The sequence below is a fragment of the Peromyscus maniculatus genome, chromosome 3 (genome assembly GCF_049852395.1).
Source record: "Peromyscus maniculatus bairdii isolate BWxNUB_F1_BW_parent chromosome 3, HU_Pman_BW_mat_3.1, whole genome shotgun sequence".
NCBI lineage: Eukaryota > Metazoa > Chordata > Mammalia > Rodentia > Cricetidae > Peromyscus > Peromyscus maniculatus.
Genome location: NC_134854.1, coordinates 77917100 through 78059694, shown reverse-complemented (window position 1 = coordinate 78059694; position 142595 = coordinate 77917100). Strand labels below are relative to the sequence as shown.

The following is a 142595-nucleotide window of genomic DNA, read 5'->3' as shown; positions in this document are numbered from 1 at the left end:
AAGCAAGGAAAGGTGACTTTTCATAGCAAACCAGCTCATAGAGAAGCCAAGGCAACTCTTGCCTCATCGCCTCAAAGTTTTTGCAGAAAAACTTAGTGGGTATTACATAGGTAGGTGATGGATGCTCCCAAACTTGTGGGCACCTCACAGCCAGCAAGCCAGATGATGATGGGCCAAATGAAGTACATCTTCTCCCTATGACCCAATGAGGAGATACTACCTTCCAGTTTTGCAAATGCCAAGAAAAAACATCATTGTCCTTGGGCTATTCTTGCCATTGATTAGTTAGATTTTACACGAGGGACCGTCTAGAGGGTAGTGAAGCTGGCCCGAGGCCCTCTTTCAGATAGCCAAACCCCTTGCAATGAGAGACCACTTCTCAACTCCCAAAAGTAGTTGATGCTGGTATTTAAGATGAGGAACCAGGCACAAAGCAGTTCCTAACTTGCCCAGTTACCACCAAGACAGAAGCTGAGCAAGAAGAGGAGGAGGCTTGTGAGACCCGGGGAAGCTCTTCAATTGGCTTTTAGCACCAAATTTAGGGATCATGTGTATTTTATTAGCTTTACTAAAGATAATGCCTGGGACACCATGACACTCATTGTATTATTCAGAAACTTGAAAGTTTAAACCACTGGTCCTTCCCTGGGTCCTGCATGGGAGTCCCAGGGTGACCTTTCAAGTTCTGAGGGCTTAAAATTTCACCCTCAGAACATGCTAATGTCACAGTTTTTTAAACATATACCCTCTGAAGAGCTATGACAAAGACTACTGTTCCTTAATTCTCACCTTAATCCTCACCTTTCCTACTGCAGACCACCATGTGTCTTTCTCCTCTAAAGGGTTCAGGAGGCAGGTCCGAGTTTGTTCTCATCTCCACACACTTGGCAGCCTTGTGTATACTTTTTTCTTCTTATTATTTTGCAAAAATGGTGCTTTCAGTGGCTGGCCTGGCATGCAACTGACATGATGGACCTGCCTTGAGCAAGCCAGGAGCAAGTCCAGACAGACGTTTACCTATTGTCCAACACTTCCCCGTGTAGGGAACCTGTGAGCTAATCCAAGCACTGACTGGACCACTTGTCCCGTGGACTTGGCCCTTCGCTGCCGACCTGCAGATTTCACTTAGCATTTGAGAATGCTTTCTGGGCTTGGGAGACATTTGATGTAAGTAGCCAGGTTCCCCATTTCTTCTTTTCCCTGGTTTGGCATTTGTTGTGAGGGTTTTAGTTCCAGGCACACAGTAGTGGTTTGGCCTCCACCTCAAGGATCTTGGGATGCTGTTTCTTGGAAGTTTGGCATTTAGCCAGCCCTAGTTAAAATGCAAACATCTGAGATTAACACCTAGACTCACTTGAGACTGAAATAAAGACATATGAGCCACAAAAGAGGCTTTTATACACCAACCTGTTTTAGCAACTTGCTTCATCTGAAAAATTGAGTCTACAACCTACATAAGATTTGAAAATGAAAAGTTTAGTCATATAAACAACAGGTAATTTTCACTTATTCTATTCTGTCATAAAATAATTTGGATTCATCTGGGTTTTTATAAGCCAGTAAATTGATATTGTTATATGGTTCTGTCTCATGGATTTGTTGATAAAATAACAAACTATTTTCTTTCAATTGCTGCATCCTTCTCTTCAGGGAGCAGCCACCACCACTCCCTGGAGACGGTGACTGGGAGTCTGTTCTCACGGCTGCAGCAGAGGTCTGTCCCCACTCAGGGAACCATGACAGGACTTGGCGACGTAAGTGGGCAGATGTAGTCTTCCCCTCACACCCTCTGTTTGTCTCACCTCGTGAAGACACCCCCTCAGCCTCCTGTAGAACTGTGCCGAGGGTTTATTCGAGGTCCCAGCTATTCTCCTCACCAACACCTGGGAAGAAATGGAAATGTAGTGCAAAAGAACAAGCGGGACTCCAGTGGACACTTGCTGGAGCCTCTGTGTTGCCTTCAGTAGAATCTGTCAACTATGACAAAGTGTGTGAATTAATTAGAGAAAAGTATTATGTCTCTCTTCAGACAAAATCAAGGAACTAGGGGCCGGCTAGATGGCTCAGTGGATAAAGTGATTGCTGTGCAAGCACGAGGGCGTGAGTTCAGATCCCCAGCTCCCGTGCAAAAGCCAGACCCATGACATGCATCGTGTCCCAGCACTGGGTGTATGGAGACAAGCAGATTCTTGCTGGCCTGCCAATCTAGCTAAAACAGTGAGTCCCAGGTCAGATGAGAGGTTCTATCTCAAAAAGTCAGTTGGAGAGTGACAGAGGAAACCCCAACATTGAGCTCTGGCTTCCACACGCACAGGCATGTACACCACCCCCAACCCCCCATCCCCCACCACATGAGCACACATGGATCCATCACAAACAAAGAAGAGGAAAGTAAATGTAGAATGAGAGGCTGAGGTCCATCACAGCGTTCAGGTCAGAGACAAGACAAGCCCTGCATGGTGAAGACTGCCTGAAACACACCTTCCTGTCCACAGTCTCGCCCTTCCTCCTCTCCCTCCTTACAAATGGCTCTGTTTTCCTCAATCCTAAGCTAGAGCTTTGAGGAACAGCCTCTCTGTAACTGAGAAGTCCAGTTCCAGTGTCAGCCAGTGAAGCCGAAGGCTCGAGGAAGAGAATGCCAGGAGAGGAAAGGGGTCTGTGGGCAGCGGGCAGCAGGTGGAAGGTGGGGGGGGGGGGCTGCCAGCCAGATTCCACCTCACCAGGGCCACAGATGCAAAAGCCTGGGTGGCGTCCCTGGCGAGTCTAATTGCAGATAGATCCATGTAGACTGGGATGACCACTCTTGTGGTAATCAAGTCTCTTGATGTAGTTTTGATGCTGTCCACGCGTATTCCTGTAAGCCTAAAGAACGATGACTGGTTGGGCTGTGTCAGGCTATTGCTGGGGCAGTCTGGCGACTCCACTACATCACACCCTGTAGCCATGTGTGGTGGTGGTGGTGTGCATGTAGGACACAGGAGAAGGGAGGAGGTGTAGAGATAACTGGACTTACAAAAGACCTGTCTACACATAGTTTTCTGGGAGTTTGGGATAGGCAGGGAGGGATCCCTCACAGTCTTGGGGACAGTTGTCCTCAGAGGGGGGACTGACTGCTGGTCCTGATTAAAACACTCACCTGGGTCAGAGGCTCCCAACTTTTTTCTATCTCCACTAGGAGTTAAGTGGCCGGATCCTTTGTGCTCCCTCCTTCCCTGGTCTGTCCTGCAGGCTAAGGTGTGTGGTGCCTTCTCGGGCACCCAGACCTGGGTTCCTAAGCCTGCCACATTGAAGAACCCTAAGGAATGCTACCCAGATCCGTGGTGTGGAAGGGACAGTATTCCATTTCTAGCCCCAGACTCTCCTCCAACTGTCTTGAAACCTTAAATAATATCCTTCTCCTCCCTAGCCTCAGTCTTGCCGTGTGAACAGCGAGAGGACCAGGACCTGCTTGCCTCCTGGACTCTTCCTACTCTAACTGAAGATCTGTTAACTTGTGGAAAGTAGATTTCACTTTGTCCAGTAGAGGGGAGCAGTTCCCTGTGAACCAACACCAGGTGGTGCCAGGGCTAGGAAAATGGGGTGCCAGCTCCACAGAGGCCTTAGTGCAGACAACTTGCTGAGGAACTGTCGCTTGAGAGGATGCCGGGAAGCCTGGCAAGCCCCTTCTCCACTCTTGGGGCAACCTACACACGCTGCTCCTCTTCTGCAGGGAAAGGTGAGCCCATCATCCGAGAGTCACGATGCCATGTATGGCTTTGCCATTTTGGTGGGGGAAGTGGTAACTTATTTAAGCCACAAAAGCAAAACAGGTAAAGGAGAAGCCTGCCAAAGTGAGATGCACACACAGGGTTTATTCCCAACCCTCCCCCAGGCCGTTCCTTTAAACGGTCTCATCCCAGTTCCCTTAGAAAGTCCTCCATGATGTTTGCCTGCTGGTCACCTCACACAAACAAATTCTAGGTCATGGTCGTGGACCAGGACTGGGCATGACATACCTGGTTGACACTCCAACCACAGGAAAGAAGGCAGAGCCTTTGCTGCCCTGACAGAACTCTCCAGCAGAGCTCACAGACACACTATAAGGTACCTCACTGCCTCAGAAAGAGGCTACCCAGTCAGAAGCATCCTCAGAGGATAGTGCAGGAGGGGGACACAGTGGTGGACTGTTTGGCCACCATAAACACAGATACGGGGCCATACGTAGTGATGATAAGTGGCCTGCTTGAGAAAACAGAAGTCTCCACCTACCATATTTCATGTTTAAATTTGATCGTGTGATGTCCGCAGCCACAAAGCTCACCCATGACTTCCTACATCCAGGTCCAAGTCCATCCTCCCAGTGGCCTATGGCCAGCCTCCTGTCTAGCCAGTCCCCCTCATACTCAGTGATGCAGCCCCCAGCCACACCCTCCACACCTGGCCTGTACCTCATATTGGTGAGGCTACTAGGGAAACACGTGACATTGGGGCAGCCCAGAAGACACAGCGGGGCATGGGGGTAAATCAGGGGGTTCAGAGTTGGGGAGATTCTGGCAGACAGGCTCTGTAAGGTCTGGACCAAAACAGCAGAGCCATGTACTCCCGAGGAGGTCTGGACCAAAACAGCAGAGCCGTGTACTCCCGCAGAACTGTGGTCACGAGTCAGAGGTGTGAGGACCAGAGGTCGAGAGCACGTGCTGTTGCATCCATAGAGGAGGAAGGTGGTGTGAAGGTCAGATGGGTGTGGGGACCAAAGGATGCAGAGCTAAGTTCTTTGAGCTTCTCTGGCCCTTCCCCGCTAAGCTGACAAATCTCCATCTCCATGTGTACCTTCTGGGTGAGGAGACCAAGATGACACAGCAGGACATGCTACCGGGCCCACCCACCCTCCTCAGGAGCGCTCCCCACAGACTACTGCCCGCGTGTCTCCCTGCCAAGCTGGGTCCTATGGTGTGACAGTTACTCTTTATCTGTCAGTTTGACTGGGCCACCGTGCTAGCCAGTGTTCATTGCTATAACAAAACACCTGGGAGAAAAAAATGAGGCAGGATTCGTTTTGATTTCATTTCAGGGGTCATAGTTGGTGACTGGCTCACTCTTTCTGGGCCTGTTGGGCAGCAGAATTTAACAACTGCTGTTTACCTCACGCAGCCAGGGAGCAGAGGGAGAAGGAGCTATAGGAGGTATAGTGGGGTTCCATCCTGCCAGGCCACCTTATAGATGCCTGACCCTCTAATCTCCACAACCACAGGCATCCAGACATGTTCCCATACGCATATACACACATAAATATTCACACATCCTGTTATTCCTGTTTCACTGGAAAGCTGGAGAACATGGGAACATGATTCAGCTGTGCACAGTGTTGTGCATTTAGGGAAGGGATAAAGGATATTTGGTAAGTGCTATGGTTTGAACATGTGGTCCCCAGCAGATGGAGCTATTATTGGGTGGGGGGAGCATGTTTAGGAGGTAAGGCATCGCTGGAGGAAATTGCTCACTTGGAGGCAAATCTTAGGGGGTGGTTATAGTCCATTCTACCCCTCCCTCCCTCCCTCCCTCCCTCTCTCTCTCCTCTCCTCCCCATGCCCTGTCTCCTTTCTCCCTCCCTCTCTCCTTCCTGACTATTAATGTTACTTAACTAGCTGCCTCGTGATCTCAAATATGCTGGAGGACTGAGCCACCTCCTGCCATGTCTTTCCAATCTTCCTGGACTGTGCCCCCAAACTGTGAGACATAATAAATCCTTCCTTCTTGAGTTACTTCTTGCCAAGCAGTTAGTCACAGTGAGCAGAAACGTCATGAGCACAGTAGCCCCCCCCCCCCAGTTTCGTCTTATACAACCAGCAGCACATCAGGGCAGCACAGCCCCATCAGGCCCCACCGCCCCGTAGGGAATAGCCACTCCTCCCATCGTGCTTTGCAGGGCCAAGCCTCCCGCATCCTGGGACACTGGCCCCTTGTGTCCATTGTCCTGTGAAAATGTGACATCCCTGGCTGTTGTGGGTGGAGAGATGGAGGCGCTGAGTCAGTGTCTGGTCATCTTTTGTCCTTCTCGCCTGTGTCCTTAGGGCGATAACATATGGACAGTGTAAAATATGGGACCTGTTCTTCAAAGTCATTTCCAGGAAGAAAGCACTATTGCTTCCAACATTGCTGCTGCTTCAGAATGACATACAAAAGTCTTGCGTTGTGCATCATGCATAAACGACTCAATTATTTTGTGATTTCTGTAGTGATGTTTAGGAGCTGTGCTCTGTCCATTCTAGAGGTTTCTGTTCCGGCTAACCCAAACAAGCCAGGCTAGAAAGAGTCAACATTGACATGAGCTGCTTTAATGAGGACATTGAACTCATCCTCTGTTGTCATCATCATAGTAGTTGAGCAGGATGAGGGTGGAGTGGATGCAGATAAGGGCGGAGTGGATGCAGGCGGACTCAGAGACAGGAGTCTTTCCAGACTGCCGGTGCAGTGCTAATTGCTAGATGGAGTGAGGGCCTCACCCCAACTCGGCCTTAGCTTCCTTGGAAGGGTCTGGTTGGTTTTTTTGAGATAGTGTTTCACTATGTATCCTACTGAGGGATCAGGACTTAAAAAATTCCTTAGAGAAAGGGAGGAGCCACAATAGATAATAGAGAAGGCAAACTTCTGGCCTCTTTCTCATACTACTGACCAGAGACAGAGGCCTAAATGCCTTCCTTTTCTCCCAGGGTGCCTGACCAGTTTGACAAGTTCAAGGCTAAACCAGGACATGTTTACCCCAAAGTCATGGATCTATCAGCCTCACTGTCTTTAAACTGACCAACCGTAAATGAGAGTAGAAATACCCTTAAAAACCCCAGCCCTTGGGGCTGGAGAGATGGCTCCGTGGTTAGGAGCAATGACTGCTCTTCCAGAGAACCCTGGTTCAATCCCAGCACCCACATGGCAACTCATGACTGTCTGGAACTCCCAGATCTGACACCCTCATACAGGCATATATGCAGGCAAAACACATAAAATAAAAAGCACATAAAATAAAAATAAATCAATTATTTTAAAAAAAAAATCCCAGCCCTCAAGTAGAGTCATGGCTTCTACTCTGTGGAGGGTCTTTCTCTCCATGTGAGTGTTTCCTCACCTCCTAATCAAAGCCTTTCTTCTCTGGTTGGCTTCTGTTTGCTGTGTCCAAGATTCTATGGTGCTCCCTGTCATGCTTGAGGCTCTCCAGCCTTTCAATCCTTTTGGTGACAGAGAAAATGAACCTGACCAAGACCCACAGATGGTAATACCAAATTGATCTTGAACTCACTCTAAAAACTAGGCCAAACTAGCTTCTGCTTCCTAAGTCCTGATATTGTAGGCATGCGTCCTCACACCTGATTCGGGAAATATATTGTTTAGTAAGAAATGGTAAGCAATCTTGCTGACTCTCTGGGGTGGGGGATGTGGTGTCATCAAAGCCGTTCACTTATAAGCACAACCTGAGAAACGGCCCAGGCAAGTAGCAAATGAGGCCTTGCACTTAGTCATCTGCATCCGGGAGGTCAGGGCCGGAGGTGGACTGCCTCTCACAAATACCCACCACAAGGTACTTGGCCAAATTTAACTTTCCTTTGGCTGCTCTGACTCATCGGACTCGCAGAGGTGGGGAGCAAATCTGCTCACTTTGATTCCTACATCATTTAAACCCGAGGCAGGGCTGCAGCATGGCTGAGCAGCAAAGCATGAGCTGAGCATGCACAGGGTTTGAGGCATGGGCCTGGCCAGCCTTGGCTGCTTAGCTCAAGCGCTCTGTGGATGGCTAGTGCCTCATAGGTACTGAGTGTCTTAGTTCATGTGTTTGCTGCTCTAATAAACCACCCCAGACTGGGGCACTGGTAAGGAGTGGAGACATTTTTTACCTCTCCGGACACTGCAATGTCCGAGGTTGAGGGCCAGCACTGGGATGGGGTCTCTGACTGCATTACTCCTGGTGAGACCACATGGGAAGAGGTGTGCATATGTGTGCGAGAGTCGCTTCGTTAGGAAGGCCACTCCCAAATAATTAAACCAGTCCCACAACAATGGCATCCATCCATCCACTCATCCATCCATCCATCCATCCATCCATCCATCCATCCATCCATCCATCCACAAACTTGCACCCTTCTTGATGACCTCACAGTGAAGGTGGCCATGCCACTGGCTTCACTGCTCCATTTTAACCCTCTCTGCCTCTATTTTTGTCAGTTTTTCTTCCTGGTAGTTCTCTTCTGCAGTTGACCTTGGATTTCTGGAACGACAGGCCTGAGTTACAAACATCTTTAGGACAAGGGACTGAAGGGCCTCCGAGCAACAGTGAGTCTCACAGGACAGGTTACCACACCTGTAAATGAGGCCCACAGTGGTGAGGAAGCATGTGGAACAAGAGCAGTCAGATCATGGGACCCAGATTACTTCCCTTAAGTGATGGCAGGAGAGTGACTTCCCAGAATCCCTTGCAGAACAAAAATGGGATGGACCAGCCAGACCCCTGGCCTGGTAAAGATACTGGCCATGCCTGCCTGTCCTAGGTAGGGTTTTTATTGCAGTGATAAAACACCATGGCCAATCGAAACTTAGGGAGGAAAATGTTTATTTCATTTACAATTCCCTATCACAGTAAGTCATCCAGGGAAATCAGGGCAAGAATCTGAAGGCAGGAACTGAAGCAGAGGCCGTGGATGGGGTGCTGCTTACTGACTTGCTCTTCATGGCTTGCTCGGCCTGCTTTCTTATACAATCCAGGACTACCACCACAGGGGTAGCACCACCCACAATGAGCTGGGCCCTTCCCCATCAATCATTAATTAAGAAGCTGCTCCACAGGCTTGCCCATAGCTTGATCTTATGGAGGCATTTTCTCAATTGAGGTTCCTTCCTCTCAGATGACTCTAGCTTGTGTTAAGTTGACATGAAACTAGCAGGACAATACCTAAGTCCCTCTCTTCCCTTAATAACCCCTGGATGACAGACTTGATCTCCTTTTTCTGTTCTCCCCAATGTGCCCTCATTCATTAAATCTCCATTCTCTGCCTTTCCCCACGGCTTGTCCATTGGGACACCCAGAGCCAGGACTCTTGCGTTATTAGACCAGTAGCAGCAATGACAATTCAGTATGAGTCTTGGACAGCCAAACCGTAGCACTGCCTGTGTGAGTGAGAGGTGCATAATTTGATTTCCATTTATGTCTTCATCTATAGCCTAAATGATGGGGGGAGGGGCACAGTTGTGGGGTGCCTGGGGATAGCAAGGGGTATGTATGCCAAATGTAGACTCCAGGTTTGAGTAGTCTGGGCAGAGGGGCTACAGGCAGTAGCAGACAAAACCCTATCCCACTACAACATGGCTGAGAGGACCCCGCCCCTAACTCCTGTTCGGCCTCAGGCACTTGGAAGCAGAAGTGAAGGGCAGGCATAGCCTGGCCCTGCCACCATATCACTAAAATCTCGGGTGTCAGGGATGGAAACCCACCCTGACCAAACGCATACGAGCTGCCTGTTTTTCTTCCTCCTTGTCCCTTCCACACATCCTGAAACACTCAGCAGTCACAGGGCAATCCTTCTACCCCTGCCCATGGGCTCTAGGCCCCAGCATGGCCTAGACACTTTGACAACCTAGTTAGGAGTCTAGATGATTGGGCAAATTGAGCCATGAAGAATTTAGGGTATGTTACAGGATTGAGGGAAGAACTAGTTGGGTTCTGGGAAGTCAGAGCACTTCAGGGACTCTACCTCAGGGGCTTGGCTGCAATCATTTTTGGATTCCCATTCAGATTCAAATTCACTGAAAAGAAAGAGTTCTGGAGATACATGGTACTAGGATGCTTGCCTGTACCCATGAATCCCTGGCACTGTAAAATAATAAATAGTAACAGTAATAATCTGGGGAAAGAATCAAATTGTATCAGTTGCTCAGGGCTGATGTCATCTATTGTGGTTTTGGTTTTGTGGAAGAAACACCATGTATATCATGCTCAGCCTGTCCTCCCTGGAGAAGGCCTAGACGGCTTCATCAATGAAAGCTTCATCAATGAAGTGATAACCACAAGAACTGATCAATAGCCCAGGATGATCATAGTAAGCCTCAGGGAAGAGATGGAGGGCTCAGGAGGCAGTGCACTGTGGATCGCAGAGCTCAGGAGTCTCAGGCGAGAAACTCCTAAGACCCAGAGCAAAGCATGAGGCTTCTGTGAAGTGTTAGACGTTTGCTCATATCACCCCTGGAACGCTCACTCAAGGCTCACAGAGAACTAACATTTGATCACTTCACGGTGCATTTCAATTTCCTTTTGTCATAGCTTTGTGCAATCTAAAGATGTGAACTCAAGAATGTACCTGCACTCTTCCTGTCAGGAGTTCTGGGCACTCTGGTGCACAGGACTTTCTGAAACCTGCCCAACACCAGCCAGGAGGAGTCCAGCAGAGAGATGGTTCAGTTAACTCATTAACAAGATCGCTACTTAGAGGTAGGTGAGGAAAGAGAAAACTTAGAGGGAATACTCAGATCTGAAATTGAAGCAGCTACCTTCGTGGGTCTCTTTTGGAAATGAATACTAACTACCTACTATATATAAAGTGACATGTTTAATGGTAAAGATCCCAGATAGATAGGCTACAGTTCTGCCCTGGATGCTCCCTGGATGAGGGTGAAAGCATTTTGATATTTAGGGGAATTGTCAAGACTTAAGGTCAACAAGCTATTGTAAAATGTCACAGCTTCTTTGTGGTTATTAAACGATGCTTAGTGGCTATCGAGTGTGGCTCAGTGCCAGAACACTTGACTAGCACCCACGAGGCTCGGTCTCCAACGTTACAAAACAAAAACGATGCATGCTGGAGAGAACTGGGGAGATTAAGAAATGTAAAAATCGCTGCTTATTCTGTCACTAGAAATAACCACCGTTAATATTTTCTCTGCCTATATGGTTGTAATAACGAGCATTTAAATGTAAGGTTTATTCTTGGCCAGAGAACAGGAGAAGCCTGGAGACCAAGAGAACTTTACATCAGCTGCTTCCCAAGAACTAACATTGGCTTTACACACCCGTGCGGCAGGGTCTGTGGTACAATCATCTCATCATCACACCCCACGCACACCCCACGCAGGGGGTGCCACAGCAGCCCCGGCTTTACAGAGAAAAGCGAAATGCCGTGAGGCTGATCAGCCAGTCTCATAACCAGTGAGTGGCACTGATCAGACTCACCCAGAACTTCCTGTTCTCAGATTCTGAGCCAGCCCAAGACTGTAACCAACAGAGGCTCTGCCACTAAAAGGACGAATGTAAAATCCACATGGCGCCAGAGCTGGGGTTTCGTTTTCGGGAGACTGTGGAATACTACAGACAAAAAAGAGCTGAAAGAGCTGATGCTCAAAAACAAAACAAACTAAAACAAGAAGCAGCAACAATCTGCATGAAACTTTGGTCTCTGCCAGCTCTCTAGTAGTGATGTAAAGGGAAGAAACACATGATGGGAGAGGAAAGAACGCCAGCGCCTCTTAGTACAGTACTGCCCCCTGGTGGAAACAATGGTGTATAACAAGGTCCAGCAAGGTTAGCTCCTAGGGATGTTCCTAGGCTGGGGAAGAAATGAAAGGAAAAGAAAGTGGGAAGGCTTAGAGAAACTCCCATCATTCTCCTGTATGGCTTATTTGGGCAGTGCTAGGTGTTGAATGTAGGGCCTCTGGCATGTCATGAAAACTCTCTACCATTGAGCCACACTCCATACCTAATATAGTCTCCCCTTTTGTTGAGATCATCATTGTTTGATTTTTGAGAGAGGGTCTTGCTCTGTAGCTCAGGCTGGCCTGGAGCTCACGATCCTCTCACTTTACCAAAGCCAGACCCTCCCACAGTCTTTTGTTACAATGACTTTACCTCTGACTTCCCATCCTACAGTGCTTTAGATGAGGACTAACTATCATCCGGCCGTTTTTAGGACTTACAGGACAGCATCTAAAAGTCTACTCATCTATGACTGCTAGAAGACAGAACGGTGGTTGCCTACAGCAGGGGAGGGGGATGGGAGAGGAGGGGCTGGAAGGGGCATGGAAGAGCTTGGTGGGTTTGGAAAATGTCCTAATTGTGATACCTCAGTAAAACCCCCCACTCTATCCCCTACAGACAAAGAGAAGCTTAAACCAGGATTCCTAAGTGTAGATAAGAACTTAGACCCCTTTTCCCCAGGTGGCTGTATCTGCTACAGGGACTTTGGAAAACACAGTCAGGATATTCGACCAAAAGACTAAAAAGGGAGGTGGGTTAAAATAAATTATATGGTCTGTGCCTTTAAGAACTAGCCTCACAAAGAAAGGGGAGCCCTCCTTCCAACCTCCCTGCTGTGAGTGAGAGATTTGGAAGAGCCTCCCTGGAGGCTTATAAACTTAGAAAACACCTTACTTTTGCATTCTGTACCTAAAGTCTCCAGTGGTGGCTTTGGGGATGAGATCTAGGCACAACAAGACCCTCACTCTATTGTCTCAAAAAGGGGGCCTTAGACAAAGATATCTCAATATAGATAGACCCAGGCCAGTTTCAAGTCCCCAGAAATGATGGCGCCAGCCCCAGGAACAAAAGAACAGAGTCAGAATGTCTGATGGTAACCAATTAACCACAAGATGCCCCTCTCCGGAGATAACATGACCAGACCCCGGAGAGGAGTTGTAAAACTCCTGACAGGGCAAACAGATAAGCTAGAATAAGATAAAGTCCAGGCCCGGGGAAAAACTGGACCAATCAAGGATGGACCCGTACTAACCCCCTCCCCTCTAAGAAATTTTATGGGTTTTGCCTATAAAAACTAACTTCCCCAAGAAAGAGGAACTCTTCCCTGCCTCACTTGAGATGGCTTGAGTTGAGTTCCCTGTCATGTCTTGTAACAGATAAACCTTGCTTTTGCATTCTGGTATGCTCGTCCTTGGTGGTCTTTCTGGGGGTTACGATCTGGGCACAACACTAATCTTCTTTGGAATGGTGGTTACACAGGTGTACACATACATATAAATGTACTCATTGCAAACTTAAGTTTTGTGCACTTGATCTATTATTCACAACAAAAACAAAAGTAACACATGTTGCCTATCAGGCTAACACGGAACAACTGCCTAGCACTCTGCAAATGTCAAATATCATTTGTCCTGTGTTTTCTTTCAGCTGATGCTGTCCTACTCCAAGTCCTCTGTCCATCCAAGCCACACAGGGCTCTTGTAAGTGGAGAGGGGTATTGTCTGCCGTCTCAGGCCAGCTGAGACCTGAGCAGAGGCTAGCCCCATGCCCTTTGCTGAAATGTGGCCTGCTGATTTGAGGCCGTGGAGAAAGGCAGAGTACTAACTAGGAGGCGCTCAGGAGGTTTGCCGCCTGAGAATGCCAGGGAGGGCGTGGTGGGAGTGGCTTGCAGCCTACACAGCTTGCTGATTGGGTCTTGTCTAACACAACCCTTCTTCACAGAGGCACTAGTCCCAAGAGCCAGCAGGTGGCAGCAACTCAAGTGTGCCTTCACCCCACAGCTGAAGAACCCGGCATATGCACCAAGAGGACGACTATTACTCAGTCATAAAAGGGGAGGGAATATTCCAAGTGAGGACATATGCCAAGTGAGACAAACGACATACAAAAAGACAATTATCACATGATTCCATTTATAATGATGTGCCGGCTAGTTTCATGTCAGTTTGACACAGCTAGTCATCTGAGGGTAAGGAACCTCAACTGAGAAAATGCCTCCATAAGATCAGGCTGGTGGGGGTTCTCCTGTCAGCTGTGCCTCAGTTTCCAGACTGTTCCAGCATTTTTAGGGTCCACACATCTGTGTGTGTTTACCTAGCTTAGCACTTGCTCATTTCATTCCTTGAGTTTCTTAAATCAAAAATATTAATTATCAAATAAATGTCTCTCCAGAACTTTGGAAAACTTCAGCCACTGTTTAAAGAGTTTGCTTATCCCATTTTGTCTTTCGATGACTTGCTTAGGCCTTGAACTCACTATGCAGTCCCAGGCAGACCTTGAGTTTACATTCCTTCTGCCTTGAGCTCCTAAGTAGCTGGGAATTACAGATGTGTGCCACCACATCTGGCATGTGGAGTGTTTTTAAACCTAGGGTGAATGCTATTGAGGTATCTAATTTAATATGTGTTTAAATATGTACATACAGAGGCATATGAATTAATTTTTGAAAGTCTGTGAATGAGAGCTCAGAAAAAGGATGATCTTTGAACATCTTTCTTTGATATTTTTCTGGGGGAGACTGGGCACATATCTGTTCACCTCAGCAGGTATCAAGAGATCAGAGAACCATGTTTATTGAGGTTACTTACAGGAACATGGTACAGGATTACATATAAAAGCATGGGTGACTCAGGAGTTCATGATGCCCATTGCAAAGTTTCTAAGGATGCTACAGTCTGGGCATCCCGTCCCACTAAAGACTAGTTTAGTAAAAAAAACTGTTAGATGTACTCTGCTCTGGAATCAGAAAACCGTTGACATTTATGAATGTAGATGACATTTGGTATAAATGGTTTCCACCCAGGACTTTCAGATTAAGAATCCTGCTTTGAGCTTACATTTCATCATTTGCCACCTTCCTTCATCCCTTCTAAACTCTCTTTTGTATGGGTCAAAGCATTAGATCATGAACAAACAGCCATGGTCATTTTTGCCCATTTTCTTTCCTAAAAACTCTTTGGACTCCATAATTCATCCATCCCAAGTAATTCAAGTGGCTGCAATTTTTCCAGCTAATGGATTTGACTGAAATGACCTTCTAATACATTTGTTTTTGTTTCTTTATTTACTAAGACAGCATCTTACTAAATCGCCCCGGCTGGCCTGGAACTTTGCTCTGTGGACCAAGCTGCCTTTGAACTCAGATACCTAGCTGATTGCCTCCGGACTGATGCTATTAAAGGCATTCAGCACCACAGTTGGTCACCTTTGTCTGTCTTAATTAAACTGTAGCCCACAACCATACTAGTCCTGAAAGTTACAAAAGCCTCAAAAGAATTCTGGGAATGCCAGGGATAAAAGAGACATTAGACTCTTCCTCCAGCTGAGTCTAGGCTAATTAGGACGCTGAATGCCAAATGAGTCCAGGTGTCTTTTAAAATTGTATTTGTGACATCTCAGACTGTGAAAACTCCTCCACGGTCTGATGTCCTGCTGCTGAAATGTTACTTAGGGCTTTATTTCACGTCAGTATCCAGTGGATAATAACTGCATCAAAAACACTGAGCCAGGAATGTTGTGCATTCCCGCAACCCAGCTGTCCTCAGGATAAAGGGAATCTGAGCTCAGGTCTGCAGGTTGGTGTGGCCAACACTTTCCCAACTGAGCCACCTCCCCAGGACCCAAACAAACATCTTATTGCTCCTGTATTGGGGTTTGCACCTTGTAACTGTTTTGCTTATTTAGTGACTATGGTGATTTGAATAAGAATGGCCCCTGTAGGCTCTTCTATTTGAACACCTGGCCTTCAGTTGATGGAACAGTTTGGGGAAGGATTAGGAGGTGTGGCCTTGTTGGAGGAGGTATGTCAGCTAGGGGGTGGGGTGGGCTTTGACTTTCAAAAGTCCATCCCAGGCTCAGTCTTGCTGTCTCTCTGCCTTCAAATTGCCAGGACGATGTAAGCTCTCAGCTACTGCTCCAATGCCATGCCTGCCTGCCTGCTGCCATGCTCCCTGTCATGATGATCGTGGACTCACCCTCTGAAACTGTAAGCTAGCCGCCAATTAAATACTTCCTTTTATAAGTTGCTTTGGTCAGGGTGTCTCTTCACAGGAAGAGACAGTAACTAAGCCAGCAGCAATCTCTATATGATGGATGTCCTTCGTATGTTAGTGTCAGCTGTGCTTTAAACTAAACCGTCTCTGGAACGCTCCTTCCAAAGGGGATGCCATGAAAGATGGGGCAATGTGGGGAGACTGATTAGAAGGGGATTAATATGTGGGCCACACAGAATTGTGATACAGGTAAGCAAGGAAAGATGAAGGCTGGAGCAGAGAGGAAGACTGTGGAAGGTCCATGACCCAGGGGCACACAAGACGGAAAAGGGGGTCATCACAATTCTGTCCATACTACCATCTGAGGACAGCTGAGAGAGGAAGCACCAAAGGAGACTAAGCAGAGTTACTAGAACCTTCCTCAGGGATTGTCTTAGTTAAGGTTACTGACATTGTGATAAACATCATGACCAAAAGCAAGCTGGGGAGGAAAAGGTTTATTTGACTTATCACTGTCCATCACTGAAGGAAGTCAGGACAGGAACTCACACAGGGCAGGAACCTGGGGGAAGGAGCTGATGCAGAGGCCATGGAGGAGTGCTGCTTACTGGCTTGCTCTACACAGTTTGCTCAGCCTGCTTTTTTATAGAATCCAGGGTTACCAACCCAGGGATGGCACCATCTACAATGGCCTGGGTGCTGTGGGATGTCTTTTCTGTATGCTGTGGATATGTGTTACTCCCATTGGCTAATAAATAAAGCTGTATTGGCCTAAGGCAGGGCAGGATGGAGCCAGGCTAGAAAATCCAAGAGAGATAGGAAAGAAGAAAGGAGAATGGGGGCAGACACTGTGAACCACTGCCAGGAGAAGCAAGATGTGAGAGTACCAGTAAGCCATGAAGCCGCGTGGCAATGCATAGATTAATAGAAACAGGCTGAGCTATGTTGTAAGAGCTGGCTATCGAGAAGCCTGAGCCGTTAGGCCATGCAGTTTGCAAGTAATATAAGCCTCTGTGAGCTTACTTGGGTCCAAGAGGCTATGGGTTGGGGGGCACATAGGAAAACTTCCGACTACACCTAGGCCCTCCCCCATCAATCACTAATTAAGAAAATGCCTTACAGCTGGATTTTATGGGAGGCATTTTCTCAATTGAGGCTTGCTCCTCTCTGATGACTCTAGCCTATGTCAAGACAACATAAGACTATCCAGCACAGGGATGGCATGGCATGAGACATGCTCCATGAAAGCTCTGTGAAAGTAACTGAGCTGTGACAAAATGCAACAAGGAACGTTATTTTTTTTTTTTTTTTTTTTTTGGTTTTTCGTTTTTCGAGACAGGGTTTCTCTGTGTAGCTTTGCGCCTTTCCTGGAACTCACTTGGTAGCCCAGGCTGGCCTCGAACTCACAGAGATCCCCCTGGCTCTGCCTCCCGAGTGCTGGGATTAAAGGCGTGCGCCACCACCGCCCGGCTAGGAACGTTATTTTATCAATGTTATTTTATCAAATTTCAAGTGTCATTGGTTGGCTTGAAAACACCCCCATTTCAGAAATCATAAAAATGTAGTCTAACTTGGAATTGATGAAACACAGCAGAATGTGGTCTGACAAGGAAGCAGTGAACATAGGAGTCTGGAAGTTACGGAGCCTTAAAGAAGGGCCTTACTCCGTCTTGGTAGGCAGGTACGCGCAGGACTCAGGGCTGTGAGTTGCCACAGTAAGAGGTGCAGAAGGAGGCATGATGTGTAGACTACCTTGGCAAGAAATGTAGGGAGTGGAAAGTGTGATGGAGCTTGTGATGAGGCTGAGAAGAAGAAACAGACGGAGAAGCTAATGGGAGAAGCTGGTGGGGGGGGGCAGGTTAGAGGTGGAAGGTATGTATGAGGCAGTGTAGGATAAATTACTACAGAGGCGTGGCTACTGAGTAGGGCTGGGTTTGTTCCTTAGGGCTTTTCTGGTTTTTGTGTTGTGTTGTGTTGTGTTGTGTTGTGTTGTGTTGTGTTGTTTGAGACAGTCTCACTGTGTAGCCCAGGTTGAACCCAGACTCACTATGTGGCTCAGGCTGCTCTTGAACTGATGGTCCTCCTGCCGTAGCCTCCCAAATGCTGGGAAGACAGATGCGTGCTACATGCCCAGCTAGGACTGAGTTTAAGGAACTTTTGTTATTTATGTGACACTGAACATCTCCAGTTTCTGAGCCCTATCTGCCTTGCCCCGCCATACAGAGTTGCTGTAGAGTTGAGAGTACCCCCATGAAATATATGGTAGGAAGACATGGTGAATGGCTCATGAACTGACCCACTATTGAGAAAATAAGAGAGCATCATTGATGAGCCAAGTCCAAGAGGGAAGGATGGATTCAGGCTAGCCCTGAAAAGGAAAGGCAGTCACTCTGAGGTAGATCTAAAATGTTCACAAATTCTTTGTTGCACTTTTATTTCAGAGATAGACTCTAATTCCTTTCCTTCTAAGGGCAGGTGGCATTTAGTCACTCCCTTTATTTAATAGAATTTGGAGGACGTTTCCATACACAACTTCAGAGTGAGCTACAAAAGACATTGCAGCTTATCCATGCTATTCTCTTAGCTCACTAGGCTCAGCAAAGTACACACACACACACACACACACACACACACACACACACACACACACGCGCAAGAGAACATCCAAGCAACTCTGTGGAGAGGCCCAGGTAATGATGGCCTCTTGCCAGCAGCCCTGTGAGTGTGCCCGCCACCTTGGAAAAGAACCTCCAAATGATAGTGGCCCAAAGACACCTTGTCTGTTATCCTATGAAAGGCGCTGAGCCAGAGTTGCCCGGTAAATGACTTCCAAATTGCCATTTCTGTGGAGTTATGAGGTCATTAATGATCTTTGTAAAAGATTTATTATTATTATTATTATTATTATTATTATTATTATTATTATTATTTGTATGTGTGTGTTGGTGTGTACCCATGTAAGCCAGAAGATGGCACTGGATCCTCTGGAGCTGTAAGTTACAGGTGGGTATTGTTATGCCCAGATTGTGACCCCCCCAAAGAGACCACCGAAGACCTTGCATGTCCAGAATGCAACAGCAAGGTTTATTCTGCAGATACAAGTCTAGACAGGGGACTCATTCCTACACCCAATACAGTGAGGCAGGGAGGAGTTCCTCTTTCTTTGTGTGGCTGGCTATTTAAAGGCAAAAACCACAAGCCCTTCAGGGGGTTAGGGGGGTTTGCATGGGTGCAACTCGGATTGGTTTATTTTTTATCTCTGTTCTCTTTTAATTGGGTGAGGGTATGTAACCTTTGAATTTACTGGTTGGTGGTTACAATTATCATTTTGGGGGCTGTCCAGCACAAGTCCCAGGCTTTGTCCTTGAGCTACCATGGGGGCTGGCTGGCCTAGCACGTCATGCACATAACTCTAAGTTGGTGAGGGGCCCCAGACAGTAAACATCTGGCTGAACTTTTAGCCGTCAGAGTATGTGCAGAAAGGGAGCTACTGCAAGGACTATGTCTTTTGTTCACAGCCCTCCCAGAGACTGCTTGCTCAGTCTCAGGAAATTGAAATTGAGGCCTGATCTCTGAGACAAGACTGAACAGCCTGTTATGGCATCTGCTTGGTCCTTTCAGGTATGACATGCACAAGTCAGGTGTTGGGAATTGAACTCCAGACCTTTGGAAGAGCAGAAAGCACTCTTAACCACTGTGCCGTCTCTCCAGCCACCCCCCACCCCAAATGTGTAGTCTTTTAAGCTGTTCAGTTGGGAACAAATTTGTTATACAGCAGTAGATAGCGAACACACCTTCTTTCCTGGCATGTAAGGACATCAGTAAAGGCAGGCATGATATGGGGGGGGGGGGGGCAGAAGGGGAAATGCCCAATGGTGTCTGTTTTCTCTGTAAAATTAAATGTGCGGTTTGTCGCCTGCTGACAATGAGGTGGTGTGGTTAGGCAGGCAAGGGATGGGAATAGCTGTGCAGAATGGGAAAGGGACTGGGCAGGGAACGCAGTCAAGACCGAAGGCATCTTGGTATTCACTGTCCTTGGCGGCAAATCCAGCCTCGGGTCTTAACGTCTGCTAATGAAGCTAGATCAGAAGCTGTGGCATGAGATTAGGTCCTACATGGAAGACTCCGAGACACAACTGTCTGAGGCAACCCAGGGGCCCCCTGGGGAGCAAACTGCTGACATCAAGTTCAGGCAGATGATGGCCCTGGTGCCCCTGGGAAAAGTGCTCCCCACTATCAAAAGTGATCTGCGGCAGCCGGACAGCGTCGCAGTAGGACAGACCGTCACAGGAGAGACATCAGCAAGTGTGTGTGGGCTGTCTTCCTCAGCAAGCATTCTGCAGTCAGGGGAGGCGCTGTCCCCAACACCACACCCACAGGCTCTTAGCGACAGAGCCCTGGGAGTCACCCTGACTCAGCCATCTGTCTTCTGACTTCTCAGACTGGAACAGAGCTCAGAAACACACCTAGAAGGAACCGGGCCAGGCTGTCATCCCCCAGTGTTCCTTTAAAGATGCCGCACCGCCAGCTCCTCTGCTCCCCACTGGCTTTCTAGAAACTGCGTGGCTGTGTTGCCCTGCAGAATGCCAGCTCCTCACTTCTTCCTAGCTTGACTTTTCGGTGCTGACTGTTGTGTTTGTAAATCAGGGAACTGAAACTGCCCTGCAGAACGGTGCCTTTTCCACCACACACAATAGAGCCTATTCATCCATTGAGCTTTGCACTCACTCGGCTATTTGATTACTTGGCAACCAGCTACTGAATGCCTGCTCAGTAATAACGCCGCATGTTTCCAAGGCCTGGACTGGAAGGTGAGGACCGATGTAGGAAGCACTCCGCTCTGGGAGTAGCCTGGAGAAGCACTCAGCACATGTGTATTGAATTGTGTGTACTGAATGGATGATAGTTTTTTTCTCGAGCGCATTCTGATGTAACAGAAGAAAGTGTGTAATTGAAAACTTTAAATTCTTTAATACAGGAGTAAAGGAATGGATCAAGGATAGTACAGTATACAGAGGATCTCATCAACTAGAAGTTAAGGGTGGTTTGAGACAGGAGGTAATATTTGTTTATCTTGAAGAGCAAATAAGCATTTTCTAGATAAGAAAAGTAAATTTCTTTGTAGGTGTTCCAAAATCTCTCCCTCTTTCTCCCCCCCCACCTCTCTCTCTCTCTCTCCCTCTCTCTCTCTCTCACACACACCCACAGACACACACAGACACACACACACACACACACACACATCCTATTTTTTCTTCTTTTCTCCTTTTTGAGACAGGATCTTACTATGTGGCCCAGGTAGCCCAGGCGGGCCTGGGGCTCCTGATCCTCCTGCCTTTGCCTCCCTGGATCAGAATTCGAAGTGGGAACTGCCACGCCCAGCTCCATAGACCTTCTTTTGTTACTTTGTTTCAGGCATTGTTCCAGCTAGAGCCTGGACTCCTGAGATTCCTACAATGCTAACAAGCTGGATTTAGCCACTCTTCTCAATACATAAAGACACAGGTAATGGTGAAAAGTAGAGGAAGGAGATCGGTTTAGTGTGGCCAGTGACTCGGGTGGTGCAGACTGATTGTCGGTTTGATAGACTCTAGGATTGCCTAGATCTGCCCCTGGGCTTGTAAGATGTTACTGAAATTAGATTAGCCTTCCTTGGTAAGTCTGTGAAGTTTATCCAGACTAGGATAGCTGAGGTGGGAAGACCATTCTGACTGCCACAGATGAAAAGGAGAGAGGAAGCCGAGCATCAGCATCCACTGCTCTCTGTTTCCTGATTGTGGATGCAATGTGATGGGAGCTGAGCATCAGCATCCATTGCTCTCTGCTTCCTGACTGTGGATGCAATGTGACCTCCATCTCCTGCCACCATGCCTTCCCACCATGATGGACGTACCTTCTGATCATGAAACAAAATAAACCTTTTGTCCTTTTTTTGTGAGGGACAAAAGGGCATTTTATTACAGAAAGGACTGATACACCCTAAGTCTGTCTATCTTTGGGGTCCTGACATGAAGTTTAAGTTACATATCAGGCAAGAGGTATGTTGTCTGATATTCAAGCAGCCCTGTTCAAGGAGTGGTCCCACCCATCGCTGTCTCCACTCCACGTCTTCCCTGGAAGGTGGACTGACCAGCTGTCAGACCATGTGACAGCTCTTCCTGGCAGGCTCCAGACTTTCCTCTCCTAGCATGGGAGTTCAGGAGAAACTCCAGTTCGGTTGGGAGCACTGTTCCAACAGCCCAGTAGCATGAGAGGTCACAGTTCCCCTCCTTAGATGTCTTCCTTCCTGCCAAGGCAGTTACAGCCACAGGCTCTCCAGTTGACTTGTAGAAGAACTCCTCAGTATTCTGTTGGATTTGAAGTCTTTGAGTTTGCTTTTGTTATAACAGGTTAGTGAAATTGGATGCAAAACAACTCAATAAAGGAGATTATGTTTATAGGATTGATAAAATTCAAGAAAAAAAATATATTCTAAGTTTCTTCCTGACTCTGTCATTTTACAACCAGGTGAAAGACAGTCTTCCTTCATAGGAACAATCTCTTCAGGGCTGGGGATATAGCTCAGTGGTAACTCACCTGCTGCAATATGTGAGGCTCAGGGTTCCTTCCACACTCAGCACCACCGTTTTTGTTTTTGTTTTAGTGTCTTTGCTACTCTACCTTTAAACCTTTCACCCCACTCTTAGTTAAGAAACTGCATCCTGCACCCTGTTCCACACCAGACCAGTGGTCTCAGTTCTTAGCTCACTTCGGAATGGTTCGGGGGACCATCTGACACTCTACACATGAATCCAAAATGGCAGAAGGACTTGGAACAGCAAAGAGCAATAATCTAATTTGTCACTATCAATTCACTAGTGATTAAGTACGCTGAGAAAATTCTTAACTGCTTGACAGCACAGAAAATTACCTTACACAAGGGAGCGGAGCTTGCTAAGCCAACAAGCACTTGTGATTGGAATTCAGAAGGAACTTTTATTTGCAGCAGGAAGGGAAAATCAATATTGATATTCGCTGAAATGTTTTAATGAAGGAGCCCTAGTGTGTTTCAAGATCCAGCTGGCCTGGCAAGACCTGCCTGTGTTGCCCCTGTGTGTCCTGTTAATTAGGTGTGTCCCGTGCTAATTAGGGTTATCCCCCAAGCTGTCCAACCTGCTCTAGTCTTCTTGTAAACAATTTGACAATCATAAAGAAATAAAATGGAATAAAGAGAGAAAAGTGGGGACCACCAAAAGCCCAAGTCCACACAGCTCAGTCACTTGCTCTTGGCCTTGCCATCAGATCAGATTCTTATTTTTGCAAGGCTGCAACTGTTACAAAAGTTAAGGAGCCTTTTTATATAGTGCTACTGTTTCAGACGGACTGCAAGGCTTGCAAATAGCAACATTTCTGAATCAGCCTTTCAAGAGAATGTTCTCTACCACTGGCAGAGCCTGGGCAAACCAGAACAGAAAAGGGCAGAGATTTGCCAATCTTCCCTTTCCACCTGGGCCCAGCTTGTGTGCATACAAGATGTTGCTTTCGGGAGGCTTTAGAATAACAGTTTCTTCCCAACACCAGGAATCCACCCATTTCACCCGTCAGTCAGGGCTCATTTTGTGAGCGGTTTGTTCTGCTACTCAGACGTTCAATACGGTGTCTGTGGCCTTCTCCACCGACATGATGGTAACAAACAAAAGCAGAGCTATCTCTTGGCAGCTCTGTGATCACAAGGTGTGTTCATGGGAAGGCAGAAAATAATGAAGAAAAAGAAAGTTAAAGATGGCCACCAACACTGGGTCAGCTATACTGGAAAGATTTGAAAATGCCCAAAGGTTTTTGTTTTTGCTTTTTAAATGATCCACTAGAGTGCAGATGTCTCTGAGAGGAGTTAATTATTCATTAAAAGCCATGGAAAAGACTGACAGTATGAACTCCAAGCTGAAGACTCAAGCATAGTTCCTAATTTCAAAGCAAAGAAACCAAAACATTACTACGGCTTAAAGCAGACCTCATTCCAAAACTCCTTCAATGCAGGCATTGCAAGAACTCTAGGTTCTCAGCCAATAATTATACATGATGTTAAGAACTGGCTGAGTTTAAACTCCTTTCTAGAAAAAATGAGGTCAATACTCAAGAACAAAATCGGGATTTCCAATGAAGTAAGTCTACTTCACTGCTGTACTGTCAGCAATAGAGGACAGGCGACAAACAGTTTCCTGTACTTTTAATTTCAGTTGATTTTTCTGTTGATGTTTGAAGTTATCAAACAATGTAATTGGTCTCATTGTGGTCTACTGAATTTAAAGTGTTGCGAATAACATGAACATATAGCTAAGAAACAGGTATTGACTTTGTGTTCTGAGAGGAGTTGACCATGCCGTAACAGTCATCAATCTTGGTATGTCTGTCTCGGTCTGACAGTATTATCCTAGCTTGTTTTATATTCCTGCGATAAATACTATGACCAATAACAATTTAGGAAGAAAGGATTTATTTGGCTTACGTTTTCCAGTCCCAGTTGGTCACTGAGGGAAGTCCGTCAGGAGAGGAACTCAAGGCAGGGACCTGAAGTCAGGACCTGACGCAGAAGCTGTGGGGGAACATTGCTTACTGGCTTGCTCCATATTGTTTGCTCAGTTTGTTTTTTACATAGCCCAGGACTAAAGTAGTCTGGCCCCTCCCACATCCGTCATAAATCAAGAAAATACCCATACACTTGCCCACAGCCCTATCTGATTGCAGCAATTCTCAGCTGAGGCTCTCTCTTCCAAGATGACTCTTGCATGTGTCAAGCTGACAAAAAGCTAACCAGCACAAATACTATGGGAAATGACATACACGATGCTGAATGGTTCTTTCAGAACCTTCTGGAAGTGACTGTGAAGGTTGGCAGCAGGATCCAGAACAGATATAGTTCCTAAAGCAGCCTGGAAAACTTTGGCTCTTGTATTCACAGCAACTGCAGCCTCTCCAGATGAAGTCTCACTATTCCGTAGATCAAGGTTGACAGGATCCAGCCTGATTACCCGATTGGCATGTTTAGTGGTACAACAACTTGGGAATGTGTTCACTGTGTGGGTTTCTCTTAGAGCAATCTGTTCAGTTATCACCCTTCTTTTATCTGCCTGACATTAGATCTGTAGATAGAGACACAAAATTTTATAAAATAGTGTTATTGTAAATGTAATACATGTATTTCAAGTTTTTATCTACTTATTGTCTGGAGTTAGAACTTAGTACGTTGTGCAAATACTCTACTACTGAGCTGTATCCCTTTCTTCATTGTGTGTTGTTGTGGGATATTTTGTTCACATTCTGACACTCCTGAGACTGTCCAATAAAGTTATATCTTGAATCAGGGGGCGGAGCCAGTGGCTAGCTGACCAGAATTGGCCATAGAGAAGCCAGCAATTTGGATAGAGCTCTCTTGGTTTTGGGATGAGGGAAGAGAAGTGTCTCTTGCAGTTCGTGTCTCTGGCCAAAAAGCAAGGTCAGCTAGTTGCTATTCAGGTTCTCTGAGCTAGCAGGTTTTTACCCCAGCCTTTGACTTCTGAATCTTATTGATAAATAGAACGATAGAGACTTAATTTAAACCTATATATTGTGACCCTGGCAGAGCCAGGGCTGTGGGACAGAAAGCCCCACCAGGCTGCAGTCTGAGTGCCTGTTGGGGCACTAACTTAGGGGCCATGAGGTGGCAGACAATAATTAAAATATCAGTAGATATATGTGCAGTCACTAAGCCAACAGAAAAGCATCAGTGTGTGTGTGAATGCTGTGTGTGTGTGTGTGTGTGTGTGTGTGTGTGTGTGTGTGTGTGTGTAAAATAAAAGTAGGCAGCCGGGCAGTGGTGGCGCACACTTTTAATACCAGCACTGGGGAGGCAGAACCAGGCAGATCTCTGTGAGTTCAAGGCCAGCCCGGTCTACAGAGCAAGATCCAGGACAGGCACCAAAACTACACAGAGAAACCCTGTCTCGAAAAAACAAACAAACAAACAAAAGCAGGCAAAAAAATCTTCAAAAGTACCCATAATACAAAGAATAAGGATAAAAACAATCAAATGCCTAGTTGGACCTAGTGATACAAGCCCTTCATCTCAGCTACTTGGGACACTGAGACATTAGGATCACAACCTCAAAGCTTGCCTGAACTACAGAGTCAGTTTAAGGCCTGGGTAACATATTAAGACCCTGCCTCAAAATAAAAGGTGAAAAAAGTGGGCTTGGACACAGCTTAGCAATGAGTGCTTGCCCAGCATCTACCAAGCCCTGCATTCAACCTCCAGTACTGACAGGGAAATGCTCTTGTTCAGCTAGCTCTCCTGCTTCTCACCTTCCAACCTCTCTGATTCTATTTACCTTCCTACAGGTAAGTATAGCTAACAGCCTGGGCCCTGCCTTCCCAAAGTACATGGTTACGGAGACACCCGAGGATCTGCTTACTAAGTACAGATCAGAACTGTCAGAATCACTCTTAAAACAAGAGTATAGATTGCTTATCAAACATCTTGACAAACTTCAGCCTGCTAGAATTTTAACTATGAAATCTCTTATTGATATGTGTGTGAGAGCAGGGGTGGGGTGGGTGGGTGAGGAGTGGGGTGGGGTGGGTGGGGGTGGGTGGGGGTGGGTGGATGGGGTGTGCACTCCATGGCATCTGATTAATTAATTAATTAATCAGCAATTGGTGAAGGTTAAAAGACAATTTTCAGGTCCTTTTCTCTCACCATGGGTTCTGGTTATTAAACTTAGGTCACCAGGCTTATTCAGAAAACTCTTTTACACATAAAATGATCTTGCCTCCCCCTACTATAATTTCAATATATTCCTCCCCCAACCCCATGTCAAGATATCACCTATACTCTGATTCACTTCCTGCTATGTGCAAAACCACAAGCTAGAAGTTGTAACAATAGTACCACTGTGTTTGATAAAGTTTGCTTAGAAGTATTAGTATGAAGCTTTAAATCTTAGCTAAGAACTTAAGGACAATTGTTTCTCCTTAAGTCTAGGGAAATTGGAAAGGTCAGAGAGAAAAAGGATTCGGGAGCCAGAACCAGGTCTCAGAGCTTTTTGACTCTGAGTCAATTAATCAGCAACTATTTAGTATTCATCTATGCTGTGGTAAGGGCTGAAGACACCTAAGGTGTGGTCCCTGACTCCAAAGAGTTTACCATCTACTGGGAAATCAGCTGGGCAGACAGAATAGAATCAGATAATAATGGGCTTGCACAAGAGCCCACATTTGGTAAAGCAATAAACCAAAGATGCTTCCACAGGTCTTTACAGAAAGGTGGGATATGATAAAATCAATGTTGAGTAACATGTCTTCTCTGCTTCAGCCCATCTTATAACTGCCACTCAGGCTCAGGCTTGCCTGACCTTGGCTGCTACCATCTCCCCAGCCTATCCTCTCACAGGCCATCTTGAACACAGCACCAAGAATGATGTTCCAAAGGCACACAAGGGACACTGTCTGTTTGCAAACAAGCAATGACTCTCCTGTGATCCCAGAAGAGTCTTCTTAGTTTTTAGTGCAAAATGTAAGGTCCTCCCATAAACCATGCTAATATCCTTCCAGGCCTGCCTCTCTTTCCCTAGTAGGTATCGTGTGCTTTGTAGAAGTGGAACCACTCACCATTCTCCACACCTACTTTCATATTCCCTCCCATGATTCCTAAACCACCCCCATCCTGGGCCCTTTTCTGTCGCACAGGGAAGTTGCTGCTGGCTGACGGGGAGAGGCAGGAGGAACTAGGGAATGGCAGAGTGGACACTAGCTGGTCATGGTGGGTCAGAGAGCGCTCATTCTGGCTTTTAGGCAACAAATGGAATTCCCTCTCAACTCTTCTTACTCCATATCCTTGTGGTCCATGCTTATTTCACACCGTGTAACCTGGGACATTACAGAATTGCTGACAATTTTTCTATTCTCCACATCATTAATATACGTTTACACTGATTTTTGTATGTGGAGTGGGGAGGCGTCAGGGATGTGTCCCTGTGTGGGAGGGTGCTTGTGTGTGTGTGTGTGTGTGTGTGTGTGTGTGTGTGTGTGTGTGTGTGTGCATATGGAGGCCAGAAGTCATTCATGGGTGCTGTTCTCCAGGAGCTGTACACCTTGTTTTCTGAGACACGGTCACTGGAACCAGGGGCTTGCTGGCTGGTCAGCCAGCTCCAGGGATCCATCTGTCTCTGCTACCCCAGTGCTGAGATTTATAAGTGCGTGCCTGCTAGCTTGGATTTTTTTTTTTTTTTTTTTTTTTAGCATGAGTGCTGGGTATTAAAAACCCAGGTTCTCATGTTTGAGCACAAGCACTCTACCAACTGAGTGATCTCCCAGACAAGACACTTAGTGCTTTTGAAAGATTTTATTTGTGTGTATGTGTGTCTCTCTGTGTGTGTCTGTATGTGTATTTCTGTGTGAGTATATGCTCCATGCAACTGAGTTTCCAAGGAGGCCAGAAGAGGGTGTCAGATCTCTGGGAGCTGAAGCTACAGGTAGTTATGAGCCATCCTACACCAGTGCTGGGAATTGAAAATTCCTCTGGAAGAGCAGCAAGTGCTTTTTAGCTGCTGAGCCATCTCTCCAGCCATCTTATTTTTATTGTTATTTGAGATTGGGCTTCACTGTGTAGCCCAGCTTGTCCTTGAACTCATAATCCTTTTGCTTCAATCTCTGATTGGTGCTGAGATTACAGGTGCGTGACATGTCTAATTATTTGAAATAATGCAGGCCCGCCCACCGGTGTATTTTACTGTGGGAGGCAGAGGTCTTTAAGGCACACCCTAAATTACTGATGTGAGATTAAATGTATTGCTTTCCCAAACCACATACATTTAGGAAGAACTGGTTGGTGTGGTTGCCCACACCTGTAATCCCAGCATCTGGGAAGCTGAGGCAGGAGCACTGCAAATTCAAGGCTAGCCTGGGCTACACAGCAAGTTTGAGGCTGAATTATATAGCAAGACTCTGTCTCAAGGAATAATATATTTATGCCCCATATTTCATGAACAGTGTTGCTTGAGGGTTAAACTCTTTGAACTAGAGAGAGGAACCTGCTTGGTTTCAATGACCATTGGGCAGCACTGGAATGTGCTCATATTTTCTGTATCTCCCTTCTCTGATTTGGTTGCCATCTACGTTCCGATTCTTTGCTGCAGGTTCATCTTTATCTCTTCATCCACATGTCTCCTCCACCAACTCAAAGTTGAGGCTGAGTCACTTAGACTCCAGTTCAAATGACTGGAGGAAAACCAGATCCCTTTGGTCACCAATCATCACTTCCTTCTCCAGAAGAAAAATCAAGAATGACTTCAGTGAGAGTGGACCCAGCATGGCCTCCTGGCAAGTCGCCCAGCAGGTCCGGTCTGCTTAACCATGTGAAAGCATTCCACATCAGCCCTTTTTCTCTGTACCCTCACTCCCTCTACCCCAGTCCAAGGTACCATCTCAAGCTGACAAAACTTGGGCCATGGGTGCAGGTTGATGGTAGAGCACTTTCCTAGCTCTGAATTCAATCCTCTGCACCACAAAAACAAAGTTCTGTACATTTCACAGTAGCTTCTCTGTCTCTGAACTACTGAATTCCCCATCCGTATTCAGAATCACTCAGATGAACTAGAACTCAGGTCACATCCTGACCTAAAACACTCCACTTGTTTTTGTTTTTAAAGACAGGGTCTCGGGGCTGGAGAGATGGCTCGATGGTTAAAAGCACTTACTGCTTTTGCAGAGGACCCCAATTGAGTTCCCGATATCCTTGTAGGGTGCTCACAACCACCTGCAACTTTAGCTCCAGGGCATCTGATGCCTTCTTTTGGCCTCCAAAGGCACGCATATTCATGTGTACATGGACACACACACACACACACACACACACACACACACACACACACATACAAATTAAAATTAAATCTCCTAGTTTAAGGGCAGCCTGGACTACAGAGAGTTCCAGGACTACAGAGAAGAACCCTGTTTCTAAAACAAAACCAAAAACTGATCATAGCAACAGTATGCAAAGTGAAAGAGCAAGCTGGCCTGTTAAAGTATGAGAATCAGTAAAATTCAATTTCCACTTATTTAAATGGAAATAGCGGAAAGAGTCTTCTCTATAGTTTGTCTTTATTAGTAAAGAAACTTACATAATCATTTGGGAATTTTGCATATTCAGTCCTCAGTCAGCGATCTCTGCTGCATAGGAGGCGTGAAGCACTCCAGGGGAAGGGGAGCTGTCCTGGGAAGGGTTGATAGTGAAGTTGGCCCTCACTCATTCACCTCTTCTGTCTTGGGACTTGGTCATTTGCCTGTGCTTGGCTAAAGGTATTCTAAGCAGCAGGTAGCTCTCCGGAGGCAGGAAAGGAAAGGAGGCCGGCAGTTAAATTACAAACCAGCCTCCTAAACATCGAGGCCAAAGAGCAGCAAGCCTCCTGCCAAGGTCAGAGACCAGCCACACCTGCTAATGTTGGCATCGCCCGCAAGTGAGCCAAGGTCAGCAGCTAACCAATAAATTAAAGGTGGACAGAGTGGAGCTTCAGTGTGTGACTCCTGCAACCGGGCAAGCAGCGGGTGACACCCTTGGGTTGGGCCGGAGGGTCATGTCCAGAGTGTGTGTGTGCTCCACTGGTTGGCCACAATGTCTACAGAATTAAACTATCTCAACAGAAACGACCTCAGTCTGTCTGGTTTCCGCCGTAAGTCCTATGAAAAGGCCCTACGCAGACAGTGCATCCATTTTGTCCTCCCTTGGGACCCTCCCACTCAGGAGTTCTCTCAGATTTTCTTAATAATCTGCCTTGGCTTTGCGCTCTTCTCTGTCCCTGATTTCATTCCTCACTGAACTGAGACAAAGAACTCCAGAGCGACTGTCTCGGGTTGGCTTTTGCACCTTAGGTCCATCTGGGCCGACAGAGGCCCTGTCTGTCAAATTTACGTATAATTAACTGATTTTCACAAAATGGAAACATGATTTAAAAGACTTCTACAAAGAATCAGATCAGAGCTCTTACTAAAGTTTAAGTACAAGTGAAGAAAAAGGTCATTCTCCAGGCTTCTAGTACAAGCTCCTGTAGCACGCTCTGGTGTACGGCATTTAGTGATGACTTTGTAATAATGACAAGGACAGATAAACATGGAACTTTTTCATGCTCTGCAATTACCTGCAGTGTGACTCTCCATTCTCTACTATATGTATTTAACCCTGACACTGGCCAATGGGTAAATATCACGATTTATATGAAAGTGAAAATAGTTCCCTTACTTACTTTATGATGGTTGGCGATATTTTATTTAAAGGCAAAATCATGACTCCATTAAAATATTACACAACCAAATCGTTGCTTGTGAGGGCGCTTGTGAGACATCAGAACTGTTTGGAAGAGGAATGAAGAGCAGACTAGACGTGTAATCAGGAATGTTGAAATAAACTTGCTACATCAAGCAAAATCAAATTCTATTTTTTTCCCTTAGGGCAGAAAACACTCCAACATGGATAAGGGAGTAGGTAAAAGATATGCAGATGAATCCCAAGTTAGAGGGATCTCCTAGAGACGAGCTTAGTCAGGCATGGAGTCCTGCTGAGAAAAGGCTGAAGGAAGACCCACTCAAACAGGATGCAAGAACAAAGAGTGTTTATTACCATATTAGCATACGCGGGGCGTTCATCTGCACAAAATGGCGATGACCACAAGAGGCACATTCAGGGTCCTTTAAGCATAGCCAGGGGAATTTCAGGGATGGTTAGGTCATCTCAAACATAATTGGTTAAGCAAGCAGCAGTTACAGTAGTATACTTTTAACTGGCTGAGGTTTTTCTCTTTGGACATACTTGGGTAAGTTTCAAGGGGGTTGCAGGAACTGAGGCTGACCCAGATCTTGTCCGTGCTCTCTCCCTCGTCCCTGCTGTCAGCGGCCTTTTGATTAATAGCCCTTTGTTTAGAAAACGGAAACTTAGGCCCAGCTTGTGAAAAGGAGGACGTTTAGACTTCTCAGTCCAAGGCCAGGGAGGTGTCTGCGATGATAGTGAGGCTGGAGTGAAAGGATATTTCTTGATGCTCATCCATCACGAGGCTAATCTGCCATTAAGGTCAGAAGAGGGAGAGAGGAGACTCACTTATCAGTTGGTATTGCAACATTAATGTCCACCCTGAAGGCAGTGGAGTGGTCTATCATACACATGACCTATTACATACACACACAATCTACACATACATATGTATATCTATAATGGCATATACATATATGTGTATGGAGTTTACATTTCCCAAATGCCATTATTCACAAAGATTACAAGGAAACAAACATAAATATGATTTTACTCTGGAACATTATACATTTACATATATACTTATATATATTGGCACATGTGTAGTCACACAATGCTGTGGTTTGTGTGTGTGTGTGTGTGCGCGCGCGCGCGCACATGTATGTTCATTTTCTTCATAGACCACATCACTTTATTACATGACTGTACTCAAGCTATGTTCTGGGCCATCTGTTTGCTGTCTACTGACCCGACTACAATCCAGAGAGATGGCCAAGCCCACACAGACGGGGATGGCCATGTTCACAGGCTACAGTGTATAAGCAGGCTTAATCTGGTGCTATGCATTGCCTTCCCCTTTCTCCTCAATAGCATGGACCCTGAATGTGGCACTCCCAGGATGCCATGTGTCCCCCAGGAGCTATGTGGCCCCCCAAGGGTGCCATGTGGCTCCCCCAGTATGCCATGTGCCCCCCCTCCCAGGATGCCACAAGGCCCATGGCAGCACCAAGGCTGCCACCTGTCACTCATAGGCAGGCAGACCAAACAGCTCAGGCTGGAAGTCCTCCAGGGAACTCAGCACCACTGTGGCCTTTCTTGTTAAGTCTCGATTCAGGTTTTCATCGGGAACCATGACAACCTGCATCCCAGCTGCCAGAGCTGCCTCCACTCCATTGGGAGCATCTTCAAAGACGAGGCACATGTCTGGGGCAGGAGCAGGATTGAACCTCTGTGCACAGGAGAGGAATATGTCCGGGGATGGCTTCCCGCTGTGGACCTCGGGATCATCTCCTAGCACGATGTGGTTGAACATCCCGAAGAACTCCTTGTGCCTGCTGGTCTTCATTTTGAAGGTCACGGAGCCTGAGCTGGTGGCCAGGGCGAAGGGGATGCTGTGCTTTCGGAGGTGCCGGATCAATCTCTCAGCACCTGGCATGAGGGCAGCGGTGGGGAAAAGGTCTGCCAGCTTTGCCTGGCTCTCCTCCACCAGCTCCTCCTTGGACATGGGCAGCTGCAGGACGTCAATGATGATCTGCGCAGCTTCTGGAGCTTTCTTCCCCATCACCAGGGACTTGACTTCCCAGCTGTATGTCTTCTTGTAGCGACCACACAGCTCCTGAAACACCACTGAGTACAGCCTCTCCGTGTCCAGAAGTAGTCCGTCCATGTCAAAGATGAGGTGAGTGACCTGCCGCGGTGGGGACATCGCCATGGTGCCTCCTTCTCAACCTGGGTGGATGGAGGGGTTCATTTGTTTTTAAGTGTATATTTTGTGGTTACTGTATAATGTATTTTATCATGTGCTAATAAATTGACAAGTAACAGTATCCATACAATGTGACATAATGCTATTTATTATGTTTTTAATGTACAGTCACATAGGTTAATATAGAGAGAATTGTATTTGTGCATGCTCAAAAAATTTATGACACAATCAAAAAAACCTGAAAGACAACTGGATTAAAAGATGGCATTTGGAAGACATCTGGCCTTGCTATCATCATCATTAAGTGACTGAAAGCTAACATTATTGTTTCATAATACCTTTTATTGTAACACAGGGTGTATCTGGAAGGGGTTATTATTATTATATTTAGAGCACCCTATTATATTATCTATTATATCTATATAATAGATATAACTATTCTATCTGGAGTGTTGCAGGGTGGGCAGTCTGGGCAGCAGCACCCAGGAGTGGTGGAATCTGCTTCAGTCATTGCTAACTACAGCCTGCATGTCTGCACCCATGACAGGATAAAAGTACCTTCTCTACAGAGGTTTTTGCAGAGATAAGTGACTTACTTAGTAAACAAAAGAATTTAGGCCATGGCCTCACAGTTAACAAGGGTTAGGTGAGTGTTAACTAGTATTGACTTGGGTTTGGTTGAAATTGACAAAACAAATACAAAACCCAGAAGTAACCTTGCTACTTACTGCCCCTTGCTGGCCAATATTGCTTTGCACACCACATTCTCCATGGGATAGCTAAATAAATAATTGGAATAAACAAGACTTTCAGAGTTTAAGGAAACACTGATGCTTCACTTTAGAATTCTTTTCACAAAAACCAGTGTGGAGAATAATTAACAGCCATGAAATTATGCTATCTGAAAGATGTATAGGAAGAGAAAAGAAATAACCTTTAATAATTGAATTGCTGGATCTGCTGGGACTGGATTATAATCCCAGTATTCAGGTTGGAGAGTTCAAGGTCAGTCTAGACTGCTGCTGAAAGGTCGGCCTTCAGCAGGTCAGAAACACTGAGAAGAGACAGAGCAGGGGAACTACTGGACAGACGCACAGACACACGGGGACTTTCCTGAGGGCCAAAGCTTAACTGTTCATGTTCTTTTTCTCTTTCTGTTGCTCCTACTCTGTTCTCTCTCTCTCCTACCCTGTTGTTTTCCTTCTTTTCCCAGATGTTCTCTTTCTATCTCTTTCTTGATGTTTTCCTTCTATGTATCTTTATTCTTTCCCTTACAGCTTATATACCCCAGCAAAATCTTTAATGCAATATAAAAATTACAATGTGGTTACATTCCATTTTTCAAATGAATGATTATAATGAATGCAAGTAAGAAACAGCATGTTTCTCATTTCACTTACATGATTAAACATTTTACATATTACAGGTGAAAAACACATTATTCCCAAGGGCCCACATACATTCTTGTCTAAGCAACTTGTTATAGATTAACAAAGTGTGGGCAAGCAAGGTTCTCTGCTAGTTCGTTTACTGGCAGGCTACATTTTGCGGTTACAAAGAAAGGATCAATCACTTTATTATTTATCTCAAAAAGTAATCTTATAAAAAAAACAAAAGAATTACAAATCTAAACTTTTATATATAAAAAATAGTCATTTCTACTTTAAGTCCTCAGAGTGCACATCCACTCATCAACAATTTTTTATTAAATCATACCAGGAAGCCAAAGGCAAAAATGGGAAAAAGAAATTAATCAATGCCTTTGATCACCAACCCATCTTTAGCAAGAATAGCATGTCAACTAGTAATGACTGGGCTGCCTTTGTTCTTGTCCCCTGCTCAACTATTAAAAGTGTGCCTTTCCAAACTTTAAATTGTTCCCCATCAAAGCCAAAACCAAAAACACCATAACCTAACTTTACTAAAAGTCTACATGTCTAAATTCTTTCTAAGGTGGTGGTTGAATCATTAATCTGCTCCAGCAGCAATGCTTGGAAATAGTCAATCACTATTATTGTTAGTAGCAGTGACACTGCCCAGTGAGCAGCTAGAAACCCCCTGAGAGTTTTCATACAACTCATAGATTATGAGGGATGTGGTGACCGAGAGGACAATGAGCAGAGCTACGGTAAATAACAGCATGAGGTCCTCAGGACTCTGCCTCCATGGCTCACCCAGCAAGCTTATGCTGACCACTGAGCCATATTCCTTGAGTTCCAAAGCTGGTTGTTGTTCCTCTCACATGGTCCCCAACACTAGGCAATATTGCGAAACTGTCTCAAACAACAACAACAAACAAAACCCAAATGTAGTTACAAGCACATCTTTAAAACAGAGCCTTACACTGCAGTACTCTGAAGCTCAGACCTGAAGAACGTAGGGTAATTTAGAGAATGTGAGCTGATAAGCAACTCACTCTCTGAGATGACCAAGTAGGTTTCCAGTTCTGCCTTGGCAGCTGAGGTGAGAAAACAGCAATCTTCTACTTGCAGATTATACAACAATGGCATTGTCTGTTGAGGCACACTGATACCAAGTGCTTTCCTGGTACCTTTTCTGTGTGTGTGTGTGTGTGTGTGTGTGTGTGTGTGTGTGTGTGTGTGTGTGTGTGTGTGTGTGTCCGCTCTTAAGATGAATATGTTCAAATATAAAGAAAAGAACAGTATAATGAACAATATATACATATCATTCCCATTAGCATTTAGCTCTTTGTGTTTTTATTTTTTCTGAATTGCTCTAAAATATAGATAACAAATGTGTCAGCCTAAATGTCCGTCTGCATGTAAAAAAAAAACTCATTTTCCTGCATAAGCACAGAACCATTATCCATTTAATAACAACTGTCTAGTATCATCTGATGCTGCAATCCAAATTCAAGTGCAGTTGTCCCTGAAATATATTTCTATTTGAGTTACTAAATCAGAATCAAGCAAAGACAAGCCATCACACTTACATCATGCCTCAAGTTTCTCTTAAGCTGGAACAGCCCTCCTTCAGTCTCGTCTCTCTAAAAACATGTTGTATTACATTTATGCATTTACTGATTTTGTATGTGGATGTGGGTGCAAGTGGAGGTCAGTGGAAACCTGTAGGAGTTGGAGCTTTCCTACCATGTGGGAACTGGAGCTCTAACTCAAATCTGTAGGCTCAGTAGCAAGTACCTTCACCTGCTGATCCATCTAGCGGGCCCAGCCTTACCTTTTATGTATTTATTTATTTTTGGTTTTTTGAGACAGGATTTCTCCATGTAGTTTTGGTGTCTGTCCTGGATCTCACTCTGTAGACCAGGCTGGCCTCAAACTCACAGAGATCCGCCTGGCTCTGCCTCCTGAGTGCTGGGATTAAAGGTGTGTGCCACTACCACCCAGCTTACCTTTTATTTTTAATCACAATAATTTAAGAGATAGGTTCTAGGTGTTCCTGATTGTTTCCATTTTTCTTCCATGTAAATGGTTTCTGAAACATGATGATACAAAAGGCTTATGCTGAGTTAAAGACCTTTGTAAATTGCAATTCACAGATGCTGGAGTTTTGGGTTGCTTAATATCAGAAGACTATGTCAGGCTAGTCTTCGTTACTGGTGACCAGATTGACTTGCTATCAGGTGAGAGAGTTTAGATTTCTCGAGTGGTCCTGGTCCCCCTCCCCCATGACTAGCAATGATCCCTGGGAGAATAGCTGATACTCTATCCCTTTGGCCTTCCCAACAAGCAGTTTCATTGACGCTCCTGACAAGAAGGTTTGTTTCATCAGAGACTGAACGATGATGTTCTACCCCCTTTCCTGCATTTAGCTGGTATACGTTTTACAAAGAACTACTTCTCCATCAGCTATTTGGTTTTCCAAAAATATAGTACTAGAAAGGCAGAAAAAACACTATTTTCTTAAATAAACACCTTTTAAGAGTAAAGGTGATGAAATGTTCACCACTGATAGTGTGGCAATATGGCTTTCTTTTCTGTTTTAATTTGGCTTACTTCCTGAGGGGAATAACGTATTATTAATGCTAAGGACCATTTTAGTATCCAGATGTTTTGATGCTCAAATCGTTCTCATTTTTGTCTAGTGGGGAGTCTTCCAGGAAGGACCTTGCTTGTCCTGGGATTCTCCCTTTCTGAAGCCTGTTCTTCTCAGAGGTACTGTTCATTCCCAGCTTTGACCTGGATTCAATCATATCTCCAGGAATCGTGGCACCTGTCCGTGTGGAGCTGTATTTAGATTAATATCTAAGGGCCAAAGGCAGTCATTTTTCTAGGCCTTCAGTTTGCACGCCTATCTTCATTTCAAGATTAATAACATAGAGGTTTTGTGTGATTCTTTTTTTAAAAAAGACGGAACAGCGAGCAAAGATGAACAGAGTCAAGTGTCTAATAGACGCCATGTAGGGATCTGAACCTGGGGAAGGGCCCCAGGCATCCAGAGTGGCAACTTCAAGGAGTGAAGGATCCTTAGCCGGTAATCCCCGCTCCAGGGAGGCTGAGGCAGGAGGACTGCCGCGGGTTCCATGTTAGGCCGGGCAGCAGTGTGAGGCCTTGTCTTACCTGCACCGTGCGTGAAGCCTACCGAGCGAACTACCCAGGGTCTGCCAGGCGGGGAGAAGGCGGAAGCGTGTAGCCGCTCTCCGGCTGCCGGTCTGGTCATCCAATTAGCGTAGCCTCCGGCAGGGGGCCGGACATCCGAGGTGTGTATCCAATGGGGAGGCGGCTCCCGTGGGAGAGAGGCGGTGCAGACGAGCCAATCACAGTAGTCGGCTCACGCCGGCCAGCCGGCAGCCAATCCGCAGCGCGCTCTCTCCGCAGCTCCGCCCACTGCTCTGCGCTCGCCCGTGGGTGGCGGCGCGCTGCTCCTGCTGCAGCGCAGGTCCCGCTCATCAGTGCTTGGCACCGAAGGCGTGGACGAGCAGATATGGCGAGCTCCGGCTATGAGGATCATGCGGGCCAGGAGGGGGAGACGTTCCTGTATTTCGCCTACGGCAGCAACCTGCTGACCGAGAGGATCCACCTGCGAAACCCCTCCGCCGTGTTCTGCTGCGTGGCGCGCCTGCAGGTCAGTGCCGTTGTGCCCGCTACCGGGATAGCGGGCCAGGTGCGACCCCTGCCGGGAACCTTTCGCTACCATCGGCGTTCGTAGCCCTCCGCTGGCTATCCTTTCCCACCGACTTCGAGCATCCTATGGTACGCCTTCTATGGGTGCCTCTTAGTCGAGGATTAGCTGCTTTCCACCCTCTGCGTACCTTGTCACAGGACTTGTTCCACAGACCTGTGAAAGTCTGTGTATCTGTCTTTTCCTCCGGATCTGAGTGAGTGGTCCTAGTCTTGAGACCTGGATCAGGACCTGGAGTCGTGTCTTCCATAGAGACAGACGGCAGTGTTCCCCCAGGAAGGTATCCCTATCCGATAAACTTTAACCAACTCTGGTGAACTGTTGCTCTTGACCACAGTTCATTTGCTTATTTAATACGTACTCTTCTGGCACACAGTGCTGGGGTTACAAAGATGACTGAGCAGCTTCGCTACTTGGAGGACCAACCGATTGTGTGTAGTGTCTTTGACAACTTGAGCCAAACACACATAGTCTTTGATAACCTTGTCAGAGTTCTTGGGTTCAGTCAACAGAAACCGGCTGGTTTAAGAAAGGGAATGGGCCGGGCGGTGGTGGGCGCACGCCTTTAATCCCAGCACTCGGGAGGCAGAGGCAGGCGGATCTCTATGAGTTCGAGGCCAGCCTGGACTAACAAGTGAGTCCCAGGAAAGGCGCAAAGCTACACAGAGAAACCATGTCTCGAAACCCACCCCCCCCCCCAAAAAAAAGAAAGAAAGGGAATGGGAGGGAGGGTGTTGGAAGGCTGTTAGAGAGCTCATGGGATCACCCGAAAGACTGGAGTACAGAGCTTAGTAAATAGGCAGTCCTGGTGTGTGTGTGTGTGTACAACCAACATCACAGGAGAGAACCAGCCCAGCCCAGGGATGCACCTTTCCTGAGCTAGTAAATACGATGTGGAGCTGGCTCCTGCCTTCTGCTGTGCCACAGCGCTGCAGTTTCTGAAGCCCAGAATGGAGTCCCTGATAATTTAAACACTAGCTCTAATTGAGAGCCTTTCTGGGTGCCCTGATTGGCTAAGTCTCACCATGTATCCATGCCCTTACTGATAGCAATCTGATAACCAACTTCTAGCCTTTGAAGTTTTAAAACTGGGAGTCATACTCTGTACTCTATCTGAAACACATAAGAGTGTAGGAAGGGAGTTCAAATGCTTAGTCAGAGCACAGAAAAGAAATATTGCATAAATAATAAATTATAGCTGTGGTTAGCCTTAAAAGAGGACGTGCAAGGTGCAACAGAATATATGACCAGAGGATCTGACCAAGATGCTCAGGGATATGTGAGCTCCTGGATGGAACTTTTAAGCTAAGACTTGGAGTTGTGAAGGGCAAAAAAAACCCCAAAAGAATACTTATTAAAAGGGCCTGAGAAAAGAGGAAGTGGTTGTTCCAGTCGAAGTGGCTGGAGTCTATAAGGGAGATGTGGCACGAGGGTTGGAGAGATTAAAAAAGTATTGCATCTTCATGTGACCACAGAGACCTCTGGACAGTCTCCTGCAGGCCCTGAGGATCAAAGCGAATGATGGGATTTACGTATTTGAAAGCTCATTCTGGTTACTATGCAAAATGGGGCAAGGGTGGAATATTGGAAGCCTTGTTAAGACTTTGCCACATTTATATCAAAGATAGTGCCACCGTGATCTAACAGGGTGGTGTCAGAAAAAGGCAGATGGTTCTGAGCAATACAGAGATAACATCATTAAACCCTGATGATTGTGTGTGAAGAGAAGCAATATAAATATGACTCAAGTTTTTGCACAACCAGGTGGATGATTGGTATTAATGTTAACAGAGGAGAATCAGGTTTGGGAGGTAAAAATTGTTAACTAACTTTGAACGTAATCGAGTTTAAGCTGCTTCCTAGACAGCCACACAAACAGAAAAATATTAGTGAACATTTGTGAGGCATTACTGTGGGCTGGGCTCTGTTTGAAGTGCTTTTGAGTCTCAGAATAGAGATGTGGCCAAAGCATTCGATGGTATTAGAAGCTGCTAGAGGTGGTGAGGCTGTCTGTGCTCTTTGCTAAATTCAAAACGGGCCTAAGCTGAACCCCAAGAAACCCTGACGTTTCAAGATGGAGAGTAGGGGGAAGTTGCCAAAGAGGTGAGAAGATCAGGTCAAACTCAGGTCAGAAGAAAGGGCTGATCTGGAGAGGTGGCTGCTTGTGTCACACACAAGCCGTGAGCCATGGAACCAGACAGGGAATGAAATTGCCTGTAGGCAGAGTTTTCCTGTCCTGACCACCTGCTCCCAAATAACTGACACAGAAGTGTAGATGTAACCAACCGTCTTATTAAATAAGAAACACAGAACCAATGCAAAGAAGAAAGCCAAGAGGTCAGAGCTAAGAGCTAAAACCTTACCCTTCCTCCTGCGGTGGTCCGACCTCTCCGAACCAGAGCTACTTCCTGTGTTAAAGTCTTTATATAGAGTTTGTGTTCTGCCTTCTCATTGGTTGTAAACCCAACCACATGACCGCCTCGTCACAGCCTGTCTGTATAGACCTCCAGGTTTTCTATGGTTGGTATTGAGATTAAAGGCATGTGTATCCAATACTGGCTGTATCCCTGAACACACAAAGACTTACCTAGCTCTGCCTACCAAGTGCTGGGATTACAAGCGTATGCCACCACTGCCCTGCTTTCCTATGGCTTGCTAATAGCTCTGACCCCCGGGCAACTTTATTTATTAACATACAAATAACATTTTAATACAAATAAAATATCACCATACAGAGGCTTAATGTTACTTATAAATGCTCAGTCGATAGCTCAGGCTTGTTACTAGCTAACTCTTACACTTAAATTAACCCATGTTTCTTATCTGTCTTCGCCATGTGGCTCATGGCTTGTTACCTCATTTTCTATATGTCCTGCTTCCTCGGCAGCTGGCTGGCGTCTCCCTCTGACTCCGCCTTCTTCATCCCAGCATCCTCAGTTTGATTGTCCCACCTAGCTTCATCCTGCCTCGCTGTAGGCCAGTCAGCTTCTTTATTACCCAATGAGAGTGATACATATTCACAGTGTACAGAAGGATTATTCCACAGCAATTGCCTGCTGCATTTAGCAATAGGCTGCCAGTCTCTGGGGTGGATTGTATCTTTGGTCAGATCTGTTGATTCCGGAATACCCAGTATGCTGCTTGAAGGTCTTGGTTACTTGCACCAGCGTTTCCCCTGAGTTATCAAACAAGGTTTTTGAGAAAACATAGGTGACAGGGATAATATAAACCAGAAAGGACTACAGCACTGTCATTTAGTCCATCCTGTGTGCTGTGGAGAGTTGGAAGGACATCTTCTTAGGCCACACAGGGCAAATGCCCTCACTCCCTGGCTGCCCATCAATGATAGTAGAAGCTAAATTAGATGTCTGTTGTTTGTTAGTTATAAGATCTTAGGGAAGTGACTTAATCCTTCTACGCTGTAATTTTTCTGCTGTAAATTGAGTAAAACATTGGTTCATGTAAAGTAATAGCTAGTGCATGTAGCACATAATAAATATTCAGGAAGTATTAGCTGCTCTTAAGTTACTGGAAATAAATTGATACAGTTCCTGAAGATTAATGCTCATATACCCTAAGCCAGCTCGCTTAGAGTAAACACAGTGACTTGCAGGTAAGTTACTCTAGAGACATAAAAGCATATTATAACCCCTATGTAACCATCACCCAGAATGTCTGAGTGAAAATACACGTGCACTTAAGTAGACTGAGAAGTCATTTGCAAAAATGAAAGCTGAAGCTATTGTATGGTATATTGGGTTTCCTTCAGGTTTTTTTTTCCTTTAAATGTTTATATGCCTATATCCTCAGAACTAGCTTCATTTTTAAAGGAAAATAAGAAAGAATCTATATTCCTTGAGGTTTGGGTCTTGGTCTGTTTCTCTATTTTCCACAACTTTGTACACACAGAAACAAAGGTTATTGAATGTTTTGCTTGCATGGAAGTCAAGGCAAATCATTTGTATTTTGAGGAGGGATATTCATGCTAACACAGGTATTGATCATATATCACTTTGATTTTCTTTGCAGGACTTTAAGCTCGACTTTGGCAATTTCCAAGGCAAAACAAGTGAGAGGTGGCATGGAGGTATAGCTACCATTTTTCAAAGTCCTGGCGATGAAGTGTGGGGAGTAGTATGGAAAATGAACAAAAGCAATTTAAGTTCTCTGGATGAGTAGGTGGCTTCTAATTTTAAGTTAAAATAATACTTAAAGCAGATTATATGGATGTGCATTTGTGGATACACTATAGATACATTCTTTATACTTCAGAGGCAGGACAATAGTTAGAAACTGCAAGTTTACTAATAAACTTACTGATTGTGGATTGGGCGATGTTTGTAATCTCTTAGGCAAAAAGATGGAAGCCCTTATTTTTTAAATTCTGTTTGTCTTTTATTTAAAATTTTCACCGGGTGATGGTGGCGCATGCCTTTAATCCCAGCACTCAGAAGGCAGAGCCAAGCATCTCTCTTTGAGTTTGAGGCCAACCTGGTCTACAGAGTGAGATCCAGGACAGGCACCAAAACTACACAGAGAAACCCTGTCTTGAAAACAAACAAACAAACCTTTCATATTGCAAAAAGTCATGAAGTTTTTTATAATCATTACGTACTTATATTGACTTTGAAAGTGAGTTGGTTCTGTTTTTTTTAATTCTTTGAGATTACAGTTGAATAAGTAATAATAATTGACTAACACAGTAGAACTAAAATTCTCAGAGTTGTGTGACAGAGTACTTGATACAATGCAAACTGTCAGGGAAGAGCTGGCCTTGGAAAGAACATAATGTCCAGCACACTGTACTTGGCCCCGGCTAGAGTAAGCAGTCTCTACCCGCTTTCTCTCCGGGTATTCATTTGCTTGCTGTCAGATTACTGCTTCGGGGCACAGAGGTAGAAATAAGCACATTGAAGCATGTTTTCAGACAGTGAAAAATGCAGAGATCTGCCAGACGAGCACCAAATGCATTTGTTCCTCTGTGTTCACCGGGCATTGCTTCAACCTCCAGGCATCTACAGTTGTTACTACCAGAATCTACAGATGTTAAGTCCCTTTTGTAAATTGACGTGATGCTTGCATGTGACCTACCCTTACCCACCTGTATTGCGGTAGCATCTCTGGGGTCCATCACTGCTTAATACGATATCAGTGTATTTTACAGTAACGGCTTTCCTTTTAAGGGAATAATGACCAGGAAAAAAAATCTGTATGTATTCAGTTAAGAACCAAGTTTTAAAAATATTTTCAGTCCAAAGTTGGGTGAATCTATGGATCCAGAAGCCAACTGCAACATTAAAATGCTAAGCATGTCACATATGGTGGCACACAGAAACAGGGCTGGGCACACTTTTAATCTCAGCACTCAGGAAACAGAAGCAGGTGAATCTTTGTGTGTTTGAAATCAGCCTGGTCTACATAGTGAGTTCCAGGCCAGACAGGACCACATAGTGTTAAAAAGAAAAAATGCTAAGCGTACATTTGACCTGGGGAACTGAGTGAGCAAGCATGCCTGCGTAGGTATATCATTAACCTTACACTTCACCTTGAGTAGAACATCTTATAAACCAATCCTCTGTGTCCCCTGTGGCTAAAGTGTGCTTCCTTTGGTTTCAGGCAAGAAGGAGTTAAAAGTGGAGTGTATGTTGTAATCGAAATTAAAGTTTCCACTCAGGAAGGAGAAGAAATAACCTGTCGGAGTTACCTGATGACAAACTATGAGAGCGCTCCCCCATCACCTCAGTATAAGAAGGTGAGCTCTGTGGACGGTGCTGAATTTTTTTAATCTCACTGGGCTAAATTAGAGAGCATTTCCTCTTCAGAAAGCTTTTAAGAATTTAAAATTCCACGTGAACATTTTCATTAAAATGTTTTAAATAAGGAAAGTGTATTTTAATAGATATATGATATCTATCATATATGTATAGCACTCTATACATACACTTTTATATTTTTTTTTCTTCAATGAATAGTATCTCATAGAACAGATTCATTTTACCATGGAGGGGGAATGTATTTTCCGCTGCTGGCATATTTTCTTCCCTAAATGGGAAGGCCGCTAGGCCTTTTAGAGTCAGGGAATCCACCCTCCAAAGCACGAGACACGGGTGGGGTGAGACCGGATGCCCCTTGGTGGTAACACAGGTGCTGAGCCTCTGGCATGGCGTCCAGAGATCAGCCTGGTAGGGACCTGGGGGTCCTATGAACAGTCATCCCTTGTTGTCCCGTGTCCATCCGTCGTCCCGTGTGCCCCCCGCCCCCCCCCCCCCCCCCCCCCCCGCCCCATCTCATCTAAGCAGAAGCAGATAGTGGTGCTGACCGCTGCTGCCTAAAAGCTTGGCCTTTTTTTTAAGAACGGAATTTTTCTTAAAGCATCATGTAAATTTTATACCATAACAGTGCATTTTGTCTTAATAGTAAAACACTTTAAGTCAGGCTGTTGAGTAGAACTGATGCTCTGACAGGGCTTCCAGGTGCTTTGAGAGCCCTCCTGCAGTCACACTCAGAATGAGGAGCAGCTGGCCGTGCCTGGGGGGTTTTAGAATGTTCCAGTTCTTTAGTCAGCTACAGCCAGGATCGTGGACCTTCGACAGTACAGACAAAGCGTGCTGCTAACTGAAAGGCCTTCCTTGTTTGAACCATTTCCAGGTTATCTGCATGGGCGCGAAAGAAAACGGTTTACCACCGGAGTATCAAGAGAAGTTAAAAGCAATAGAACCAAATGACTATAAAGGAAAGATCTCAGACGAAATGGAAGAAATCATCAAAAAGGGGGAGTCAAAGCTGTATAGCTTGTAACAGGATCTGAGGATGTTTCTGTGTGCTACTATGAAGTGTTTGTAGTCTTGGCGAGCAGGAATCTGGGACCTTCCTGTTTTTAACCTATTGATTTTCAACAGTGCTTCGAAGGACTTCTCACTTAGGCGATTCTGTATTTTCAACTGTAAAAAAAAGAACTGGAATGGGGGTAGGAATTAGACAATTAAAAGGGTCCAGGAGTCCCTGGAGTGTGTAAGTGGCGATGGCTGTGGGTTCTCCTGCGGACACGTTTCGATCCCGAGTTGCATGGAAGCATGCCAGTGTGCTCTGTGGCACAGGGTAGGTCTGCTTTCTGCTCGTTTTTGATGAGCTTGTCAGAGTGAGCAAACTGTAGAGTTGGCGATAGGATTTTGAGAAGTAGATGGACGATACACTGTCCTTTGGAGTGAGTATGTTCGTGGCTGTAAGGTATTCCCAGCAAGTGCTCCACCTCACTCTGCTCAGCTCAGGCTGCACAGAGCAGCCTCGGCCTCATAGAGTCGACCTTAAGAGGTGGTGTGGGTCTAGAGCCACGCTGGCCTTGAACCTGTGTCCCTGTTGCCTCCGCTTCTCCTGTAGTTGGGATTACAGTCCTCTGCCACTGAGCCTAGCTGAGCCTCACCGCTGTCCGGCTGCAAGACTTGAGCTTCTTTGGTGCTCTGTACCTTAGTTGCCTCATCTGTACGAGTAGGGATAATCGAAACGCCTGTATCTTAAGCTTATTTTGAAAGTTTCATGAGTAAACGAGGCAAGCCTAGGACAGGCCTGGCACTCAGTATTAGCAATCACCATCAAGTTTGGGGGGTTTGTTTTTTGAGACATAAGCTCACTCGGTAGTCCAGGATGGCCTTGCATTCAGGGTTGTCTTGCCTTTCAGCTTTCTAGATCTAGAGTTACGGGTGTGTGTGTGATCCTGTGTGGCAGGGGATTCGGATTTTTTCTTTTTTCAAACCAGTGCTTTGGGCCCTTTAACAAACAACACAACTCTTGAAAAACTAAGAAAGAAAGTACAATTGGGCCCTAGATTGCAGAAAAATAAGAGAAATCTTCAAAGTGTGCCAGCCCTTTTCCCAGGGTGCGGGGAGGAGGCAAAGAGGTGAATTGTGAGCTGACAGAGCAAACACTGGGAAGAAATGGCCCCGATGTCCTGGAATTAGACAGGTAGCTGTGGAGCGTTCCTGTAGGTAGGATAAGAAACCAGAACTCTTAGGAAGGGCTAACCTGGCTCCCCCTTGCTAGCCCGTTGTTCCCACGAGAGAAAGCAGAGACGATAGAAAGTTAGAGCTGGGGAATAGCTTGGTTGGTTAAGTGCTTACCACACAACATGTAGACCCAAGTTCAGTTCCTAGAACCCCAGTCGTCCCCCCCCCCCCAAAAAAAAAACTAGGCTTGCAACCCTGGTGCTGCCAAAGCAGAGACGGGTAGGTCTCTGGGGCTCACTGGCCGGCCAGCCTGCTCGGAGAGTCCCCAGGCTGCCCAGAGACCGTCTCAAGAGCAAGGTGGGTGGCCCCCAAGGGGTGACAGCCAAGGTTGGCCTCTGGCCTCTGTGCACACCTTCCTCCACACGAACACACACACACAGCTGAAGAATGCAGAGCTGTTTGTAAGACAACAACTTCACCAGGCGTGGGGCCGTGTGCTTGTAGTCCCAGCTCTCATACAGTCCTGGGCTGAGGTGGGACGATTGCTTGAGTACAGTCCAGTCAGTATAGTAAAGCTTCATCTCAAAATGACACACAGAAAACCCACACCAATTTAAAATCGGTGTGCTTTTCTCTATTTCTCCAGTTAAGTACAACTCAAATCTCTGTGTATGATTTATGTGACAAACTGGGGCAAGACTGAAAAGAGAAATGGCAAACACTTCAGTAGGGCCTCAAGACCCAGGGTACTAAATTCTCTGAGTTTTCTTCTGACTCCTACAGCTCAGGCTTATAACTCAGGAAGGCAGTACCCCAAAAGTACCAAAGAAGATATGCTTGAACACACACTGCCTGCTCTAGTGATAGTACCAGGAAAGGGACAGCCTGGCTATATAAAACAGTTAGAGCTCAAACACACCAGTCAGGCCATAGAGAAACACTGTAGACTCCAGCTTCCACCATGCCAACAGAGGCCCAGAGGAGAGCCTGGATTTTCACATACCCCAAGCATAATAAGACAGATACCATATAACCCCTTTCCCACCACCAATGTAGTGTCTTAAAGATTGGGAAGGACCTCCTGGCAGCAACACCTCCCCTCAGTGAGTCATCAGAACCATGGGGACTTAAACTCCCATCCATCACTGGTGGTTCCTCTTGCCCTCCTGTTGCTGGAGAGCTTCTCTCCAGGTCCCACCAAGCCCCCCAGTCCCACAACCCACGTATAAAATAATCACTCAGACGCTTACATTACTTATAAACTGTATGGCCGTGGCAGGCTTCTTGCTAACTGTTCTTACCTCTTAAATTAACCCATTTCTATAAATCTATACCTTGCCACGTGGCTCGTGGCTTACTGGTATCTTTACATACTGCTTGTCCTGGAGGTGGCTGGCAGTGTCTTCCCTTCCTTCTTCCTGTTCCCCCAATTCTCCTGTCTCCTTGTGCAACCTATACTTCCTGCCTGGTCACTGGCCAGTGTTTTATTTATATAGAGTGATATCCATAGCACCCTCCCTCCATGCTAGAATGATTGCAGAGTGAACCAGCTGGAACAGGACTTCAATAGACCCAGAGCCTCATAAATGTCCAGTATACTAAGATTTCAATTGATGATCACATGCCAAGAGCCAGGAAAATCCCAGACTATATGATAAATGATAACTATAGGTGCCAGGGTGAGGTAATGTGTGTTAAAAAACAGCCGTTGGTGGTGAGCTAGTTCAGTTGGTTAGTGTACAGTGCTCACAAGGGCAGGGTCATGAGTTTGATTCTGCCACAAGCTGGGAATAATATAGACCACTACACTTGTGACCATTTCCAATGACCAATGCAAAATGTACATCACCAAGCCAAAGTGCCTTATTCATCAGAATGCCTTCACTTAACCACAGTGACTGAGTAAACAGCCACCATTGAAATGTCACAGCGAGCAACGAGGTCATGCTGGAAGCCAGTAAAAACATAGCCTCAGTAGAGCAGAGGATAGAAAGACCCAAATGGTGATGCTAGTACTTAAAAATATAGCTGAAATCTACAAAATCAGTGAGTGGGCTCACTAGCAGAATGATGGGGACAAAGGAAGGAACAAACGAACTGGGTGATGGGACAGTAGCTGCCAGTGTGGGGGCGGGCGGGGAATATAACGAGTTGGAGGCAAGACCAAAAAGCCAAGAGGTTGTGGAGCCCTGTTAACTTCTAACAGAAGAGCTGACATGTTACAAAAGAAGCAGGAAGAGGGCAGGCTGCAGAGAGGCCAGCACAAAGGACAAAGAAGCTGAATGGGCCTCAAGCAAGCCCAAAGAAATGCACACCCAAACCCTCCATAGTCCAAGTTTGGAAAATCAAAAATCCTCAAAAGTAGTGAGAAGTAACACTTTCAGAGAAAAAGCAGTGTTGGTAATTACTTCACCCATCGGAAATGGTGGAGGCCAGAAGGAAGCACACGTCGTGAAGAGCTGGAGAACAAACCCAAACCAAGACACCCCAGAATCTCTAAGAATGAGGGCAAAGTAAGACAGAAAGAAAAGCATAAATAAATAAATAAATACATAAATAAATAAATACATACATAAATAAAATAAAATTATTAGCCATTCTTCCCAAAATAATGAAGAAAATAAAAGAAATAAGGAAGCTTTAAGCATCATAAAAATATGAGTCATGGTGAGAAAAACTAGGATAAATGCAATAGGCTTTCCTTCTCAGTCTCCTCATACTTGACAACAGAGCAAAAGTTTTAACACTAACTGCCAAGGTCCTAAAATACAGAGCATGGCTAAAAGAGGAGAAAGCAAAGAAGTGTCCCATATTTGAGTGTGTAAAATACACCAGTAGGCAACCATAAAACAAATGCAGAAAGGATTTACTCAAAAGGAAAAATTATTTTAAAAAAGAAAACACCTCATATCTGTTAGAAGACAAGTAGAAAACGTGTGTGTGTGTGTGTGTGTGTGTGTGTGTGTGTGCGCGCGCGCGTGCGTATACCTATAATCCTAGTACTTGAAAGACTGAGGCAGGGGGATCATGAATCAGCCAGCTTCAACTAATAAGCAAAATTAAAATGGCAGAGTTAGTTTCAGCATTAACAATCATCATATTAAGTGGAAGTAGACTCAGTATGCCATTGGAGCTACCAAAAAGTCTCTGTGGTTACAAGTGTTCACTGCTCTTCAGAAGACCTGGATTTGGTTCCCAGTTCCCACACAGTGGCTCACAACCACCTCTAACTCCAGCTCTAGGGGATCCAACACCCTCTCCTGGCATCCTCAGCACCAAGCATACATGTGACGTAGATACATACACGTAAGCAAACACTTGAACATCTAAAAATACATTTAAATATGATAATTAAAGAAATCCAGCCGGGCGGTGGTGGCGCACGCCTTTAATCCCAGCACTCGGGAGGCAGAGGCAGGCGGATCTCTGTGAGTTCGAGGCCAGCCTGGGCTACCAAGTGAGCTCCAGGAAAGGCGCAAAGCTACACGGAGAAACCCTGTCTCGGAAAAACCAAAAAAAAAAAAAAAAAAAAAAAAAGAAATCCGCAAAATGGATTTAAAACATAGCCCAGCCTGGTGCTGTCTACAAGAAACTTCAACTGTAATGAGTGAAGCAGTTTGAAAGGGAATGGTGGACAAAGATCTGGCATGCAGCCATGATCCAAAGCAAACAAGAACCTTGTTAGTCCCAGACAAGTGTAGAGCAAAGGAGACAGAACAGTTGCTAATCTTACCTAGCTCATTTTTATGAAGCTAGTATTAGCTCGGTACCCAAGCCAACAAAGATAATACAAAGAAAAATAAACCCACAGGTGAATATTCTTAATGAGTGTGGATTTAAAAAAAAAATGCTTAAGGAAACAGGAGTTAATAGGATTCAGTCATACCTAAGCTGTGAGCCATGACAAAGTGTGGTTTATTCCAGAGATGTCATGATGGTGTGGTATTTGCAAATCTGTCAAGCTACTTACTCCAGTAACAAAAGAAAAGAGGGGGAAAAAACCCACAAATCAACTGATGCAGGAAAAGCATTTGGCACAAGTCAACACCCATTCACAATCAAAACACTCAGAAAAATATGCACCTGGAACTAAGTTTGACAGAGTTTATAAAAATCATTGTTGGGAACATTATGCTGAATGCTTTTCCCCTAAAATCAGGAGCAAGATGGACATGTGCTCTTATTCAACACAGTTCAGTAAGGTGGAAGAAAAAAAGTACAAATAATAAATTGGGCCGGTGAGATGGCTCTGCAGGTGAGGACTTGCCAACAAGCCTGATGACCTAAGTTTGATCCCTAGGACCCACGTGGTAGAAGGAGAAAACTGACTCCTTCGGGTTTTTCTCTGACTTCTGCAAACACACACACACACACACACACACACACACACACACACACACACACACTTTAGATCTAATAATTTGGGAAAAAAAGTTGAACCATCCCTGTTTATACATGGTTGACACAATTGTCCATACAGAAAATACCACGGGAGATGTGTTTTTTAATCTCCACAATCAATGAAGTAAGTCCAGCTGGGTCAATGAACACAAAATGATGTACAAAAAGTCCATAGTATTCCTCTACACTATGAACACACAGGCACTGGAAGTAAAAATGCAGCACTGCCTGGGCTGTAGCTCAGGAGGAGACAGCTTACCTACCGGGTGTGTGCCCTGCATTTGATCCCCAGTATAGCAAATGTAAAAAACACCGGGCAGAGAGAGTTCAAGTGGTTAAGAGCACTGGCTGCCTTTCCAAAGAACTTGGGTTCTTTTACCCACATGGTGGCTCAGGATGTGATGTCCTCTATTGACCTCAACAGGTACCAGGTATGCGTGCAATATGCATACATACATGCAGGCAAAACACTCATACACATTAAAAAAAATTTTAAAAAGAACACCACTTACAGATTTTTAGCTATATTTTTATAAAGTAGCCATTTTAAGTGGACAGTTGGCATTTTATACATTCAGCGTTATAACCGTCTCCAGTTCTGAAACATTTATGTCACCCCCAAGTGGAACCAGGTACAAAAGGTTGGTGCCTGCTCTTCTCCACCCTGTCAACTCCAGTCTACTCTCTCTGTGTGTGGATTTAGTTATTATGTCTATTTCATATGAATGGAATCATTCAAGCTCCCCCTCACTGTAGCTGGCATCTGAATCTCCTCCCTTTTTATGAATGAATCCCGAAAGTTGTATACCTACATCACACTTTGTTTCATCCCATCACGGGCACTTGGACTGTTTTCATTTCCAACTATTATGAGTGTTTCTTCCAAGAACATTTATGTATATATTCTGAGTACTACTTTTCAATTATTTTGGATAGGAGCAAAACGATGGATCATATGATATATATATATATATATATATATATATATATATATATATATATATATATATATATATATAACTTTTTAAGTAACCACCACAATTTCCCACTTGGGCTGAAACATTGTAATTCTGACCAGTCATGTATACAATTTCTTTTTTAAAAAAAAAAAATGAAAATACTAGCTTTGCTTATACTCACTGCACTTGGGAGTCTGAGGAGGCAAGGTTGTGAGTTCAAGGCCTGCATGGACCACATGGTGAAATTCTGTCTCAAAATAATAGCAAAAAAGAAACTAAAACCATAAAAATGCTTAAGTGTAAATGTTAGAAAACTAGGAGCAGAAACCAACGTGGACGTAAGTGAATGGAAGACCAATGAGAATAGTCGTGTGTCGGAAGACCCAAAGGAAATATTCATGGGGAAGACCCATAGTAAAATTGTTGGTTTTCCCCGAACCCAGAACAGAATTAACAAAACTCCTGTGTCAAAATTGTAACATGATTCATTTTTCTAAAACTGTCAAAGTGGAGTAGTTAAAGCAATTTAAAAAGAGAGAGACTAAAATGAGACTTTGGTATAATTGCTAGTGAATGGACAGATATATAGAACAATGGAGCAGAACAGAGAACACAGGGAAAGACCCAAAAGAATACACCTAACTGACTTCTGGCCAAGGCAGTTTAATGGGAGAACCTTTATAGCAAATGATCCTGAATCCATGATTGGAAAACCTTATAAGGAGAGGGAGGATTTCAGAGATGAAGAGTAAATGTCTGCTGTGAACTGGCCAGCCATGGTGGCACAGACTATAACCCCAGAACTTGGGGAGGACCACAAGTATGAGGCCAGTCTGGGTTATATTACAAGACCCTGTTAAGGAAAACAAACAAACAAACAAACAAACAAATCTCAAACCTGTAAAACTATTAGAAAAAAGATGTAACTGCCAATTTTTAAGATCTAGGAGTTGGCAGAGTTCAGATTTGACTCCAAAAGCATGATCCGTCAAAGGGAAAGTGAGTAGGCTGGGCCTCACAAAATGAAAGGGCAAGCCGGGGGTTGTGGCATGTAACTCAGTTGCTAACAGTCCTCGCCTGGCATGCCCTGGGTTTGGTCTATGGTGTCTGACCATGGTGGCATGTTTTCAATCCCAGCTCTTGGGGGGAGGACTAGATGTTTACGATCTTCTTTTGTAGTAGAATATTATTTTAAGATATGCTACTTTTGTTTATATTGCATTTGTTTAACTCTGTGAAGCTGTGTTACTGTGCCTGTCTAAAACACTTGGTGGTCTAATAAAGAAATGGCCAATAGCAAGGCAGGAGAAAGGATAGGCAGGGCTAGCAGGCAGAAAGACTATATAGAGGGAGAAATCTGGGAGGACAGATAAATCTAACAGTCAGAGAAGGAGGAGGACTCCAGGGGCCAGCCACCCAGCTACACAGCAAGCCACAGAGAAACAGTAAAATTCACAAAAGTAAGAGAACAGGAAAAGCCCAGAGGCAAAAGGGAGATGGATAAGTTAAGGAAAGCTGGCAAGAAAGGAAGCCAAGCTAAGCCCAGGTATTCATAAGTAAGAATAAGCCTCTGTATATGATTTATTTGGTAGGTAGGTGGCAGCCCCCCCCCCAAATAGTAAAATACCAAAAACATCAATCTTTGGCAATAGAATGGGTTTCGGGACATCCTGGAATATGTGAAACCCTGTCAGAGGGAGGGAGGGAAGCAGAAAAGGAAGAGGAAGAAAGAAAAGCCAAAGAATGTTTACAAGCCACACATAGAAACTCTCAATGTACAACACTTAGAAAATGAACAAAAGACACAGAGACATGCTCTCCTCAAGAGAATACACAGATGGCAAGTAGGCACATGCAAGAAGTTCAGCATCATCAGCAAGGTAAAACCACAGCGATGTCTCACCAGGAAAATACAACTGACCAAATGGCCAAGATGAAACAGGACTCACCAGAGGCTGGTGCAGAGCTATGAAGAGTCACTTGTTTGAATCTTAGATGGTCTCTTAATAAAAAGCCCAGAGCCAGACATCAGGGTGAAAGCTGAAAGATCAGAAAGATCAGCTAGCCACTAGTTCTTACCTCTACGAAATCCTCAGTCTGAAGAGAGTGAGTTCCTGTTTACTCATTCATGCCTTATATACCCTTTTTTCTGCCCAGATATCACTTCCTGGGATTAAAGGTGCGTGCCACCACTGCCTGGTTCTGTTCTTCTCCTATACTGGATCAATCTCATGTAGCCCAGTGTGGCCTTGATCTCACAGAGATCCAGATGGATCTCTGCCTCCTGAGTGATAGGATTAAGAGTGTGTGCCACCACTGCCTGACCTCTATGTCTATTCTAGTGACTGGCTCTGTCCTCTGATCCTCAGGCAAGTTTATTAGGGTACACAATATATCACCACAGTCACTTGGTAGGTTGATGGTGGAAATGTTAAATGCTTTAGCTATTGCAGAAGATAGCCCAGCAGATTTTTGAGATGCTGACCTGCAGATGAAGACTTCAGCTTACACACAAGCTTGTATAAAAATGAGCAGAGTAGTTTCCTCATTGTAATCACAGGCTGAAAATTGCCCAGGTGTCTGTGAACAGGTGAGCAGTGTTTTGTTTTTGGTTTTTGGTTTTTTTTAAAGCTACCAGGACTCGTGTATTGAAATACTGCCCAACAATAACAATAAAAGGGAAGTAACTATTGATACAAGCAATGGTCTACGTGAATCCTTTCAGGATTATACTAAATGAAAACAAAACAAGAGTGAAATACTATCCGGAGCTGAAATGTCTCAGTGGGTAAAGGTGCAGGCTACCAAGTTCAAGTTCAATCCACGCCCCAAATCTACATGGTGGAAAGGAAAAACCAACTCCTGCAAGTTGTTCTGTGACCTCCTGTGATCTCTATATGTGCACCATGGTACACATGTACTCACACACTTAAACACACACACAAAGAAATGTAATCCAAAGTTAAAATGTTATCCCAAAGTGCAACCTGATGCTCGATTCCATGTATTTAAGTCCTGAAAAATTATAGAAATGGAAACAGGTTTTCAGCTGTACAGAGCGTGGGATGATGTAAAGGGATGCTTCTGGTGGACCTGTTCTGTATCTTGACTATATTGATGTCTATTTTCTGCTGACTGTATTAATGGCTTTTTGCTTACTGTTATTTTCAGTACCACAACTCCACAGGGTTAGGGAGAAATTGGGTTAAGGGTGCATGGATCTGTGTATTATTTCTTCCAATTCTCTATTAATATACAATTTTCCCCAAATAAAAAGTACAAGCCGGGCGATGGTGGCGCACGCCTTTAATCCCAGCACTCGGGAGGCAGAGCCAGGCGGATCTCTGTGAGTTCGAGGCCAGCCTGGACTACCAAGTGAGTCCCAGGAGAGGAGCAAAGCTACACAGAGAAACCCTGTCTTGAAAAACCAAAAAAAAAAAAAAAAAGTACAAAAGAACAAGCAAGGCACAGCTGTCTCAAAAAAAAAAAAAAAAATGTCAACGACAGAGTAAGCAAAGAGCAGAAGACCGAATATGAACAATGGGCGGGAGGTGCACCGTGCGTTTGGTCCTGGGTCGGTCTCCAGCCCTTGAAAACAGATCAGACTCTAAGAAGAAAAGTTAGTTGTCCCTTCCGCGTGGAGCATCGCAGCGCACTTCAGGAGCTAGGAGAATCGTGGCCTTCAGTCCCCCCACCCCACCCCTCCACCCCCGGAAGCGGCCCACCGAGCTTGCAAAGTTTCGGTTTTGCTTTTTCTCAGAGGGCAGGCTTCATGCGTGTTTTCGTATCCCTGACTGTATGTGGCCACATATCTGAAAGCACTTTTGATTGTCAATAACGTCTAAAAAATGTTTATGCGGAAAATGTATTAGAATGTTAACAATTCCTTCACGTGGTTACGGTAAATGAAAAGGCTCGAAAACGTTCACGGTCAAGAGAAGACTTGCCAGACCGGGAGAAAGCTTCGGTCTCTAAAAGTAGACCCAACTGAAGTTTGCTTAGTGGGCAGCTTCTTGCGAGGCGCAGGCTCCATTTAACAAGCCTTCCCGCCCGGGTCCGGGCATTGGTTGTGGTTACGGGCACTGGGTGGCACTTTTAGGGGGCGGGCCTTGGCTCTCGGCGGCCGTGGCAGAGCTGGCACGACGAGTTCCCAGTGTGTCACCCCTGGGCGAACTCCGAGGCCTGCCCACTACCGCGGCAGGGGCGGCTCTCCCAGCGCCGTGTGCGGCTGCTCTGGCCAGGGAGGAGTGACAGGGAGCAGCGCTCCGGCCGGTCCCCTCCTCGTCCGCCCGCTCCGCCCCATTCTCTCCCGGGAGCCCACCCGAGCCCGGGCGCGGCGAGGCAGAGTGGCCTTGGTGCTCGCCAGTTCCCGTTCCCGGATCTCGAGCCGCAGTGCCCACCCTGCCCTCCAGCTGCTGCTGTCGTCCCCCCACCCCCCACCCCGATCCGCGACCCTAGTTCCCGGATCCCCTCACAGCGGGCCACCGAGCTCCCGGGACACCAGAGCCAAAGTTCTGTCAGTTTGGTAAGTCGTGGGGGTTGGTACGGGCAGGCTCTCTGGATCAGCTAGGGAAAAGTAAGGCTGCTGTCGAAATGCTGTGGCTGAAACCGGGCGGAAAAGCACCCCCCCCCACCCGCACCCCAGTTTCAGATGCAGTCTGAGTTCCGAGTCGTGCACTTCAGAGCCAGCGGCATCGAAGATCCCACTGTGATCTAAGGTCCGCATTCTCAGCCCGCCAGCCTGCAACTTAGAATCATCAAGTGTGGACCTCGCAGATACAAATGACCAGACCATTCCACAGGCCAGTTCTGTTGGAATCTCTAAGCTATTGCTTCAGAGCTGCCTGGGTGATTCTAATGTGCACGTAGGGTTGGGAGCCAGAGACTAGACCAAAGGGTAGCCGCCAAAAGCTTCCAGGGACCTCCTACGGTCCTGAGGTCGAGGGAGGACTTCCCTTGAGTTTCATGGGATACAAAAGAAGGAAGCAAGACAATGCTTGCTTGGCAGGGTCGCCTTTAAGGGTGAAGCCAAAGGTATGCCTGCAGGATAGAGTCTGATTGCTTCCTTAACAGCAAGTTTCCTGCTTTAGATTTTGAGACTACCTGGAGTGTTCAGGGTAACTTCCAGGAAGTCTGTTGGGGAGGAGAGTCCCCCTGTTCGTACCTGGGAGTAGATGCCAGTGATTGTAATCCCGGAGCCACTGGGAAATGGACAGGCATCCTCATATATGCTGGTCAGGGGAGAGGCAGAGATTTAAAAAACCCAGGACCTAGAAGTAAAAAAGGGCCCTTTCAAAGGCTGCAAGAGTAGGTTTTGTTTTTCTGGAATAGAGACCCAGTAAACCTGGTTCCGATCTTATATTCTGTCATATAGAGTGATGTGATCTGCAACAAGTTAAAAATGAGCCCTCTGAGCCTCTCTTTTCCTACTGATAAATCTGGACAGGGTGAAGCTAACAGCTGGATAAGGTGACATTATATGGTCCATATCCGTTACTGGAAGATAGAGTAGTGGTGATTTATGTGCCACAATTACCTATTTTAGTGTAGTCACTATGATGGAGTGTGTTTGTCCAGAAACTGTCTTCCTTAAAGCCTCACTCTGCTGCTCCTCTGCATCAAATATATTTTCAAACAGTTCCTTTCAAGAAAGCTGGGCTGTCAGCAGGACTCAGAATTGATGCGGCATCCATGGCTCTCTTGCTGGCAACAGCCGGAGATATTGCACCCAAAGTTCTTGGTTTGCTCTTGACGACTGTTGGCCAGGGACTCTTTCATCAAGGACCAAGGATAGTCAGGAATCTGTACAAGAGAATTCCACATCCTGCCCTTACTGATGCCTGCTTCCCATCTGAAACAGCCACCCAGCCACCCACTCTGTTGGGTCTGTCACTGCCAGAATAACAGTAGGAGCACTATTTAGATAAGATGTTCAAATGTAAACTGTGAAGCCATGGAGGCATGGAGGACAAGTGTCTGTAAGTGTGTGTGTGGTCACTGATATTTGCTTCAACAACAACATACCAAGGCTGTGTCTTTTATTCAAAGGAAAGGTTCACTGCTGAAAATGGAAGGCATTTGATTTCCAGGATTTGAATTTTTAAAAGACAGTTTCTTCTATGTTTTTCTGTTGGAGGGTTTTGGGCAAGATGAAGTTAGGAGAGCTAATATTTACTTGCATGCCCATGTAGCAGCCCATCCTTAGATGTTTACAGGTTGTGAGTGTATCTGTGGAGGATCAGGGAGGGCAAGTGTTTCATCTAAACTTGACTCTGTAGTGAGAGGGAGTAGTTGCTGTCTTTTCAATTAACTGATGGATTTCAGCCAGTGCTGGAACTCTGGCCAACACAAGACTTCCTGGCTTGGATGCTTACTTAAACTTGAATTTCATCTGGAATTGGCAGGCACCAAACTGTGGGCAGAGAGTCCTGTCAGTCACAGCAGGAGGCTCCACCCTCCCCGTTTACTCTTCTGCCAACCCATGGAGAGCAGGCTGTCGTCTGATGGGGCCCTATCCTGGCCTTCGATGGAACAGAGTCCCTAGCAAGAGATGCACTTCTTTCTAGCCAACAAGGCAATGAAGTACCATGCTTCCTTAAAACCAACAGGGGACTCCGTAAACTCACTTTAGAATTTGTTTTTGCTGACAAGTAATTGTCCTCTGAATTAAAGAAAAAAATATGTGTATATATTTGGTTTTTTGAGACAGAGCTTCTCTATGTAACCTTGACTGTCCTGGAACTCTCTCTCTGTAGACCAGGCTGGCCTTGAACCCACGGAGATCCACCTGCCTACCTCCTGAGTGCTGGGATTAAAGGCGTGCGCCATCACCACCCAGCCAGAAAGCTATCTTTTAAAGGAATAATAAATGGTTGAAGACAAAGACCCAGGAAATGCCCAATGAGCATCTGATTAGCACTAGGTCTTAGTACGTACATGATCATTACTACTGCTGTGTTGGGGACTGAACCTAACACTTTGAAAATTCTAGGCAGGAGCTCTGCCTTTGCACTGTAACTCCGCCCTCTTCTTACTTTTAAAATCTTGAGTCAGGGTCTCACTAAACTACCCAGGCAGTTTTAAACTCTGTCCTTAAACTCTGTCTGTAGCCCAGCAAGACTTGGGCCCCACCACTTTAACCTCCTGAGTAGCTAGAGTTACAGGCCTGCATCCTGCTAGATTTGTTTAGAATGGAGATGTCCCTTGCTCTTCTGTTGTATGGTCCCCACCACGTAGGTTAGGGTTGGAAGAAGTGGGGGTAGGGTAGTAGTTAACGACTCTGTGGATGCTTTCACAGCCATGTACCACTATGTAAGACATATTAATGAAGAAACTTCTTCGGAGAGCTGTGAGAAGGTTAAATTTTCCTTGGGAGAATATGTGTGTTATTTCCAATTCCCAGAAGATTAAAAATGCAATGGCCAAGAACTTCTGTGCTTCATGTTAACAAAATGCCATTTTTCCCCTATGACCCACAGAGCAAACTTTCTAGAAGGAAGTAGGTAGGAGGCTAGGCTTTCCCTTGGGGACAGACAGTCTCTGCATACTACAGGACAACAGACCCTCCCTTGAGAGGGCATTCCTGGCTCTATTTAACAGTGGAGTTTTAAATTTTATTTTATTGTTATTATTATTTTGTGGCAGGGTCTCACTTAGTAGCCTTGGCTATCCTGAAACTCACTATGTAGACCAGGTTAGCCTCAAACTCATGAATCCTCTTGCCTTCGCCTCTAGAGTGCTGGGATTGAAAGCAGGCATTACCGTGCCTGCTACAATGGAGATTTAAAAAAACATGCAACCAGGCTTGCTTGCTGAGGCTTCAAGTGCAGGATCTTGGTCTCTGTAAAGCAGATAGCAGATGGATGTGGAAGAAGCCTTGGGCTTTGAACTCAGAGTGGGGGGTCACACCATTGCTTTATTTCTTAACTAAAGGTGGTGTCTTCGTTTGTACATAGGACTTCCTTTCGAAACAGGGTGTTTTGAGCTAATGATGAGCTAATCTGCGAAGCACCCTCCACCTCAGCTTGCTTGCAGTAAGTGGTGATTACTGTGGTGATAGTAATAATGATGGCAACTGTGGTTCCAGGGTTGGTTTTACCATCTCCTCATGTGTGTGACCTTGGACCAGGCTCTGGCGTCTGTAAAATCGGGGTCAGTGCTCATCTGGATGAACTGGGTTGACACTAGGTTTGGTGAAATAAAGTGATGATACAACAGATTTCAGATAAGGACGAACAGGTCCACAGACTTGCTGTGTGACACATCGGGCTAAAGGATGCACGATGTGTTGTTGTTTTTTGTTTTGTTTTTTTTTTGCTTTGTTTTTCCCCCCACGTTGTCTTCCCAACAGCCGTATCTCCCATCTTCCAGGTGGGGTAGCTGAAGTAGCATGAGGTTAAAGAACTAACCCCAGGTCAACAGTGTTCCACTCAGGATTTGAAGCCAGCCCAGCAAGGCTGGACTCTTAATTTCTGCCTGGATGTTCAGTGGGACCCCGCCCTCTCTGCTGGCCCCACCCACCCCTCCAGGTTCCTGCCTGTAATTAAGGGCAGGTGTGCGCATGTTTCCTGCAGCCCGGTGTTTCTGCCAGTTTAAGGAGTGGAAGTAGGAGCTTCCTCTTGTGCCCCTCAAATGACTTAAACCTCGACCACTGCTTGGATTGTAACTGAAAGAAAGCACACAGAGAGAGAGAAAACCCAAAAGCCTTGTTACTGGTATAGACTTAACTTTATTAGAGTGTATTATAATGTTTATTTTGTGATAATGTCTCCCACCGAATGCAGTAAAGTATGCCTTTATGGCAGGCAGGTGTGTGGGTGTGTGGGCGTGTGGGTGAGGAGCACAGAAACCCTACCAGAATGGGACTCAGGTAACAGTGACAGTTTAAATAGTTCTAAGTAGACCCCAGCTTTTAAATTTATATTCATCTTCCTTATCCTTCGCACCCCAATGGCTTGTTTCTCTTCTTGATATCTGGCAACCTTCCCAGAGGTTTGTGTGGGGTAGGGTGGGGGACGGAAGAGCGAACGTCAAGAGTAAGTGGTAGGTGCTTTAGCACGTCCAATAATGAAGTGGTCATTTCCAGGGGTGTGAAGTACTTGGCTGGCTCCTTAGCCGGGGAGGAAGACTGGTATAAAAACTGTCACTCCTGGTTCTTCCTTGCTCTTTGGAGTTTCAGTTCTTCAACACGTTAATTCAACACCTATTATCAGAAAGGTCTCATGGGGAGCAGGGGTGTATTAATACTTGGGGACTGTGGATATAATACAATGATAGAGGGTGTGTCCAGAGTCCCCAAGGTCCTGGGTTCAAGCCCCAGCACTACTGAAAACATAAGGCTCAAGCATGTTTTTAGCTGGGTTTGGCAGTGCTTGCCTGGAAGAGAGCAGCTTTGGGGCCAGTCCAGACTCTGTAGAGTGCGTGGGCTAATGGAGTGTACAAGCTAGTGGTGGTCATCCTTATAACAAGCTTTCTTAGAGTCTGTGTTCTAAACAGCAGCTATTTATTTCTTTTAGCCCCAGAGGCAAGGACTATGAGATTGGGCCTCTAGCAGGGTCAGGGTTAGTTGGTTCTCTACCTGGTTTACAGATGGTCACCTGTGTCCTTGTGGGACAGATGGAGTAAACAAGATAGCATTCTTCTGTCCCTTCTTATAAGTCCACTAGGCTCACCATGGAGCTTTCATCCCCAGGGTATTATTTAAACCTAAGCAATACCCAGGGTCCTCTCCAAGGCTATCATGCTGGGGGTTAGCACTTGGACTCATGATTGGAAACATGGGCATTCAGTCCTTCCTGGGGCAGGGTGTAAACATACAAGAAGGTACATAATTATAAAATGTACTGAGTGCTGTAAGGGGAAGCAAGTACTCTTTCTGAGATAGATCAGAATATTCCTAGGATTAGAAGTCTGAGGGTCCTCTCTAGGGAGCCTTTCTGCAAGGAGTTGGGGATGTATACAGGAGGAGTAAGATTTGAGAGTTAGGGAACAGCATGTCTGAAGCCCAGAGGTGGGAAGGAACTGGGTATGTGAATAGTGAATGAGTGGCTGTCTTGTGGAGAGAGGGAGAAGGGAATGAGAGGAGCTAGAGAATGAGCTAGAGGCTGAGCAGAGACTCCTGGGCTGAGTAAGAACGGGATTTTATTCTAACATGAAGTAGAGAGCTGCTGGAAATCTTGCTCCATCTTTACCTTATTGTCTTAGTTAGGGTTTCTATTGCTGTGAAGAGACATCATGACCACGGCAACTCTTATAAAGGAAAACCATTTAAATGGAGTGGCTTATATTTTCAGAGGTTCAGTCCATTATCATCAGGGTACACATGGTGTCATGCAGGCAGACATCATGATGGAGAAGGAGCTGAGAGTTTTGCATCTTGATATGCAGGCAACGGGAAGTAGACTGACTCACTGGGCAGTATCTTGAGCATATATGAGACCTCAAAGCCCGCCCCCACAGTGACGCACTTCCTCCAACAAGATCACACCTACTCCAACAAGGCCACACCTCCCAATAGTGCCACTGTCTTTGGGGGCCATTTTCTTTCAAACCACCTGACTTATCAATCTATAAGTAAGAGATCATGGGAAGTGTGTGTGTAGAAAGAGAGCGGAGGGCCTCACATGAGAGGGCAAAACCTTGCTTCTACAGCAGACCCACTCATGATATCTAATCCACTCCCTTGAAAACCCCATTATTGTGACAGTCAGTTTTCCGTTATTGTGACGAAATGCCAGAGATGATCGACTTAAAAGGAAAGGGGTTTCATTTTGACTCATGGATTCAGAGGTGTTGTAGCCATGATTTCTTGGTCCTGTTGTCTTTGTACCTATGATGAGGCCGGATACTATGACAAGGTGGTGGTGTCTTGGTGGCTGGAGCAAAACAGAGAAGTGGCTGAAGTCCTCCTGTTCCTCTCAGTGATTTGATACCATGGTGTAACACCCTTCCACCATTTCCCAGGAACACATAGGTTGGTAACTAAAACTTTAATACATTGGCTTCTTGGGGACATTTAGCTGTGGTCCATCACGAGGATGGGATCATCATAACCCAGTCTCCTTCAAAGGTCCCACCTCCACACCATGACCTTGAGAATCAGTTTCCAACACAAATATTTTGAGAGGCAAATGGTTACACTGTATCAACTATTGCAGTATTGAATTTGGTAAACTTCAGCTACTCCATCCTCAGTACTGAAGAAAAACAGGAAGGGGTGGGGGGGAGGAGCAAGTCTGGGCTAGAGTGTGAAACAGCTCTGAAAGGGGTTGAGGGAGCAAACCTGGGCTAGATGTCAAACAGTTCTGAATGTAGGCAGTGTTTTCAACTTCTGGATGAAGGCTCCTGAGCCAGAATGCAGTGGGAGTGGGTTCAGAGTCAGGTGTGCCCAGCCTGCAGTCCCTGCTCTGAAGTTTCCTGAGACAGATGAGTATGAATGGGCGGGGCTCTTCTAGGCATTGAGCATCCTTCATCAGGAGCTCCAGTGGATGGTGTATGAGAGATTCTAGTCCATTCCAGCTCTGGAAGCATGGAGAAAAGACTCCCCAAGTGGACTGAGGTTGGGACTAGGTGGGATTAGAGATTGTAGGCACAAAACACTGGCTATTCTGTGGTTATGGGGCAGCGTCTCACACATTGTGCCACCTCTGGCTGAAAGAGGTGCTTTCCCCACCCTCATTATCTTTGAAAATCCAAATTCATCTCCTATGGAATTTGCATATTGTTGGGAGGTACCTGGTTGGTTATGTTTTGTCTTTTTGTTTTTAGTGCTGTGGTTGAAACCGGGACCTCTTAGAGGCTAAGCATGGGCTCCATTCCTGAGCTACATCCCCAGAACCCAGGTTTGCAAGAAAGAAAAAAAAGGAAAAGAAAGGAAGGAAGGAGCCGGGCGGTGGTGGTGCACGCCTTTAATCCCAGCACTTGGGAGGCAGAGGCAGGCGGATCTCTGTGTGTTGGAGAACAGCCTGGTCTACAAAGCAAGTTCCAAGACAGCCAGGACTGTTACACAGAGAAACCTGACTCAAAAACCAAAAAAAAAAAAGAAAGAAAGAAAGGAAGGAAGGAAAGAAGGAAGGAAGGAAGGAGAGAGAGAAAGAGAGAGAGAGAGAGAGAGAGAGAGAGAGAGAGAGAGAGAGAGAGAGAAAGAAAGTCTTTACTTGGCACATTCGCGTCACAGGGCAATGCTCCGCTGCCCTCGAAAGCCCCACCTCAGCCCGCTGTCCTGCTAGGTGGCTGCACCGCCCTGTCCTTGTCCGTTGCATGTATTGTGGCTGGTTAAACAGGTCTCCCTGTGATAGGAGCTCACTCACTCTTCAAGGCCTGGCCCAGGCTGTGCAGGCTCTGAGGAGGACAGTTTGGGAGGGTGGTTCTGTTATCTCAGCATCTCATTGACCCTCAGGGTCCATGCTCTCCTGTCTTCTCCATCTGAACTCCATGACAGATTTGTGTCCCGGATTCTGCTGGCTGTGCACATGTGTTCAGGTGGAGCGAGACAGACTTCACGGAGCCCTCTGGCCAGCAGTCAGCAGTGTGTTTATCTGTTCACAGCCAAGTTTCACCTCAAGCTTCTGTGGTGACTAATGCATGCTCTTCTTAAGAAATGCCTTTCATCTGAGATGCCTCAGACACCTTCTGTGTAGATACTAAATGCCACCTTCAGATATCTTTTGGGTTGCAGATCCGCCCTGTGTATAGCAGACCCCCAACCCCAAATTAATATTACATGTATTTATTTATTTATTTGAGAAGGGGCATTTTTGGAGGTCAGAGGACAATTTGTAGGAATCAATTCTCTCTTTCTATGCAAGACCTGGAGATGAAACTCAGACCATCAGTTTGGCAGCAAGTCTTGACTCAGTAAGCCATCTTCCTGGCCTTCATGGGTAACATTCCTTTACTCCCTTTGAGAAATTCCAGGACTAGGTAAACCAAGGGTCTGATTTCCTCTATTTGCTCTTCTTATTAGGATTTTTTAAAGCTTGATTCATTTTATATATGAGCGCTCTTTCTGCATGTACAACTTTATGCCAGAAGAGGGCATCAGATCCCACTCTAGATAGTTGTAAGTCACCATATGGTTGCTGGGAATTGAACTCAGGACCTCTGGAAGAGCAGCCAGTGTGCTTAACCACTGAGCCCTCAGATGTTGTATTCACTGGCCCCTCAGCGATGATCTCCAGTCATGATATTTTTCAAAGCCTACATTCAAACAGGAAGAGTGTCTGTTAACAGTTGAGCATCAGTATTAATACAGGGCATGGTCACTAAGCTACAAATGATTCACTTTCAAGCCGGTAAACTCATAATGCTAAAAAATTGAGACCTGTGCTCTAACTTTGTCTTTTCCTCCCCCCTTCCTTCTGTCTTACCTTTTCTCATTGTGTAGCTTTGGCTGGCAAACTTCCTGCCTCGAAACTGGGTTTACAGGTCTGTGCCACCATACCTGGCTCTCTAGTTGTTTTTAAGGTGCTAGCTATATGAAAGACTTAGAGCAATAGGAAGTGCCTGGATGCAAATTTGCACTCATCTACTGATAAACTCAGGAGATGATGTTTCCGAAGTGAGTCTGTGGACTATGCATATGCACTGATGTCCCTTATTGCCAGTGTCTCTTGGCCTGGAAGTGTAGCACAAATCTTAAACTGTCTTATTAATAAAAAAAACCCCGGAGCCAGGTATTGGGGTGAATGCTGAAAGATCAGAGAGACAGAACAGGCCACAGCTAATCTCATCTCGCCAACTTCTCAGCCAATCCTGTTTCCTCAAACTGGAAGCCTCTGAGTCCTCATCCAGAATGGATCTCAGCTGAACTGCTGCTAAAAGCCTAAAAGCTTAACCAGACATTAGTTCCTGGTTTTCACACCTTATATACCTTTTTGCCTTCTGCCATCAATTCCTGGGATTAAAGGCGTGTGTCACCATGCCTGACTGTTTCCAGTGTGGCTTTGAACTCACACAGATCCAAATGGATCTCTGCCTCCCAAGTGATAGGATTAAAGGCATGTGTGCCACCATTTTCTGGCCTCTATGTTTATCTAGTGGCTGTTCTGTCCTCTGACCCCAGATAAGTTTATTAGGGTGCACAAGATATTGGGGAACACAATATCACCACATGGAAGAGGATAAATAATTTCCAAAAGAAAGTATCACCTTCTGTGAAAGTGGTAGAGATAAAGTACCATGGGAATTTGCAGTGGGGAGAGATGGGCTTAGGGGAGGACAGATTGAGGTGGGGTCTGGGCCTTCTCTCATTCAGTCCCTACTGAAAGATGGGAAGAGTCATTGCTTAAGAGGGCTACTCTAGCCAGAAGCAAACAGAGAAAGCGTTTGCCTCTCAACCAGGAGCCCTGGGTTCCAGTTTTAGTTGATCTACACAAGTCTTTGCCTTGCTAAGGGTCTCACTTTCCATGTTTGAGTGGGTGTATGGGATGGTCTTCTCTACTCTAGAAGTCCAGGATTCCACAGAGTGGCTGGCTTTGGGGCACTCTGTGTGGGGGCTTTGGAGCCAGAGGAAGGAGACACTTGGCTCTGTGGATGTGGAGGCATCACCGGACTTCCCAGAAGCTGAGCAGTTGTGAAACGATGTCTGTGCGTCATCGCTGAATTCTAAGGAATGCTTGTATCAGATGTGTCTGCATTCCTTTATTTGTGGGCAGAATGGCAGTGCCTGTGTGCCTGGGACTCAAGTTATATGGAGACAGAGAAAGGGAAAGAGAGAGAAGCTCTGGATGGGGAATGATTTCTCACTCTGCTTTGAAATGCTAAGGGATTAAATGCTTTTAGATGCTTAAAGTCAGTGAGAGCCAATGGAGCTTAAAAGTGTTCAGTAACTATGGTAGCTTCATCCACCTGCCCAGAGCTCTCCTGATAGATGTCCTGTCAATCATTTCCTGGTGTGGCAGAAACAGTACCAAACTGGGCTGTTCCTCCATGCTAAGTTCATTAAGAGATTGACGAGAGAGAGAGAGAGAGAGAGAGAGAGAGAGAGAGAGAGAGAGATAGAGAGATATGTGGGTTTTGGATCATGTAGCAGAGATGACAGGACCCACTTGAGTGGTTGAGCACGTGCACCTTACATTGCTGTATGAGTGCTGCATAAGAACAGGCTAGACATTGGTATCCATTAGCCAGATCTTAGGATCAGTTGGCCTACCCGGTCACTGCCTGACCGCTGGAGGAATGGAGAGCCATGCTGCTGAACTCAACAGTTTAATCCTGGAAATCCATCCAAGTAGTTCATACGCAAATACAGCATAATAGTCTTCAACACTGGAAAACTCCTCCGAGAGGAGGCTGTGGGATTAAAGTCCCCAGAACGACTCTTGCACAAGACAGAAGCTGTTTCGTAAAGGGCAGTGCAGATGTGACCCTTAGCACTCATGGATGTATGTTACAAGTAATGCCTGAGGTTTTGGTCACCCTGGTGTCTGGACCCGATGTGTTCTGAATGACACTTTCCATCTAGATTATTTCAAGTCTGAGATGGGCAGCACTTATTTAAATTAGGAAGGAATGATGGTTTTAATTTGTTTCAATTCAACAAACAAATTACACTTATATTTCTAGTGCCCAAGACTGTATGAACACAGAGCTTTTGGCAAGCCCATATTGTGCTCATCAAGTTCTGACCTTGCTGCAGATGTTATTTGCTGCCTGTACTTGTGTGTGTGTGTGTGTGTGTGTGTGTGTGTGTGTGTGTGTGTGTGTGTGTTTCACTATATAGCCCAGGTTGCTCTAGCACTTCACTCATGATGTTCCTGCCTCAGCCTCCCAAGTGCTAGGATTTCAAACATGTGCTACTACACCCCACTCTAAGTTGTACCTTTAATAAAAAGGGAGAAAGAATCTGAAATGTTTCATTGGTAATTGTTTGGATGGGGGAGCAGGTAATGGGTAGGAATGAGAGAGGTGCCTTGGCAGCGTCCATCTGCTTCAGAGAAATCCAATGACAGCATTTCTGGGATAGGGGTTAAGGGCTGCGGTGTGTCTCTGTGGTGAAGTGCTGACCTAGCATGCACTAGGTTTTTGGTTTAATGCCAGCATTGGGGGCGGGGTGGGTGGGAGACAAAACAAAACAAAACAACAACGCAAAAGTAGGGCACCAGTGAGAGACCAAAGTAAAAGCTCCACCAAACTCTAACTTGGAGAACCAATGAGCTCATTGGGCTTACTTACAGAGCTTTCTTATAGAAGTAAGCCTGAATGGTGGCCTCCCTAATAGCTGAATAGATGGAGTCTCCTCTGAGTTCAGCTAACCTCCCACACTCTATACTCTAGCGCCTCTGGACACCATGCAACCACATGATGATTGGGCAGAACTATGTGCCACTAGGAGGGATGTGCGTGTGCCTGGAATCTCAAGGGAGGGGCTAATGGACCGTCCCTTCTGTTTCTTTCTGTGAGGGATGTCAATAAGCCCAATCTTGAAGGTCACTTAAAATAAGCCCAAGTCGAAGCTCGCTCACAGGTCACCACAGCTGCGCTGATGGAGACAGTAATGGACAGTGTTCTACCACATACCGGAGAAGAAGGGGAAGGAAGGAGGTGCGGGGTGGGGGTGGGGGGGATAGACCATTCTGTAACGTGTTTGCTGGGCAACTCCAAAGCCCAGAAACCAGGAAACCCAAAAGCCAGGCATGCTGGTGTGCACTGGTAATCCCCACACTGCGGAGAAGTGGCAAGGAGATCCCTTGAGGTCATCGGCCAGCCTAGCCTGGTCAGCAATCAGTGAGCCCCAGCCTAATGAGACCCTCGCAGAAAAGGGAAGGAGAGGAACCTACGGTATACAACGGAGGAGTCTGATCCCTGTGGAGCATGCTCATCCACACAAACAGCCCCCAACACACACCCACACCCACACCCACGCGAAGGAAACAAAAGCGAGGACATGTAGACGCAGTAAACAACATTTCCTCTGTATGGTGCTGCTTGAGGTCTAAGGATTAAAAAAAAAAATCACAATCGCTTGAAAGTTTCTTGGCTTTTCCAAGAAAGTTATTTCTGTGGGGGAGTTCCTCCCCTCTTTTTAGGTTCCAACTAGGCTATCAGTTTGCTAGGCCCTGCCTGCCCAAAGGAATATAAAATAAATCGGTTTAACCTAGAACCTATCCTATTTACCGGGGGTATTTCCCCAAACCAGAAAGAGTTTTCACTATTCTCGGGGGCACATGGTAATGGAGTCTGAGACTTTAATGAACACTGTTTCCCTAGATAAATATTATTTCCTTAGGTGGATGCTGTTTCCTTAGGCGGACACACTTTTTCCTTAGCAGCTTCTTCTAGGAAATGGGACGCCGAGGTGAAGTGAAAGTTCCTAAGGATGAGTCACTCAGTGGTGTATTCTGTCTTTTGACTTCCCTCCTATAGGAACTGCGGTCTTGTGAGGGAAGGGGAGGGCAGGGGTGAGCTTCCTGAGCAGATAATATCTTAGACACCCTCCATACTGCTTCCTGTTTGACAACCAGTCTGAACGCAGCTTCCTTATGGGCCCAGTATTTTGTCTAAAATTATTCGATCTGTCAACTGATTGGGAAAGGTTAGCCACACTAATGGCTAATGAAGAAAGCTCCCCAGATCATTTCTTGATTGCATGCCAAGGTCCTTTGCAAGTTGGCAAGATGTTCCACTCGGGCCTAAGAGATGGCTCAGTGGTTCAGAGCATTTGCTGCTGCCCAGCACCCACACAGGGTTACTCACAACCTCCAGTTCCAGAGGATCTGATGCCCTCTTCTGGTCTCCTCCAGATTCAGGAACACACATGGTGCACATACAAACATAAAATGAAGGTACACACACACACACACACACACACACACACACACACACACACAAAATATAAATTAAAAAAATCTTTTTAAGCTGGACAGCAGTGGTGCATATCTTTAATCCCAGCACTTAGGCAGAGGCAGAGACAGGTGGATCTCTATGAGTTTGAGGCCAGCCTGGTCTACAGAGTGAGTTCCAGAACAGCCAGGGCTACGCAGAGAAACCCTGTCTCAAAATACCAATGTGTGTGTAACATACATACAAGTTCCACTCACTATAAGGATTTGTGAGCTCTGAGGCTGGGGAGCAGTCACCTGCTTGCAGGGAGGCCGTGGGGGGCCTGCCCCTACTTTTCCCCCTAGGGTACTCTTGAGCTGGTAGAAACGAAAAATATTTAGATAGAAATATAGAGGAGAGAGACAGAAACACAGGATAGCCTCCGGAGGGCCTGAGTCAAAACTCACCAGCCCCTTCTGTCTCTGCTTTTAAAGGAATGCCAAGGGGTGGAAAAAAGACCTCCCCCCCAGCACAGCCAAGTACAGACCATGCCAGACACCTGGTGACCATGCAGGTGGTCAAGCCATCCCCTAATGCAGCCCTGCTGTGTAAAGCAAGCTCAGATCTCACTAAAAAAACCTTTGTGGTTGCTGCTGCCCAGGAGGCTAGCCATCATTCCAGAAGAGAAGGATTGAAACAGTGATAGCCGTGTGCCCACCCTTACCACTGTAAGCCTAGGAAACTCTACCTCTATTCTCAGTTCCTAAGCCATGGCAAAGGGATGGAGAGAGTGAGCCAGGCCTTAGGAGGGATAGCAGCGCTGCTGAATGGACAGCAGACTTCTACCTGTGTCCTTCTTCCAGAAAAGGGAGGGCAAGGCTGTCTAAATTGCTACATGGTCAGTAAAGTCATTGCTTTACAAACTGGGCCTTTCTGTGTCCACAAAAGCATTGTTCTGCTGCTGCTGCTGCTGCTGCTGCTGCGGCCGCAGTCCCTGAGTCACAGGCTGCTTATGAGCTCTCATTCCAGGAAAGGAGCCTGAGGAGAGAGAAACAGGACTGGGGAAAGAGGTGGATAGGGCGGCCAGATTCTAACTCTGGCCTTGCTTTTGTTTATGCTAGGGCTTATGCCCAACCTCTATACAGAAATACTTGCAAGATGGCCTGGCCACTTAAAAGCAACTTGGTGTAACTCTAAGTAGCATCTGCCATGTTGTTACAAAATGTTTCTCTGGGGGAAAGACTCAGATCCACTTGGAATCTTATCTGCTGGTATTGCAACACCAACTTGGAAAAAGCCGGGCTGTTTATTTGGAAATACATAGAGTTTAAAAAGAATGAATGAAGGTTCCCAACAATGGGGTGTGTAAGGAAAGGGTGGGATCCTAAGGCTGGCGGGGCTGATGGGAAATGATTTCCTTGAGGTTTCTCTCCTGGACTCAACCGCCAACTCGGGGATGGGATCTGGATCGCAGCTGTGCTTCTGAGGAGATGGTCACATTCCAGGCAGGGCAGCCTCTGCAGGACAGAAGCGCCAGATGGCCTTGGACAGAACAGAGCCTCTGCTGACAAGAGTGTTTCTCAGCCGCAGGGAGCTGTGTGGATGGCCTCTGGTCACGAACACTTGAGGCAGTGGTGACAGGTTTGGGTGTGTGCGGAACGTTTAGGGGCTACTCAAGTGCTCCGTGTTCCTCTGGGTATCTCAAGTTCAAAACCCCCTAAGAGAAAGGGCCTCTGCCTACACTCATCTCCCTGTAACCTTTCCCTGCAGAGGCTCATGTGAGCCCTGCACCTTTGGGGGCACGGTGACAGACTGAAGGATGCCTTCAGGAGAGTGTCAGACTTGCCAGACTCCCCCCCCCCTTTTTAAGGTGGCAGACAAAGTAATGGGTGACACCACGTTGTGCTGTGTGGCTTCCCCCTCCTCGTTCAATACTTACTGATTTCCTTCCTCTCCCCAGGCGGTCAGGTCCCTTGTTTTCGTCCCCCATGTATTCCCTCACCTGTTCCCCACTCTATTCCGGTCTCTCCCTCCCCTTTCACAGACCTCTTCCTAGTTTTATGATTTACATGTGGGTCTTACACACTTACACACACATGTACACACTCAAGAAGGGAAGGAGAGAAAAAGAGAAAGATTTAAATCTAGGTTCAGCACGTGAGAGAAAATAGAGTCTTTGTCTCGGAGTCTGGCTTATTTCATTTAATGTAGGAACCTCCATTTTTACTCATTTTCATGGCAAATGTTAGCATTTCATTTTCTGTATTCTCCAGGCATTTCTTAATCCCACACACTGGACTTGTAATACCTCAGTCTGAGCCTGTCTGAACTGCCAGGTTATAAACACTGAGGGCAAGAGATCTGCTTGGCCTGATTGTGCTCAGTGGAGTGTCCCTCATGGTGACTGTCACCTGAAGTCGGCAGAAGGATGGGGATAATAAGAAAGGTGAGCGGAGCAGATGATAACTGGGGGTCTGCTCTGTGTCAGCCTGGTGGGGATCTACGCATGCCAGCCTTGTATAGGCCCTTCCAGCACATCAACTCGGAATTTCTCGCGACACCCTAGGACAGGGACTCTTACTTTGGGAAAATCAAGGCACAGAGCAGCCAACTTGCTAAGCTGCTGGTCCTCACAGTTGGGGGGGGGGATCCTTGTATGGAGCCCCAGGAACAGCCATCACCTCTGTGGGCCTTGTCCCCTGCAGCCTGAAAAGCTCTGGCCAGCAGCCCACTCAGCTCCAGTCCAGGTAACTGATCTCCCTAGTGCCCACGATAGGTGTGAACGTGGGTGAGTGGGGTGAGGCTGGGGGTGGGGTGGGGTCTCCAGGAGTCATGCATTTGACCCCAGTTTGTGCTTGTCCGTGCCTCTCACAGCATTTGTAAAGTAGTCGGTGAAGCTGGGCCCCAGTCAAGAGCTGACTATGTTAGCTGTTATCGTTGGTGCCCAGCTGGACCCGCACCAGCAACTCTGAGAAGGAGGAAGGCAGTAGCATCAGTAGACTCTCCTGCTGCCTTCCACGCCTGGCAGCCATTGCTCCTCCTGGTGAGCCTGGAACCCTGTCAGTGATGACAGTGGCATCCAGACTGTGGCGGCTCGTTCGGGTCAGGCCGAGAAGGACACTCCACTTGGCATCACCGTTCAGCCTCTTGGGTGTGGGGATTGCTCAGTCACAGAGTCTGAAACTGCCATCCTGACCCTCCAGTTCTTTTGCTCTTTGGAAAACCATGCCAGGCAAAGCGCTCTGCTGCTGGAGAGCTGGTCTGTTTCTGCCGCTCAAAATCAGCTTCTACAGCTCAAAAGAGGGCCTTGGCAGTCACAAAGAAAGTCGAGGTAATCGATCGAGAGGGCACAAGGAAACAGTGTGGTACCAACCGGGAAAACGTTGCTTGTGCACACAGACATTGAGGGTGGAGGCTGGAGGGGACAATATACCATGCTGTCTCGGGAGTTAGTGGATAGCTTTGCTTTGTTCTCTAAGCTTTCTGTTGTTATTAGTCGTTTCCTTTCACACATGTTTTTACAGTGACCAGGTATTGCATTTATGGTTGGTGGATAAGTTATCAAACCACAGAGAGGATGGGCTCATGAGAGAGTTAGGTGAGAAAGGGACTTGCGGCCAAGCCCGCCTATCGGGGTTCAGTCCCTAGGACCCACAGGAGGGAAGGAGAGAAGCGGCATCTGCAAGTTGAGCTCTGATGAAGACAGGGCGTCGTGGTTTCGGTCCTGCTTTTCTTATCCAGCACAGGAGCGTGAGATGATGTATTTTTTTTTTTTTTTTTTGTAGTTTTCTGCAAATTTGATATTCTGTAATTTCATTACCACATAGTTTAAAAATACTTTCTAGTTTCTATTTTTCCTTTGACCTGTGAATTTGGAGACTTTGTGTCTTTTTATTGTTGACTTCTAACTTAATTCCACTGTGGTCACAAAATGTAGAATGGGAGCCGGGCGGTGGTGGCGCACGCCTTTAATCCCAGCACTCGGGAGGCAGAGGCAGGCGGATCTCTGTGAGTTCGAGGCCAGCCTGGGCTACCAAGTGAGTTCCAGGAAAGGCGCAAAGCTATACAGAGAAACCCTGTCTCGAAAAACCAAAAAAAAAAAAAAAAAATGTAGAATGGATGAATCTCATCCTTTGCCATGTGTTAGGAGTTTACAGTGAGGTCCAGACTGTGGCCAAGTTTTAAACCATGCACTTAGCAGCAGGTCCTGTGCTGTTGTTAGGCACAGTGGGGTACACACACAACAAGATGAACTTATTAATCATTTAGATTTCCCAAGATTCTTACCGCTTTCACGGTCTGTCTGATTTTTCAGCTATTATATGAAGTATCGTATAGTCTCTGACTATGATCATACATTTGGATATGTTGCCTTGTTGCAAATTTTTCCTTTAATGGATTTTCAAAATGTACAACTAGATGAGTACAAGTGAAACTAATTCTACCAGCCTGAAGTTCTATTCATCATACTGTTATAAGATTCTTAAATTCCAATTTAATCCCAGTTTAGCTGTGCTAGCCACAGTGCATCCTTCTTCCCTGATTGACTAAACACTGACATTTTACTGAAGATACATCTCTTTGAGTAGCATGTAGTTTGTTTTTTTTCTAACAAATTTGGGGAATTATGTTTTATAATCAGTATTCTTGGACTATTCATCTTTCATTTAATAGTAGTATTTTGAGATATAGATATATACATATCTATACATTCTCTTTACTCTTTTGGGTGGCCCCCCCACTCAGCTCCCAAATAAAAACATACAGAGGCCTATTCTTAATTGTAAATGCCTGGTCTTATCATGGCTTGTTTCTTGCCATCGTTTTTAACTTAAATGATCCCATCTAACTTTTGCCTCAGGGCTTTTTCCTTTTCTTACTTCTGTATATCTTACTTTCACTCTTACCCCGTGGCTGGCTGTATAGCTGGGTGACTGGCCCTTGGAGTCCTCCTCCTTCTCTGGCTCCTTCTTCCTTCCTTCATCTTCTTGTTCTCTTGCTCTTTCTTCTTCTTCTTCTTCTTTTTTTTCCAGATTCCACCTTCTATTTATTCTCTCTGCCTGCCAGCCCTGCCTATTCTTTCTCCTGCCTCTCACTATTGGGCACTCAGATCTTTATTAGACCATCAGATGTTTTACACATGCACAGCAACACAGCTTCACAGAGTTAAACACACGCAACATAAAGGAATGCAATACATTCTTACATCATTAAACAAGTGTTCCACAGCATCAACAAATGTAACACAGCTTAAAATAATATTCCACAACATTTACCTCAGTTTTTAAGGATTGATTTGTTATTATTATTATTATTATTATTATTATTATTATTATTATTGATTTTTTGAGTCCTGCCTGTTGTGGAACTAAAAGCAGTACTTTTAGTTAGGCATGGTAGTGCATGCTTTTTTTTTTTCTTTTCTTTCTTTCTTTTTTTTTTTTTTTTTTTTTGTTTTGTTTTGTTTTGTTTTTCGAGACAGGGTTGCTCTTGTGTAGCTTTGCGCCTTTCCTGGAACTCACTTGGTAGCCCAGGTTGGCCTCGAACTCACAGAGATCCACCTGTCTCTGCCTCCCAAGTGCTGGGATTAAAGGCGTGCGCCACCACTGCCCGGCGGTGCATGCTTTTAATCTTGGCATCATTAAGACTGAGGCAGAGGGAGCTTGAACTCAAGGTGAGACTAGAGTACACAGCAAGACTCTCTCAAAATGAAAACAAAACACATCACTACAGTACAATTTTATATAACATTTTGGACTTTAAACATATAGGTTGATGACATTTGGCAAATCGTGTGTGTGTGTGTGTGTGTGTGTGTGTGTGTGTGTGTGTGTGTGTGTGTATAGTGGAAAGATTTCTTGTGTCCCACCCAGCCCTGCAGTCGGGACAAATCTCTCTCAACTGTAATCCCACAGCCACTTATAAAATAATCACTTGGAGGCTTAATATTAATTACAAACTGTATGGCCTATGGCTAAGAATTCTTGCTAGCTAGTTCTTTCATCTTAAATCAACCCATTTCTATTAATCTATGTATTGCCACGTGGTCGTGGCATTTCTGCTTTGCTGGCATGTTGCTCTTTGGGTGGTGGCTAGGCATCTTCTCTGCCTCTGCTTCTTTTCTTCCTTTCTCTCTCTTTGATTTCCTGACTGGCTATAACCTGATTTGCCATAAGCCAGAGCAGCTTCTTTATTAACCAATCATAGCAACACATATTCACAGCATACAGAAAGACATCCCACAGTGTGTATGTGTGTGTGTGTGTGTGTGTGTGAAGATGATCCAAGGAAAACAAAATACACCAGTGCTCAAATCCATGATACAAGACATGATGAGTGTCTTCATATAACAATACCCTCCTGAACACTTCCAGTCATCTCTAGATTATTATGATGCCTAACACATTGGAAGTACTATAAAAGTTGGTATGCTATTCAATTTAAGAAATAATGACGATGAAAACATCTATCAATTATTCCACGTTTAGTGGGGTGCAATATTTTCCTGAATATTCTTGATTCATGGTTGATTGAATCATGCGCGCACATGCGTGAGCATGCTCACACTCACACACACACACACACACACACACACACGCACACGCACACGCACACGCACACGCACACACACACACACATATGATACACATAGCACTCATTCAGGATACACAGTGTTTTTGTGTCCCCAGGCCTTTGCCTGACTCGTGTTTGCAATCAGTGTCTCCACAGCTGCCATCTCCCTGCTCCCCCAGGAGCTGGTTTCAGGATGCACACAGAGCCATGCAGTACATTCTCTTTCTGAGGCCGACTTTCTCTGCCTTACCTCTGTGACACTCATGCTATATTTTATTCCACTGGCATGTGCTGCTGCCTGCTGCTGCATTATGTGGCTGTAGACGCTGTGTTGACCCAGTCATTTGCAGTCCCTCTGGGATGAACTGCCAACTACTTTCTCACAGTTAACAGCAGGGATCTTGTCAGAACAGAACAAAACCAAAACCCTGTCAGAACTTCTGATTCTCCTCAAAGGGCAGATTTCTAGAAAGGGAAGTTGCTTAAAGAGACTTCTCACAGGCTGTTGATCAATAATATTGAGACAGTTAAGGCTCACCACAAGGGGAAGGTGAACAAACTTTGGGCCCTTGACCTGTCCCTTGTCCATGGACTCTCAGCAGCTTGGTTAAGACATCAGATCAGACCACAAGTCCAGAGTGCCTGAGGGCTTCTTTCTGTCCCATCAGCTAAAACTACCTGAGTTCAATATGGCCACATAAATGACTTCTAGTAGATCCCAAACCCCTCAAAATTAGCTGTTACTGAGATAAAACTTGGTCCTATAAAATGTCCTTGGAAAGCTCCCAGAATGTTGTTAGATCAGTATCACAGCACCTGCCCTTACTTGACTTAAAACCCTCCAGGACTGGAGGTCACACAGCAGGCCACCATTTCTAGTCTCCCACTAGCTGCAGATAACATCCTTGAGGTGTGGACTGTGGCAGTGACATGAGCTAGTTACTCTGCAGAGACTTGAAGCTGCCTTGGCAGAAAAACCACCACCAGAGACGACCACTGACCTTGGATTTCAAAGACCAGAAAAATGGGAACCCTTTCTTCACAATGTAGCTTAGCAGGGACTCTAATACATCTCTGACAGGAATTTACAAAGGTGTTCGGGGGAAAGCCATCTTATTGACAGTGGTGCCCTATGGTGGAATCTTAAGGCATGGGCAGACATTGGTCCAGGTCACGTATTACAATTAGGACTGCAGCTCATGAGCGGGAGGAGCAGACAGGGATCAAAGATGTGGTCAGGCTGCACACTGACTGTAGGGGCCCTCAGAGTCAGCTCAAGACACCCCAAGGCCAAGTTCTCAGCATAAAGATTTATTTGCCCCAGAAGGACAGAGGGCAGGAATAAGAGACAAGGACAGGAGACAGAGGACAAGGGAGAGGTGGAAAGTATAGCACGAATCTTAAAAGGTCTTATTAATAAAAACAAACCCGAGAGCCAGATATTGGGGTAAAATCTGAAAGATCAGAGAGACAGAACCAGCCACAGCTAACCTCACTTCGCCAGTTCCTCAGCTGATCTCGTTTCCTCCAACTGGAAGCCTCTGTGTCCTCATCTGAATGGATCTCAGCTGAACTGCAGCTCAAAAGCCTAAAAGCTTAACCAGGCCCTAGTTCCCGGTCCTCACATCTTATATACCTTTCTGCTTCCTGTCATCACTTTCTGGGATTAAAGGTGAACATCACCATGCCTGGCTGTGTCCTTGAACACACAGAGACTCTGCCTGCTGTGTGATTGGATTAAGGGCATGTGCTACCACCGCCTGACTTCTGTTTACAGCTAACTATGACCTCTGATCACCAGGCAAACTTTATTTATTAACATACAAATAAAATACCACATTTCAGCACAAATAAAATATCACCACAGGAAAGGAACAAGGGAGAGGAGGGAGGGGCATTTGTCCTGGGGTGGGACAAAGAACTACCTCTGGATAAAGAGGAGACAGATGAGACCCGTAGGAAAACTGTGGTTTATAAAGGTACAAGGGGAAACCCTGTGTTAAGATGAGGTGTCTAATTTTAATTGAGCACGTTCATTAGGTGAGCCAAAGGGGATTTTGGCTGTTGGATGTCAGTACTTTGATAGCTGGACCTTGGTAGTCAGCCTCAGGACGAGGAAGTGGACAAATAAGGGAATAGCTTGGGGCTAGCTACAGGAATGTAATCTAACAGTTTTTAGCAAGGCAGAGGAAATGGGGGAGAAGGGCAAGGCCTGCCAGAGCCATGCCTGCCACACTGGAGCTGGCCAGAGTCCCTCACGGACAAAGGGCAGTAGGTTTCTATTTCAAGTGCACAGAGTTGCAAAATCGCCTCCACCATGTGGCCATTGAACACTTTCAGTGCTGCTGGCCGGACTCTAGATGTTCTTGAAGTGTAAGACACACCAGATTTCAAAGCCTTGGCGTGAAAAAGAAGAACACAGACATTCCTTCATAAATGTATGTCGTGTGACACGATTTCTGGGGAGATATGAACAAGTGTTTACCCCCAGACAAAGAACTGTAGGAAAACTGGGGTTTATAAAAAGGTACAAGGGGAAACCCTGTGTTAAGATGAGGTGTCTAGTTTTAACTGGGCATGTTCATTAGGTGAGACCAAAGATGGATATCATCAAAGTCCAACCTGATGACCGAATGAGTTGGATTGGCTCTCCTTAGAGGAGTGTGGGTGAGGGGTTACTTATTGGCACAGAAATGACTCAGAGATCGGCATCACCAAAGCTCTGAACAGCCTGCAGGCAGCGCAACAGGTTGGAAAGTGTCATTTCTGAGCAGCTCGGCTGGTATCTGCTTCCTGCAGGAGCCTCAGTTGGACCCAGCCCCTTCTGGGCAGCTCAGCTAGTCTGAGAGTGTCACTGAGCTGTCCTCACGGATTATATATGCTTGGGGAGGGAGGGGCCTAGTGCATCTCATCAGGACTTCCCGAAGCTCTGAATTGTTTACCTCTTGATCTTAAAGAGTTTCCTTGCAGGATGGAATGTTTTACCTCCCTTTAGAACAGTGGATCTTAACCTGTGGGTCATGACCCCTGTGGATCACATACCAGATGTTTACATTACCAGTCACAACAGTAGTAAAATTACAGTTATGAAGTAGCAATGAAAATAATGTTATGGTTGGGGGTCACCACAATATGAGGCGCTGTATTAAAGGGTCACAGCATTAGGAAGGTTGACACCTTAGAGCATCTTGTTTCACCTCCTAACATCTTATGTCTTAAAGAGCTTCTTGCTGGGCGGTGGTGGCACACGCCTTTAATCCCAGCACTCGGGAGGCAGAGGCAGGCAGATCTCTGTAATTTTGAGGCCAGCCTGGGCTACCAAGTGAGTTCCAGGAAAGGCGCAAAGCTATACAGAGAAACCCTGTCTCGAAAAACAAAAACAAAACAAAACAAAACAAAAAAAAAAAAAAAGAGCTTCTCTCCAAGACAGGTTTTTCTCTCAGAGGCAATGGCTGTACAGTGTACAGTGTACACTGATGACATATAGAGCAATGCTTTGCACATATTTGATCAGTTGAAATATCTCATTAGGTTGCCTGCTTGTTTTTACTTTCATTAATGAGACTACTAGAAACATTTAAATTGCCAGTGTTGATGATATGGCTCAAAGGCTAAAGGTCTTGCCTGCAAACCTGAATTTCAGTACCCAGCCCCATGTGGTGGAGGAAGGGAACCAATTCTGGCAAGTCATCTTTGCCCACCACATGTGCACCCTGGTACTTGTGCACATGTGAGTGCATGCACACACACTAAATAAATACATGTGAAAGATTATAATAGTAAAATAGAACTACCACAAGGATTCTATTTTATTTTATATTAATAACCCTGCTCTACCATTTTTTAGAATTATTCTCTTTAAGCACTGTGTTGTGAATGGGTACTCAGGACCCTGAGCGAATCACTTGAGCTCATGGGTTCAAGACCAGCCTAAGAAACAGAGAGCCTTTAAAAAAAAATAAAGACTCTGCTCCCTAATCTTTTTTCCTCTCAGTTACCACCTTCCCACAAATCTATTGCATATTTAATTCACAAGTCCAAGTTGCATGATGGAATGTAGTGACCTATTTCCACAAGGACTGGGTAGGGATTCTCCTAGCCTGGAGACAAAACCTGTCCCACAGGAGATCAGAAAGCCAGAAGGAGCCTGGCCTGGTGGCACAGGCCTGTAAGTCCCAGGACTCAGGAGGCTGAGGCAGGAGGATTGTGAGTTTAGGTCAGCCTGGGCTGCATGGGAGTCCCTGGACAGCAAGAGTAACACAGCAAGATCCCATCTTAAAAAAATAAAAAAGCCAGAAAAAGAATTGGTGGGAAGGGCCAGTCTAGCAGCCCCCAACACACACACACACACACACACACACACACACACACACACACACACACACACACACACACACACTCTCAGAGTTTCTTCCCACCAACATACTGTTCCTGCCTCTGATTCAAGATGTGGTTCTAGGCGGTGGACTCAGCACCTACATGTTCTACCTTCTATTTTCCATTTGGTGTTCTGTCTTGTCTTCTGCAGCCTGGGAGCTTGTTTTCTGGCCACGTCATTGAGCTTGAATTGTTTCTTTGGTTATTTCCTTGGGCTGTCTGGACAGGATCTCACTTCAACATCCATCTTTAGGGCTCCACATCTGTAAACCTCCCCCCTACAGCGTGGCCTGGCTCTCGGAAGCCCAATGCTACCCGTTGTCATTCCCTCTTCCCTCTCCCCACCCCTTCCTCCCCCCCTCCAGCCCTCCCCTTCCCTTCCTCCGCCCCTTTCCCACCACTTTCTCTTTCCCTCATGCCCTCCATTTGCACGACAGGACCCACTCTTCTCCAGGTAAGACATGAAGGACCCTTCTGAGTCAGGAGACACCCGGCTCTCTGCTGTTTCTGGTGGCACACGCTCATGAACGGTAACCCGCTCTGAGGTGTCTCATGGCAGTTTGTCTGTCTCTGGCTTCTGCTTACCAGGCATTGTTGTTTCTTTGTTTCCTTTTTGATATCCATCCCTCCTTACATTCCTGCCAACGTGAGCTAACTGCCCTCTGGGAATTATTTTAAAAAGCAGCCTCTCTGCTACCTAGTTGTCCTGTGACTGGTGGGCTTTGTTCAGGTGGTCAAAAAAAAATCAGGAGACAGCTTCCCCCTTTGCTGGTACATAGTGGGGTGTCTATGGTGGGTATTACAGGACCAGTCTGGGAAAGCCGGGGACAAGTTTTGTGTGTATCGAAGGCATGGGAAAGAGAAGCAGAGAGTTAACAGCCCTCCCAGTGATACGAGCGGAATGAAGGATGTTGCTTAAGTTCCTTTCCCAGCCTTCTAAAGCAGGCTGACTCACCAGGGGAGAAAGAGCGGCCTTTCCCTGTTCTCTCAGACTTGTGGTTATCTTCAAGAAAGTTTCCACTCTGGGCTGCAGCGTTTCTCACAGGCCTCTCAGGGACACCAGCTTCACAGCCTTAAGCCTGACGGCTGCTGCTGCTGCTGCTGTGGCAGTTCCTGCCCCCATTTCCTTTCCTTTAATTGATTTATTTAGCCAGTTAGTTATGCTTATAAATCATTTATTTTTTTTTTACTGCCACAATATACAATTTTAAAGCATTTCTAAAATTTTTGAGATTATAATTTAATTACAAACTTTTCCATATACTTTTCTCTACTCTCCTGCAAATTCATGACCTTTTTTCCTCTATTATTGCATGCATATATGTATTTGTGCACTGTATATATATATATGTATATGTATATGTATATATATGTATATGCAATATATATATATGCATTCCTAAATATAACCTGTTCAGGCCATATAATGTTGGTTGTATGTATGTTTTAGGGCTGACCATTTGTCACTTAACAACATGTTGGTGTGCTCTACCCCAGGGAACAGCACCTCTCCCAGCCCCAGCTTCCCTCGGTTGCCTGTAATTCTTTGTGCAGAGCTGAGGACCCACAGGCTTTCCTCCATCCAGTTGGGTGTGTTTGCTGGTGCCCTCCTGGTTCAGCTCACATTTGGGCGGTCCTGTTGGTGAGACTTTATGGGTGTAGCTGCTGATATTACTAGGAGACACAATCTCATAGAAAACTTCCTAATCCTCTGGCTCGTACAGAATTTCTGCCTCCTCTTCCAAAATGTTTCCCGAGTCTTCGATGGGGGGCTGTTTTGTAGATGTGTGCATTGGGACTGGGCTCTAGAACTTGGCGGTTTTTTTTTTTTTGTTTTTTGTTTTGTTTTTTGTTTTTTTTTCTTTTATTAGTTGTGACTTTCTATAGTGGTCTCCGTCTGTTGTGAAAAGTTTCCCTGATGAAGGATAAGGAGGAGGATGCTTATCTGTGGGTACAAGGACAAATGTTTATGAACCATTGGTTGGGATTATGCTGGTTTAATAAATTAGTAGTTGTAAATTCTCTTCCAGTAACCATGACTTCACTAGTGCGGAGTAGTTAGCGAGGTTTCCAGTACCAGGCATTGTTCCCTATTGCCGAACAGGTCTTAAGTCCAACTAGAGAGCTGTTGGTTACCACCAATGTGCCGCCACTGCGCCCTCAGGGTTCTTGTGCCATGCTGGCCGTTGATGTGACCCATAGGCCTCACAGCTGGTAAGATTATGGGTTGCCTCCTTCCTTCGGAAGCTTGCACAGGGCCTTCTGGTATCAAGACAGCTGGTCCTCAGGGAGGGACGTTCAGGTCAGTTCCAGCTCAGGGGTCTCTCGACCCGGTTTCTGAAGTAGATGGTGTCCTCAGCAATTGGGACTTACCTTCCACCTCTGGGGAAGGAGGGTGGTAACCATGGGCAACAGCAATAGGTTGTGTGTTTTGAGAGTCTCTTAGATAGTTATGCCCAACAAATCAAAAGAGGGCTTCTAACGTCTGGTTTTCAGGTCTTGTTAGGTGATCTTTGGCTGTTTGAGGAAGCATTGCCAGCCCGGATGAGGAAATTTCATTAAGACTATATACATATGTTTATACACAGAATTACATGGATTATAGGTGTTCTTTCATAAACAGTTAATAGTATGATTTCTTGTGGTGTTTCCATTCATCCTGATTGCCGTTTACCACCTCCCTCCTCTTGCATGTACCTCCTCCTTTCCTAAGGAGCCCCCACAGTCCCCAAAGCAAGATTAAAGTACAGGTGGGACCTTAGGTGTGGCAAAGAGACATGGCACCCAATGGCTGATAGTGGAGAAACATGGCCTTCAGAGAAGAAAACTGCAGAGTACTGTGAGGTTCTATCACCATTTTCAGTCATTCGTGATTCAGTCCAGTGACATTTAATGTTGATTGATTGATTGTATATATGCATACGTACCCATGTGATGTGGGCCAGAGGTTAATATTGTCCTCTTCAGGTGCCGACTACTTTCTTTTTCCTTTTCTTTCTTTCTTTCTTTTTCTTTTCTTCCTTTTCTTCCTTTTTTTTTTTTAATTTTGGAGATTGTGTCTCACTGAACCTGTAGCTATGGAATCCAGCAGCCTGACTGGCCAGGGAGCCCTCAGGATCCTCCTGTCTGACTCCTCAGTGCTGGGATTCCAGGCACGTGCCTTCATCTCTGGCGCTTTCAAATGGGTGCTGAGGGGATCCTTATGTGTGCACAGGGAGCACTTCACTGTCTGAGCTGACTTCCCAGCACTCTCAAATACCATTTAAAAACAAAAACAAGTCCGGGCATACCTTTAATCCCGGCAGTCAGAGCTATATAAGGAGACCCTGTTTCAACAAACAAAAAACAAACAAGACTGAATGTAGGAAATAAACATGAATTATGAAAGGGTATAAAGCTAATAGTTTTTCTAATTCTAACTCTGTCATAGGGTTTTCATTTGGGGTGGTGAATAAGTATTTGATTATGGAAGAGCAAAACCCAATGTGAAATTCCATAGCTTTCTTTCCAAATGACTGTTTTAACTGTACAGAAGTTCATTGAAATATATAGTCTTAGGATCTGGCTAATTACAGCGTGTTATTTTATTTTATTTTTTTTTTGCAGTGTTTTTTTATACTAAAGTTGAAATATAAAAAAGAGACTCTCTTTGTGTGGAAGGGTCCCTTTGGGCTTTACAACTGGCAGGGAAACTATCTGCAGAAATACCAGAACGAAACTCGGAACAGCCTGATTTTGGTGCTGGTGCTGGGCAAGAAGTTCTGGAGTCTGACACCAGATCCTTTGCTTTAGCCGTATTTAAGCACAGCACAGTTTGGGGAAAAGTTTTCTGGTAACAATTAACTCAGCCCTGTGAGTACAACAAGCTCAAGACATGTTTACATTGAAGCTCTTTACGTCGGCGTCATCTGTAAGATGGGTTCTTGCTGGCTTAGGAACAATGTTCAAGATAAAGGTCTAGGGAGAATGGCTGAGGTAAACATAATGGCTGGCCTAGGATACCATAGAAGTCACTGCTGTAAAGTACAAACGGCATCTCTCACAAGGATGAACCTAGAAGTCATGCTCAAGGTTTTAGAAGAAACGGATCTGGGGTAAGTAAAACAGGAATTCTGGGAGATATGGGCAGAGCCTGGCTCATCAGACAGCAGAGGATCACCAGGTTGTAAGCTACACCCGGCCCCAGCATCCCAGGGGGAGCAGGTGAAACATCTCTTGCCTTTGAAGGATGCCTGTGAGTTTAACTTTCCTGGCTTCTCCTGTGCTTACTGTGTACACAAGCAGTTTTTGCCATCTCTACCTTTGTTAGCTTTGCAGATTCCAGAAAGATAGTGAGGGCCTAAGGGGAGAAGGCCACCCCAACCCAATGTTAGAGTATTTTATCCTCCTTCAAAGGATGATGCCTGTGTAACTAGAGTTTTCCTGCCTTGCCCACAGTCAGGACAAATCTGTCACCTGCCAGTCCCACAGCCGCTCAGACCCAACCAAGTAAACACAGAGAGTTATATTGCTTACAAACTGTATGGCCGTGGCAGGCTTCTTGCTAACTGTTCTTATATCTTAAATTAATCCATTTCCATAAATCTATGCCTTGCCACGTGGCTTGTGGCTTACTGGCATCTTCACATGCTGTTTGTCATGGCAGCGGCTGGCAGTGACTCCTTCCGCCTTCCTGTTCTTTCTTTTCTCCTCTCTGTTAGTCCCGCCTATACTTCCTGCCTAGCCACTGGCCAATCAGTGTTTTATTTATTGACCAATCAGAGCAATTTGACATACAGACCATGCCACAGCATGCCTGAGACTCAGTATGACTAACTATTTGAATTTGGTGTGGTCAGCTGGATGCCTTTTGGGAGTCACTTACTGAAGTCCTGGGTCCTGGTGGCCACCTTTCTTCCCTCTTTCTCACTCTCTCCTCCCTGGTCTCCATGAGGAGACAGGGCTGCTCTGCCATGCCTTCCCCAGAGCGAAGGACTGAAACCAAGAGGAGACTAACTATTCTCTCCTCAACATTGTTCTCTTGCTGCTGTGACAGAAAGGCTAATACAGTTAGCGGTGCGGAATCCCGCCAACAGCAATGAATTGTGATTGTTGCTGTTGTTCAGTACGTTCCCCGATAAAGTTCTTTGGCGTGACACCCTCCTCTTGGAGGTAGAGTAACGCAAGGAGCAATGGGAGATGGGAGAGAGGGCGAATCCTTCGGTGACATTTGCTTTGTTGACAATGTCCTTTTTCCCTTCAGGGTCAGCAATGAAAGGCAGGATCCTGGACGGTGGCCCTGAATCCTGATTGCCTGTCTGTCAGGGAGACACATGTGGTAAAGATGAATTTGAGAAAAGTAGCTGCTGGCTTCTGGAACTATGGAAAAGCAGGGCCATCATGAGATGGAAGCCATCCCACTGGGCTGTCACTCCTACATTAAACTGTTGACGATCAACAGGGAACATCTGGTCACCAACATCCGTAACACTCAGTGTCTGCTGGACAACTTGCTGAGGAATGGCTACTTCTCAGCTGAAGATGCAGAGATCGTGTGTGCTTGGCCCACCAAGCCTGACAAGGTGCAGTGATGGACGTTGGTGCTGACAGTTTCTGACCTGGGTTTCCCCCCTCCTGACCCAGGCAAAGGGAGAATTTGGTATATTGGACCGAGTTCCCACTGGGGTCTTTGTTTTTGTTATTGCTATAACACGTGCTTCCCCCCCCCCCCCCCGCCCCGCTTCTGTAGCACAGGGAGTATTGATTACAGGTGTGCATTCACACTGGGGTCTTCGGGGTGTTTGCAGACTTGGGCCTCAGCTTAATACAGAAAAGACTGATTATAGATGTGCACTCACGCTGGGGTCTTGGTAGAACATAAATAAATGCCCCAAGTTTGAGCTTCCTACCCAGTCAGCTTACTTCTGTTTGAGGCAGGAACAAACACTTCCATGTCAGCTCCCTCTGCTGTGTGTGTCGATACCTAGGCAACTTTAAGGGGGCTTTAAATGAGTAGGTGAGGAAGAGCATGACACCCAGTGCCTCCACACCCCAAGGGCACAGAGGCAAAGACTCGGGGTAGCCACCCAAAAGCCAGATGTAGAAATGACTGCCTCCCAAGGTGGGACCCCACTGAAGACTTTCCCACGCTATAAATGAGGAAGTAAAACAACCCTTGGTTTCCTAAGCTTGGGCGCATCATCTGAGAAATAAAAGAGTCCCATAAGTCCCTGGATAGAAAAATGAAGCGCCTATTTGAGATGAGGTAGGGAGGGGCTAAGCGACGCCCAAAGAACTTCTGGGGAGGGGGCTGGGCACAGCACACTGGTATGCTTTGGTTTCCTCCTCTCTTGACCACAACCACCCCTTTCTTGGCTTTTTGAGACAGAATCCCCCTCTGTAGTCTAGGTGGAGCTGAAACTCTGATGCTCTTGCCTCAGTCTCCCAAGCTCTGGGACTTAGGTGTGTGTCACCATGTCCAGCTCCTGATTGCTTTGCCTGTGTTTTTAATGAAAAGACCATTTTGAACATGTGATTTGATGGGAGTCTGTTACTCTACTGCAGAGTAGCTCAGATACACTACTTCCTCTTGTCTATAGGGTGACTACCTCCTAGCACCCTTGTCCCTGGATGGTAGTGACATGAGATTAGGATGGAGATTAGACACTTCCTGGGCTCTTCTTGCCTTGGGGATGAACTCTTGCTAAAGAGGCCCACTTTGCAGAGTCTGTGCTGACTCTTACACTGGGTATGTACGCAGGTGGTCAGGTTATTGCTACTGTACTGGCACCTGCAACCCTAAGCTGAGCGTACCCCGGGATCCTTTTGACCGGAGGATGCCCTTCACACCAGCTCAGGCTCTTAATGTTTGTGCCATCCATAGGTCCGAAAAATTCTTGACCTGGTGCAGAGCAAAGGTGAAGAGGTGTCCGAGTTCTTCCTCTACGTGCTCCAGCAGCTCGAGGACGCTTATGTGGACCTCAGGCTGTGGCTATCAGAGATCGGCTTCTCTCCTTCCCAGCTCATTCGGAGCAAAACCATCTTCAATACTGACCCAGGTAGGAGTCAGCCCTCGAAGGACTACAGGCAGGGGTGTGAGGGAAGGCACTGGGGCTCACCCTTGGAGCTTACACTGAGCATCTATAACTCTAGGTGCTCACCCTGGGAGCCAGAGGTTATACTGTTTTAGCTCAGCATTTTTAGTTGTGATGCTTGAGGCCAGACACAGATAGATCCTCTGCAAATCAGATTAATGTCCAGCCTTGTATTTTCTAACCAAAAGTTTTGTCATACAGTTTTATCAGATCCTTATTAAAGAACCAAAGAAAGGCTGGGATAATTTCCCCCTATACAAGACTTTCGGGGGCGGGGGGGGGGGGGGGACTGACTCTGCTATTCAAACAGGCCTGTGGCCTGCGGTGGGGCAGCAGAGCTGGCTGGCCTGGCCCTCAAGTGTGAGTGGCTTCTGTCTCTAGAGTTCAATGACAACATTGTGCAGAGGAACAAGGGAGGCCTGTCTCAGACACTTGACCTGGAGGGGCCTGCAGCCCTCCAGCTGGCTAAACCTGAAGCCAAGCAGAGGGAGGGAAGGCCTGACCCTCAAGCTCTGGGACACTGGCTCTTTGAGGCCCTGGGGGCTCCTGATAAAGGAGTCAATGCCTTGGCTCAGAGTCTGGGCTGTGTGTTTGTTTGCTTGTGTGCTCTCTGTCCCAAGACGCCCTGTTTAACGCATCTATTCCATGTCCCCTCACCTGGTTGCTGGGAAACACCCCTCCCCGCTCCAGTGAGCAGGTACACCCAGCAGCTGCGACACCAACTGGGCCGCGACTCCAAGTTCATGATGTGCTACGCCCAAAAAGAGGACCTGCTGCTGGAGGAGACCTACATGGACACACTCATGGAGCTAGTAGGCTTCAACAACGAAAACCTGGGCAGCCTGGGAGGCCTGGACTGCCTGCTGGACCACAGCACCGGCATCCTCAATGAGCATGGCGAGACTGTCTTCGTGTTTGGGGACGCGGGAGTGGGCAAGTCCATGCTGCTGCAGCGGCTGCAGAGCCTCTGGGCGTCCGGCAGGCTGGCCTCCACAGCCAAGTTCTTCTTCCACTTCCGCTGCCGCATGTTCAGCTGCTTCAAGGAGAGCGACACGCTGAGTCTGCAGGACCTGCTCTTCAAGCACTTCTGCTACCCAGAGCAGGACCCCGACGAGGTGTTCTCCTTCCTGCTACGCTTTCCCCACACAGCGCTCTTCACTTTCGACGGCCTGGATGAGCTGCACTCGGACTTCGACCTGAGCCGTGTCCCGGACAGCTGCTGCCCCTGGGAGCCGGCACACCCGCTGGTCTTACTGGCCAACCTCCTAAGCGGGAGGCTGCTCAAGGGCGCGGGCAAGCTGCTCACCGCCCGTACAGGCGTGGAGGTCCCCCGCCAGCTTCTGCGCAAAAAGGTGCTGCTCCGGGGCTTCTCCCCCAGCCACCTGCGCGCCTATGCCCGCAGGATGTTCCCCGAGCGCATAGCTCATGAGCATCTGCTGCAGCAGCTGGATGCCAACCCCAACCTCTGCAGCCTGTGCGCCGTGCCGCTCTTCTGCTGGATCATCTTCCGCTGCTTCCAGCATTTCCACACCGCCTTCGAGGGCTCCTCCCAGCTGCCAGACTGTGCCGTGACCCTAACCGATGTCTTCCTGCTAGTCACTGAGGTGCATCTGAACAGGACGCAGCCCAGCAGCCTGGTGCAGCGCAATACACGCAGCCCGGCAGAGACACTGCGCGCAGGCTGGCGCACGCTGCACGCGCTGGGCCAGGTGGCGCACCGAGGCACCGACAAGAGCCTCTTTGTGTTTGGCCAGGAGGAGGTGCAGACGTCGAAGCTGCAGGAGGGGGATCTGCAGCTGGGCTTCCTGCGGCCTCTGCCCGACGTGGGCCCTGAGCAGGGCCAGCAGTCCTATGAGTTTTTCCATCTCACGCTCCAGGCTTTCTTCACTGCCTTCTTCCTGGTGGCAGATGACAAAGTGGGCACCCGGGAGTTGTTGAGGTTCTTCCGAGAGTGGACGTCTCCTGGGGAGACATCAAGCACGTCCTGCTATCCGTCCTTCTTCTCCTTTCAGTGCCTGGGTGGCAGTAGCCGGTTGGGCCCTGATCCTTTCAGGAACAAAGACCACTTCCAGTTCACCAACCTCTTTCTGTGCGGGCTGCTGGCCAAAGCCAGACAGAAACTCCTTCGGCAGCTGGTGCCCAAGGCTACCCTGAGGAGGAAGCGCAAGGCCCTGTGGGCTCACCTGTTCGCCAGCCTGCGCTCCTACCTGAAGAGTCTGCCCCGGGTCCAGAGCGGAGGCTTTAATCAGGTGCATGCCATGCCCACATTCCTGTGGATGCTGCGCTGCATCTACGAGACACAGAGCCAGAAGGTGGGACGCCTAGCCGCCAGGGGCATCAGCGCCGACTACCTCAAGCTGGCCTTCTGCAATGCTTGCTCTGCGGACTGCAGCGCCCTGTCCTTCGTCCTGCACCACTTCCACAGGCAGCTGGCCCTGGATCTGGACAACAACAACCTCAATGACTACGGAGTGCAGGAGCTGCAGCCTTGCTTCAGCCGCCTCACGGTCATCAGGTGAGGCTGCCAGCTGAAATGGGTGAGAGGGACGGACAGACAGGCGTGGGGCCACAGGACTGGTAACGGGGGGTCAGGATTCTTGGTTCGCCCATTACACAGGGACTCAACCTTTCTGTCTGGGGGTGCGGGAGGGGAGGCATGGAGAAAAGTGAGTCCGTCAGGTGACCAGTTCAGCTTCAGCTGGGTGTTTTGTAACTGTGTAATCTTGGGGAGCCCCGGGGGCAGGGCGGAGAGCTGCAATTGTCCTAGTGTGGCCAAGCCAACAGCAGTGTATACGGAAAGTGAGTAATGGGAAGCAAGGCACAGAGAAGTTAATGAATTGCTGCAGGCCCCACAGCTGAGATGTGGTGTGGCCAGAAGGGGAAGACCAGCCCTTGAAGATAAGTCTGAGGCTCAGAAATTCTGCCACAGTTTGGCTCATTCAGTTCTGCAGAACAGTGGGGATTTGGAGCTCAATCTCAGGCCTGGGAACCAGAGTGAAAATCGTGTGTGGACTTGGGGTATACGAAGCCGAAGGTGGCAGTCTAGAACCAAAGGCCAGCATCTGTCCTCTGGGCTGTAAGTCGTCCACTCTCCTTGGCGATCTCCACCCAGCATTGCTCAGTGCCTGCTCTGCAAGGGGGAACTCAGCAGCAGAGTGGGATCCTGCCCTGTCTGGCTGTTCCCCACACCAGCAAAGGAAAAGGCAGCTTATAGGAAAGCAGGGCTTATGGTCGACCAGATGGAAGTACCTTGAATTCCCTGAGGACATCAGGTAGGATTAATTGCAGTAAAGAATTTGAGGAAACATCAAATTTTGAAAGTGTACATATGTTATATCTCTCTGGAGCAAAGCCTAGGAGCAGACAATTAAAGAATGATATGTTGTCTTTCTGATCAGAACCCAGGCTCTCTTTTGTTTTACCTGGCTTCTACATCCTGACCCAATATGGTTGCCCAAGATAGCTCCAGACAACTCCTTAGTATGGTAGCCAGAAGCAATCAAAAGAAGGACCTGTCCTATTTTTTTTTTAATTTTTTTCTTCAATATTGGGGTTTGAACTGGAGGCATCATACATGCCACACAAGCACTCTACTATTGAACACCCCTAACAGTTTTCAAAAGCTCTTGCCTATGATACAACTTCCTAGGTTTCCTTAGACAGGACTGAATTGGATGTGCCAAGCTGGAAAAGAGGAGAGGAGAACAGGGGATTGATTGTATTGCTAAGAACACACAGACACCAGAAGCACCTGCCATGTTGGGATTGAATGAAAAAAAGAGGCAGTGGCTGCTCCCAGGTATGGTAGAGAAGAAGGTTTATTGTAGATGTGAGGGAAAGCATAGCCTGAGGCAGAAACATCTGGGAGAGTCCAGAGTGGACATGAGCAGCAGATCAAGCCAGGCCATGTGAGGAAGGGGGTGAGGAGAGCCAGGAGACCAAGAGGCCAGAAGAAAAACAATGGTGAAAACACACTGGCATAGCCAAAATGGCCCAATTATATAGGGAAGAACAGCTAAGGGGAAGAGCTGGAAAGGGCAGGGCAGGGGCAGGGTAAGCCAGCCAGGAGGACCCTATTCCAGGTAGGGACTGAGGGATGCTGGGAGGACCTGGCAGCCAGGGTTCACTTTGATAGGTTAATAGGCATCTCAGCCTTTGGTCCCGGGTTTGAGACCTAACAAGGATAGCTGTGCAGTGTGTACCTTGTGCTTGCATCCAGTCTGATACTGTAAGGGACGGGTCCTGAGAGGCTGCCCTTATCTTTTTGATGTGACTTAATGACAAAGCTTTTTCTGTTCTCTTTTTAATTGCCATCGATGTCACCTTTGGGGTCAAACCTAGTCCGTGGCTTGTGCTTGTAAATAAAGTTTTATTGGAGCGCAGCCACACCTGCCATCTACTTCTCGGTTGTTTCACACTCTATGGTTGAGCAGATATGCTTGGCCCGGCACAGCCTTCACCACTTCCCAGCTGGTCTTAGCGTAGAAAATCTGCTCACCAGCCCCCCTCAATCTGGTCCCCTCTTGGGAGTCCTACTCTGACCTTGTCTCTCAACTGCTTCCTTTCTTCAAGGTCAAGGTAGCTTGTTACAGGATTGCTTGGGGTGGGAAGAGAAAGAGAAAAGGGGGAGGGGTGGAGGGGAGAAAAGAAAGTTTTTGGTAGCTCAGTGGCACACTTGCCTAGCATGCTGCAAGCCCCAGGTTTTGTATGTATTATTTACCCCTGGAGATTTGTATGCATTATTTATCCAATAAATACATTCACGCATGCACATTTTGCTCATGAGAAGCTATTCTGCTGGTTCAGAAATTTTCCTGGAGAAGTTTTCAGTCTGTGGCTGGCCCTTGACTGGCAGGGAACCAGTCCCAGAGGCCCCATTTTCCTGTTCTTCTGTGTGCCTGTTCCCAGCCTGGCCTGCACAGGCGGCGCTTGCACTGGGAGAAGCTGGAGGGGGTTGCTGCCAAGACCCACCCTTTCCCAGAAAGCTATTGGTTTCTCTTGAGATTTCCAACACAGAGCTGCTTCAAAAGAGCAATTTCCGGGGGTAGCAGGATGCCAGACCCCCACCTCCTGCATTTGAGGTGGGTCCGTTCCAGTGGGGACTGTCCTGTCCTGTATTTTGCAAGTTATCTCCTGTCCTGACTCCACTCTTAAAATGCAAGGATACCCCCAGTGGTCGTGATCCCTAAAGGCAGCCCCTTACATTTCAGACCCCATGACCCTCTGCACAAAAGATGGAGAAGCCAAATGCAGGATGTTGGAGACAGCTGGAAGTGGCTGGCTGTGGGTGCCCGTCTTAGCCTGTGCGACCCTTCTGCTTCAGGGCTAGACTGCAGCCCTGTTGCTGGCCCTGGCCTACAGGCAGCTGAATTCTGAGGCTGAATACTCCCTTGGAAGTTCCTCTGCCCTGACTGGCAGTTGTTTTTTTGCTGTTGTATTTTAGACTCAGTGTCAATCAGATCACGGACACAGGGGCGAAGGTGCTGTGTGAAGGACTGACCAAGTACAGAATCGTGACATTCCTGGGGTAAGTCCTGCTGGAGGACATCGGGCCTGTGGCCTCGTCATAGTTCTAAGTAGCAGGAAATTGACAGCCATGGTCCACTGGTGACAGAAACCGTGGCCGGTGCTGGCATCCTCCAGCCTCAGCCTCCCACATGCTGGTGTTACAGGCATGCACCACCACACGTGGCTCCAGGTTCTGGTCTAGGCTTAGCTGATATCTAGGTAGAACTGGAGCTATTCACAAACACTTGTGGGGCCAAGGCTTCCTTACTTGTAAAAACTGGACCCCATCCAGGCAAGCTATTTTGGAGGATATGAAGAGAAAGGATGTGGGGATAGGTTTTGTAGATGTTAAAATACCTGTTAATACATTAGACTTGACGACTTTGGATCTGCTCCTAGGTCCAGGGCAGGGGCATATATGTGTTGAATAGCAGTGACACAGCCAGAGGGGTCCTAGGTAGTGCCCTCCTCAAGTACTTCAATAGTGCTGCAGAAAAATAAGTGACTACTCAAACCAGGTAGGGTTAAGTAAAGACCACTCATAGACCCAAATCGGTTGCTAAATCAGTTACAAAGAGCTTCGAGTTTTGGAGTTTGAGGTGAGGGCAAGTGGCCCCATGACTGCTGCTGATCTCATCACTGGAGCAGTGGCTGAGTACTCTTGGGCCTCTGGAACATGAGGACACAAAAGCAAAAGGTCCCATGCTCCTCTCTGTTATGTATGATGAGTGTTAGTAGAGAGAAGCCTCCCTGCGTTTCTGGTCTTAGTTTTCCATCAGAATGGTTGGAAAAGAAATGGACACAGGGCTTTACCCTTCAGAAAACCTGAATCACCACCACCTGCATTTACCGAGCATCGTGTGCCAGGGCTGTGCATGGTGGCACATACTCCCTGTGACCATGGGAAGAGAGGTGTTTGGATTCAGCACTGAAGGGAAGTAAGGGAGCTGGCTTTGGAGTCAGGCCGATGCAGAGCCCACACTGGTCTCTGTGAGGTCCCCTTTCAATGCAGACAGTGGAAATCAGCAGGCAGCATGGACTCACGAGAGGAGGAGGTGTTCAGGAGACACTGTGACTCACCCTGGCCGTGCTTTCTCTCCAAGCTTGTACAACAACCAGATCACTGATATCGGAGCCAGGTATGTGGCCCAAATCCTGGATGAATGCAGAAGCCTCACGCACCTTAAGTAAGTAAGTGGGGAAGGGGCAGGGACTCCTTAGAAGTTTGTTTTCTCTACAAACATCTGGATCACCTTTTCCGTTACTAGAAGAAGCAGTGTCACCATCAAGAGATCTCACTCTAACATATCTGCCAGCCCCATGGCCATACTGGTCCAACTGGCCAGGTGTGCTCATCTTGTGGAGGGAATACGCCCCAGTGTGGGGCGTCACCACTTTAGTCTCCCTAACTCCTGGCTGGAAGGGAGAGTTGTATCTATGGTCCTTTTTGGGATACCAGAGAAAGATCCCCTTTCTTTGGTAGGTTCAAGGGAGCTTGACCATTGGCGCTATCATAGATGTGCCCCTTCAGGCTGTTGGTCATCCAGTCCTGGTAATGGAAACACCCATCTTAACCACTGTCAATAAATATGGGCAATCTCGAGCCTGTTAAAAATGAGTGATGGTCCTGGGGTCACTTAGAGAACCCCAGGAAAGGCTCCAATGGTTGGCCACCAGCAGAGATCAGGGGCTACCTCCTAGGGAGGACACTGGTGGCTGGTCTGTGGGAGACCAGCTGGGAGACCAGCTCCCACATTTTACCCCAGGGTACTCTTGAGGAGTGAGGGATAAGAGATTTACATAGAAGGATAGAGAGGAGAGAAATACATAGAAACACAAGAGAGCCTCGGGAGGGCCTGGATTCTTATCCACCTGCTCCTCCTGGCTTTTCTAAAGAGCTATTTATAGAAATGCCAAGGAGTGGAGCAAAAGACCTCCCCCTAGCTCAGCCAACTGTAGACCCTTCCAATCACCTAGAAACCATGCACATGGTCAAGGAATCCTCTAATGCAGCTCTGCTGGGTAAAGCAAGCTCAGATCTCACTAGGAAACCTTTGTGGGCCTCCACACTGGTCCCAGGCTGTGGGTCCCTCCCTGAGGGGAAGCCCCCAGCATGGATACATGCTGTACCTGTGTGCCAGGTACAAGATCACACTGGTGAGAAGGCCTGGGTGGGCTCAGTGCTGGGAAGGAGGGTGGCCTACTGTGGAGCCCGGAACAGAGGCTAACCAAGTGTGCATCCCTCTCTCTGCAGACTGGGGAAAAACAGAATAACAAGCGAGGGTGGAAAGTGTGTGGCTCTGGCTGTGAAGAACAGCACCTCCATCATTGATGTTGGGTGAGTAGAAGGGGACCCCCCCCACACACACACACACGGGGTGTATACAGTCTGATGTCTGTGTGGGCATTGGCTGCTCCTCTGGACATCCGTGTGCCAGAAGGAATCTGGGGCTGGCAGCACAGACACTCTGATGGCTTCTGCATGAAAAATGGGTGGGAAGTCCCAGAGGCAGTGACAACTGGGAATGTACAAACTTTCAATTACTTATTTAGAAGCCAGTGTCATTGTGACTGGGACACAGGAGCCTAGCTCTGTGTGTTCACTGCCGCCAGTGGTTGGTCTTGGTTTTAAGAATTTATTATCTGCTGGGCGGTGGCGGCGCATGCCTTTAATCCCAGCACTCGGGAGGCAGAGCCAGGTGGATCTCTGTGAGTTTGAGGCCAGCCTGGTGCACAGAGCGAGATCCAGGACAGGCACCAAAATGACACAGAGAATCCCTGTCTCGAAAAACAAACAAACAAAAATTTACTATCCTCTGGTTAGCTCTGTTTTTGTTTATAATTTATAAACATGTTTAATTATGTAATTCAGTGGCATTAAGTGCATTCATGTAAGACAGCCATAACATCATCTTTCTCCAAAGTGCTCTTGGCCCTGGCTGTTCATTCCTAGGCATCCAGATTCAAAGTGAGTACATCGCAGGTTTTTTTTTTTTTTTGTTGTTGTTGTTGTTTTTGTTTTTTTCGAGACAGGGTTTCTCTGTGTAGCTTTGTGCCTTTCCTGGAGCTCACTTGGTAGCCCAGGCTGGCCTCGAACTCACAGAGATCCTCCTGGCTCTGCCTCCCGAGTGCTGGGATTAAAGGCGTGCGCCACTACCGCCTGGCCGTTGTTGTTGTTCTTTGTGTGTGTGTGTGTGTGTGTGTGTGTGTGTGTGTGTGTGTGTGTGTGTGTGTGTTGGCCTATTTCACTTACCATGACAACCCCGAGGGTCATTGTGCCTCATGTCATTCCTGTTGTCCCATGGTAGAGTTCCCTTCCTTTCAGGCTGACTGTCCCCTTGATATCTGCGCTTCATTTTGCTCATTGATTTCTCTGTCACTGGACACATGGGTTGTGAACACTGTTGATGGCCTTAGGTACACAGACGTCCCTGCTAGATCCTACTTATACTTTCTGTGGTTAAACAGTCCCACAGGGGTTGCACTGGAATGTCAATTCTATGTTTGATTTCCTCCTTTCTTTCTTTCTTTCTTTCTTCCTTCCTTCCTTCCTTCCTTCCTTCCTTCCTTCCTTCCTTCCTTCCTTCCTTCCTTTCTTTCTTTCTCTTCTTTCTTTCTTTCTTTCTTTCTTTCTTTCTTTCTTTCTTTCTTTCTTTCTTTCTTTCTTTCTTTCTTTCTTTTTTCTTCCTTTTCTCTCTTCTCTCTCTCTCTCTCCCTCCCTCCCTCCCTCCCTCCCTCCCTCCCTCCCTCCCTCCCTCCCTCTCTCTCTCTCTCTCTCTCTCTTTCTTTCTTTCTTTCTTTCTTTCTTTCTTTCTTTCTTTCTTTCTTTTTGGTTTTTCAAGACAGGTTTTCTCTGAGTAGCTTTGCACCTTTCCTGGAACTCACTCTGTAGCCCAAGCTGGCCTCGAACTCACAGAGATCCGCCTGCCTCTGTCTTCCCAGTCCTGGGATTAAAGGCGTGCACCGCCGCCGCCCGGCTATTTTTGATTTCTTTGTTCATTATGTTTTTTAATTTAAAATTTTATGGTTATGGGTCTTTTACCTGCATGTATGTCTGTGTACCACTTACAGGCTTAGTGTCACTGAGGCCAGAGAGGGCATCTGATCCCCAGGAACTGACGTTATAGATGATTGTGAGCTGTCCTATGGGTGCTGGGATTCAAACCCAGGTCCTCTCATCCTCAGAGCCAGCCCTCTATTCCTCATGTCTGATTTCTTGGAGGCCTCACATAGTGCTCCTCACAGCAGTACATCATTTTACACTCCCACCAGTGGTGCACGTGGGTTCCATTTTCTCCACCCCTTTGCCAACACTTGTTTTTTCTGTTTTGTTAGCAGCGGCCATCCTAATGCTAGGAGTGGTACCCCGCTGTGGTTAAAAGTCTCCTTGTGGCATTGTAATTTTCCCTGGATTAAAAAGGAACATAGGTGGTTTTCTTGAGAAACTATGGGGAATAGGAACACTAATAAAAATTGTCTTCCCAGAATTGCTTTTAAGCTGGATATAATAGTACATGCCTGTACTAGCTCAGAATTTGGAGGGTAAAGGCAAGAGGATCACCAGTTCAAGACCAGCCTCAGCCATATACCAAGTTCAAGGCCAGCCTGGGTTACTTAAAAGAGAGAACTGCCATTGACATTTGAGATGATGGAAACTCTTTTCAGTTCTTTTTTCTCTCCATCTATTGCTCCTTTTACATGGCAGAAACCAAGCCATGCGGACCGAATTTTATCTTCATTTTTTACTTAGTCTCATATCAGAGTCTGACACTTTATGACAAAATTGACACCACTCAATTGGATTGTGCACACATTTTCTCAGCAAAGCACTGAAAACTGGGCTCTCATTGGCCATATCTAAAGGCAGTCTGCTGGATCTTGCTGTAGAGGTCAGGTCCTGTTGGGAGTGGATCAGGCACATTATTCTACTTCCTGGAAACAGAGGCCCACTTCCTGCTGGGAACAGCCTACCCTTCTGGGCCAGCTGCTATTCTAAGTGCTCACATCTATGAAATCACAAAACCTTCCTCACGACTCTGCCAAGAATGCCCTTGTTATCCCATTTGACAGAGAAAGAAACTGAGGCCGAAGGCGTTTTAATGTTTGTATAAGATTGGACAGAGTAGGTGGCTGTCTTAGTTTGCCTTCTATTGCTGTGATAAAGACCATGGCCAAAATCAGCTTGGGGAGGGAAGGACTGGTTTGGCTTACGTTTTCCCATCCCAGTCTATCATTGAGAGAAGTCAGGGCAGGAACCCAAGCAGGAACCTGGAGGCCGGAACTGAAGCAGAAACCACAGAGGAGTGCTGCTTACTGGCTTGCTCCCCAAGGCTCACTCAGCCTGCCTTCTTCTACACCCCAGGACCACCTGCTCAAGGGTGCCAGCACCCACAGTGGGCTGGGCCCTCCCACATCAATCATTAATCAAGGAAGTGCCCTACAGAGTTTCCTATAGGCTCATCTGATGGAGGCATGTTCTCCGTCGAGGTTCCTCTTCCCAGTGGCAGAGCTTGAGGGGAGACTCCCATCATGCAGAATGTGTTGGTTGGTCCTCTGAGAGGTCTGCCTGGAGACGGAAGTCAGTTTCATTGTTCACAACTGGACACTGAGACTGAAGTGGCGTGCAAGGCCTGGCTGGCAGCATCCTTGCCACAAGGTCTTGGCTTCCTGGGAGGTCAAAATCATCTACAGTGGTGGCCCCTTTGCTTGCTCTCTGTTGATCCAGGGTGGGAGTCTAACCCCTGTGCACAGTCCTCCTTTCAGGCCAGGGTAGCCCGGGAGTTTCTTTCTAGGGCAGTTGTGGGCTGAGGATCTCAGACTGGAGCCTTTGCAAAGTTCGGAGAGGCTGATCTCGAACCACACAACCTGCTGGTTGGCCTGTCTGTACTCGAGGTTGCTGCTGCTTTCATGGCTGTCTGTAACCGGGAGCCCGGGGCAGGCTGTTTGTGCAGCTGCAGGCTGCGGCCAGGGTCACCCCTCTGGGAGCTGCCTGTTGAGAAGGAGTCGAGAGGGGCAGCTGCCATCCGCTGGAGGGTGGCTGTGCATGGCTGTGTGACAGTCCATTTCTCACCTCTGCTTCCAGGATGTGGGGCAATCAGATTGGGGATGAAGGGGCAAAGGCCTTCGCAGAGGCACTGAGGGACCACCGCAGCCTGACCAACCTCAGGTAACATGCCTTCTGAGATGTGGGCTCCAGGGGCCCAGGGAGGGGTTATTGGGAGGGGGTGGCTGGCTTTCCTACCGGGGCAAGATTGATTGGCACATGGCTTCTCTTGCTGAAGTTTTTCTCAGTGGGTGTGAGGCATGCAGTGAGGTGCTTAGCTCAATGAACGCCAGGGAGACCTGGGACACCTGCAGCCCCTCGGCTGTCTTGGTGGGCACCCCCAGAGATGGGGCTGGGAGCAATTTCCAAGCCCAGATAAAACCAAAGGGACACTAGCCAGCAGGTTGCTGCCCCTTCCTCTTTCTCAGATAATGAACAGCCTTCTGTTAGCACCTTGGCCTGATTCCAGCACCTTGGAGTCTTAGAGCCTTGTCGGCTCTGCCATGGAAGGGGGCCCAGGACTTTGCCGAAGAGACTTTCCCAGGTCTTGTCATGGGCCTCTGAAACTCTCAGATGACCTGAGCTGCCCGATGGATGCCCTCCTACATACAAGCCTGGCACAGTGCACTTTGGGCGCACCAGGATTCCTTGGCCTTCAGCTCAGGGGCAAACCCCTGAGTTCTGCCTCTGCTTTTCACCTGGTCTCTTCAGAAACAGCCGTAAGCCTGCCCTCACACACTCAGGCAGCAAAGCCCGGGCACCTGCTGAGGGGCCACGCACTCTGCTTCCTGCCTGGGACTGTGTCCAGACAGAAACTTCCCAGTGGCTGAGTGTTGAAGGCAAGGCCAGCTGTGGCTGTGGCTGCAATAATCCATCCCCTGTGTTTCTCGTCCTAGTCTTGCATCCAACGACATCTCTCCAGAGGGAGGGAAGAGCCTCGCACAGGCCCTGAAGCAGAACACCACTCTGTCAATATTCTGGTAACATTTTGAGTCATTTCCAAGGGTTGGGTCTGGCCGTTATTCCCAGGGTTATGGAATCGAAACCGAAAAGCGCTTCTCCATGATTAAGGAGAATGACACTTCCCCCAGCCATCCCCACAAACCCAGGAATAACACATGGACGAAGCGGGCTTTGTCACCCTTGGCTTCTGTGAAGGTGCCAGTAGTCCCCTCAAAACACTCCCACCCAGGCCCAGCTCTCATGCACCTCGTCCAAAATACCCACTTCGCCTCTTGTGCTGCCACTCATCCATGCACCCTGCCTCTGTCCATGTGCATGCGTCACGGCTTGGCTTCTGTGCCCCAGATGGCCTGTCACTAGAAACCTGGAATCCTTATTCTCAGTAAGTGGACATTGCGGCCATGGTGCATTTGGTCATTCCCCCTCCCCCCTTTCTGGTAGGTCATTTAATCCTTTGTTTTTCCTTATCTTTATTTGTGAGCAAGTTACATCACCGAGTGTGCCATCCTCTTGCCTCCCAGTGCTCATCAGATCCCGCTAACCTATCAGTTACTTATCTTGTTGCCATGACAATATACCTGATGAAAGTAACTCAAGGAGAGAAGGGTGTCCTCTGGCTCGGGGTTTGAAGCTGCCATCCATCCCGACAGGGAAGGCAGGGCGGCGGGAACATGAAACAGCTCCGTTCACACCACACTGTTGGGAAGCAGAGAGATGAATACTGATAACACCGTTTGCTTCCTCCTTTTGATTGACTGTGGTGCTTGCACCCATGGGATGACACCATCCACATCTACCTCAGTTAACCCCATCTAGAAACTCCTCCACAACATGCAGAGGTTTATGTCCTCAGTGCCTCTAGATCCTGGCAAGTTTGACCTTCAATAGAAACCATTACATAGTTACTGAAAATCCCACATTCTGCCTAGTGTAGTGGAGAACACATGTAGCCCCAGCATTCAAAAGGCTGAGGCTGGGGGGTTGCAAGTTTAACACCAGCCTGGCCTTTGTAGCGAGAGCCTGATTCAAACAGTAATGACAAAAATTAGGAGAAGAAAATACTTCTCATGTTTTTAAATACTAGTGTTCCTTCCCAGTCTTTTTGTATATTCACATGTATATAAAATAGAGTAGCATTCGGCTATTATACCTCTTCGCTCTACGTTGCATATTGGACATGTCCGTTCTTTGTCAGGATCTCTCACCTCCACACTGCTGATGGTTTGGCTGTTGCTTGGGGCTGGCCAGGGCATTGGATGGTGTTTAGAAGCACTCCTGGCCTCTCTACCTGTTAGATGCCAGGAGCACTCAAATTATGATGGTCAAAAATGTCTCCCTCCAGGCACTGTTCAGTGTCCATGGAGAGCAAAACCACCCTGGTTGAGAGCCACTGCTCTGCATGGACAAGAATGCAAAGTTCTTACTGTAAGCCATGGGTCCTTCTGCACCTTGCACACGAATGGACTCGTTCCACGGCAAGTTGGTGTCCAGAGCACCCTAACACTGCCTCCTCCTTTATTCTCTCGTATTGTCTCTAAGGCACAATCCACCTTTGAATGGATGCTTACTATCTTACCAGTTTCTTCTTTTGACAGGTACCTAAAAGAGTTCTCCTTTTACACCACGAGCACAATACCCCAGTGTGTGTTACAAGGCCTACACCCTTGTTACACATCTTCTTCCTTTTCAGCACTGAGGTTCAAAGTCAGGGCTTTGGGAATGTTGGGCAAGAGCTCTGACACTGTGCTACATTCATGAGCCCTTAAATTCTTAATTAAGTTTTGAAGTAGAGCCTCATTCAGTTACCCGGGCTGGCCTCAAACTCACAATCCTCCTGCCTCTGCCTCTGAGAAGCTGGGGTTACAGAGGCCACGTTTCTTAGCTTTGATGAAGATCTTACAACGTCGGGGTGAGTTTCTAGCCTGACCACTTTTATCTGAAAGTAAAATACATTTGTAATTGAGGTAGATGTGACCAAACTGCCCTGCAAAGAACGATCTTTTAAACGGTGCTAACTCTACCTCAGTCTTCGTATTCTTTCACCCACTGGAACAAGAGGGTCCTCTGTTGGGGACATCTGAGAGCTTCGGCGCTTTGTCCCTTCAGCTGCTGAGTTTAGAGCAATTGAGAGGCTCCTTGAGTTTGTTGTCAGTTCCTGTTCTTCACAGTAGCTTCAGAGAACAGCTGAACATGGTTCACCAGGCAGGGCTTTTCCAGGGCTCCATCCTGATCTGGGCAGTGTGCTGCCAGTGGCCTTCAGAGGTCTAGGGGGGCTGGACGCTGACCCAGAGGCTGACCTGCAGGCACTGGCTCCTGTATTGTAGGGCCTTCACAGCTGTAAAATCCAAGGGTGCTGTCTGGGTAGGGAACTACCCCGCAGGAAGGAGGCCAGGAAACAGAGCTCAGGGAAGGACTGACTGGAAGCCATTGTCCTTGTATGAGTTCACACGCCATGATGCAGAGTTTCAGTGGAGATGGGGGAGCCTGGCCCTCAGCATGTGATGCCGGGCAGGAGGGAAGGCCCCAGAATGGCCCCTGTGAACTCATAAACAACATCTGTCCATCAGCACTGCTGACGCAACATCTCTTTTCTTCTAGGCTGACACAAAATGAACTTAATGATGAGGCAGCAGAGTGCTTCGCTGAGATGCTGAAAGTCAACCAGACGCTGAAGCATTTGTGGTAACGCATGGGGTCTGGGGCCTGGACTCTGCTTTCCACGCATGGTCTGTGATAGAATCTATATACCACAGCACTCAACCTTTGAAAGTTTAGAGAGTTTTTTTGTTTGTTTGTTTTATTTTGTTTGTTTTCTTTTTTGTTTTTCTGTTTTGTTGCTGGGTGGTGTTGGTGCATGCCTTTAATCCTAGCACTTGGGAAGGGCAGAGGCAGGTGGATCTCTGTGAGTTCAAGGCCAGTCTGGTCTACAGAGTGAGTTCTAGGACAGCCAGGGCTACACAGAGAAACCTTATCTCAAAAAGCCAGAAAAGAAAGTTCAGCCCAATCTTTTTGGACTGGGGATCCCTGCTATGAAGGAGAGAGAGAGAGAGAGAGAGAGAGAGAGAGAGAGAGAGAGAGAGAGAGAGAGAGAGAGAGAAAGAGAGAGGAGAGAGGAGAGAGGAGAGAGGAGAGAGGAGAGAGAGAGAAAGGAGAGAGAGGAGGGGGATCTGTTTACAATTATGCTATGTATGAGTCTAGATATATCACAATCACTGTGTAAAAACGCTGAAGATTTTCAGGGCTGTTCATTGTTCTCTGGTGAGGCACTGCTAGTCCAGTGAGGAAGTGTGGGGATCCTGTCACTACCTGACCCTGACCCCATGGATTCCGGATTGGACCCAGCCTTCTGTGTTCACACATGTGTACTCTCCTTTCAGGCTTATTCAGAATCATATCACAGCCAAGGGGACAGCCCAACTGGCTGAGGCACTGCAGAAGAACACCACCATAACAGAGATCTGGTAAGGCCATGTGCACAACACCATCTATAACCACCACATATAACCACCATAAAAGAGATCTGGTAAGGCCATGTGCACAACACCATCTATAACCACCACATATAATCACCATAACAGAGATCTGGTAAGGCCATGTGCACAACACCATCTATAACCACCACATATAATCACCATAACAGAGATCTGGTAAGGCCATGTGCACAACACCATCTATAACCACCACATATAACCACCATAACAGAGATCTGGTAAGGCCATGTGCATAACACCATCTATAACCCACATATAACCACCATAACAGAGATCTGGTAAGGCCATGTGCACAACACCATCTATAACCACCACATATAACCACCATAACAGAGATCTGGCAAGGCCATGCTCTTGTCACAGCACCCAGTTCCACGGTCTCTGGGTAAGTGCCACTGACCACTTTATGGGGTCATGGAGTCCCATTCCACTTCCTTTTTGCCTGTGAGGACAATGTGGGGAGGGGCCGCAGCTATAGGATGGGAGGGGCCCCAGCTCGTTAAAGCTCTTGTTTGCCTGATCAGAAAACAGCGGCCTTGAGTACTCACAAGTGCTGTGGAAAAGTATCTGGTTGCTGCTGAGAATCCAGTGGTGAACACGTGTGAACTGCCCTCATGGGCTCAGTCTGAGGTCAGGGAGGAGCACAGAGCAGGAAATAGTCAAGTGTAGCCACAAAGCCTGCAGGATCAGGCAAGGCCAGAAGGGAGAGACTTTAGACTAAGCCACCAAGGATGAATGGGCTTGGAAGGCTGGAGTAGGTGTGAAAGTGCTGCATGTTGGAAAAGGGCGCACACAAAGGCTCAGAGTTTGAGACAGTGTCCATCAAGAACTACAAGCAGCCAGCTATGGTGGCATGTGCATTTAACCCAGCACTCAGCTCTATGGGAGTTTAAGGCTAGTCTGATCCACATGGAAACTGAGGCAGATGCATCATGGCCAGCCTGGGCTACATAATGGGGCCCTGCATGGTGATTGATATTGACTGTCAATTTGAAAGGGTCTAGAATCACCTATGAGAGAAATCTCTGGGCATGTCTGTGAGGAAGTTTCAGTTGAGTTAAGCAATGTGGAAAGACCCACGCTAAATGTGGGTGGCACCATCCCATGTACTGGGGCCTCAGATTGAAGAGAGATAGAGATAGAGATACATGCTGGGAGCTGCAGAAATATGAAGTAGAATAGCTTTCTATGGCAAAAGCTAATACCTGGAAGAAACCAAGGGCATTTCCAGAGGATGAAGCCAAGACTCAAGAAGTCTTGGTGATATTGGCTCTTGAATATTAGCCTTTTTCCTACAGTGAATTTCTTGTGTGGTATTGTAGCTTCTCCATTTCTAGAACAGTGTGTTGATCATTCATTGGGCACAATTTTCCCTATGCCATTGGAATATTTGGACAACCTTCCCCAACTGTGCTAAAAGCAGCAACACAGCCAGACACCCAATTTCAGGCCTCTCTGTGATTATTGTCATTAGCAACATCTGGCCAGAACCTTCTCCAGATGAAAGTATCTTATCTGAAAAATTTCCCAGACTTCTTAAAAATAGACCGTCTGTCAGAAAAGGTAAAGATCTACACTGACAATTGCCCAGGCCAGGCGAATGGGCTAATTAAGCTGAACCTTCCCCTTTCCAAAGTCTTATCTCTAGTTTTAGATCTACCTTTAACTATTAACTCAGAACTAAAGGGATTCTACTTACACCTACATCAAGCTGTGACTCAGGTGCCCAGCCACCAAGTGCACTTCCCCACCTTGACAGAAAATGGCAGCAGCCAAGTAACTTGGACAGATAAGGAGCCAAAGGAAAATAAGGCAATTTTATTTGCACTCATCACTGATAGACTCCTAACACTTTACCTAACCACTTCTAAGAATATGGTTTGAGCACATACATTCTCTTTCTCAGATCTATTAGCTGAATTTAACCCTTAGTTGATTCATTCCCCATTAGCCACTTCCCTTTTGGGTTGTGATTGATTCCTGACAATTACTGTTCTTTTGTGGGGATCTTATTGCTCTTCCTTTGACCTTGAGAGAATTCAAGCTTGGTGACCTTGCCTTAGCCAGAGCATTGCTACTGCATGGGTATATAACTGTAAACCTCAGAGACGTGAGAGGACTAGATTGGAGGAGTAGAAGAGAGGACTAGAGGAACGAGATGGAAGATGAGCAAGAGCCAGATGAGCAAGATGAGGAAGACCCAGATGAGAGAGAAGGAGACAGGAGAGAAGTTAAGATGGAAAAGAACTGCGTGGATGAGAACCTAGATGGGGCAGAACTAGATGAAGGAATTAAGATGGCACTTAGAGGGAACAGCAGAAAAATGTAGAGAGAATCAGGCAAGAAAGGAGCTGAGTAAGAGAGCAGAATAGAAGCCGTGTAAAGAAGTGACTCAGAAGAATAAAGTGAACAGACTGGAGAGTTTTGTGTATGTAGATTTATTAGAGAATCCCTCAAATTAATTAATCTGCCACTGGCAGCATCTCTTCTGGAACTCTGGAAGAAGGCTATTGAGGGATTGGACCCCAATAGTCATCAATAGATAGATAGATGATAGATAGAAAGATAGATAGATAGATAGATAGATAGATAGATAAATGATAGATAGATAGATAGATAGATGATAGATAGATAGATAGATAGATAGATAGATAGATGATAGATAGATAGATAGATAAATGATAGATAGATAGATAGATAGATAGATAGATAGATAGATAGATAGATAGATGATAGATAAATGATTGATAGATAGATGATAGATAGATGGCACAGAGCACCAGCACTCATCTCTCACCGCTCCCTGACTGCAGATGCAGTGTGACAAGTGGCCCCTGCTGCTGTCATCGTCTCTGTCATCATGCCCTCTCAAACTGCATGTTAAAATAAATCCTTCCTTCCTAAGTTGCTTTTGTCACAGCAACAAGGAAAGTAACTAATGCACCTGTCTCAAAGAAATCCACAGGAAGCTGGTATGCCATAGGTGTGGAAGAGAGGCCGGGAGGGGGCCGAGGAGATAGGCAGAGCCCAGGCATGAAAGGTCTCGGGGTCAGATCATGGGTCTTGACCCTTATTCTGAAAGCAGGGGAAAGCTAGTTAAGGGTGTAATACAGACAGGGGTGTGGTCAGGCCGGGGCACTTCTGCTGGAGCAGTCAGGAAGACCCCGCTGTGTGCAAAGAAGGGCCCTGGGCCCTCCGAGAAGTGGGGGGGACCGGGCTCCAGAGGGTCAGAGTGTCATGCCAGGACTGCTTAGGAAATAAACAGAACTTCATGATAGAAGAACTAGCGTGGAGGCAGGCCTCAGGGACCTGACACAGCTGGGCAAAGAGAGGACCTGTTTACCGAGCTGGGGCTCCCGGGCTGCTGTGGCCACTTTGAAGTGTATGGAGTCATCCAGAGAAAGATGTCAATAGGAAGCTTGCCGAACTGACCCGGCTGTGGAAGGGAAAGGGGCCAGGAGCTGAGGGCCCAGTGGGTCCCCACCTTGGAGGAAGCCAGTACTGAAGATGAGGGCATGAGAGAGCAGGCCCAGAACGAGTACCAGAGACAGGAGAAAAGCTAGAGTCCACGATGTCCACCTGAGAGGGGACACAGTGCTTCAGGGAGGAAGAAGTCAAGACAGCGGAAAACCTATGAAGGCTCAGAAGAAAGATGAGGCCTGGAAATGTCATTAAGCTCGGCCTTATTCAGGCTGCTGTGAGCCCAATGAGATCCAGTCAACAGAGCAAGGGTAACTGGAAAAGAGTGGTATTAACATGAAAGCATAATTTGGATAGAGTGTGCTCGTTCACTTCAGGGTTGTATGATGCACACAGTGTGTGGGGTCATCTGTTGGGAAGAGATGGATAATATTCTGCAACACGTTGGGTAAAATTTGATTTTTCTCCTTTTCACTAGTCTCAATGGAAACTTAATTAAGCCCGAGGAGGCCAAAGAGTTTGAAAATGAGAAGCGAATCATCTGTTTCTGATAGACATTCCTGCGCCGGATCTTTGACCTGGGTCGCTCCTCAGTCACAGACAGCACTGTGCCGTCAGCAGGGACATGGGATGCTGCGCAGGGCCTGCAGCAAGGGGACCATCAGGAGCCCTCCCCTGCAGATGCTCGGACTGGCAGCACCCGGGCCGTGGCTGGGACTCTGCAGAAGTAGAGTGTCTTAGAGGCCGCCGTCATCATTCGAAACCAGCCAGGCATTGTCTATGTGGAGAGACTTCCCTGCGTGTCCATAATGATGTCTGAAGATGAAAGAATAAGAGGCAGAGGGGGCCGAGCTCAGGTCCCACAGATGCCTGCCTGAAGGGTCCATGGGACTCATGCCACCTTCAGGAAGGAGCTGGGAACTTGGGCAGAGCCGGCAGCTGCCACTTTTTAGAAAGAAGGCACCTGGTGACCACACAATTATCTTGAAACCTCCTTCCTCTCCTCAGTACCCCCACTCCCCACTGTACAGATGTTTCTTCCTCACGGCCTTGGTTACTAAAGTAGGTCCACTGTGGAGAGGACTCATCCCAGGGCCCACAGCGAGCTGGTTGTCAAGGGCTCATCGCAGACTTCGGGTTCAGTTCTGGATTCTCCCTGGTTGCAAATGAGAGTCAGAGGATGATGCCCTCTGAACCGGTCTTGGAGGAATGCTATGCCTTAAGAGGACTGAGGTTCTACCCAGAGTTTTTACCCATCTCTACTTGCCCCAGGAGGGAGCATCAGTTCCCATCCGCCAGCCACAGCAGCATGGCTTGCCTCAGTGGTCCTGAGATCCCAAACAAAACTCTCTCCCTTGCCTGTGAGCAGGAAGTATCTTCATGCCCTCAGCAGTTCGAGGGTAACTGAGCACAGCCAAGACTCAGGGAGCTGGCTGAGAGCTTTGCCAGAAAAGCGTGGCAGATCCCCACCACGATGGTGGGGATGTGGGGATGCCCAGCAGGGTGGGATGGTTGGGGATGCTGCCAGATAACACGTTCTTTCCCACCACATTTGTTAATAAAATATTGAAAATGCTCACTATTTCTAATGGCCAAGTCTGGGGGGTTTTCTGAAGGGACTCTGCCAGGAAGAAATGGCGCGAGCCTTGAGCCTCAGCGTGGCCCACTGCAAAAGGGGTTCTGGGGTGTCATGCTATACTGAAGGCTGATACACAGAAGCCAGAGACGTCACCGACTTGATCCTTCACAGGTTTCACTACCCACTAAGGGACAAGAAAGGTGGAGGCAGCCTCCAAGGCCACTCTACCGGGTCTCTGAATCCAAACAGGGGCTGCTCCTGAGTCAGGACACGGGCATGTCGGGGTGAAACAGGCCCCATTTCACACCATCACTAATGCACAGTGGGTTCTGTGGGCCATTTGTCTTCAGGTGCTCACTGCTGGGTGGAAGACCAGGTGCTGTGGCAAGGGGCACTGAGTCGATAGGGGTGGCAGGAGACAGACAGTTCATGGGACCCTCCAACTTCATCGTTTTGGTCCTAGAGTTCATGTGGTTTTGGGTGGCAACTTGGAAGGGAGGGAGCAGTTGAAGTTTTGGGGAATATTGTAGGGGCTGACAACCCCATAAGGGCAGTTCCCTCAAAAGCACTGCTGTGGGGATCCCCATCCTCCCCACTACAGGTCCCAATATTCACCTAATAATCACCCTCGGGAGTGGCAACATTGCCCTAGCCAGATTGGGAGGAATCTACCAGAAGCACAGGAAACAGCGGCATGCCGCAGGTCAGTGATGCTTGCCATGGACCGCACACTCACCACGCCTTACGAGAACTCCTCCGGGACAAAGCACAGACTTACTAACAATCAAAGGGAACCCCTCGAGGAGGCTAAAATGTGCTCCTTACTGCCCTTGTGGCTGTCAGAACTGTGAGCTGGAGGGGCTGGGCATTAGCGTGGGTTTGGGTTCCAAGTCTATCATACTCCAGTCCTCCTGGGGGTGAAAGGCCGGCTAGGCTTTCTCAGAAACTCAAAGCAGCTCAAAGCTTTGAGCCAGCAGGTAGGTAGAGGCTCCGAGTAATCCAAGGAAAAGAAAATGGGTCTTCCAGTGGTCCACACCTGTAATCTAGCTCTGAAGAGGATAGGGTAAGACCATGAGTTCAAGGCCAACCTGCTCTACCGGGAAGAGGACTTGCCTAGGAGGTGCAAAGCCCTGAATTTTATCCCTAGCATTTCCCTTCCAAATGTAAATGACAATGGAAATTTTCTATATGAATTTTGAATATAATTTATTTCCATAGGATGTTCTGGCTAATTTGGGAGAAAAACAAACAAACAGTTCCTGTCCTTTTTTGTTTGTTTGTTTGTTTTGTTTTTTTTGTTTTTCGAGACAGGGTTTCTCTGTGTAGTTTTGGTGTCTGTCCTGGATCTCACTCTGTAGACCAGGCTGGCCTTGAACTCACAGAGAGATCCACCTGGCTTTGCCTCCCAAGTACTGGGATTAAAGGCATGTGCCATTGCCACCCAGCCAGTTCCTGTCTTTCATAGCTGAGTTCATGACATACCAGGTGAATCTGGAACTTTTTTTCTTCTTAAAAGAAATCTATCTTTCTTTTCTTTCTTTCCTTTCTCTCTCTCTCTCTCTCTCTCTCTCTCTCTCTCTCTCTCCCTCCCTCCCTCCCTCCCTCCCTCCCTCCCTCCCTCCCTCCCTCTCTCTCTCTCTCTCTTTCTTTCTTTCTTTCTTTCTTTCTTTCTTTCTTTCTTTCTTTCATCTATCTATCTATCTACCTATCTATCAACTTTCTTTATTTCTATCATCTATTATTTATTTATTTAGTATGTGTGTATGTGTGTGTACACATATGTGTGTGCACCGTGTGATTATAGAAGTCTGAGGACTTGCTGCTCAAGTGCTATCCACCTTGTTTTTGAGACAGGGTCTCTCATTGGCCTGGAACTCCCTGAATAGGCGAGGCTGGGGGCCAATGACCTCTAGGGATCTTCTGTTTGCCACCATGCCTGGCTTTTTTTTTAAATATAAGTTCTTGGGGGTCACACTCAGGTCCTCATGCTTAAAGGTAAGTACTTCACTGACTGCGTTGTCTCCACCCTGGAACTTACTTTTAAAAGCCACATAAAATCACTATGTACCTGAGTAGAATTAACTTCCCGGCACTCAGCACTCTGCCACAGCCTGCCTGGTAGACGTGGGCCGGGCATAAGACTGTTGGAATCTTGATTTCCTCCTTGGAAAAGGAGAATCTGAGAGCTGTAACTGACGAGGGTAACTGTTGAGAGGAGGTGTCATGGATGGTACTCAGCAGGGCTGGCACAGGGTCCCCACTCTCTAGGTACCAGTTCCCACAGGCCTGACTTCCTCTTTCCCACTCAAGTGGATTCCCCACTTGTTTCTTCTCCCTCAGCAGTAAAGTCAAACAGGACAGTCATGTTCTCATCTCCTCCCCCCAAATACTGGACATCACACTTCCCGTACTACCCTAGCTTTGCCAATGAGAACAGCAGCTAGTCCCACTGGAGTTCCTGATGGATGCTGCACTTTAAGTGTGACTTGCTGAGCATAGCTGGTAGCCATGTCTCCACCTCACAAGAAAGAGCAGGACAGGGGCTAGCACCACAGGGCCGACCTAGGCCCAGGAACTGTTCCAATTGCCTTTCAGGTTCGGCTATGGCTTTATTTTGAACTATTTCCCCCAGTGTTCATGCGTTGAAGATTTGGTCCTCAATACAGCAAAGTCCCAAAGCTGGTGTTTTGGGAAAGTTATTGCATAATGGATGTTCTGGCCTCATCCAAGGGCTACTCTATTGATGAATGATTGGAAGAAGGTATAAAGCCTAGTTGGGGTCACTTGGTTAGGTCAATGGAGGCATGCTCTTGAGAGCGTGTATCTTGTTCCCTAGTCACAACCTGTCACTCACTTGCTTATTCTCTCTGCTTCCTGGCCACCCTGCAGAGAGCAGCGTTCCTCTACCCCACCTTTCTGCCATGACGTCCTGCCTCACCCAGGCCAATGGATAGAGCTGAGGGACCCTGAGCTGAAACAGTGAATCAGGTTAAACATTTCTTCTTTAAGTTATTTGCTTTCTAGTATTTTGTGACAGGGATGGGAAGCTAACACCACTGAACCAGGAAGGAACATTAATATTTTTAGTCCAGATATGGGACATATCTGTTTCTGGTAGCTAATTACCTAGTTTACAGAAACAAGCAAAACCTAGCTGTGGTGCTGAGAGGTAAAAACCTCGGCCATTATCCAGCTCTACAGAGAATTCCAGTAGCATGTGATTAGCTCTAGAGGAGGCCAAGACACGTTTACACAGATGGGTAAAAACATCCTGTAACAGCTGTGTGGGTGCGGGGGCATCCCATATGATTCCCATCACCTGAGATGGAATGAACCTCACCCACAATCAGCTTAAGATTTCGAGGGGCATCGAATGCTAAAAAGGCTTCTCAAGATAATTTAGACAACACAGAAAGAGGCTGTGAGAAAATGAGGATGCTAAACAAGCTTGTGGGGTTCCCCTGCTTAATTACTAGGCTACTCTTTTGAGTCTATAAATATCAAAATGCCTCACAATTTTTCCTTAATTGCTTGCTCTCTTTCTCACTGTAAGGAACTTCAAAGTCAGCTCAAGACACCTCAAGACCAAGTCTACCACAACTCTCATCATCTGATTACCTCTCAGTTAGTAGATCTGCCAACTGAGAACTAAGTCTTCAACACATAAGCCTTTGGGATAGTCTTCATACCAGACCAAGATAGTAACACAGCTACTTTAGTTTTTTCAATGCTCTTCTATACTTTGCATGAATATCGTTAAAATTTTAAAATATTTGTGTGTGGGGGGGGGGTTGGTGTACATGCATGCCACAGCATATGTCTGGAGGAGGTCAGAAAATAACTTCAGGTGTTGGTGTGTTGGTTATCCCCTTCCACCAGGTGGGCACCAAGAATTGAACTCAAGTCACCAGGCTTGTTGGTAGGTGCCTTCACCCACTGAACCATCTCACTGACCCATGAACCCCCTCTTTACTGTTCCAATCATGGTGCATGTCTGCAGTTATTTTTATGTAACTCTGGCTGTCCTGAAACTCGCTTTGTAAACCAGGCTAGCCTCGAACTCACAGAGCTCTGCCTGTCTCTGCCTCCCGAGTGCTGGGATTAAAAGTGTGTGTAGCCACATCCTATGCCTGCAGTTCTTTTAATAAAACATTTCTCCCACATTGTCACTCTTAACAACTCTTCCTTGTGTTCTGCAAATTGGGAGAACTCAATTGCATTCTATTGATGAGACATTCATGTTTCCAGACTGGTTACGGAGCTGGTGATGACAGCAGACAGTGTTTTGGTAATGCCAACAGTGTTTCCACCGGAGAGCAAAGTTCTGTGCCCCTGCCCCTCAGCCTAGACACTGTCCAGACTCTGCTGATGCCCCGGATGTGCATGTCTGAAGCCCGCTGGTGGTGGCCACACCTGCCACAGGAGGAGTTAGCAGCCCCAGGAGTGGCTCCTGTAGTAAGGGGGACTGTATGAGACAGAGGGGAGAGGGCAGGGCTTAGACTCTCCCTTGATGTAAACATGTCATATCTCTGAGTGTGTTCACTTGACCTGAACAAATCCAGCCTAAGCCCGGCACGGAGACCTGTGGGAACTGCTTCCCTGCACAGCCTGGGGAAGTGGAAGTGCTTTCCAGAACAGCAGCAGTGAGAATAGTGATCCAAGTGTGCACATTGTCTTGTTAGCCAAGACATGTCTACAGCGGAGCAGAGCAAACTGGAAGGATGGGATCCTGTCAGATGCGGAAGACCACACTTGTCCTGTTTGGGACTTGAGGCTCCTATGAGTCAACCCGTCACTCCACCAGTGGGGAAACTGGTATCAGATGGCAGGGTGACAAGCCAAGAGCACAGTTTGTTACTGGTGGAGCTGGGGTGGGAACGCAGGCCTCTCCCTGGCTGCTTTACTATTCCCTCTGTTCTGGTGGAGTTCATGGTCTGCTGCTTACTTCGAAACTAACCTGCCCACCATACCTATTAAACACGGGCAGGCCAAGCAGAAAAGAACTTCCCCAAGGGCACGGTGTGTCTGTTTGGCACCAAGTATTTCTTCAGAAAGCCTCATGTTTACTCCTTCCATTTAGGTGCTTGCATCCCAGGACTCTGGAGTCAGGCTGACGGGCCTCACGTGTCCAGGGGGCCATCATAGAGAACGGCAGGAAGACTGCTAGAGCAAACAACTGTATCCCCATCCTCCAGCCAGGAGTGTGGACTGAAGGAAGTCGGCAGGTGCGTTCCAGAGCTGCAGTGCACATGTGGGGTGTGTGTGGGGGGGTGACTTTCACCACAAGAGGACCCGAAAGAGGCATCTGTACAGGGACCCTGGTGACCGTCACATTCTTCCATTCACTCGTTTTTTTAAATAAAATTTTAAATTATTTATTTACGTCGTGTGTGTGTGTGTGTGTGTGTGTGTGTGTGTGTGTGTCTGTCTGTCTGTCTGTCTGTCTGTCTGTCTCTGTGTACACATGCCATGGCTGACTATGGAGGTCTGACTCCACTGTCTCTGGCTCCTCTTGTTTCTGCGCCTGTGCTGCCCTCTTCAGGCCAGCTGGCTGAGAAGCTTCCAGCTGGTTCTCCCATCTCCCCCTTCACATCCCACTGTAGGGTGCTGGAACCACAGATGAGCACAACTGCATCTGGCTGTTTCTGTGGGTTCCAGGCACCCAACTCGGGTCGTCAGACTTGCCGGCAAACGCTTTTCCTACAGAGTCATGATTTCAAACCAAAACATACCGTGCTAAATAAACGATCTTAATTCCACTCCTTCATCAGGTCAAAGACATCAATACATGAAGAGAACGGGCTAAGGACACATTAAAAGCGTATCTGGTGAATCACTGTAGTGCTGAGGGTCTGAGTTCAAAGCCCAGTGCTACCTGTAGCTGTGTGTAACCTAGGACACATGATTTAGCTTTTCTGTTGTTGAGTTTCCCATCTGTCAGCGGGGCCAATCAAACAGCGCTTCCCTTGCAGGGTTATCTGAGCAAGTGCGTTAAACAAGTTAATATAAAGCTCCGGGGGGGCGGGGGCAGAAACAGCGACTCCCGTTACCTCATCATTCTGATTCCCTCTGGGCCTGCCTCAGTGGGATCAGGAATTAGAGTTGGCAGAAGCAGAGATATGCTGGGCTACCCTCCCCAGCCTTAAGTATGCAGCCAAGACAACATCACCCTTTCACATGGCCAGACAAGATGAAGCTTTTAGACACACGAGGCTATGTGCAATGCTCAATGCTGAGGGATGAGAAAACCCACATCCATACTGCAACAGTCTTCTTTATTTAATAAAGAAGCCTTGTATCCAGGTGAACAGGGCGAGCAGCCTTGTATCCCGGTGAGCAGGGCATGGTGTGGACAGACAAGAGGCTGTCCACATCAGTCTCTAGGGCTGCAGGTTGCTTCTGTTGTTTCAGTGAACGGTTCTGTTTCCAGGACCCCTTTCTTTCACGTACTAGCTGCACGGCTGCTCAGTCTCCTGCCTATAGCACAATGAAATGAGAGGAAGACAAGACAGGAACAAACAGGAGGGTGTGGGTGGGCTAATTCCTGGAACCTTGACTTCCATCCACTCCACAGATATTCCACTCGCCTCACATGTGAGGTCACCACCCAACAGCCTGGGTACAGGAAAGATTGATGTAGTTAGCAAGTGCACAAGCTACTGAGCCCCCAGAAGCACAGGACGGGCCAGCTGCCTGCTGTGGCACTTAGATGCCCAACCAAGTGTTCACTAGGTGACCTGTAGGGCTCTGATTCCTGCTACTGAGAAGCACTTGGTTATTTATTTGAAAGAGGGCCTAAGTTCTCACTATACAGTCCAGGCTGGCTTCGACTTTATGATAGTCCTGCCTTAACCTCCCGGGTGCTGGGTATACAGGCACCTGCCAACACAACCAGCCAAGAGTATTCCTGTCGGCAATTAATTTCCCAGCAGGACTCATTAGTGGCCACCAAATTCTTCTAACTGCACCAAGCAGCCCAGTGTTTGCCCACACTCTTGTCATAACCTCCAGAACTGACTTCCATCACATTTTCTCGATTCTCTCCCCTCAGTGCATTTAGTCACTCGAGGTGATGCATTTCTGTTCAAGTCCCAAAGATTCACACTCAAGATCTAAGTTTCCTACCACCCCTGCCCCCTTACCTCTCTGGTCTCACCTGTTTTTGTCTTCCTGGTTGGCTGCTCTTGAGAGAGAGAGCTCTGCTTCCCCACACCTGGTAGTTCTCTCTGTTATAAAATATTATTTTAAGGTGTGCTATGTTTGTTTATGTTGCATTTGTTTAACTCTGTGAAGCTGTATTACTGTGTCTGTCTAAAATACCTGAATGGCCAATAGTGAGGCAGGAGAGAGAAATAGGCAGGACTGGCAGACAGAGAAGATATATAGAAGGAGAAATCTGGCAGGAAAAAGAAGTAGCCAGAGAAGGAGGAGGACTCCAGGGGCCAGCCACCCAGCTACACAGCCAGCCATGGAGTAAGACTAAGATTTACAGAAGTAAAAGAATGGGAAAATCCCAGAGGCAAAAGGTAGAAGGGATAATTTAAGTTAAGAGAAGCTGGCTAGAAACAAGCCAAGCTAAGGCTGAGCATTTATAATTAAGAATAAGCCCCTGTGTGTGATTTATTTGGGAGCTGGGTGGTGGGCCCCCCAAAAGAGTAAAAAACACCAACAACACTCTCCCTGTCCCATCCCAAGTCCCTCTGCCCCACCAAGGGTCTTTCCGCACACTGTGCAACTTTCCATTCAGCGAATCATGGTCACAGGTCTAACCATCTGCTTTCTTTCATTCACCTGTCCTGAAGATCATCTCAACGCATGCGACAGCTTTGCCTCTGTTATTTTTTTGACACCCCTGTAGAAGGGGAAGAGGCTGCCATAGGATCAGCTGCCTTCTAAAGCACACGAGGCAGCAGCGGGCCCACAACATTTCTTCCATGGTCCCTGACTCCTGAAAGCAGCCCACGGGCAGAGTGAGGGGCCAGGTTTGCCTGTGTGAGCTGCTGTCACACTTCCTCTCATTTCCTGGCTTCCTCCCATCCTGCCCTCGGAGAGACCAGGGCCTCCTCTGCGGGCACCCAAGTTGGCCTCCTTACCATACACATCATGCCATCTCTCCACGACGCTGGCTAAGGGTCAAGGCTTCACATGGAGGTTCGGAACAAAATGCAAGTGCGCGCCCCTGCCCCCCATTGTCAGCAGATCTCCTGCAGCCTCCCTCACCACCCCATGTCTTTGTCTCAGCTGCCAGCTCTCACAGCTCCCTGGAACCCACCCCCACCCCGTCAGGTCCACACTGGCCAGAGAAGCAGGTGGGTGACCTTCAGACCTTCACTCTCCCTCTTTTCCACATCCAGTCTCGCCCCCAGCTGGGTGGCAAACCAGCTGCTATGGACCCCCTTTCTCCTCTGCCCCACCTACGGAGGGTCACACAGAACTCCACAGACTGCCTCACCACCCCATGCCTTTGTTTCACACAAGCGTTCCCTGGGAACTTGCCTGCCAGGGAAGCAGGTAGGCAGTCTTCAGATCCTCACCGTCCCTCCTCTCTTCCAAATCCAAAGCTCCAGTCTGACCCTCAGCTCCTTAGCAGATGGCTCTGGCCTCTCCTCCCTCTCTGCCCCGGGGGGACTCAGCAGATCCTGGTGGCACACCCTTCTTTCCTCCCTCCTGTGGACCCTCTCAACACCCTCTTCTAGTCAATCCCCATAATTTATTGTCAGCTCCCAATACGAAGAAACACCTTCTACCCAGAATCCCCAGTGGCCACATCTGGCAGGATCTCAGAAGCATTCCCTACTGGGCCACCCACAGCTACCACACTCTGCTAAGAACAAGAGAGGGCAACAGAAACCAAGGAATGGAACACTCACCCAACAAAGACAAGACCAGATACCAGAAATTAGAATTACAATCACCCCAAACCCAGATGCCTAGATGCCAGCCCCAAACCACAATCAATAATAATCCAAGCAATTTGTCTCCACTACAGCCCAGCAACCCTACCACAGGAGGCCCCGAGGAATGCAATAAAGCTAGAGCACCAGACAAGGACTTCAAAATAGCCTTTATGAATATGTGAGAGGTCCCTAAAGAGGAATGGATAAATCCATTAAAGAAATCTATGAAAACACAAACAGTGGGAGGAAGTGAAGAAAACAGTTCAAGACTTTCAAGTGGAAACAGAAGCAATAAAGAAAACCAAAACTGAGGGAAAACTGGAAATGAAAAATTTAGGAACCTCAGAGGCAACCGTCATCAGCAGAATATAAGAGGTACAAGAGAGACTCTCCGCCACTGAAGATAAGACAGAAGAAATGGATACACTGGTCAGAGAAACCGTTAAATAATTTTGTCTGTGGCCTGTGGTGCCACCAAAGGTCACATGGATGCCCAGAGTCTGGGCCACATTCTGTGACCATGTTGGCATCCAAGGGCTATGCTGCCAGGGCCATGCCGACCTGAATGTCCTGTGCTGTCACCTGGGGCCATGGTATTGTCCAGGCCTGGGCTGCTGCTGAGGGCCAAGTCTGGGTCTGTGAACCAGCAACAGCCAGGATCTGGGTTGATGTCTGTGGCTCCTTTTGCCACCAAGGGCTGTGCAGATGCCCAGGGTCTGGACAGCTACCTGAGACCATGTTGGTGTCTGAGGGCCTTGCTGCCACCAGGGCCATACTGGTCTGGGGTGGTCTGTACTGCCACTGGGGCCATGGTGACATCACTGTCTGAGCTGCTGCCGAGGGCCATGTCTGGGCCCATGGTCCTGCTGCAGGTGGGGTCTGTGATGATGTCTATAGCCCATGTTGCTACATCATAGGAACCTTGCATGTTGAAATCAGAGGGCCATGCTGAGCTGGCCCTGCCCCTCACTGTCCCTGAGGTAGCTGTCCCTGCCCCTTGTTGGACACTGCAGCAGGAGAGCTGGCCCTGCTCTCCCATGGGAGAGCTGGCCCCCACACTCAGGAGAGATGGCCCCACCCCACACCATGGGCATGGGAGAGCTGGCTCCACTCCTCGACTGGGGGGATGGTCCCAGTGGCCAGGACTGACCAGCTCAGCTACTACCCAGACCCACATCCTGAGCCTTCGATTGGCCCACCCTAACATCTACCCCATCTATGACCTGCTGGAGTGCGTGAAGGGACTGGTCCAGCGGAACAATGGCCGCAGGATCTCCATGACTCGGGGCAACAGCAGGATGTCTGAGAAGAGTTTTGGTGAGGGTCCAGTGATGATGGTGTGCCAGAGGACTTGAACCAGACCAATGACTCGTTGCAACGAACATTTTGTGGGTGGGGCTGAGTGGACAAAAGGGGTACACTGCATGACATACTGCAGCACCCAGTGCCACTAGGATGGATGAAGAGGTGTTGGAAATGGAGGAGTGAGGTGGTTTTTTTTTTTTTTGTGTGTGTGTGTTTTGTTTTTAATTGATTGGGGGGGGTTTCTTTGGAGGGGTGCTGCAGGGGTGAATGGAAAATATGGAGGGACTGGGAGGTGAGCAGAATTGGGGTACACAATGTGAAATTCCTAAAGAATCAATAAAGAATTGGTTTTTGGTTTTTTTTTTTTTTAAAGAAAATGTCAAGTCTAAAAAAAAAATCCAGGCACAAAACATCCAGGAAATCCGGAACACTATGAAAAGATCATATCTATAAATAATAGGAATAGAAGGAGGAGAAGAAATCCAGGTCAAAGGCACAGGAAATATTTTAACAAAATCATAGAAGAAAATTTGCCCAATGTAAAGAAGGAAGATACTAGAAGCATCCAGAACACCAAATACACTGGACCAGAAAAGAAATTCCCCCATGGCACATAATAATCAAAACACTAAACATACAAAACAAAGAATATTAAAAGCTGCAAAGGGCAAAGACCAAATAACATATAACCCATAACACCTGACTTTTACAAGGGAGATCCTAAAAGCCAGAAGAGCTTGGACACAGGTTCTACAAACTCTAAGAGTCCATAGATGCCAGCCCAGACTACTATACCCACAAAACTTCCCATCTCAATAGATGAAAACACAAATCCTGTGATAAAATAAAACTTAAGCAGTATTTCTCTACAAACCCAGCACTATAGAAGGCGTTTCAAGGCATATTTAGAAGGAAAACTTCAACCTGAAAAGGTTAAGCACACCCAAGAAAACACAAGAAATAAATATCAGACCAGCAAGTCAAAAGAAGCAGGGTGTGGGGGTGTGACCCACACCATCACAAACTAACAGGATCAGTAAACACTGCTCAATGATAACTCAACCTCAATGCTCTCAATTCCCCAGGAAAAAGACACAGACTAACAGAATAGATTTGAAAACAGGATCCATCCTTCTGCTGCATCCAAGGAATAGACCTTAACATCAAGGATAGACATCACCTCAGGGTAAATGATAAAAGAAGATATTCCAAGCTTACAGATCTAAGACATAAACTGCTATAGCCATTTAAATATCTGGTAGACTTCAAACTAAAGCTAATCAGAAGAGACAGAGACAGTCACTACATACTTATCAAAGGAAAAAAATCCATCAAGAAGATATTGCAATTCTTAACATCTATGCACCACACATAAAAGCACCGGAATTCATAAAAGAAACACTATATTTAAGATATAGTATTTTAAATCAGAGCTGACTCTCACACACTCATAGTGGGTGACTTCAATACCTGACTGACACTTGCCAATAGACAGGCCACGCAGACAAAAACAGAGAAATGCTGGAGCTAAGTAATGTCATACCCAATGGACCCAACTTATTTACAGAACATTTCAGCCAAACACAGAAGAATATACCTTCGTCTCAGCAGCTATTGGAACTTTCTCCAAATTGATCACAGGTTTAGACACAAAGCAAGTCTCAAGAGATACAATAAAACTGAAATAACACCCTGTATCATGTCTGACCCTGACAGATTAAAGCTGGACATCAACAACAGAAACAGCAGAAAGCTTACAAACTCCTGGAAACTGAACAACTCACTACTGAATGAAAAATGGCTCAAGACAGAAATTAGTAAAGGAATAAAAAACATTCTAGCCGGGCAGTGGTGGCGCACGCCTTTAATCCCAGCACTCGGGAGGCAGAGGCAGGAGGATCTCTGTGAGTTCAAGGCCAGCCTGGACTACCAAGTGAGTTCCAGGAAAGGCGCAAAGCTACACAGAGAAACCCTGTCTCGAAAAAAAAAAATTCTAGAACTGAATAAAAATGAAGATAAAACAAACACAAAACTTATGGGGCACAATGAAGGCAGTTCTAAGAGGCAAGTTCATAGACATAACAGAAATAGCTTACATAAGGAAATTGGAAAAACCTCATGTTAGTTACTTAACAGCACACCCAAAAGTTCTAAAACAAGAAGAAATAACACTCAAAATAAGTAGATCGTTAGAAATAATCAAACTCGGGGCTGAAATCAATACAATAGAAACAAACAAAACAATACAAGGAATAAATGAAACAAAGAGTTGGTTCTTTAAGAAAGTCAATAAGATTGACAAGCTCTTAGCCAAAGTAGAGCGATAATAAAAGGTAGAGAGATAATACCCAAATTAACAAAACTAGATATGATATGAAAAGGGGGACATGACAACAGACACTGAGGAAATCCAGAGAATTATAAGACATTCTTCAAAAGCCTGTACTCTACCAAACTAGAAAATCTAAAAGAAATGGACAATTTTCTTTCTATATAACACCTACCAAAGTTAAATCAAGATCAGATAAGCATTAAACAGACCTGAAACCCTAGCAAAATAGAAGCAGTCATTAAAACCAAGGCTGGGCGGTGGTGGCGCACATCTTTAATCCCAGCACTCGGGAGACAGAGCCAGGTGGATCTCTGTGAGTTTAAGGCCAACCTGGGCTACAGAGTGAGTTCCAGGAAAGGTGCAAAGCTACACAGAGAAACCCCGTCTCTGGAAAAAAAAAACAATCAACAACAACAAAAAAAAACCCAAGGCCAGATGGTTTTATCACAAAATTCCACAGACTTTCAAAGGAGAATTAATGCCAATACTCCTAAATTATTCCACAAAATAGAAACAGAAGGAACATTGCCAACTTCTTTTATTAAGGCCACAGTTAGCCAGATACCTAAACTACATAAAGACTGAACAAAGAAAGAGAATTACAGACCAATTTCCCTTATGAACATAGATGCAAAGATTCTCAGTAAAACACTTGCAAACAAACAAGAACAAATCAAAACGATCATTATGATCAAGTAGGCTTCTTCCTAGAGTTGCTGCAGTGGTTCAACATACCTAAATTGATAAATGTAATCCACTATAAAAGCAGACTGAAAGACAAAAATCACATGATCATCTCATTAGATGTAGAAAAGGCCTTTGACAAAATCCAACAGCACTTCATGATAAAAGTCCCGGAGAGATTAGGGCTACAAGGGACATACCTCAACATAATAAAGGCAGTTCACAGCAAGGCCATAGTCAGCATCAACTTAATGGAGAGAAACTCAAAGCATTTCCACTAAAACCAGGAACCAGACAAGGCTGTCTACTCTCTTCATATCTATTCAATACAATACTAGAAGTTCTAGCTAGAGCAATCAGACAACTGAAGGGGACTAAGGGGATACAATTGATAGGGAAGAAGTCAAAGTATTTTTATTTACAGATATGATGGTATATATAAGTGGCCCTAAAAATTATACTAGTGAACTCCTACAGCTGATAAACACTTTCAGCAAAGTAGCAGAATACAAAATTAACACACAAAAATCAATAGCCTTCCTATATGCAAATAACAAATCGACCAAGAAACAAATCAGGGAAGCAACACCTTCCACAACAGCACCAAAAAATATCTTGGGGGTAATTCTAGCCAAGCAAGTGAAAGACTTGTATGATAAAACCTTCAATTCTTTGAAGAAAGAAATTGAAGATATCAGAAGATGGGAAGATCTCCCTTGTTCATGGATCAGTAGGGTTAACATAGTAAAAACGGCTATTCTACCCAAAGCAATCTACAGAGTCAATGCAATCCCCATCAAAATTCCAACACAATTCTTCACAGAACTTGAAAGGACAATTCCAGCTTCATATGGAAACAGAAAAAAACCAAGGAGAGTTAAAATTCCAGAATGATAAAAGAATTGGTAGAGGTATCACCATCCCTGAGCTCAGACTTTCCTACAGAACTATAGTGACAACAAGAGCAAATAGCATGGTATCGGCACACCAACAGTGCAATAGAACTGAAGACCTGGAAATAAGTCCACACATCCATAGATATCTGATGTTTTCTAATAAAGAAACCAGGGGAAGAAAAAAAAAAAACCAGCATCTTCAACAAATGGTGCCTGGGCCAACTGGATGTCTGCATGAAGAAGAATGCAAATAGATCAATACTTATCACCCTGCCTGAAACTCAGCTCCATTTGGACCTATGACCTCAACACAAGGCCAGATTCACCAAAGTTCACATAAGAGAAAGTGACTGATGTCTTTTGATGATAAACAGCAATGTGGAAGCGTAAGCCAAATAAACCCTTTCCTCCCCAGTTAGCTTTTTGGTTATGGTGTTTCCTTGCAGCAATAGAAACCCTGACGAAGACAGTGTCCATGTCAGATAATTCATATATCAGAATAAGAGCTGGCTGGCCAATAAAGCTCTGTTAGGGATGTTAGGGCAGAGACTTCAGGTCAAACCAATATTCATGTCTCTTGTGTCAGCCTCCCACACCTGTGAAAAAGGACCAGCCTAGATAACTTAACAGGAAGAGAGGCTTATTTTGGCTCATAGTTGCAATTCATGGTCCTGGAGCTTGAGTGTTTCTGGGCACGTGAAGCAGAACATGGACAGTGGAAGTGAGCAGGGGAGCAGCTGCTCACCTCATGGTGACACAGGAGGGGGAAAGGGTTGGGTACAAGGTGTAGCCAAGACCCATTCCTTTAACTCCATCCCTTCTGCTAAGTTTCCATCACGCTCCAAATAGCTTGTCACATTGTGAATCCAGAAGAGAATTACTCCACTAATGAGGCCAGATTCTTTATGATCCAGTCACTTCCACAAAGCTCACCTCTGAGCATTGCTGTACTGTGGACCAAGCCTTCAATATATGAGCCGTCTGAATCCATCTGGAACATCAGCATCTCTAGTGTTTTTCATTTCTCTGTTACAATTCTTCTCTGGGCATCTTAAGCAAAAGGAAGCTGAATCACATGGAGGCTAGAGATGACTAGTAATAAAAACGGCAGGAACTAAGACAGTTCTGTGTAGTTTTTTTTTTTTTTTTAACTCTTTTCTCTTTGGGGCCCCACCATCCAACTCCCAAATAATCACATGGTGATTTATTCTTTCTTATGAATGCCAGCCTTAGCTTGGCTTATTTCTAGCCAGCTTTTCTTAGCTCAAATTATCCAGTCTACCTTTTGCCTCTGGGCTTTTACCTTTCTCTATTTCTGTGTATCTTTTCTTTCCTTCATATTCCATGTCTGGCTGTGTGGCTGTGTGGCTGGGCCCTGGCATCCTCCTCTCCTTCTCCTTTTCTCACTCCTCCCTCTTCTCATTCTTCTCCTCCTGTTTATTCTCTCAGCCTCCCAGCACCACCTATCCCTCTCCTGCCTGGCTACTGGACACTCAGCTCTTTATTAGACCAATCAGGTATTTTGGACAGGCAAAGTAAGGTAGCTTCACAGAGTTAAACAAATGCAACATAAAAGAATGCAACACATATTTGCATCATTAAACAAATGTTCCACAGCATAAACAAATATAACACATCTTCAACTAATATTCCCCAACAGTTCTGAAAGTCTGAGCAAGAAGATGCAGCGGCAGTGGAACCAGGGCCTGTAGCTAGAGTTTTCCTGCCTTGTCCACAATCAGGACAAATCTTTGTCACCCGCCAGTCCCACAGCCACTCAGACCCAACCAAGTAAACACAGAGACTTATATTGCATACAAACTGTATGGCCGTGGCAGGCTTCTTGCTAACTGTTCTTAAAGCTTAAATTAATCCATTTCCATAAATCTATACCTTGCCATGTGGCTGGTGGCTTACCGGTGTCTTCACATGTTGCTGGTCATGGCGGCAGCTGGCAGTGTCTCTCTACCTCAGCCTTTCGCTTCCCAGAATTCTCTCTCCCTGTCCCATCTACTTCCTGCTTGGCCATTGGCCAATCAGTGTTTTATTTATTGACCAATCAGAGCAATTTGACATACAGACCATCCCACAGCAAGGGCCACTGACTCAGTCATGAGTGATGACATCTAATGGAACTTTTCACTCATCAGAACCCTTCACCAGGGTGAGTGTGGGTGGAGGCAGCGCCCCAGTTGCCAGGACACAGAGGGATGACATGTCCCATTCTCTTCCACCCAGAAGACTCTGGAGATCCTCCTGAAGAGAAGGGCACCAGGCTCTGAGCTGCCACAGTGTGGCACATGTCTACTACATTTTTTGATAGAAATTCAGCACGACCTAAGCACAGCATTTTGAAGATGGTAAGGGTGGTGGTTACGACCAGCCCCCTCATCTGATTCTTATACCACGTCAGCACCCTCCAGCCTGAGGGGACAAGAGGCTTCTAAAACATGACTGAGCTGGTATTTGCCAACATTCAGTTGGCTGGACGGCACTAATATATTTTAGAAATAAACGTGATATTCCTCATATTGACATATGATGGACCAAAGCCAAACAGTCTTATCCCAGTTTTCATTGTTTGTTTGGTTGGATGATTGGTTTTGGTTTTTCAAGACAGGGTTTCTCTGTGTAGCCCTGGCTATCCTGGAACTTGCTCTGTAGACCAGGCTGGCCTCAAACTCATAGAGATCCACCTGCCTCTGCCCCACAGAGTACAGGGATTGCATCACCTCTCCCCATGACTAATGATACTTTTTAAGTATCAGTTTTCACTGTTATACAATGAAAAATGAATACACAGTTTTCATTGTTGTATCAACAAAACAAACACCTGAGTCTGGGTAACTTTATAAAGAGATGTGTGCAACTCACCCTTCTGGGGTCCAGTGACGGCACCAGTGCCAGCATGGCTGTGTGAGGATGTCCCAGATGACAGTGTCACAGTGGTGGGAACAGGAATGAGAGGAAGAGATGGGGATGTCTAGAGGAGAAAGCCAGAGAGGCTGGGAGGGGCCAGGCTCCTTCCATAGGAAAGTTTGTCTTGTTTGTTAACAGGCTCTCAAGTATTCCAGACTGGCCTCAAGCTCACTATAGTTGAGAATGACCTTGAACTCTGGCTTTTCCTGCCTCTACTTTTGAATCTCAGGCATGCACACCCAATTTTATGACTGTCTTATGAGAAACAACTCAGGGATCCAATGAGAACTACTCTAATACCTTCCAAGGGTGTTTCCCAGTGACCTATGGACCGCCTGGTGACCTCGTCTCCTAAAGGCCCCACACCACCTGCCAACATGAGCCCTGGGAGAAAAGCCATATCCCAACCGTGATGATTGGCCAATATCTTAGTCTCATATCCAAACCGGAAAAGCAATTTAAAATAACTGGAATTTTATTACGCCCAGCACTGACTCAGTTGATTGAGAAGCGGAACACTGAGGTACACATCTACAACCCCAGCTACAAAGGAGGCTGAAGCAGGATCAAAAACCCAAGGCCAGACGGGGGCTGCACAGGGAGACTCCTTCCTCACTTGCTCCCTCCCACCAACACATTTTTAATTGATTCAGGAGGTTATGAAAACAGCTTCACAGCTGACATCATTATCAAATACGCAATTAAGCTGTCACACAAATGGGAACCAAGTGCCTGCTTTGCATCCTTGTCACATACACAAGCGACTGTAGCGGGAAATGGCCCCCATAAATCCTGTGTCCTTTGAGCCTGGGTAAGGCGTCAGGGCTAGGGAGCAGCGGTGTGCCCTAAGCCAGAGCAGCTTAGGAAGTATTTGCAGACCGGGGCTTGTCCTCTCCTGCTCCTGGGAACGCTTCCACCATCACATGAATGAGCTCAGGCAAGCGTGCTGCAAGCGCGTGGTCCAGCCAGCAGCCAGTGCCTACCAAGGAGTTAGAGGGGAGCTACAGCCCAGCTGGACTCCATGAGATCCACCTGCTGATTCTAGCCGCACAAACAAGCCCATTTGAGAGCCCAAAGTTCTGACCTCTGTCATCAGGGGTTAATTAGGGCTGACTGTGGTTTGAAGCCGCTACAATTTCAGAGTCCTCTGTTACCCCGGGAAAGGGTAACTGAAGTAGCCCACACAAATTAAGACTGAACAGCCACGGAAAGAAACAGACTCCCAAGGATGAAACAGCTCACAGCAGAAGGGTCCCTTGTGTTTATACTTGCAGCCCAAGGAGCCCTCGCGCTGATGGCATAATCCACAGAAACCAGGACCTCGACGGGGCTGAAGAACCCACCTCACCTCGTCCCAGTGTACTGATGGCTGGAACTCATGTCTCTTCTTGTGGCCATCCTCTGAAGAAGGCAGAGCTACATGGCAGTTATTTTTTTTTTTTCTTTAAGCACCAGAGACCCAGCAGATCCCACAGAGAAATGATCACAGAAAGAGTTGCAAAAACTATGGACCCACTTGCTTGGGCTGGGGACAACAAGCCTTCAGGATGGTCGTTGCAGATGGAAGGTACCTAGTCATGTGGCTGGCACTTGAGCATTCGCCCCACCACACAGAATGAGGGCGCAGGGGCTGAGCACCAGTTACTATTTCTTTCCCATAAGAAATATTTTCTACAGAGCTAAATCTTCAGTTTCTCATGGTGGCACTCCAGGTTTGTAACCTGCTGTATGAGTTGGCAGCATTAAAGGTAACAAAGGTCAGGGGAAAGACGGAGATAACTTTAGAAAGAAAAGACCAGAGACATGGGAAGTTAAGAACTTCTTGGCTATGACTTAGTACTTTGGTATACATATATTGTATGTGTATGTATAGAATTTAACCATTTCAAGTAGAACTCTTTATATACTTGCCTATCAGCCTTAATACTTAACTCATGCTGCTGTGTCTAACTCGTGTTTTTAATTTTTTTTTTTTTTTTTTTTTTCTTTTTCGAGACAGGGTTTCTCTGTGTAGCTTTGCGCCTTTCCTGGAGCTCACTTGGTAGCCCAGGCTGGCCTCGAACTCACAGAGATCCGCCTGGCTCTGCCTCCCGAGTGCTGGGATTAAAGGCGTGCGCCACCACCGCCCGGCATCGTGTTTTTAATTTTGAGGTATGCTAAACTGTCTTTTCCAAAGAGGGACACTGACCTACCCCACCTCACATGCTTTGTTAGCACGTTAACTTTGTATGCCCCGTCCTGTGCAGTGGGCCTGTCTTCTTTCTGTGAACCCAGGAAGACCTTTGTGTCCTTGCCACAAACATGATGGAGTGAAAGTGACTATGTGTGACTTGTGAGCTGAGATCATAAAATCCAAGCACTTTTGCCTTGTTCTCTTGCGGAAACCACACTGAGAGTCCAGTCCCTTCAGTTAGGAAGTCAAGTTGCTACTCAGACATGCTACGAGTGGGGTCTTGGTTTCTTTTCTCTTTGCTGTGATAAAATACTCTAACATAGGAGCTTAACGGAGAAAGGGTTTGTTTTGACTGACAGATCTGGGTTACAGTCCATCACGACTGAGAAGTTAAGGCAGCAGGACTTGAAACAGAGTGGTACCGTCAGAAGCAGAGAGCAGCGAGTGCTTGCCGCTGCTCAGCCCTCTTTCTCTACCTGTGTAGCCAGGGAATGGTGCTGCCCACAGTGGGTGGGTCTCCCCACAGCAATGAACACAGTCAAGGTAATTCCCTAGAGGCAGGCCCAGAAGTAATTCTCGAGTCTATCAAGTTGACAGTCAACACTAATTTTCACAGTGGGTGTTCTGGCAAAGATCTCCAGCTGCCTGAGGTCCACACTGACCACCAACATCAACCAGCAGACAAGAGTGAAGTTTCAGGCAACTCCAACCTGAACCTGTGCATCAACTAAAGTGCATGGAGCAAAGATGAGCAAGCTGCTCTGGACAGTTCAGCCCATAGTGGTAATGAAACAATGGCCACTGTCATTGAAGTCACTAGGGCTGAAGGTGGTTTGCACCTTGCACACAGCAGAGATAATGAGGAGACCATAGATAGTGTGGCATTAGTAAAGATGGTGACTACACAGAGGGCCAGCCAGCAAAATATATTGGATTGAAATGAATAAAGTAGATACATTTTTGGTTCTTTTTTATTTTATTTTATTTTATTTTATTTTATTTTATTTTTGAGACAGGGACTCACTGCATTGTAGTCAGATTTTTCTGTCCCTTCTGCCAGTTCCCAAATCATGACATGAAGACTTATTATTAATTATGAAAGCTTGGCCAACAGCTTAGCCTTGTCCACTAGCTCTTATAACTTAAATTAACCCATTTCTATTCACTTATGTGTTGCCATGTGACTTGTGGCATTTACCTGTTATCCTGCATGTCTTGCTCCTTCTCTGTCTGTCTGGCAACTCCATCCTTCTTCTTTCCAGCATCTGTGTGCCTGAAATTCCTGCCTAGTTATTGGCTGTTCAGCTTTTTATAAAATCAGAATGACACATCTTCACAGTGTACAAAAAGACTATTCTACATTTCCCCCTTTTTGTCTAAATAAAAAGGAAAGGGTTTAACTCTAACACAGTAAAGCTATATATAATAAGAACAATTATCAGATAAGAATAACCTTCACAATGTTTAGTCCACTTGTATTTGGAAATTTTGGAGAAAATACTTTATTATTTATTTTATTTTCATGAGTTTAAACTTCTGTACCTAATTTATCTTCTATCATAACTAAGGAAAATATAACTATGACTATCTAGTATTCAACTTCATCATAGACCTAAGAAGGATGAAATATTACTTGAGTAAACAGGAAGTGCAGTACAAGCCACTTCTAAACCTATAGAAATGACAGAAACAGCTGGCTGCCTGTACAGTCACACAGGTTTCTCTGTAATGTTAAGGGTATCCATCTTCAGCCTACAAGCCTAGAATATCTGACAGACTTTTCTATAAAGCAGGAATTTTGAAGAACTGTTCTACCTTGTCTTGACAAAATTAGGCAGTCACATTTGTGTGTGTGTGTGTGTGTGTGTGTGTGTGTGTGTCCTGCTTGTCCAGTTTGGACAGCATTTACTGTCAGCAGTCAAGGCAAGGGCAGCCCCTTGCCTAAATGGCTAATTTTGCCATATTGAAAGCAAACTTCATATGGAGTTTCTTCTATGCCCATCATTTTCTCTGAAGTAAACTGGTGCTGCCAGGAGCAGACATATCTCATTGTCATGAAAAGCCTTATGTTAACAAAACATTTTAAATGCCATATTCTATAGGTCTTTGAAGTATTTGAAGACCATCTATCTATCTAAAATATATCTCTGTTTGACCTTGAAAACATACCTAATATTACTATAAGTTTGATTATAATAGGTGACTATTAACCTGCATTTCTTTATTATCCTAAATAGTTTGTAACAATAACTTCAAGTTTATATTACATTATTAAATTAGGTACAATACCTTAAACAAGAATAGAAACATATATATAGTATAATAAAAATAGCCTTAAATTTGTATCAATACATAAAAACCCATACCAAAGTAAAATATTTGAGAGTAATGATTATTTAAAAGTGGACTCAGCAATCCATCCTTTTATCTCATCATTTTATACTATATCCCCCTTTTTTCCTTCAGAAAGAGATCCTTGAATCTTACTCCTTTGTTTAGCTTTTTTCCTGACCATGACCAATAACAACTTGTAACCAACCCCCCTAAACAATGACAAACATCTATAACCCACCAAATGATCAAAAATCACTCACTCCATCTCTTGGGAATGTGGGTGTTGTGTTCTCTAGACTGCTTTCTGTTGTCTGGAGGCACTGGCATCTTTAGGAGACCCTGGAAAATTTGGGATAATGGTTAGGTCCTGGGACAGTTATATATAATATCTGTTGTCCAGTCTCTGTGCAATGGGAAAGTGCAAGGCTTATCTGCAGTCCTGGCTGGAATAGTTTGTGAGGCTGGACTATCTCAGTCAGCAGCCTTCAAGCTGTTCTGGATACAGAACTCTGAGGAAACTGTAATAGAGGCACTCTGAGAGGCTGGATCACCTGGCCACCCATTTTCATTGGTGTCTGGTCCCCTTGCTCTGAAAACACTCAGACTTTCAAAGGTAACATACATATCTGCATTAACACAAATATGAAATGTGCAGTGTTAACAATTCGGTTAAAGATGATTTTTTGTTCTATGTTTGAAGAAGTAGAATGCTTCTATCAACTTTATAAGCCCATTTGAACTGTATAATTAAATTGTAATATAGATCTCTATCCATGTCATATGAAAGGAAGCATGTAATAATAAGTCATGAGGACTCTGTAGCCAACAAGTTTTATCATGTCTCATCCCATCTCAGAGCTGTTCCCCTGTCAAGGGATCAGCTTACATGTCTCCTGTCCTGTAGTCTTTTTTGGCTTCCTCCCCCATGTCTGTAGCCAACATACTCAGGAGGTGTCTTCAGGTCAAATCTGATCTCTATTAATCTGGAAGGAATCCACAGCCTTTCATTTCCTATGGAAACAAAAGCATAACCTCTCCCCCAATGCAAAACATTGTCCAACTTCCATTTTGAAGTTTTAAGACATTTTAAAAATATATAGGTTGATTTAATTTAGTTTTTATAATGTAATGTCTCTCAGCAGCTATTGTTTACTCATCAGCAATCAAAAAATTTAAAGACAACACAGTAACATGAAGGATCCAGACTTCCTGTGTATTTCCCATATCCATGTGGCTTCTTATTATTATTACTTTGCTCTTTCTTTAAAGACTTTATTATTTTAAAACTATTTATTTATTTTATGGCTGCCTATATCCTTTTCCTCTTAAGCTTATGCACATTGTTAAACACACTGTGACCTGTTTAGAGTTTTGGTTTGGATTTTTCTCATCTGAACCTGCTTTACTGTATATCTGTAACCTTTTCTGTCTACAAGAACAAAACCTTAAATCTGTCACATGGCTTAGCTTATGGTGAACTGGGGCCTCAAGCACGTAGGCAGCTGCTGGGAGATGTGTCTTTGTACCATAGCTGGCATGAGAGACAGGAGGTTAGGAAGCCATATTTGGCTTCATTTTTGCGTGTTTAGAACCTTTTTAAAGCTTTCTCAGGTCTTATGTGGATATATATGTCTGGACATTCGGCACCATTTGCAGTTGGATTTTTCTGTCCCTCTTGCCAGCTCCCAAATCACAACACGGAGACTTATTATTAATTATGAAAGCTCAGCTGATAGCTTAGGCTTGTCCCACCAGCCCTTATAACTTAAATTAACCTGTTTCTATTCGTCTACGTGTTGCCACATGACTCATGGCATTTACCTGTCCTGCATGTCTTGCTCCTTCTCTGTCTGTCTGACAATTCTACACTTCTTTCCAGTGACCTGTTTGCCTGAAAAATCCTGCCTAGTTATTGGCTGTTCAGCTTTCTGTTAAATCAACCAGAATGACACATCTTCACGGTGTACAAAAGGGTTATTCCATAACACAACATAGTCCAGGCAGGTCTCAAACTCTCAATCCCCCTGCTTAGCTTCCAAAGCTGGAATTATAGACCTGTGCCACCATGGAACAGTTTTAAAAAGTAAAAAGGGATGAATGGTATTTATATGAAACAAGATCATAGATTACAAAAACATAATATATAATAAGTAAAGAATGACATGCCTATATAAATAAACATTAAAATCCTATATATTGTCAAATATTCACCAATCTAATCAGTCAGAAGGGTGTATACCTACAACACTAGGGTGGGAGTAAGAGCAGAATAATTAAGAAGTATGAGCGGTCATGTTATTGAATTACTGATTTTATTCACATTTCTTCCTGGGAATAGAGCCAAATTCAGTTTTCACCTCCACTGTGAGCTGTGGTCATATGACTTAGCACAGTGTCACACAGGCAGAAGGGATCTCTGTGATCTCTCTCCAGGCCAGGCTTCTCAGCAAGGGGAAGATGGCCTTGACAGGTAAAAGATGCCAAGGTAGACCAGATCCTATCTAGAGCCGGAAGACAAACCTTCATAGTGCAAAAGAACTGAAATCACAAGCACAGATAAACACTTACCTGTTTGTTGAGGAGTCCAGCTGGAGAGAAACACAAAGTTACCAGGGGCTGGGGAGGCAGTTCAGTGAACAGAATGGTTGCCATGACAGCAAGATACGCTGGGATCGGACCCCTAGCACCCACACAAAAAGTGAGGTCACAGCACACATTCTTGTAACCCCTGCACTGGTGGGTGGCTCTCGAGCATGGATGTGATGTAACTGACTGTCTGAAGTTGCCACCTTCGCTTTCCCACAGTGACTGGCTGAACCTGAAATTGTCCATTGAAATAAACCCCTTCTTTCTAAGATGTTTTTTGGTGGGTATCTTATCACAGAAAGAAAACTAGAATGGAGCTTCACCTCAGATTCACAAAATCCTTATTTTGTAATCACTGAAGCACAGCGTGCTATGCATGGGAATAGCTGCTAATGCTGTTCTGGTTATGAGGATCATCAGCTTTCTTCTGAGACTCTCCACCATGATTTGCAGACACTAGCTAGCCCCCCCCCCCCAGGAGCTCTCCCTCCCAGGAGAGAAAATTGGCCCCTACCTGCTGGGATAAATCTTACCTACACTCCCAGTACCATCTGCTTCAGATCTCGGCCTGGTCTCTTTTCAACCAAGACACAATTTGTGAGCTGCAGGCTAAGCAGTACACAGGAGGACATTTCTAGCATTTTGTACAAACTTTTAAAATAAACCAGGGAGCAGTTCCCGAGACTCTCAGTGAGCCCTCCATTTTCTAGAGAGAAAAACAAAACACACTACGACAATAGAAAACCATAGATCAGATCACGTCCCGTATGGGTGGGGTAAAAAATCCTGAACCAAGTATTAGTAGAGAGAAAACATACAAAAGGTTGCCCCAGCATCTAAAACGGTGGTGTCTTTTACACTATGGTCGCCTCTTTCACAATGTCAGTGTTGGTATGACTACTGCTGAGCTTGCTGAGTGACAGCTACGTGTCAGGCAGTGTTTGGTGTTTACAGAAGGGTCTCCACTGGGTGACAACCGTGCCAGAGCAAAAGGAAGCAACAAGATTCTGGGGAGGAAGTGTCATAAGCAGAAGAGCCCAGACCAGGGGGCCAGTGAGGGAAGGAGGAAGAAGAAGGGCTAGAGAAGGAAGTGGGAGGGGCGTGTCTGTGTCTGTGTGTTATGGGGTCCTTAGGTTATGGTAAGGACTTTTTGGTATTGAGTAAGATGGAGCCACAGGACTGGACTCAGTGAAGGAATACCATGACCTGACATTGCATTTGTTAGCTTGACCCATCAACTTTAGATAAGACTGTTCATTTCAGCCTTAGACAAGACATGTTTAAAAAATGAAGGAGTTACTCAACCATGGCACTGTTAAATATTTATTATTAAATATAAATATAAATATATTAGTAGTATCTGATATTATGGCACAGTAACAGAAAGAAAACTAGAAATGAAAGAAAATTTATGTAATGAAATACTATGGAAAAAATGATAAATGAGACGAAAGTGATTCTAAAAACTATATATAATTCCAAGAATATATGTGCACAGAAAAGAGTGAGGAAAAATATTTACCAAGGAATTAACAGAAAACAAATCTCTGGCCAGATGAGAAAGGGGGAAATACAATGGATATTTTTTTTATTTGTGCCTTCCTTGCATTTTCAAAGGTCTCTGTAGAAAAATTCCATTATTTTGCAGGGAGAAAAATTTTATTTGGAAATAAAGGATGCAGTATTAAAGCCATTGTCCTGGTTGTTCTTTTGTCAACTTGATACAAGCTAGAAACATCTGGGAAGAGGGAGCCTCTATTGGGAAAATGTCTCTACCAGATTGTCCCATGGGCAAGCCTGTGGGCAAGGGCTGTAGAGCATTTTCTTGATTGATGATTGGTGTGTGTGGGGGCGCAGCTCAGTGTTAGTGGTGCCACCCCTGGGCAGATACCCTGAGTTGTATAAGAAAGTAGGCTAGGCAAGCCATGAGGAGCAATACAGTAAGCAGCATTCCTCCATGGAGCTGCATCAGTTCTTTTCTTGAATGCCCTCTGTGGTGGTTTGAGTAGGAATGGCCCCCACAGACTCACGTGTTTGAATGTTTGGCCCATAGGGAGTGGCACTATTAGGAGGTGTGTCAATGTGGGGGTGGGCTTTGAGGTCTCAGATGCTCAAGCTAGGCCTAGTGTGGCTCAGTCTTTTTTTCTGCTGCCTGTTGATCAAAATGTAGAACTCTCGGCTACTTCTCCATCATCATGTCTGCCTGCATGCTGCTATATTTCCTGCCATGATGATAATGGACTGAACCTCTGAACTGTAAGCCAGCCCCCATTAAATGTTTTCCTTTATAAGAGTTGTCATGGTCATGGTGTCTCTTCACAGCAATAGAAACCCTAAGACACCCTCAATGATGGACTGTGATGTGGAAGTGTAAAATGAAATAAACCCTTTATTCTACAAGTTGATTTTGGTCATTGTCTTAGCTGGGGTTTTATTGCTGTGAAAAGATACCATGACCACGGCAACTCTTACAAGGGAAAACATTTAATTGGGACGGCAGCTTACAGTCTGAGAGGTTCAGTCCATTATCCTCACGGCAGGGAACATGGTGGCGCGCAGGCAGAAGTGGTGCCGGAGGAGTAGCCGAGAGTCTTGCAGGCAACAGGAAGTCGGCTGAGACACTGGGTGGTATCCTGAGCCTAGGAAACATCAAAGCCTGCCCCACAGTGACAAACTTCCCCCAACAAGGCCATACCCACCCCAACAAAGCCACACCTCCTAATAGTGCCACTCCCTATGAGACTATGGGGCCAATTACATTTAAACCACCATAGTCATGGTATTTTGTTTTTGTTTTTGTTTTGTTTTGTTTTGTTTTCAAAACAGGGTTTCTCTGTGTAGTTTTGCGCCTTTTCTGGAACTCACTTGGTAGCCTAGGCTGGCCTCGAACTCACAGAGGTCCGCCTGGCTCTGCCTCCCGAGTGCTGGGATTAAAGGCGTGCGTCACCACCATCCAGTGGTATTATTTTTATTTGTTATTGTTATTTGGTTTTTGTTTGCTTTGTATTTTGTTTTTCAAGACAGGGTTTCTCTTCATAGCCCTAGCTGTCCTGGAACTTGCTCTGTAGTCCAGGATGACCTAGAACTCAGAGATCAGCCTGCCTCTGCCTCCCTGGTGCTGGGATTAAAGGTGTGCACCACCACCCACTGGCTGGTCATAGTGTTTTATCACAGCAATAGAAACCCTAATTAGAATAGCCATACACAAAAACAACCCTTTCCTTAGCTTTACCTTAAAAAGGTCCTCCTTGTGTGCTCCATTTCCTTTCTGTGATAATTACCAAGCCAATACTAACTGGCGTGTAAGCAAGTCCCTTCCTAGAAGGAGCTGCCGACAACCAGTAAAGCCTAACAGTGTTAGAGCGAGCAGACTTAACTCTTCTGTACTGTTGCAGCCAGCATTCTTTCTCGCTCTCCCCCACTTCCACCCTCCTCCTCGCTCTCTCTCTCCCTCCCTCCCCCATTCTCTCTCTCTCTCTCTCTCTGTGTGTGTGTGTGTGTGTGTGTGTGTGTGTGTGTGTGTGTGTGTGTGTGGCATGTGTGCGGTGGATATCGATATGGGTACACATGGGTGTGTAGAGGCCCGGGGTTAACCTGGGGAGACATTCCTCAGGAGCAGTCCACCTTGTTTTCAGTCAGAGTCTTTCATTGGCCGGGCTTTCCTGTTAGGCTAGGCTGGCTGGCCAGCGAGCTCCAGGGCTGCACTTGTTTCTGCCTTCCTAGCACTGACTGGGAGGCAGAGACAGCTTTTTCCTGGGAGTCTTGGGTACAGAACCCAGTTAGTTGCTCATGCTTGTGCGGCAAGCTCTCGTGATCCCATGCAGCTGCTCAGCCCCCCTTCTTTCTTGGACACCATAGCACTGGTGTAGCCTGGCTCCCTCTAAGTTTCTACATTTCTCTTCACTTTAGGACTCTCAAGCATCCCAGGATCAGAAAACACTTTGTGTGGCTACAAATAGGGGGTAGGGAAAAGCCTATTAGTGGCCATGAGTAGAGAAGCAAGTGGCCAAACTTTTGCGTGGCCTAGAACCGCCTGGCAGATGCTCTCATTTCTAGAACAGGTCTGCTCTAATTTTCTTAATGTGTCCAACCACCTCATCCCTAGTAGGACACAAGGTCAAGAGCCACACCTTCTCAGGCCTCTCAGTTCTGAGGCAGGCTGGACTCCCTCACTCAGGCTCTCTCATGTGGTTGGCCACAGTATGATGGCAGCTGGGGAGAGTCTTCTAGAAGCTTCCTCCTTCACTTGCCTGGTGACCAGTCTTTCTCAAGTACAAAGCTGGGAACCATGGAGATTCTCCAGAGACAGGCAGAAGGTTTTTCTAAACTGGTGCTGGAGGCTTCTGCAGCACATGTAGGCCGATTCTAATGAGTTAGGAGCAAGGTGCCAGGACAAGGCTATAATCCAGAGGAGCAAAACTGAGGCTCTGCGTGTAGGAAAGGCAAAGGGGTCTGTGGACATGATTCAAAGCCAATAGTCCACTCTCTGGCCAGATGTATTTACGTGCCCTCCGTCATACAGCATCATGACTCCTCCCAGACACCACTCCATTTGGTGCCTACCAGTTCAAGCCAGTGCCGCAGGACCTTGTCATGTGCCTGGGCCTCAAGGGCAGAAGTGGCTCCTTAGAAAAAGCAGCTACTATCCTCTCTATCCAAGGGGCTGAGACTGGGCTGTTTCACACACCCAGTGTGCACTGAGGACAGGGGCATGATGAAAGCAACTGTATGTAGTCTTTTGTTTTTTCCAAAAAGGAAGGAGGGAGGTACTGTGAGATCGCTCAGTGGATAAAGGTACCTACCAGGAAGCTTAATGGCCACATAGTGAATGAGGAAAACTGACTTATGCAAGTTGCCATCTGACTTCCACACACACGCAACTCCCATATAAATCAATGTCATTTTCAATCACACATTAGCCTTTACTACCTTTATTTTTATATGTGTGTATGCCCGCATGTACCCCATGTGCCGGCAATGCTTACATTGGCCAGAAAAGCGTGTTGTATCTCTTGGAACTGGAGTTAGAGGCTGAAGCCGTTTGAATGAGTATGTCGTCTATAAGCTCAGATATCTGAACACCGAGTCTCCAGTTGGTGGCGCTGTTTGGGGAGGTAGTCCAGGCTTGCTGGAGGAAGTGTCTTTAGGGGTGGGATCTGAGAGCTCACAGCCCCACTCCACTTCTGCTCTCTGCATGTGGATGGAGATGTGACCTCTCATCTTTCTGTTCCTGCCACCATGCCTGACGCTTGCTGCTATTCTGCCCACCGTAATGGACTCCTATCCTTCTGGATCTATAAGCCAGCCCTCTCTTCCATACGTTGCTTGTGGCCACAGTGTTTTATCATGGTGATAAAAAAAAAGTAACTGATCCAGTAGTTGTGAGCTGCCCCTGTGGATGCTGGGATCTGAACTCAGGTCCTCTGCAAGAGCAGCAGTGCTCTTAACCACGCTGCATCCTCCTCCCTCAGCCCCACTGTCTGAAACAGGAAGGGGAGGCATGCAGCTGCCACAGATCTGGAACCCACCTGGGCTGGCTTTTGCTGTCTGGTAATAGTTCTTAGTTTTTGCCTCCATCTTTCCAGTTCTTGGTTTCCTGCCTGCTGACTTCTCTTTCATATTTAAAAAAGAAAAGCTGGAGGCTTTAAGTGGGGAGGAGCACTAGACACACACTGCTGTCAGAGAATGCTGAGTCCCACCTCCATCTTGCTCAGTGCCCTTTCCTGTCTCGGATGACTTCCAACCTGAGGGCTGATCCTTCAGTACTGTTTAGATCACACACACACACACACACACACACACACACACACACACACACACACACAGAGAGAGAGAGAGAGAGAGACAGAGAGAGACAGAGAGAGCCCAGGCTAAGGACTGATCCCTTTCAGTACTGTTTAGATCACACACACACACACACACACACACACACACACACACACACACACACGCTCACCTTCCCAGCTGGACTGATCCCTTTCAGTACTGTTTAGATCACACACACACACACACACACACACACACACACACACACACACACACACACACACGCTCACCTTCCCAGTTGGGCTGTTCTGGAAGATTGTGGAACTTTGAGGATTTGGAGACTGACGGGAGAAAACAGACCAACAGTCTGTGCCTGGGAGCTTCCTGCCCACTCGGAGAAACCATCTTAGGACCCTACTGGCACTGTCCAAGCCACTCTGCGTGGCCACCTTCTGAAGCTGTGAGCCCAAAGGAATCATTAAGTCGCCGCTTGTGTCGGGGATTTTGCCAGAGCAACGAGGAAAGCCACTTCTCTGAGTCTGAAGGTTTCCACACAACCTCTGGAAGTAGAGGGTCCCCAAGGTCCTGGACACATCTGCCCTTTCTCTGTGTGACAACCTAGCTTCCTGTGTTCCACGGGGCAGCCTGTTATGAGTCTCACGGTTGGCTGCTGGCGTGGTTAGAATAAGATGCCCCTCCCGCTCAGAGTCTCAGGCACTTGACTACTTGGTCCCTAGTTGGTGATGCTGTCTGGATAAGTTTCAGGGCCGGCTTTATTGGAGGAAATCCATCACTCAGCGTGGGCCTTGAAGCCTCACACCAATTCCCAGTTCACTCTGCTTCCTGCCTGTGGTTCTGAATGCCTACCTGCTGCTACCTTTCCCCTGTGATGGAGCCCAAGGAAGCTCTTCCTCTGTAAGTTGCTTGGTCGTGTGTTTTTACCACAGTGACACAAAAATAACTCCTATAACTTCCATCAAGACCAAAGGGAGAGGACACAGCCGGTGCTAGGCATTCCCTAGACTCAGACCCTGCCAGCCTTCGCCTGCCACTCTGTTCCTCCACGAAAACTCTTTCTGGAGCCAGGACTCCTGATCATCACAGGCCTGCCTTCAGTTGTAGCTTCCAGAGGCCTGTGCTCGGGCAAACCCTTAACCTCTCCTTTTCTTCCTTCCAGTCTTCGGACTGGGCTACTGTGAAGATGAAGTAACTCTGTTTAACATGACAGCCCACACACCATGAGAGCTACCATGGTAACGAGCATCATTTCATCACTGCCAAATCCTGATGCAAGAACATCAAAAGGCTGATTACGTAGTTTCAATAATAGGCTTATTTTTCTCACTCTGTGCTCAACCTATGTATCACGTATCAGATGACTCCGAGAAGTTTTTATGTGGAATTACTTTCTTCTTTTGAAGTGTGTCTGGGTGGTATGATGTGTACATGTGCTTCCGTGTGTACAGGCACTTACATACAGGTGGATGGAAGCCAGAAGTCGATTCAATCACTCTCCACTTCACTTTTAGAGATGGAGTGACTCGCTGAACTTGGAGCTTATCAGTTCCCCCGAGATGTCTGGATGGTCGCGAGCTCCCAGGATTTGCCTGTCTCCGCCTCTACAGTACTGCGCGAGACTGGACACAGGTTGCCAGATCTGACTTTTTATGTGAATGCTGGGGATCTGAACTCAGGCCTTCATCTTGTGTGGCAAGTATCTGACCAGCTAGACCATCTTCCCAGTTCCATTGCCTTTTTAATTTATGATTTCAGATGCTTTTGGATTGTTAATTTCTTGACTCAATGGGAATCAAAAAGCTTAAGCAATTCATTTCTCCAAAAGCAAAAATCCACCTAAGATGCTCCTCAGAATTGTACAGAATAAAAAATCCTGTAGTTTTGAAAGTTACAGATGGATTAAATATTTAGATATTTTTTAAATGAACTAAACATTGAAGTATTAGGAGAAAACATAGGTGAAAAATTCTGTAAGTTGAGATGTATAAAGTCTTTTTTAAACAGAACCACAAAGGCTAGAATCATTAAGGGTAGCTTTCAGGTCTGGACCTGGCAGAGTGACACCCATTAAGAAGAGCAGTTAATAGGGTACTGAGAATGTGGCATTAACGTTCACAAGTGGGTCCATGGGATAGTCTTGAAGAACTGTATACTTCGGTCATGGAGCTCAGTGGTTGGCCACTTGTTTAATATGTGAGGGCACTTCCACAGCTAAAGGGATGTCTAATATCTGTGACAACACTAGAGAGCCAAGCCAGCTGTCAACAACTCAGTAGACGCTCAGCTGAGGTTCCTGCTGCCATTTACTAACTACAGAGATGTGTATTGACACTTACAAACTGGCATTCCATACAAGTACAAGGTCAAGTACAAACTAACTTTTCATACAAAGCTAAAAAGTCTGAGCCAGGCGATGATGGTGTATACCTTTAAACCCAGCACCTGGGAGGCAGAGGTAGGCAGATCTCTGTGAGTTTAAGGCTAGCCTGGTCTACAGAGAAAGTTCCAGGACAGCCAGAGCTACACAGTGAGATGTTATCTTGAAAACAAACAAAAAGCCCTAGGTCTGAGCTTCAAAGCATACCACAAATATATAGTTATTAAAACCATGTGGTATTGGCATTAGGACAGACATACAGCAATGGAAAACATTATGAGCTCAGGAAGAAAGCACCCATTCATAGTCATTTTCAACCAGATGCAAGATGGTATACAGAAGAACAGAACGGTGTTGGGACACTGGCTGTCAACATACCACAGAATGAAGCTAGGTTTCCACAACACAGAAACTAATCCCGGTTAAAGTAATGACCTAAGTGTAAGAGGCAAAATTATAAAAAATTTGGGAGAAAACACAAGTGTGAATCTTTATGACTTAGCTTAGGCAATGGTTTCTTAGCTACACTGATGCACAAGCAACCAAGGGAGAAAACAAATAACTGTACTTCACCAAAATCAAAGCCGCCAAGGTCAGAAGAATGGAAAGACTACCCCAAGGATGGTAGAAACCATTTGCAAATCATCCATCTGACTATAGGCTAGTAGGCAGAACTCAGTAACAGAAGACTAATTTTAAAATCAGCAAAGGATCTAGACAGTTCTCCGGAAGGCCAGTAAGCACATGAAAAGACAAACAGCAATGCAGCACAATCCTAGAAAGGCCCATCAAAGACAAGCACTCCCCACCCTCCTGGCTGCTGGATGGCCATGAACTGTGGAACTGGGAAATGGTGCAATCAAAAAGCCTGGCCTCTTCAACAGGGTTACCACATGGCCCAGCAATTCTGAGGTGTAGACCTGAAGGCATTAAACCCATCTTCACACTAATGCAAATGGCAATATTCAGAATCCCCAGAATGGAAACACCAGAGAATATCAAGAAAAAGCTATCCATAGGATGGAATGCTAGTTTGCACAAACAATATAAAGAATTCATGGTAATACCCAGATGAACCCTGAAAACACGACTAAGTGAAAGGGACAAGATCTAAGAGGCCACATGCTGTCTAATTCCATTGATGAAATGTTTAGAAGAGGCAGAGACAAAGCAGATCACTGGGAGTTCCTGGGGCACAAGGGAAGCGGGGTGGGGTGAGGTGGGGGGGTGGGGGGGTAGTTAAAAAGAACACGGACATTCTTCCTAGAGTGATGAGATTATCTGATGGAAATGGCTGCATGTTTTTAGATATATCAAAAATATGGACTGCACACTTGGAGACAGTGAATTTTATGCATGTGACATCTGTCTTGGTGCTGTTAAGACAAAAGAGAATGGAGCTCTTAGAATCTTCTAAGTACTGAAGAAAACAGAGCAAACACATTAGCATGGACACAGCAGACCACGGGGCCTAAAAACAAAGGGGACCAGAAATGGGTCCATAGAGAAAAATAAGAGACTTTTTCCCCCCTCTGGAGCTGAGGACCGAACCCAGGGCCTTGTGCTTGCTAGGCAAGCACTCTACCACGGAGCTAAATCCCCAACCCCGAGAGAGACTTTTAATGAAGATGTCAAATCAGTACTATAGGGAAAATACCATCACAACAAATTATCTAGAACAAGCTCGAGTGTCATAGGGAGAAACACAAACCATAACCCTTACTGTAACACAGTACACAATTAACATCAGCTGTATCATAGGCCTAACTGTAAGAGCTACAGAGAAAACCCTGTGACTGTGTATTAGTTAAGAATTGCTTAGGACAAAAAGGCAGGAAGACAAGAAAAGAACACACTAATAAATTGACATTAAAATAGAACATTTTTGAGGCTAGCCATAGACTAGCATTTATAAATCACCTAATAAAAGATTTGTGTAAGGCCAGGCGGTGGTGGCGCACGCCTTTAA

The 142595-nt window shown here is 46.4% G+C and overlaps 3 protein-coding genes and 1 long non-coding RNA gene across 10 annotated transcripts; 2 read left to right on the top strand and 2 right to left on the bottom strand.

The window, feature by feature from the left end:
• Positions 1-31293: 31293 nt before the first annotated feature.
• Pudp (pseudouridine-5'-phosphatase) lies at positions 31294-37840 on the bottom strand. Of its 3 annotated transcripts, none has more exons than XM_076566844.1 (3): positions 37691-37796; positions 34084-34203; positions 31294-33172 (listed from the first exon to the last, which is right to left on the bottom strand). In XM_076566844.1, the coding sequence occupies exon 3, from the start codon at positions 33153-33155 to the stop codon at positions 32466-32468; it is 690 nt and encodes a 229-aa protein (XP_076422959.1). In that variant the 5' UTR covers positions 33156-33172; positions 34084-34203; positions 37691-37796; the 3' UTR covers positions 31294-32465. The 3 variants fall into 3 exon arrangements, with proteins under 3 accessions (XP_076422959.1, XP_076422960.1, XP_006986977.2); XM_076566845.1 differs by lacking the exon at positions 34084-34203 and adding an exon at positions 36523-36605 and having other exon boundaries at positions 37691-37790; XM_006986915.4 differs by lacking the exon at positions 34084-34203 and having other exon boundaries at positions 37691-37840.
• Positions 37841-37949: 109 nt separating this feature from the next.
• Ggct (gamma-glutamylcyclotransferase) lies at positions 37950-45271 on the top strand. Of its 2 annotated transcripts, XM_006986917.4 has the most exons (4): positions 37958-38195; positions 42282-42427; positions 43869-44004; positions 44901-45271. In XM_006986917.4, exons 1-4 carry the CDS (start codon positions 38055-38057, stop codon positions 45048-45050), a joined length of 573 nt encoding a protein of 190 aa, XP_006986979.1. In that variant the 5' UTR covers positions 37958-38054; the 3' UTR covers positions 45051-45271. The 2 variants fall into 2 exon arrangements, with proteins under 2 accessions (XP_006986980.1, XP_006986979.1); XM_006986918.4 differs by lacking the exon at positions 43869-44004 and having other exon boundaries at positions 37950-38195.
• A 10397-nt stretch (positions 45272-55668) lies between these two features.
• On the top strand, positions 55669-108337 carry Nod1 (nucleotide binding oligomerization domain containing 1). Of its 4 annotated transcripts, none has more exons than XM_076566840.1 (12): positions 55669-56077; positions 85505-85823; positions 87125-87299; positions 88026-89850; positions 92779-92862; positions 93947-94030; positions 95098-95181; positions 98926-99009; positions 99783-99866; positions 102448-102531; positions 103227-103310; positions 107239-108337. In XM_076566840.1, the coding sequence occupies exons 2-12, from the start codon at positions 85623-85625 to the stop codon at positions 107309-107311; spliced, it is 2862 nt and encodes a 953-aa protein (XP_076422955.1). In that variant the 5' UTR covers positions 55669-56077; positions 85505-85622; the 3' UTR covers positions 107312-108337. The 4 variants fall into 4 exon arrangements, with proteins under 4 accessions (XP_076422955.1, XP_076422958.1, XP_076422956.1 ...); XM_076566843.1 differs by having other exon boundaries at positions 55684-56077; positions 93947-93982; XM_076566841.1 differs by lacking the exon at positions 55669-56077 and adding an exon at positions 80650-80716.
• Positions 108338-114384: 6047 nt separating this feature from the next.
• Positions 114385-117657, bottom strand: LOC121827988 (uncharacterized). The gene is made up of 3 exons (XR_006070363.2): positions 116433-117657; positions 115496-115565; positions 114385-114816 (listed from the first exon to the last, which is right to left on the bottom strand). It is a non-coding gene; the product is annotated as an uncharacterized LOC121827988 (long non-coding RNA).
• Between the last annotated feature and the right edge of the window lie 24938 nt (positions 117658-142595).

Excerpts from the sequence above, each read along its gene's own strand:
- Nod1 (XM_076566840.1), top strand. The coding sequence starts at position 85,623 with ATGGAAAAGCAGGGCCATCATGAGATGGAAGCCATCCCACTGGGCTGT. Across the intron at positions 95,182-98,925 it reads ACCTCCATCATTGATGTTGG|GATGTGGGGCAATCAGATTG; the intron begins GTGAGTAGAAGG and ends CTCTGCTTCCAG. Across the intron at positions 102,532-103,226 it reads CAGACGCTGAAGCATTTGTG|GCTTATTCAGAATCATATCA; the intron begins GTAACGCATGGG and ends CTCTCCTTTCAG.
- Ggct (XM_006986917.4), top strand. The coding sequence starts at position 38,055 with ATGGCGAGCTCCGGCTATGAGGATCATGCGGGCCAGGAGGGGGAGACG. Across the intron at positions 42,428-43,868 it reads AATTTAAGTTCTCTGGATGA|GCAAGAAGGAGTTAAAAGTG; the intron begins GTAGGTGGCTTC and ends CTTTGGTTTCAG. Across the intron at positions 44,005-44,900 it reads CATCACCTCAGTATAAGAAG|GTTATCTGCATGGGCGCGAA; the intron begins GTGAGCTCTGTG and ends AACCATTTCCAG.
- Pudp (XM_006986915.4), bottom strand. The coding sequence starts at position 33,155 with ATGGCGATGTCCCCACCGCGGCAGGTCACTCACCTCATCTTTGACATG.